Source organism: Carassius auratus, chromosome 37 (genome assembly GCF_003368295.1).
Source record: "Carassius auratus strain Wakin chromosome 37, ASM336829v1, whole genome shotgun sequence".
NCBI classification, from domain to species: Eukaryota; Metazoa; Chordata; class Actinopteri; order Cypriniformes; family Cyprinidae; genus Carassius; species Carassius auratus.
This window is the reverse complement of record NC_039279.1, coordinates 13,655,752-13,777,647: the sequence shown is the minus strand read 5'-3', so window position 1 is coordinate 13,777,647 and position 121,896 is coordinate 13,655,752. Positions and strand designations below refer to the sequence as shown.

Here is a 121,896-nt window from a genome sequence, read left to right as displayed (position 1 = left end):
TGCCCGAGCCAGCGGCGGTGAACGTGCCCGAGCCAGCAGCGGTGAGCGCTGGCGTGCCCGAGGCGGCAAAGAAGAGAGCCGTATTCAAGTCGGCAGTCGTGAGAGCGGAGGAGAGAGCCGCGGCCGACTCTGCAGCAAAGACTCTTGTACAGTCGGTCTCCTCTCATAAGGAGATGCCAATTGTCCTAGCTGCTAAAGCCTTTTCTGATTATTTGTCCCGTCTTGTCCAAATTTTAGAAATCCCCGTCAGTCCTGTCTTGTCCCCTGACCCTGTCCCCAGAAGTCCCAAGTGTCCAGCCGTTGTCTCCCCGTGTCCTGTTGATGTGGCCCCGTGTCCTGTTGATGTGGCCCTGTGTCCTGCTGATGTAGTCATGTGTCCCGTTGATGTGGCCCCGTGTCCCGTTAATGTCCCCCCGTGTCCTGTGGTCCCCCCGTGTCCAGTAGATGTTGTCCCCCCGTGTCCAGTAGATGTCGTCTCCCCGCGTCCCGTAAGTCTTGCCCCGCGTCCCTTGTCTGCTCCTGTCATGTCCCCTGTCAGTTGTCCCGAGACCCCTCCCCGCCCCTCACCACCCAGACCTGCCCGTACCCCCCGTCGTCAGCCTTCGTCCTGTCCTCCTAAGATTCCTACCCCTCCCACCCGCCCTGGTCTGTCCCCCATGAACTTTGTGGTCCCGCCCCCTCCCCTTCCCTGTTTGTTTTTTTTGATTTGTCACCCCAACCCTGCCATTGTGTATTCATGTTTGCCGTTGTTATTATTTGTCATGTCTTGTTGGTTTGTGTCGGTGTCCCAGTCCGTCCAGTCAGTCATGTCCCGTGTATGATGTTCCCTTGAGGAGCGTCTGGAAGCCGCTCCTTAAGGGAGGGGTTCTGTCATGATTCTGCCCTCGTGTCCTTGATTTTTCCTAGTCTTGAGGCAGGATCATGACAGACCCGTGTTTGTGTTGTCTCGTTCCCTTGCCCCGCCCCCCTTGTTAACCTAGTCGTGTCTTGATTGTCCCATCTGTGCCACCTGTCGTGTCTTGATTGTTCCCCCTATTTAGATCTCCTAGTGTGCTCTGTCTTGCGTCGGTTCATTGTGTTCCTCACCTGTGATTGAGATTTGTTCCCTAAGGATTGTGATTCGTGATAATACCCTGGTAACCCCTTTAAGATACTGTGTCCTGTATACCGTGAGTGTTTATTTGTAGTCAGTGTTCTCTAGTTTTGAGTCTTTGTTTATCTTGCCTTATCAGTCCTGTTTAGTTATTTTTGTATCTGCCCTAGTCCTCGTTTTCCCCCTCGTGGGTTTTTATTTTCCCCTTTTTGTAAATAAACCTGTTTGTGTTGTAAATCCTGTCTGCACCTGAGTTCCTCCCTGCCAAAACCCTGACAATTGCAATATGCCTGTCAAGCCAGCACGTGGCAGCTATTATTTACGCAACAAGTTTTGTTTTAGCATGGGGGAGATATTAGGTTTTTCATAGATTTACCTTTAAACTGGACAGATAATAATGTTACAAATTCAAGCTTATAGAATTATAATAATTTGCAACCAGTTATTCTGTTATTTAATGAGATTTTCAGTGCATACACTTGTTTGATTTTCAGTTCAGGACCTTATTTGATTCTTGGATTCTAATTTAATAATTACTTGTATTAATTAATTAATAATTACAGTCCTCCTGGGATTTGTACAAATTATGACAGAATTACATTTACAGTTTGTCACATGGAAAATATCAGAATAAAGTGTCATGGTAACACTGTGAATGAACAATGAACAAATGATCTGTAGTTCACTGAAGTTAAAGGGGTCATATGATGCAATTTCATGTTTTATGTTTACGCGGTGTGATACACAAAAAGACAGTAAAAGTCATTATAGTCAGTTTATGTCCCCACTCATGCCTCATTTGTGGCATGAGTGGGGACACAAATGCCACAAATGCCTCATTTTTAATGTGTTTTATTGTTTTTGTCTTGTCACACCGGGACACGGCATCACAGTATGGTTAGGGGCGTAACATTTCCATCACAAACTTGAGGTATTCGGTCAATCACAATGCACTGGCCAATCAGAGCACATTTCGCTTTTCAGAAGGATGAGTTTTGTAAAAATCCATGTGTTTCAGAAAGGTGGAGCATAGAGGAGAAACTATAATGTACAGTAGCTATGTGGAAAATAATGTTTCTTTTTTTTTACCTTAAACCACACAAACACATTTCATTACACCAAATACACCAAAATGTTATTTTTAGCAACATTATATGACCCTTTCACAGTTATGTGGAATCTCTAATTTCCTTTAAGCATTAACCATGATTTTACTGTAGTAAAAGTGTAGCAACATTTTAATATAACATTTGAATAATCACTGTTTTACTACAAATACATTGGTTAGAATTATTTTTTATAAGTTAATAATTTGAAGTTTTTTGTAAATATGAATCAGTGATTTGTTTGGTAAAATAAAGTTTCTAAAAATCGAATCTCTCTTATATATATATATATATATATATATATATATTGTTGTAGGCAGGGGCGCCAAACTCTGGCCACACCTAGGATGATTTGCAGTGGGTACTATTAATTTAAATACAGAATGTAAATTCACAATAGTTTAAGAAGTGAACAAAACGCTCAGCATAGTTTTGCATCTCTGAGCAACATTAAAGTGTTTCGCTCCTGAATGAATCAACCGTTTAAATGATTCGGTTCAATCGCAATGACTCACTTAATAACAGTGACTCGCTGCCACCTATTGGTGGTTTAAATTTCACATTTTAGGTACCTTTTCATTTTTAAAATAATTTCAAACATCAGTTTTCAATATTTTATCTATAAATATCAAAACATAATTGATCCATTTGTTACTGCAGGTTAAAATATTCCATGTTCCACAGAGGCAGAGCTGCATTAAACAGTGTGTAAAAATATCTAAATTGGCACTTCAGATGCAGCTTCTGTTTTCTCTGCATTGCAAAGATCAATTTTGTTGATACTGATTGCATTTGCCAATCATTTGACCTAAAAGATGGTGCACACTTTTACAAACAATGGTGTAAAGGTAAAAAAACTAAACAAAACAAAAAAAAAAAAAATCAGGAGTCAGCTGTCAGCACAATTAGAAATAAGACATCAGCAAAATAGTCTATTTATCGTTATCGATAAAATCCCAGAAATCACAGAGATATAACTTTTTGTCTATATTGCAAACCTTTTTTGAATATTTTTTTTTTTAATGTGCGAACCCAAAAATTTACTGTGGCCTCATCTGGCCACCCCTGTTAAAATGTTCTGGGGGCGCCACTGGTTGTAGGAGTGTACTTTGAATAGGAGAGTTTTTATATTTTGTATTAAAAGTCAATTCTCTCTCTCTCTCTCTCTCTCTCTCTCTCTCTCGCTCTCTCTCTCTCTCTCATTTTCTGACCGCGTCTGAACGCGTCCACGACTCGCGATGCGTGCTGATCTCCATCACTAAACCAGAAGGAATATTTGCGCAAATGACAATGAACTCCCTTCTCTACAGCAAACACGCGAAGGCGAATGCAGAGAAGAGAGTAGATCACAGAAGACAGAGAGGAGAAACGTGAGTCTGGCTTGTATTTGAATGAGAAGTGCACTGAACGCACGCTACTTTCCAACGCGTTTACATGAGGAAATAAGACATTTGACAGCTCTTCAATAAGCTTGAATCGATCTATAGGTGTTTGATGAAGTTGAAGATGAAGCCTCTAGAGAGTGAAGAACATGTAGCATACAACTAAGTAAAAGACACGTGTAACTCTTGTAAAACACGGCATATTTATATGTATGTACATGTTAAAATAGTATGTGCGTTAAGGTTGAATTTAGATATGTTTTTACATTATTTATTCGTATTATATTCAATACACTACCAGAAGTGAAAATGAACAGTCGTCAACTTGAGGAGTCATCTGTACCCATGCTTAAAAATTAGTTAACGTAGTCAAATTGATTTTTGGATTTAATAAAATGTATTATAAGGTCATTTAGATGTTGAACATGAAGCACAAAAAAAATAAAAAATAAATAAATATTAGTGTGGATAATAACTACTTTATTTAATTATGCATAGCCTAAATATGTCATACAGTTCAGTGATATTATGTGGAGACACCAAGGACATAAAATCTGCTCTTTATAAATTACTTTATTTGTCTATTCACCTTTAGACCTTCAAGATAATAGGAAAGAGTTTGTGCATCATGGCGATGTTGTGTGATTTATGATTACTGGCAATTTCTGTAGATCCTTTCTATAGATTGGCCATTTCAGTAGATTCTTTTTTAGATTACTGATTTTATTATTATTATTATTATTATTTTTAACTCAGATAATTGAATACAGGTTGGCAGTAGGGTCTTCATGTAATACACTGCCAGCTGTCAGGAGCACTCAGACATTGTTTGAAATGAATTATTAAACAAGACTAGAGATGAGGAAGCACAACAGTTTGTAGACTAAGAGCTGTTTCTCAGGAGTAAAACTTTTGATGGATTCAGAAGACTAATTATGGATTATGGATTCATAAAACTAACTAAATCAAATAATGAGCTATCTCAAAAATATTTTTAGTGTATCAAACAGCTATTGTAACCTGCCCCCCCCCCCCACAATTCTCTGTTCTCTCAGAGAACATCCACTCACATTTTACATTTACACTACTGTACACTGTAAAATGGAAAATTAACAGTTACCCTAAAGAGCTATTTCTACTTAATCTGACACTGAAAATTTCTTTACATTTAAATGTAACATATTTCATTCAGTCCTGTTTAATACAGTTAGACATTTGAATATTGCCACTTTTGTGAAATATTACCACTGGAAAAAAGGGGCTTACAGTCTTCAACTAAAGAGTAAAATGCTGGGTTAAATACAACCCAGCGCTGGGTAAAGGATGGACAAACCCAAAGATTGGGTTGTTTTCAACTAACAGTTGGGTTAACAGTTTAACCCAACCTTCTGGCAGTAACCCAACCACTGGGTCAAAACAGCCCAATTCACTGGGTTTGTCCATATTTTACCCATCACTGGGTTATATTTAACCCAGCATTTTTTTAGAGTCGACATTTACAGTAGCCAACTTGGAGAGTCAACATGATTTCCTTTGAGCAAACCAGTAGTCCAATTTAGCCAAAGATGTCGATAAAACATATCACTTAGCGTTCTTCTAAGTGCAACTCTTAATGTTAGAGCTATCCAGAGTCAGTCATCAACCAGACTTTCTCATCCTATAATGCTTACATTCGGCATGAACAACAAGGATAACAGTTTAATAAAATGGCTAAGTGACAATATCAGGCCAATTATCATCTGAGTCAAGTTCCATCTAATGATACGTCACTCAATACAGTCCAGTTCAGCTCTGTCAAAGATTCTTTCCTCCTTTCCCATCCCCACTTTAATGTACATTTCATTCTCTTCATCATAATTTGTATTCTTGTTTGAGAGTCTGGACACAAATCTTATGGCGGTTCACTGAAAAGTCATAGCAGTACTATTCAGGAGTTGCTGAAGACATAAATATCTGTGTACATGGCTAATCATACAAATCGCATGCATTTCCTTGCTGTTTTGTGGTGATTAGTGCTGGTTTGGTTGTTTGTTGGCCAACTGGAATAATGCTACAAACTAGTTAAGAAGTGTGGTGGGTAAAACAGCACACCAGCATCACATGTTGCCAGCAAGAATCCAACTCTTCAATCAGGCTGAAGTAGAAATTGACATATCAAAAATTATATCAAGTATGTGTCTGTAATTTGTGATATCTTTATGGTAATAGCATTTACATCGCTAATCACAGCGTTTATTTTAATAAACTAAACTGGTTTGTTGGCCTTTCATTGCAGGGGCAGGGTCACATCAGTTTTCTCCCCCAAAATCTTCTGTCCTGAACCTTTTAACCCCATTTTTCCTCCTTCTCTTCTTTCTTCTCTTCTGTAATGTTAGACCGGCTCCTCAGATTCTCTTGTTTCCTCTCTTGTTCTCTCTGTTGAATCATGTTAACATCCTGTGTGGTTTCTCTTCACCCCCTGCATGCTTCCATCTCACGTCTTGTTACACCCTTTATTCTGTCTATCTCTGTCCACTGAGCTGCCATTGAGCTATCATAGAAATTTCCCCTATCTCTCTCAGTTGTATTTCTCTGCCGATCTGTGTTTAAGGTCTTTGTTGTCCTCATCTTTCACTGTCTGTCTGTCTCTCCTTATGTGTCCGGCCTACACTATCACTTGCGAAAATGTCATGACAGAACCCTGTTGTGTATTCATGAGAGGTACAGCTTTTCCAGGAGGTCTGTGACTCTTATCTAACCTATCTTCCATCACTTTGCTCATCCTTAGGCCACCCTTTCGTGCTTTAATAAAGAAAACTTTATGCTACAGCAAGGCTAAAATGACTTCTTTTAAACCTTGGTAAATAACTGTCTTGGTTTGGTTTTTGGCAGGGGAAGACTTTGGTCACTGAAGCATGAAAGCTGAGCTAATGTCTGTCTTTCTCCCTCTCTTTCTCCCTTCTTCAGCCTTCAGATCTATTTGCCTGCCATTTCACCTGCTTTTGTAGTCGAGCGTCTTATTCCCTCTCCCTTCAACAAACAGTCCCTGCTTTAAGAGACTCCCACTTGTTATGTGATACTAAGAGGTACTTAGAGATCGAGTTCATTTTTAATCTGTGTAAGTGGACAGTGGCGGATTCGCTGCCATTTGTCAACTACAAACCCAGTTGACTTTTGTTACTGGAGAATTCAGAATTATAGGTATTAAGAGGTGATGCAATACATAAACAGAGAACCAGTGATTTTTATATTGGTGGATACTGCAGGCTTGTGCAGAGTTGAAATAAGTTTTTCTTACAATGGTTAAGGTTGGAAATTATTGCAGCTATCAAGGCAGCTTCCTTGTTGTATGTTGCCTTGAAGATTTGTAAGAGAATAGCGGCTTCTTATATGCTGCTGATATATTAATGAGCTAAGGTGGCTAAGCTATTATTAGAAAATTAATAAAGAAAAGTGTGAATTACAAAAAAAGTTGTTGTTCATCTTTACTTGCACTAACAAGACCAAGATACATCTTAAGTGAAATTATTATTATGGATTACTGACCATAACATTGGTGGGATTAAATATCCAAAATGGCAACCACAGTTCGGATAGCAGGCAGTGTTCCTTACCTGCCCTGTCTTCTACTGTATATCATTTGGGCTGATGTCTTTTCCATCTGCAATATTTAGAATGACCAATGTTTGTGTTATAAGTAAGTTAAATATATACATTCAAATTAAGATATATTTGGGGAGTTTAACAAACACAGATATAAATTTGGCCCAGAATAAAAGAGCATATGTTGCACTTTGCAAGTCTGATATGTGCAAATGTGAACCCCAGGAGAACTTCAAATAAAAAAGTACCTTTTGCAAAACCATGGAAGTCCAATCTCACTGCTCAATATTTTTACCATGACATACTGTATTATACTTATCATATATATATATACATGCATATAGACTCTATATGACTTTAGTTGTCTTGTCACGATTCCAGAAGAAGGCAAGGAATCACCTGCCTCTCTAAATTGTTCTGAATTGTAAAGTAGCATTTTTACCTGAGCCTCTATGGTTAGATAATTTGGATATAATATATAAAATATTATATTCAGAAGAAAACTGACTGTATTAACAATCGGTCAATTAATTTGTTTTACATGAGGATCGAGAAGCCCCACATTCCACCTGTGTCATCATGAACGAGATACATCAGTGGAGAAAATGTGAGAAGTGTAAAGGCCTTGATATAATTAGTTTTGGGGGATTTAAAAATTATTATTTTTTTTTAAAAGGCTGTGTGACAGTACTGTTTTTGAACATTCTAATAGCCATGTGCTGCTGGAGGCAGAGTTTAGATTGGGTATGTAAATATGTGTAGCTCTGCTCACATATTTCTCCTCAACCATGGCAGCTGTGAGAGAAGAACAGTTTCTTAAACATCTGGCAGTAGCATTAATCTATTCAATAACAAAGAAAAAGTAAAAGAGCAAACGATGTAGGTAGTATGTGTGTCCACTTCATGAAAACATAAAGAATAATGGCAAGTTTTTGCCCTTTTTATTCAACAAATGTGGAGCACAGATGAGGAAATGCATTTTTTGTACTTCACAATGTGTGCCATTCGGATTGACAATCAGTTTTTTTTCTTTGTTTGACAATCTCTTGAAGAGGGTATTCATGTTGCTCATAACATCAAGTAAGGTGGAGTTCTAGAACACACCCACTGATTGCGTAATCACCACAGAACAATGGTAGCTCAAAGTTGTTTAGGAGCCAAAACAAACTCCCCCAGAAAGTTTGTTTTGGTGAGCTGTTGAAACTACTGAAACAAACTCAAAATGAATTTTGTTTAGAGCTGATTTTGTTTGAAATTACGTCATATCAGTTCGTTCTTCAATTTCATTTGAAGTGTATCGGGGCCTCAAATAGGACAAGTTATTGGGTCTTTGAAATTAAATTAAATTAAATTAAATTAAATTAAATTAAATTAAATTAAATTAAATTAAATTAAATTAAATTAAATTAAATTAAATTAAATTAAATTAAATTACATGGTATTATAACTATTTTTAATGTTCTGACTATTTAAAATTTCTTTTTGAAGAAGCATCTTATTCACATGCTTTGTCTTTTTTTGTTTAACTTTTTTCATTCTTGGGGTTCATTAATGCCTGTAGCAAAGTTGTGAATAAGGCCAGCATAGCAGGGATATAAATCAACCAACACTTTTGAGGAAGTACCACTTTTTTACGTCATCAACGTGAATGGATAAGCTTTGATTTTTTTATTTATTTATTTTTTATTTTTTTTTGTAAGAGCATTGATTTGCGTCTAGCAAAAAAGAACAATAAATATATAAATAAATAAATTAATCCAGCCTGGAAATAATAATAGCTACAACCACACTGCTTCGAGCATCAAGCACACTAGTTTCCAATAGTAAATTAAATTTGAAATGTTAAGGCAACAGTCTGCTTATTAATTAGAATTTTTGTGCTGCATGGGTTTGTAATTCTTGCATGCATGTTTCTGTGTACATGTATGTATGTCTATGTATACTACACATAGACACTCGAAGACAGATGTAAGGGATGTAATTAATTGCAAGTTAATCAGGGACAATCAAAACAAGCTATGTACAAATCCTTAAATCACAAGAGACTGGCGAGGCAATGCTGCAAGAGATGGCAAGAAAAATTTATTTGATTTAGTATGAGATTGTACATGCTTTTAAACAATGTCAAGATAATGATATTGTATAGCATTAAAAAGGACTAGGAAATACAGCTAAAAATGATCTCTGCAATAATTATCTCTTTGAAAATGTTTGATGTGTATCAGTGTTAATTTTGACACAAAATTTTAATTTAGTTTTAGTCTTAGTCTTTTGACTATAATTCTTTTTAGTTTTAGTCAAGTTTTAGTCATCTGATTTGTTTTAATTTTAGTCTTATTTTAGTCGACAAAAATTGCTTGGTATTTTAGTCGACTAAAATAAGACTAAAATCAATAACAGATTTACTAGACAATTTTTTACAGCTGGTATAGGAAACAAACTTAACCAAAATATATAAAACACAAATTCAACTTTATTTCAACACAACTGTGTCTTTATTTCGATACAAAAGCTTTTATGCAGCAACAAACACTGTCATGATAATGTAAACATTAACTAGCTGCCAATTGACCATCAATAAAAGAAAAATAACGTTAGGTCCAGGACCTTAAAGCTTACAGCTGAGCTGAACAATAAGTGCATACATTTAAAGTAAATTTTTAATAAGTTGGCAGCTAGGTGGATAAAAAAAGTAACAAGATTTTATAAGGTATTCATTTGTCTAGCAATATTGTATGTTTTAAATACTACAATATTGCTAGATTTGTATGTATAATGATGATAGGATGTGAACATTCATGTTTCACATGACTAATATAGAAATATTTGTGATATTGTCAACAAGTAGAACATTATAAAATATACTAAACATTAGTATTAATCAAATGTATTTATCATGATATTACGTATTAGTATTGTGCTCACATCTAATTTGAAGAAGGGGCTATTTTACAGTACTTTTCAGTTCGTAATATTTAATGCTACAACATCTACGCACTGCACTATTCCAATTTTGCTTAGCTCAATAAACAAAAGAACATCGTTGTAAAATTACATTTGAGAAAATGTCCGGGTGGCTCGTCTGTAAATGTCTTTTCAAATTGGTTGTGTTCTTGCCACGAATGAGCGCTCTGCGTGCTTTACACTTTGTTTTGTTTTGTTCGTCGTCAAACGTGAAGTGAGCTGTGGACATTTTGTCGCTCTTTTAGACAGTAGGGACTTTAAGCAACAGCTGCGAATGGAACGGCTACAGCGACCGGAAGTTTGCCGTCACACCGCTGTAGCCAAGAACGTAAAAGTCACTAAGCAACGGTAAAACAGAACAGCGCAACGCAGCATTAATTCATTTATTGAGATCCAAAAAAATATATAATTTATAAAAGCAAGAGAAGGATTGCTTTTGGCGTTAAATGACAATCTTTTGTCAGAAGAGGAGTTTTTAATATTGTATGATGTAAATAAGTCTAAAAACATAACATTTATTTACCTAACCTCTCACGTTGTAGCGACTCCGGCAAATCAGCTGTTCTCCCGTAGTAGACCGTTAAATTAGAACGTCACAAAGTAGCAGTTAAATTCGCGCAGGCGCAATACAACGTCAGAATGGCGTTGCCGTTCCACCAGACCAGAGGCTGTTGCTTAAAGTCCCTGATAGGGATCACCTCTTCGAATGCCGACTTCCCGGGAGCTCATAAAAACTGAAAACCTTCGCTTCACGTCTCAATAAGTCAGGCTCTGATTGGTTCTCTTCTCTCATGCAGTCTGTTCTGTTTTGCCGGTTCTTTTGCTCATTCCTCGCATCTCTCCCGTCTGCTGATTTGATTTTCGTCACAGTCTATTTTCGTCTCGTCCTTTATTCGTTGACGATAATGTCAATCAATTTAGTCATAGTTTTAGTCTCCACCAGTGCCTTCTATTTTAGTTTTCGTTTCGTTTTCGTCGGCAAAAATATATTCGTGACGAAAATAATGACGAAAATATTTAGTCAACGAAATTAACACTGATGTGTATCTCTGTATGTATGCATTCGCTCTGGAATGTACAGAGCCCCACACATGACACACAGGAAAAAAATATAAGGCTAAATCATGTGCACGATTTACTAATTCTTTCCCTCAATGTACTAAAACGTGGACACGATTACTATTGCGTTCCCTCGATTTACTATTGCGTTCACTCGAATTATAAATTGTGCACAAGATTTTATAATTTGTTCCCTCCAGTTGCAAAATCGTGCGCACGATTTAGCAAATCAAGCGAACGCAATAGTAAATTGAAGGAAACTAATAGTAATCATGTGCACATTTTAGTAAATTGAGGGAATGAATTAGTAAATTGTGCGCACAATTTATTTATTTATTTCTTGCATGTCATGTGCGGGCCTCCGTAGGAATGGTTTAAGGGTAATCTGTTTTAATTAGAGGAATCATTTAATCCAAATGTTTTAATCAGTAAATATTTCAAAAGTATCTCAAGCAAGGAGCACAGTAGTATTCAAAGGAAACATGTTATAATCTTGACATATCTGAAAGTCTGAAATCTGAAACATTAAAGAAATATATATATTCTATTAACTGGTTGTATTCTTCAATATTCTAGGCATGCAAGCTGTTGGGGATTTTGATGTAGGGTACAGCCCCCTGGGTGCTCTCAGCACAGGTTGTCCTCTAAAGGGATTATGCCTGCAGTCCTACAATGCTGCTACCCTCAGGTTGGCTGCTTCGGCACTGTGTGGTCATGTGGTTGCTGTTTCACAGCTTAGTGCTGATGACACTATGTTTCCAACATGCTGCGACTTCCTGCTCCAAGCGCTGCTACTGTTCAGACAATGAGGACGCATTTGGTGGTAAGACTATGCGCTGCAGCAACCTGCATCTTACTGAGATCCCTCAGGATATTCCCAATGACACACAACACCTCTACCTGGACTACAACCTCTTGACCAGCATCCCTGCCAATGCTTTTCATGATCTTCCAATGCTAGCTGAACTGGATCTTTCCCATAATGAACTGGCTTTGCTTGAACCTGGAGCTTTTAGAGGTTTGGCAGCCTCTCTTCAGTTTCTGGATCTCTCATCCAACCAGCTCACAACACTGGACCCTGATGCCTTTGAAGGTGTTACAGCAAGATCTAACCTCACTGGAAACCCCTGGCACTGTGACTGCAAGCTGCAGACAGCCTTTCCACACCTGGACCTAGAGCCTGTATCTTTGACTGGTATTATCTGTCAGACATCTGAACCCTCAGACTCTGCAGCCCAAGGTGTGCCTTTCCTGCTGGCCAAAGACCTGGACCTGTGTGTGGTGCTCAAAAAGACCACGGACGTGGCCATGTTGGTGACCATGTTTGGATGGTTCACCATGGTCATCTCCTACCTGGTCTACTATGTGAGACACAATCAGGAAGATGCCAGGCGCCACCTAGAGTATCTCAAGTCTCTGCCCAGCAGGCAGGGCAAGTCTGAGGAGTCTTCCACCATCAGCACTGTGGTATAGTGCCATGACATGTGGAGGAAGCTTCTCAGGCTGCCAAAAAGCAATGGGCACACTGGACAATGGGCTACTGGACTTAAAATCATTGGAAAAACAAAGAATAATGGCTTTGTATCCTTGAATCACAGACCATTCACTTCAAGATAGCACTCAGAATTGATCAATACCCTCCCAAAGGACAAGGGAGAACTTCTGACACAGGATGCTTCATGGTCAGTGGAGTGCAATGTCTACAACAGGGGAATGTGAAACATATCATATAAAACATCCACAGACATACACATGGAAAGAGATGACTGGAGAGGGAAATCACAAGGTCCATCTAATCCAATTCAGATGAATAATTGATTCAGAAATGTCTGAGCTTGAGGCTCCTCTTGACTAAGAGGTCTGTCTGCTCTGCCTGCTTTTAAAGTAGGCGTTGTCTGTTTTTTCTTTTTTTTCTTCATCCAGTGTTTCTTTTTTCAGCCAGATCCCCATTTAGCAGGCAACACATGGAGCGTAAAGCACTCATCCTACTGGGTATTTACAAATAGTACTGTTGTTGTCCCTGCAGGCAATATCAATATTTTACAGATAAACAAATTCTTGAATGCATCAGTGATTTTCATGTGTCTCACTAAACATAGTATACTGTGCAGATGTAAAAAGCACTGTAGTTTGCTTTGATACTCAGTGGTTAGATTTTTAGGGGAGCACAGAAAATGGCTTGTTATTTTCTTCATGAATCCTTCAGTGTTAATGACGCTGTGACTTAAAAGAAATAAACAGGTTAACTTGTTATTTTTGTGATCAGTCACTTATATAAATCACTGTAGTTGTTTCTAGGGAAAACACCCTTAGACGCTTTAAGAAAATGATTTCAAATGTTTCAGAACTTTTATGTTTAAAGATAATGAGGTGATGTTGAACAGCACATGGTGTGTTTGCATTGTTAGAGTGCATCCTTGATATGTCACATCCAATACTGTGTGATTTTTCAGTTTCTAATGTGGAGTGCCAGCAAGAATAATTCAGAATGTTTGCCAAGATAAATCATAAATTGAAATCCACCTGAATGTGCAGCCTGTGTGAGTCAATATCTTCAAAGATTTACGAGACATGTCCGTAAATTTTGAAAATACCGTTTTGTTAATCCTTTACAAAAGGCAGTGAAGGGTGTCATGGAATTCATCAGAAAAAAGGTTGACTCCAAAACCTAATGAGTTTCCGACCAAGACCTTTTAATGTATCATAGGCACCCCTGACAGGAAAGTTGTTTCAAATGATAGGCAGGCATCATTTTGCTGGTATGTGGCTACATATACAGGAGAAAACAAGGCAGCTCACTAGGTAATAAGTGTAATCCAAATGTGGTTATAAATTGGTCCATAAGCACTAGATTTTCATATGAAGAAAGAAAAATGAAACACTTTACAACAAGGTTATAACCATTAACATTAGTTAATGTATTATATATCATGAACAAACAGTGTTTTTTGAAAAGCATTTTTTAACTTTATATTAGTGCTAATATAAAAATATACAATGTTACATTTAATTAAAAGTAAATCATGCAAAGTTAAAAATATATTATTCTATGTGGAAATTAAAAGCTCTAAAAGTACTGTACTGTTCGGTGTTTTCAAATATTGTATAAGCTAACCTTAATAACGTATACAACCTTATTGTAAAGTGTTAGTGAAATAAATGTTTTGCTGGTCATGCATATGCTAGATCTTCTGTTTCTGTGTAAGCAAAAGAAAATGTATGCAGTACGGTTTGCTTGAAAGTGTTATTTGTACTAGATTGCCGCTTTTATGTTTCATGTTTATGTGACACTGGCCATTGACATGTTTTAATACATGTGTTGGGATCTGATCACAGCTCCTCTTCAGAATGTTCCAACCTTTTGACTGATACTTAATGGAGAGAAAATGGATAAGGTACAACTGGCTTCTGCCTGATATTGCAGGTCCTTCCAGACTTCTGGAATTATTCCCCAAACATAATTTTATAGGTGCAGTTATATGGCCATTTATAATGCATAACATATTTTGACATGCCAATCAAGTATGAAGACCAGATGCCTTAGAGGTGACAGCTCTCCTTCCTGGTGTGTTTTCCTTCTTGGGATGCTGCGAGACAGATTTCCCTGCCCTGGACGGTTGCCCAGAGAACCTTGAGGAATCTTCCCAGCATCTAAGGATGTTCTGAAAGGGTATTCCTATGGGGATCAGAATTTTAAACACAGGAGAAGAAAAACATGACCTAGTCTAGTTACAGAGCCTGAAATAGTGAGTCCCATGTTACATACTGGTAGAAGAATGAAAGACCTAAGCATTTTGAGCCTAAATTAGAGCAGTTATATATTGGTTCAATATAGAAGATAATTGGTGGTGATCTTATGGTAAACATGAACTGCTTCTTTCAACCTAATCTCTGGACAATGACAATGATATTGTAGGATTGATTGTTATTTTTAGATTATTCTCCATTTTTTACTACATTTTTATTTGTTTTATATAAAAATATTATTTAAATTATTATATAAATTCTATATTTTTATTTTAGTTACTTTATAAGAATTCAAATCTAAAACGTGAAAATGGAATGGAAATCAGATGAAAGGAATTCTTAAATTCTGGTGAAAGAAACTTAAAAAACAGAAAAACTTTTTAACAGAGATACAATGTAATAATTATTAAAGGGGTCATATGATGTTGTTAAAAACATGATTTTGTTTATTTGGTGTAATGAAATGTTTTATGTGGTTTAAGGTTTAAAAAACACATTATTTTCCATATAATGTACATTATTGTTTCTCCTCTATGCCCTGCCTTTCTGAAATGCGTGCATTTTTACAAGGCTCATCATTCTGAAAAGTGAGGTGTGCTCTGATTGGCCAGCTATCCAGTGCATTACGATTGGCCGAATGCCTCAAGCGTGTAACAGAAATGTTACACCCCTTACCATACTGTGATGCGTGCCCTGGCCAGAACTCCAGCGAACCAAGACAAAAACAATTAAACCCATTACAAACAAGCCATTTGTTGCATCCAGTGGGGACATAATTACTGATTAAAATGACTTATACTATGTTTTTACGCATTGCGTTCCATTGCTCTGGGTACACATAAAACTATGTCTGCATTTGTGATCGGAGAAACGACAAACAACAAGCTGTACAATGCTCAGAACTCCTGTTTGATTCATCAGTGGCAAATCCTTTAAATATGAAGGGGGCAACTGTGGCCTAATGGTTAGAGACTTGGACTAGTTACCTTAAGGTCACCGGTTCAAGTCTCTGTGCTGGTAGGAGTTGTAGGTGGGAGGGAGTGAATGAACAGCGCTCTATTCCACCCTCAATACACAAGACTGAAGTGCCCTTGAGGAAGGCAATGAACCACCGGTTGCTCTCCGGTTGCTGGATCTATAGCTGCCCACTGCTCCGGGTGTGTGTTCACTTCTCACTGCTGTGTGTGTGAACTTGGATGGGTTAAATGCAGAGCACTAATTCCGAGAATGGGTTACCATACTTGGCAGTGAAGTAACGAGCCAACACCGGGCCCTTAAGCAGGATTATCAAGGCGGGTCCCCCTACTACAACACGTGATGACGATACGCGCACCAAAAAAAAAAAAAAAAAAAAAAACTGCTGGTGTCGGCGCACCATAATAACACATTGTTACTGTTACTGTCACTGCTATATACACATAGGCATAGGTCCAAATACATAAAAAAGATGCTCACTTACATTATAGTTGCATTTTTCGGGCTTTTCTCTGTGCGAAGTTGTCGATCATATCCTTAAGGTCCAGATTGCCCACACAGGCATTCTCAATTGACGGTATGGCAAGTCCAGAGAGACGACTCTGTCCCATTGAGCTCCTGAGATAGCTTTTTATCAGTTTTAGTTATGAAAAAGAAGGCTCTGCTGAGGCCACTGTCACTGGGATGGTCAGAAAAATCATGAAAGCAATGCAAACCACTTTTGTGTTTATAATTTGACGACTCCATGTCTGTCTCAAGGTCAACGTTTTTTACTGTTTGATTCCCCAGTTCCAATTAGAAACAAATTACACCAAATTCATCATTGTTTGTTTCAAACATTTATTTAATTTTCAGTCAAATATGCTGTTGTCATTATTTATTCAAATCAATTCGCAAAAAATGTAAATGCGATCAAACTAAAAGTAGTCAAATGCAATAGGGGGCCCCGGCTGTCAATCAAAATCTTCCAGTAATGCGGGCGGGCCCCTGATTGGTCCAGGCCCGTAAGCAACCACTTACCCTGCTTACCAATAGTTACGCCTGTGATACTTCACTTTTTTTCACTTTCACTGAACGACTGTGAGTCAGAACAGCCAGCTTTGTAGTATAGTCTCCCAGGATAAGGAAACAGTCCTCTATAAAATGCACTGCACACATCTAAATATTTGGGTTGAACTGTTCTGGAATAGTGTTGTAAATACAACTTAAGCACTGATTTCTGGCTGTGTCCTCTTTTGGAAGGCCAAACAAAGTTTTTTCGCTTTAATAACAAAACAGCGTCTCCATGACATGCACCTGGCAGTAACAGCGAGAATCAAAGTTTATGCCTTCTTTCTTTGTGTGAACATTTAGGCGGTGTTATGCAAATGTTCCCACACAGTGACATAGACATGTGGGGGCGTGTCCTAGGAGGCCTGGACATGTCTTAACTTTTATAAAGAATATCTTTTGGGGTTTGAGACTTTAGTCTTTGCAACTTTACAGATCTTATCTATCAATGAACAGCTTGTAATACTCCAAAGAGAAAGTAAAACATGAAATCGCATCATATGACCCCTTTAAAATGTCTTTTCATTTATTGACTTTTCATTTAAGGCATGTGACCTTTCAAGAGTCACATGTCTTTTGTTTAGTTTGTGTTCTTGTTGTTACCCACCTCTGCTGTATCTTTTCTCTTCATAATTCTGCTTCATCACATGTCTCACTCTCATTCACACATGCAACGGAAATGGACAGGATCAGACAACACAACTGTAATATGTTTACAAACGATCTTGTAGACAAAATACAGTATGTAATTATTGTAGCATTTGTCCCTGATGTTTCAATAGATGAGTAAATTAAGGGTTCATATTAAGCAGGTGTGTGTGCGCGCCTGTGTGTCAGTGTGTAGAGGGGGTTGGTTTAACAGGTAATGTTACAGTTGTTACAGTACCAAAAACACACCTGTTGCCTCAGTTTCATTTAGATTTCAGACCAGCTCACCTTGCAGTCTGGGAGACGGTGTGTGTGTGTGTGTGTGCGCAAATGTGCGTATATGCATGTGCATGCTTAAAAATGACTCTGGATAAATAACTCAAGCAGAATAAATTTCAATGTAATTAATTCGTAAATACGTTTTTTTATGTCTGATTTAAATTGTATTGCTTGTGTTTCATAAGGCTTGATTTGTGGACCCTTACAAAAAAGTACAGTGGCAGTATCATGCATGGCATCAGATGATATAACCATTCTTAATATTTCTTAATATATATATGAAATTTACATGATACTTCAGGGTACTTCAGATTTCCTCTCTTGCTTTCTAAGTCTTTTTTGTTTTCCATAGAGTTTGATTTTATAAACAACATTGCCCTCTACAGGTAAGTACTAAGTTTACTGTAACTGCACTGTCACAAAACACTTTCATGACTTAGGGTATAATAATGTAAACACCCATTGTTGTAGAGGTTAATATCATTTGTGTAGGCTACAGTGAAAACAAATCTCTATATTGGAAATCTGTGTATTTTTATCAGTGTTTAGTGTAAGCCATGGGTCAAATGGGTGACTCTTCAGACTTCCAAAAATAATGAATAATGGAAGCATGTTTTGCAGCAGCATCTGTAAACTTAACAGCCCATTTTTTAAATGTTAAAGAAGAACGGTGAAGAATAGTGGATGAAAACCGAAAGTAAAGAATGGGGAAAGAAGGATTGTGACTAAACAACACAAAATTTACAAAGTGAACAATATTAATTTCAAAGACACAATTTCACAAAGCCAAAAGTCAGACAAGACAAGCTACAATTACTAAACCTTAAATCATTGACATCAAAACAGTAGTACAATGCAATAAATGAATAAATAAAAGTGTCAGTGTCATAAATCCTGGACAGTTGGAGCACTAAGATGAACCTCAGCATCTACCCTGGCCAATCAACTGACTATTTCCTAGGTATGAAATATAAGGATTGAGATATAACCTTTGATCTTACCACCACTGAGCCTGATACGGTTGTTGTACTTAATATTGTGAAAGCACACATATCCAAACATGTCTGCTAAACTGTATTGTTGTGTGATTAAGAGCAGGAGCATGATAGATAATGATAGAGCTTACATAATGGGTTCAGGACAATGATCAAGGCGGTTTATACCTGAAGAGCGCTATACATTAGCGTGCCATTTCTTCTCAGTGGCAATAGCTTGACTTTTGTATGAAACCCTGGACATATATGCAAGCTGCAATCCTAGAAACTTGCAGAGCAGACAACAGAGAAGCACTTTCAAAAATAATCAGTCACTAGTAAAAGATCTGTAGTGTATGTTACTTGTGGGGAAAATGGTCAGAATACCAAAGCCAGAGCAGAGCCACAGACTCCATAAAACATGCTGACTTATTATGGAGGCAGTTCTCTGTTCCATAAACGCCAGGTAATTAATTTCTTCAAAGAACTCCTGAGGTTCTTTATTCATGCTGAGGACTCATCTTTTTAAGACAAGTTTTTGATCAAACAGTAAACCCTTAGAGAACGAAAGGTTGGTTATGAATCTTAAGGATGTACAGATATAAAGCTTAAGCATTTTTCTTTGCCAATCCCTACTTTCTTAATTTATATGAGCATAAAACTGACACCTACTTAATTAATTGACATTTTTAACAATGACATATTGTTGCTGTTTGACTCCTTCCACTATAATCTGACTGTATAAATTGCATATTTTTAAATAATTTTGTTTTAACATAGATATTATTTCTTTTCTTGGATTGAATGTTGAAAGCAGTTGTTCAGTTTATTGAAAATAATAAACAGAATAAAAAATGAAAGAATGCGAATAAAAAATGAAAAGCCTCGAATCATTAGTAGGAGTGTTGCCACAAAGGGGAATGGTCAAATAGATTAAGCTCATGGAACGGAAGTGTTCCATTTTCTCTCCACCACTGACGCCACAATCACATTTAGATTGATTCATTTAAAAATTTTCCCTTTTTGGACAGTACTCCTCTAAGTGATCGACAGATGCAAAGATTAAAAATGGTACAATTTAAGACACAATTCAGGGCTGTATTTATGGAATTGTTTTAAGATAAATTAATAAAAATGAAAAAAAAAACGTTGATAAAAATCTGAAAAGACCTAGTATTTATTATCTTAATGCATTGGCATCATGATGTGCAACTGTAGCAGCACTGCCAATCAATAGTGAATATCTGTCTGAGGAATGAGTGAGTTCATGCTAATGGAGGGTTTTGTGGGAACCCACTGAATTTAGCAACACCAATCTTCCCCTTTCTGTGTCTGTCTAATTCTGTTTCCCTCCGACCCTCAAAATGAAAAAATAAAAATCTTTTTTTGGTCAAACCAGACTCATACTGTGCATGTACATGATGTAATGGTGAGGTCACTTTTATTTGGCCTATGTCTTTCGGTTGATACCCCGTGTTTCCATAGAAACCCTAAACCCTTCTTCCCCTTTCCCCTCATCTGTTTGACATGATCTCTTCCCCTCTTCTTCCTTTGAAGGAAAAAATGTTTCTATCATTGGTTTTGGTTTGATGATGACAGAGTAGGAAAAAGTGATCTATCTATCTGTATCTGTATCTAAAAATCTTTGGTGAAATTCATACTTTACGTCAAAGCCTTATTACAAAACGTATTATTATGACCCTTTGTCACAAGATTTTGAATATGAGTGCACATGAATATGCCCATGCTTAAAGTTAAAGAAGGTCTTTAATCATTATATATAATATAATATCTTTATTAATATAATATAATATAATATTTAGGGCTGGTAAGCGATTACATTTTTTAAATCTAATTAATTACATGATGTGGTGATTAATCTAATTAATCACACATCAGATTTGGAGAAATTACTCTGAAAAGATCATTTAAGTCATTGTTGTGCAAAGCATCAAACAGGCATTACAAAAACTAGGTTCGGCAAGAAATATTTTGTTTGATAAAATTTATTACATACAGTATACTCTTTTGGACCATGGATAAATGATGACAGAATTGTCATTCTTGGTTGGGTGAACTATAACTTTAATAATTTATCTTCTTATTTATTTCTTATTTTATTTTCTTATTTTTTTATTATTACTATGAAAATATTAAATTATTTCTTTAATGAAATGGTACTCTAAATAATAAACTAAAACTGCCAGTAGGTGGTGGAAAATGTCTTAATGATTTAGTCATTTATTCATTCATTCGATTTCTTCAAATGGCTGATTCATTTAGGAGTGAAATAAATTGTTCTTTATGATTGGTTCATTGAATCATAAGTCTCATTCGACTTGAAGCGGATCATCTCCATAAGATCGACCAGTGTGTGAGATCAAAGTACCGCATGAGCACTTTGATGTCATACACCGATCGTTCTGTGCAGGGCCACTTCAAAGCCAACGCCAGTGGTTCAACGCGCCGAATAGTTCACCCAATTCGTTCAAAATGTGGATTAAGAAATGAAATGCTGCTGTGGGTTGCTCGGAGACGAACAGTTCTGCTTTGTCTTTATCTTCTGTTTGACAAAATTTAGCAAAACAGACAACATTGTGTCTAAAATAACATTAGTCATCAACACTAACATTAATCAATCGACTGTATGAAATGGCAGATTATCCACATAAGTCTGGGGCGGGGCAAGTGCGTTAAATGCGTTAATAATTTTAACGTGTTATTTTTCTCCATAATTAATTAATCTAATTAATGCGCTAAATTACCAACTCTAATATAATATAATAATAAAATGTTGTCCTTTTTTATTTTGTCATATTATCTGAATATAAACATGATATTTAGTCAATCAAAACTGTTCTGTGATTAATTGATTTAATTGTGTGTGTGTGTTTGTGTGTGTGTGTCTATATTATCTTAGCAACATGGAACTGTATTAGTTATCACTTACAATATGTTATTTACAATATGATACTTTATAAATATATAATGGCACTTTTTGACAAAATGTTGTATTGTCCTCTGTTCTTTATGTTTCATTTTAGGGCATTTTTTTCAGAAGTGTCTGTAGTAAAAATTTAAAATGTAATTTAACAGCATTTAGCTAGAAATATTTTGCATAATAACTTTCATTAATAACATAATAACACTGGAAAACATTACTGGCTTACCAGTTCATTAAGATGTTCATTTAAAAAAAAAAAAAAAAAGTGGTTTATTGATGCAAAAGCATCAGTAAACTTTATCATGCTTTGAGACAAGTTTCTCAATATCTACTCAAGATGACGTCAGAAACAGGAATTTCCGCTGCAGGATATATAAATCGTGAACATGATGGGTCTTTGTTACTGCTGAGGTCTGTTGACTTTGTGCATGTTCTTTTTGATTGCTGTTGTCATAATGAACTTCCAGGGTATGTTTTTATTTATTTATTATTATTATTATTTACATGACATTCAATTTTGTTATGTTTACATTCAATTGTATTATGTGAAAGAAATATATATTCTGCAGAATTTTGCTTCATATACTATTTTCAACAATATTTTAAATTATATTATACTGTGCACACAATTGTAATTTTGATGATAGAAGGCTTAAATGATTAATGTTTTATTTAAGGTTGTTTAAAAAATATATATATGGAAATAAGAACAAAGAAGCTTTGGGAATTTTTGCAGTCAATTGGAAACAGGTTTTATTTACCTGAAATCAGGATGTCCAGACACCTGAGCCATCTGTGTGAGATCTGCGTCACAGTGTTACGCACTTCTAATCGCTTCTCTCTCTCACTCTCTCTCTCTCCTCCAGGGGCTCTATTAGTCACACTTGTTGGAATTGTGGCATCTGCCCCAATCTCAGACAAACTGGACATTTTTAAAAAGGAGACTATTCAACTGGCCCACAGTTTTATCAACAAAATTCTAGAAGATACTCCTAAGGCTCATGCAGCCTGGGTAAATAGCAAGGTAAGCACATTTATTTTTTAAGGACTGTAACCACCATATACACTGATGGACACATTGTCCCCAGTATTCAGAAGAGCGGTCAATAAATATGCTGTTCGGTGATCGATTCTTAAAAATGTGCATTTGGTCCGTCTAATCCTGAATATTTGTTTACATGCTTGCTGATTAACATTTTTATATATGAATATTTCTTATTTTGTGCATAGTGGCCAAAGATCTTGGCTGAACTAAAGAGATATAGAGTTGATCTTTGAATGTATCACCATTTCACATAGGATCAACTAACTAAACTAAACAGAGTTTTTGATGATCGAAGTGTGTCCGAATACCTTCGAGGGTCACTGATTGCAAATTTACTTTGCTCTGGCATGTACAGTATGTGAGGAGTATGTACTGACAAAAGAACAAGAAACGCTGTCCTGTCGTGTTTAAACAAGTCAAATGCTTGTCCTCTCTTTCAGAGTCTGACTTTGGGCGACAACACAACTATACAACAGCTGGGGCTCTTGGAGGAAGAAATTATACCCTCTGACCCAGCTCTTCTTAACTTCTCCAGTAACTGCAGCATGGTACGTTTTCTTTTTGTTTTTCTTTTTTTGCCATTAGCTAAATCAAGTATGACTTTTTTGAATTTAACCTAACCCTATGCAGTACATTAAACCCACACCATCTGAGCTTCAAACATGAATAATGCCACATACTATGCAGACTGTTAAGGAGAGTAACATACTATACCGTTCAGAAGAAATCAGATTCAAAAAAAACTTTTGACATTTGAGAGATGGGTCAATAAGCAACAGCTTTAAGCATTAGCAGTGGGTTTGGCATAAACAAACACCACTTTTCTTCAGAAAGTGCAAAATCTTCTTGTATTATGATAGCTGGAAAATAATTATTACTTTTCAGACTTTATAATGGAACACAGTTACACAATGAACACAATGAAAAGACAAATATAACATGATTGTTCAGCAAATAAACTGTAAGATCTCTCTGTTACTGTCACAGGAAACCTGCCTTGCACACATAGTGAAGGGACTGCAACGACATCTGCATCTCCTGAATGAAATCAGCAAAAATCTGTCAAAGACAGACCAACTGAGTGAACTTAAAGCTGATATCCAAGAACTTCGTTTCCTAATCAAAAAGGTATGGTATTTGACTTGGAGACTGTTCTTTTGTGAATGAAATGTAATCAATTTACTGTTTTGTAGTATCAATTCCTGAATTCCCTAAATGATTGCCTTAGTCATGCCTTGATTTACTTATTATAACTTAATTTTGCTAAATTCAAATTATGTATGGCATCATATTGCAGTGGATAACAGTCAAGTAATTTAAATAGAGATGGTCAGCTTTATCTCATGAGAAGTTATAATAATTCATACAAGATGGCAAAAATGTCTTACTCATGGTGAGAGTGTGCTGCGAAAGTGCAACTTTTGGTTTTCTTTCCAAATGCAGTTTAACTGTCTTTTTTTATTTACCCTTGTTTTTGCGTGTGTGTTTTTGAATGCTCCATTCATGTATTTATGTATTTTCCCAGTTGCAGAAACAGGCGGGTTTTGACCCATCAAAGCAGGAAAAAGATGAGCAGTTACAGACCCTCATGCATGATCTGCACAAGCATCTGACAAATGATTACTTAATCCATGTGGCGGCCCACCTCACCATTCAACAGCTTCTGGACTTCAGCTGTGAAGTCCTCCGCAGTTTCCTTAGGATTCGCAGAATGACCTCTAACATTTCCATGGCAGAGAACCCTAAAACTGTGCACCTCTGCAGAAATGCAGCAGGTCTATGAAAAGCGTAGACTGTTAAGCCCAAAGTATACTTGTGTTTTGATACAGATGCATAGCCTTTAAAAGTATACTGTAAGCAAAAAACAAACAAACAGTTGATATGTGTTTCAAGGTACACACTCAAATTATTTGTTGCTGGAATCATGTTACATCATCAGTCAGGCCATGGAGGCACTGCAGGGTATTTGTTGTCTTCAAATTTTGCATTTTGTTTATTTATTTATCTATTTAGTTATCTAGTCTATTTATTTTATATTTCACTTCACATTTTATTTATTATTTATTAATTTAACACTTTAGGAACTCTCTTAAAAGGCTTTATTCTTTGCAGTCTGCCTCAGAAATCAATGTATAATTTAACTCACTGTCAAAATGTATTATTCAACTTTACTGTGTCATACAATATGAGTGCATGAACACGTCTATAAGTTGCTAAATGAGATCATGGTCGTTGGACTGATCTCCTGATCTCTGTGAAAACTACCTGCTGTAATGTTCTGGTTTTTATTTTTCATACCCCTAAATATTACTTATAAATCTGATATCAGATTTTATTTATGAATATGTATTATTTATTTATTTATTTATTTATTTAACTGAAAAATACATGTATTTATTTTTGCCATTATTTGTTATGTTTGGAATGTCTGAAGATGCTTTACATTTTAACCAAATAAATTTCTTTTGAGGTTAATGAGTGTTAAATATTGTTGTGCATGCAGTTAGTTTCGTTTATGCGTTGGCCTATGTGGATGCGTGGGAGGAATGAGCCACGACAAAAGGATCTTTTAGTTGCACAGTTCACTCACCAATAGTATGAGTGGCATAAACACACAATTTGCATGTCACTGTTCTCGCTGATCGGTGCTCTTGCTCTGGCACAGAACAGCACCATTTCCGACCATGCGATAAGCATGCGAACAACCTCTACTACTACTCAAAAACTCTCTGTACACATATAACTCAGCGCAAACTCAATAATTGACATAACTAACAGCCAATAGGAATAGGAACAAAATGAACACAGTGAATAGGCTTAAAGGGACCATGCCCTCTTTACTACACTACCCCCCACCCCACTGTAGCAGTACTTAGTCCCTTCAGTACAAAAAACAACTACAATAATAACCAGACAGTTACCAAAAAAAAAAAAAAAAAAAAAAAAAAATTAATAAGAAAACTGTATATAATGAACAGTACAAGCAGCAGTAAAACACTAACTGTTGTATCTGGACGGCTTCCAAATTTCTCTTCCTTTATGAGTTCTTCTATAATAGGGTTGTCAGGGGCATCCTTGCTCTTTTTCAGGATCTCACTCCTTTGACGTCTGACCCTCGCTGCAATCACTTCAAGGTCATAGGGCTTGAGGCGATCGTGATGCATGATTCTCTTTTGTCGTAAACCCTGGACCTCATAAAGTACTGGGCCACAACAGGCAGATATCACAAAGGGGCTAGAGCTGTAATCGGGCCTTAAAAGTTAGGCCCGACAGGACCCGAGCCCGACAGGTTTCGGCCCGAGCCCGACAAGTACATTTTGATTGACAGCTTTTTTAAAGCCCGAACCCATTTACAGCCCGACATTATTCAAATGTGCACACACACACAGCTCTTTTGCCTTTTGTCAACAATGAGTAATTTATTCAAGTTTTAACATAATTTACTCATAACTAACGAAGACTAGACCACTTGGAAGTTGGAATAAAGAAATAAAATAAGTCCTCTGTGACATCGTAACATCTCAGCATTCTAGACATAGGCTCATTTAACCTATAAATAGACCAACGCACCAATAAAAACGAGTCATTTAAAAAAAATTTAATTAAGATACATTTTAAATTAAGATGGGTATTTGGCAATAACGAAATTAAGATAAAGGCTCCGCCGGATTTTCTTTATTTAATAAAAGAATAATGCCAACATTAGCATAAATACTCTGTCAACATTTAAGACTGCATTTAAGACTCAATGAATATTTAGTTATCATTTGAAAACCTTTACTCACAGAGATTAGGCTAGGTCTACATTTTTGTGGAGGAAAATTTATGAATCCACTGTAGATGTCTTCAGCGCGTTCCTGCGCTCACTGATGGTGCGTCATTATTCACCCATCATTCTCATTATAAACACGGTCAAAACTTTTCCACACCTCAGCATTTGCTTTAGTTGCTGGTGCAACCAAAACGTAATCACCAGAGGCAAGCCTCTGTTACACCTGCTCAGCATTCATTTTTCGCATCTTTCTCGCGCTAATCGAAACACATCACATGACCGCTCGTTTACCTCGCAAACCGGAGCGCAAGCCCGAGCCCGAGCCCGACCCGAGCCCGACCCGAGCCCGCGTAAGATGATAGAAATTAAGCCCGAACCCGACCGAACCCGTCGGGTCCCAACGGGTCCCATCGGGTTCGGGCAAAGGTCTTCAGCTCTAAAAGGGGCCTTTCCAAGGGCCGTGAAGTTGCTCCTGGGCAACATCATGTGCGTCTCTCAATCCTTTTTCCAAGTTGTACAGGAAATCTTGTACTCCCAAACTGTCTGACCTTTGCTCTGCCATACCGGACCATAGATCCTGAGGTTGGCAAACTTCCCTTCCAAGCATGAGCCTATTTGGTGTGAATCCAGTAACTGCATGCTGGGAGCTACGGTACGCGGATGTAAGGAGAGAAAGATGCTCATTCCAGTTTTTCAGATTCTGGTTCACATAGCATCACATCATCTGAAAGAGCGTTTGATTGAACCTCTCAACTTGCCCACTGGAGGCAGGATGGTAAGGTGTTGTCCTTGTTTTTGTGATTTGTAATAGACTACAAACATTTCTGAATAATGAACTTTCAAAATTTCGACCCTGGTCTGTGTGCATTTCAAATGGTGCAGCAAACCTAGAGTTGAACTCATAGACGAGTGTCTTAGACGTAGTTTCTGCCCATTGGTCTTGCACAGGGAAGGCTTCTACCCATCGAGTGAACTGGTCAGTGATGATTAGGATGTACTTGGTTCCTGAACTGGACACAGGAAATGGCCCCAATGTGTAGATATGGATCCGATCCATTGGTGCCCCTGCTTGGTAATTTTGAAGCTTGGCTCTCTTGGTCAGCCCCGCTACTTTGCATTCTGGTATTCCTCAGTCCACGAGAATGTTACTTTTTTCCTTAGGAGTTCATTAAGAGTGTTCATGTAGCTCAATTGGTAGAGCATTGCGTTATCAAGCGCAAGGTTGGGGGTTTGATTCCCTGGGAACACATGATAGGTAAATATTGATAGCCAGAATGCACTGTAAGTCACTTTGGATAAAAGTGTCTGCTAAATGCATAAATGTAATTTAATTTAATTAAGAGGGCTGGCTAGCTCAGAAAATGCCAGTACAAACTTTCTGTAGTAGTTACACAGTCCAAGAAAGGCTTTCAGCTCATGTACACTCGTTGGGGGGTTTCAAGCTTCCACATCACTAATCAAAGATGGGTTGGGCTGTATACCTTCGTCACTGATCACATGGCCCTGGAAAAGAACTTCATCTTTAAGCAGGTGACACGGGTGAATGCTGTCTTTGCTCTGTTAAAAGGCCAAGGTCCACATCTGAAAAAGCAAAGAGAAGCATGTATGAGATTAGAAGCTCAATAAGTCACTGTTGCTGTGCCTCACTTAATGCTCCACTTGAAGCGGCATACAGGGCTTGAAGGTGCTCAAGTAGGTCTGTGGCGGTTGTTAGTCTTCTCAGATCGGAATAATATGTATCATCACTTTGTTCTTGATAGCTACAATAGTCCCTGTCCAGCTGTTTGTAATCCATTAAGCCCTCATCTGGATTTGTTTCCAATAAGAGACTGAGACAGGCCCCTTTTGGTAGGGTGGTTTTATTACTGGAAAGATTGCAAAGTCTCACAATCACTCGACACTCCATGGTTGTGACAACACTCCCTGAGGCCACAGTTTCTGTGATCAGGTAGGGTTCCAGAACAGCACAGACACCAGGCTTTGGATTGTCAACTTCACCCCAGACTAGACATTCACTTTCTCGTGGTAACATAGGACCACTCAAGCAACGTGATAATCCATTCCATCCCCTCCGACAATCTTAGCAGGAACTAGTTCTTCTGCAATAAACACTCTGCCACTAGTAGGGATGGTTACATTTGCAGCCTGCAAAAAATCTAGCCCCAGAAGGACAGGGTCACATATCGGAGCCACAAAGACTTCTCATTCTGTACACCAGGTGCCAATCTGAAATGTAACTTTCAGTCCGCCTTTGGCATTCATGTCCTTCCCTGTTTCTGCATTGTGTAGATTTGTCTGTGTGGTAGCCGTCTGCTTACTGACGGGAAACTGTTTATACAAAGTATCTGAGATAACTGTTGCTTCAGCTCCTGTGTCTACAATGGCTTGTGTTGGAATCACATCAATAAGCAAGCTTGGGCCTCTGCTTTTTGCAGGCCCACCTGTGGTGTGGGAGACTGGCTCCTCCAGCTTTGTAGCCCTTTTAAAGTGGTACTATGGTTCTGGTCATTCCTGCTATGACTAGGATTGGGTGGCAGAGTTGACAGCCTGACACACTCTCTGTGAAAATGCCCTTCTTCACCACAGTGATAGCACAAACCTGCTCCAGCACGATTGGGGCTTGGCGAGTAGGTTTTTGTTTGTGCTGTGCCATCTTGTGTTGGAGAACCTCCTCGAGTACATTCCTGATTTACTGCCTCCAGCTTTCTTGTCTCTCCGGCTGTGAGGATATGAAGCTTTGATTTCAGCTGTTCCATCTTTTGCATCAGGTGGTTAAACTGGTCAGCAGACACATAGCTCTTACTAATTTTCTCTACTTGCTCAGTTAGCAATGCAGTCTTCTGTGAGAGTGCAGCTACTTGGTCTGCTGTAACGTAGCTTGGACTTTGGACTCTGTTCTTTACATCAATATCAAGACCCAAGGTTGCTCGATAATTGTGCGCATTGGCCTCTACCAGTCTTTGAGCCTCCACTAATGAATGGGGATCCTTGTTCATTACTTCATAGGCAACTTTTTGGTAAAAAAAAGTCCCTTGAGGAAGAAATCTGTAGCAAGTTGGTCCTGCAGCTCGAGCTCCACACTTTGCTGATTCTTTGAGGTGGCGGAGTTCACCCAGTTACCCTCTGATTGTGGTTGGGGGTCATGCTAACCAAAATGTTGAGTCCTCACGAATATGTTCAGGAAGTGAACAGACATACTTAATAGCTGCCCCTCTCAGACAGTCATACAAACAGTCCACTCTGTAATCTCCAGTCCAACCATACTTCCTGGCCTGTCACTCAAATGGTACCAGAAATGATTCCCAATCTCAATTACCGCCAAAAACAGCAAGCTTTGCCTTGGGGCCCTCTACAGCAATTAGATGGCATTGATAATGAGGCATGCTAGATCTTTGTTCAGCAGCATAATATGTGGAAATGGCTGGGAGCCACACTCAGTGTTTCGTTGCCTTGTGCCAGTCTCAGTGGAGGGATTAGCTCTGGAGGGACCTGAAGTACATGCTCTTTGCTTTATTACCTCTAGCTCTGCAGTGAATGGCCCACCAGTGATATTGTGTGACCTCTCAGAATCTTGAAAGAGGGTTGAATCTGAATACGGCATCCTTCTTTCCCTGTAAGTTGGCTGGGAGCTCTCACGTGTGTCACCTCTGGGTGCCATGAACATTGACATTTGTGGGGCTGGAGAACAACTTGTAATATGAGTCAATAGTGGAGCCATCATCATTTGCAGTTATTTTGGTTTTCGAGCATTGTCTTAAGCCAGTCTGGGGGTTGATTGGAATCAGGGGCTGCTGCCATGGCTCCATGACACAATACTTCCTGAGACATGTCTGAATGTATTTTTTTTTGTTATTATTATTTTCTCTTTTTCATGTCCTTTTTTCACTCTTTCTCTTCTTTTTTTCTTTCTTTCAATTAACTTTTACAGACTAAATTACAGATTTTCTTATGGAGCATTCGAGTCTCTTTTCTCTGGCAATCCACCCTGTAGTTGAGTCCACACAGTTCTCATTGGGCGCGATGATGTTAGCCTGCTTGAGTCTCACCCTGAAAAGAGCGCTATAAAATTATCTTACTGCTTATCCGCTTCCGCCGTATGTGCTGTTTTGCCAGCGTCCGACTTTTCTCTCGTTTAATACATGTGGTTGGAATTTACAGATGAAATCCCACTTCGGACACCAGTTTGTCCTGTGTGCTGTTAGTTTCGTTTATGCGTTGGCCTATGTGGATGTGTGGGAGGAATGAGCCACGACAAAAGGATCTTTTCCATAGCGTTTAATTAACTTCTTGATCAGGTTAGTTGCACAGTTCCCTCACCAACATTATGAGTGGCATAAACTATGGAGTCAATTTAACGGCGTATATATATATATATATATGCAAAAATATATATATATACGTTTTACAAAAGAAAATAAAGTTTTGCAAAAGAAAATAAAGTTTTGCAAATTAAAATTTAAGTATTGAGGAAAATAAATTTGCTTTTTGCAAACAAAAATTAAGAATTGCAAAACATAAATGAAACAGCGTGAAAGCAATGATTTTGCAATACATATTTTCCATGGTCATATCTATTAATTGATTTGCAATGCTGCTTTTATTTTGCGTGTCAGTCTAGTTTGAGCTTGTGATACCATTTTTCCTCTGCGCTTCACTTTTCCGCACATCTGTCTTTGTGGCACTGTTTTGATGTCGGGGCGGAGTCAAGGGACCGGGGGCGTGTACAAAATTCCTCCCTGGAAGTGACGTCATCGGCCCGAGACGCAGTTCATTGATCCAAGTCCTGTCATGATGAGCAGAGACTTTCGAGTGGATCATTTATTTTTATTCAATAGCATTAAAACATTCATGTTTTCATTTTATTTACTTTATTAACAAATGTATGTGTATTAGCAGCATTTGCTCAAGTTAAAGAAGTTGTTAACATGAACATCTGCTGTAATGCATCTGTAATGCATGTCACTGTTCTCGCTGATTGGTGCTCTTGCTGTGGCACAGAACAGCAGCTTTTCCGACCGTGAGATAAGCATGCGAGCAACCTCTACTACTACTCAAAAACTCTCTGTACACACATAACTCAGCGCATACTCTCTGATTGACGTAACTAACAGCCAGTAGGAATAGGAACAAAATGAACACAGTGAATAGGCTTAAAGGGACCATGCTCTCTTTACTACAATATCCATTGTTGCTCATATTTTCTCTCTGTATTACTTTCTGTATCTGGAATTTAATTGTATCATCTTTAGTCAGTTGACAATTAATTAGGAAACAGACAAAGGATTTTTAAAAAATATTGCACACCTTAGGTGGTAATGCGGCCACCATGCAAGTTCTGCATGCATTATTTTTCTAGAATTAAATGGAGTTGAATATTCTGCTTAAACCACAGTTGTCCATTCAAAGCTCTTGTGTGTAAAAATACTTTCATAAAATTCTCATGGAGTGATTTAAGTAAGACAATCATGGGCCAGTGCAGATAAAAAGTTCCTGTAGGCAAGTTTTAAAGGGATAGTTCACCCAAAAATCAAATGTTACGTTTATCTGTTTAGCCTTAGGGTATCTAAGATGTATGTGACTTTGTATATAAATATTTTTAACATAAGCCGTTTCAGTCTCTCAGTCTTATAATTGATGTGAATGGGAATCCCACTCAAAACATACAATAAAAAAAGAAAAAATCAAAAACCCACACACTACCAATGTTAAACCCTGTTGCTTGTGACTATACATTGATGTATAAAGACACAAAACATTCGGTCTGTGCAAGAAACGAAACAGTATTTATATCTTTTTTTTTTTTTACCTCTGATTCACGCAGTGTGTCCGAACTGTTAGTACTCTCCTGAGCGCGTCCTCAAGCAGGACTTATAAGTGCATTACCGCCACCTATCTCTCAAATGGACCATTGAGACGCTATCTACAATTTCAGTTAGAGTGTCAATGGTCCATTGTTTTTGTGTATTTTTTGTGTATTTATTTTGTGTATTTGTGTAACAGGCCTTATAGAAACTCCTCCTCTAGGTGAAACAGCGTGGTCCCGGCGCTGGTCAATCGGGTCTGGCTCGATGAAACTCGATGAGAGAGGGATCCAGAATGTTGTAGGCAGCTACCCATGACCTCTCTCCAGGTCCATAGCTCTCCCAGTCCACCAAGTATTGTAGCTGACCCCCTTTCCGTCTTGAGTCCAGTAACTCATTCACCTTGTAAGCTGGGGATCCATCAACATCCAGCGGCGGTGGTGGCTCTTGAGTATCATTGTGGGGTCAGAATCCGAGTGGACTGGTTTGAGTAGCAAAACATGAAAGGATGGAGAGAAGCAATAATTAACAGGAAGTTCTAACTGGAGTGTGACCTAATTTATTCTTTTTAGAATCTTGAAAGGACCAACATACCTTGGGCTGAGCTTCCTGCTTGGTAACCGCAACTTGAGGTCCCTCGTGGAGAGCCAGACCCGCTGCCCTGGTTGGTAGGGAGTGTGTGGCCAATGTCGCTTGTTGGCCTAAAGTTCCTGTACTCTCACAGCTCACTGAAGACGTATTTGTAAACTGTCCCACACTCTCTCACTATGCCGAATCCAGTGGTCCACAGCAAGGACCGATGAGGGTTCGCCAGACCACGGGAACATAGGGGGTTGACAACCAAGGACGCACAGGAAGGGAGTCAGACCTCCGGATGAGTGAGTCAATGAATTTTGTGCGTATTCAGCCCATGGAAGGAATTCAGACCATCGATGCTGTTCTCGGCTACAATAGGATCGAAGATACAGTATCTGCCCAGCTCTTGGTTTAGCCGTTCGACCTGTCCATTTGCTTGTGGGTGGTATCCTGAGGTGAGACTGACATTGATGTCAAGGTGCTTGCAGAAAGCTCTCCACTCTTGAGATGTGAACTGGGTTCCCTGTCACTGAAGACATCCTCTGGTATACCATAATTCCGAAAGACATGATGAAACATTGCCTGTGCAGTTTCCATGGCTGTGGGGAGTCCTTTTAAGGGGACCAAACAACATGATTTGAGACATGTCTATGATGACGAGAACAGCAGTGAAGCCGTTGGACAAAGGCAGGTCTATGTCAAAGTCAATGGAGAGATGGGACCAGGGACGTTGTGGGATGGGTAGTGGTTGAAGGAGTCCTGAAGGTAACTCTTTGGGGGTCTTGGACTGGGCACAGACTTGACAAGCTTTTACATAGGTAGTGATGTCTTTAATAATTGAGGGCCACCAGAAAGACTTTCGTAATAAGTGCAGTGTGCGGGATATTCCTGGATGACCAGAGCTAACAGAGGAGTGGACCCATTGCATTACACTGTGATGTAGGTTTTGTACATATTGTCATATTATGTGGGCAGTTAACAGGGGCTGGTTGTTGGAGTTGTTTGTTCAATTCAATTCAAGTTTATTTGTATAGAGCTTTTTACAATACAAATCATTGCAAAGCAACTTTAAAAAAAATTAATTTTCTACAATATTTAGTAGTAGCTTATAAGTGGTAATAGGTTTATGTGCAAATGACAGGAACTTTCAGAAAAAAAGACATAGTCAACCAGATGAAGAACACTATTAAGCAATTATAATGTGATTGAATAGTAAATAGCAATATTTGTTAGTTCTGTTTGTTGATTCAGGATTAGCATCATCTGAGGTCCTCTGAGGGTCAGCATCATCTCTTCTCAGGTGTTCTGGATCCAGACTGGAGCTTGTGTAAATCCTAGTTACCACGGGATGTAAATCTGGCAAAACAGAGAAACAAATCAAGACATAATTAGCTGCTGTTTCAACAAAGTAAAATTAATTAGTTTAACCCAAGCTAAAGAATAAGAATGCACATTTGATCACAAAATTATGTCACAAATTATGAGATGCATTATTCGAATGCTTGGTGAAAGAGATGTGTTTTCAAACTAGATTTAAACAGAGAGAGTGTGTCTGAACCCAGAACATTGTCAGGAAGGCTATTCCAAAGTTTGGGAGCCAAATGCAAAAAAGCTCTACCTCCTTTAGTGGACTTTGCGATCCTAGGAACTATCAAATGTCCAGAGTTTTGTTACCTTAGGGAGCGTGATGGATTGTAGCGTGGTTAGGTACACAGGAGCTAAACCATTATGGGCCTTATAGGTTAGTAATAATAATTTGTAACTGATATGAAACTTAATAGGTGGCCAGTGCAGATAATGTAAAATTGGGGTAATATGATCATATTTTCTTGACCTGGTAAGGACTCTAGCCGCTGTATTTTGGACTACCTGTAGCTTTTTCATTGAGGATGCTGGACAACCACCAAGAAGTGCATTACAATAGTTCAGTCTAGAGGTCATGAATTCATAAACTAACTGTTCTGCATCAGAAACAGTTAACATATTTCATAGCTTGGCAATGTTTCTAAGATGGAAGAATGCTGTATTTGTAACATGGGAAATATGGTTTTCAAAAGACAAGTTGCTGTCTAATATAACACCCAGATTTTTGACTGTAGAGGAAGTAACAGTACATCCGTCTAGTTGCAAACTGTAGTCTACTAGATTCTGTGTACTGTTTTTTGGTCCAATAAGTAATATCTCTGTCTTATTCAAATTTAATAGTAAAAAATTATTTTTCATCCAATCTTTTACATTTTTAACACACTCTGTTAGCTTAGACAATTTACAAGTTTCATCTTGTCTCGTTGAGATATATAGTTGAGCAGTGGCAGCTCCAGCCAATTCTCTCTAATGTTAGCTTGATTAATGAGGATAGGTCACCCATTCAATTGATAAATTAACAGCTAGTGAAAGATGTAAAGGGAACTGAACTACTATAGTATTAATTAAAAATAAACTGACATTAGGAATCAATCTCTTTCTCTCTCTTTCTCTACAGTTTGTACTGTATATGCGTGTTAACATAAATCAGCAGCAAATGAAGACTGACGCCAGGACGAGTTTAAAAGAAAAAAAAAAACATTTTATACTTTGATTTCAGTTTAATAAGAAATAACTGAAATCACATAAATCACTGTTCACACAACTTATATTACACTGCTCATTTATATCACATTCCTCACTTACATTACACTGCTCCCTCATATCCAAATGCATCTTTGCTCTTTCGTGTTTTTTCACCTTCTCCGAGAGATGATGCATTTTGGTGACACCTGTAGTTGTCCATGCGATGTCCGTCACGCTCTCACGATGGAACAAAATGCAGTGGTAAATATGCAGAATACCACATCCTCGAAAATCCTTGTTTATATGACTTCCTGCCCTTTGTAGATACTTGTTTGATGTTTAAATTTGGTTTTGGCTGTCCTAATTCTTTAATTGCCAATTTATCCTTATTGCTACAATTAATGGTATTTCTTTCAATGACACAATAGATTTAATCTGCGCTGTGGTAACGTTCACCATGATGTTGATCAAGTTCAGCTGACAAAGGCACAGCTATCCCCATCTCTCATTTTTATTTTATTTTTCACATTTGATAAAGATAAAGTAGTTTTTCATTTTTGTCTAGTTGTTAAAATTCAAAATAGTTTTTAAATATTATTGGATGTCACTGTTCCCACCAGTTGTTGCACAAGTTAAGGTTACACACGAAGACGAAAGCACGTTAGGGCTAACCCTCCCAGAACTCATTGAGATTGCATTGCAGAGCCTGCAGTTCGAAAAAAAAAAAAGTCTATGAGAGCACTTGGGGCGATTCTCAGTTTGACAGAAATCGCCCACAAAGGGGTGGTACTACACAAAAACGCGAATCGACGCTGAATGGACTATATGGAGGCAGCACAAACAGTCTAGAATAGTGAAAGCTAGTGTAACACTGTGGTTGAATGTAAAAGAACAAAAAAAATCCCTCCCTTTCGTTTGGTGGTGCGTCGCCCAATCACCCTAACGGAGAAACCACCAATGTATTTGAGTATCATCAGCATAACAGTGGAAACTAATCCCGTTTTTTCTAATAATATTACCAAGGGGCAACATGTATATTGAAAATAGAAGAGGACCTAGGACAGATCATTGTGGCACTCCATATTTTACTGGTAATAAATGAGTTTACTCCCCATTTACATAAACAAAATGGTAGCGATCGGACAGGTAAGATCTAAACCATTTAAGAGCCTCCCCTTGAATACCTGTATAGTTTTGTAATCGATCTACGTGTATGTTATGATCTGTGGTGTCGAACGCAGCACTTGTCAGGGTGCGTACTAGACAGAGGACTCAGATGCAGAGTAGAGAAAAGGAGAATCTTTATTCTCGCCACAAAACACAAAATAACAAACAATAATAAAATGCTCTGGCGCACACAGAGATCTCCGAGCTGGCCGGCACACTGCGGACCACTCGTGCTGCCGGATCTCCGAACTACAGATCCTTTGACAGAAAAACAGAAGGTGAGACTGATACTTAGAACCATACAAAACATGGATAAAGACAAAACAATCTACTCACAACAACAGACAGAAAAGCAGAGACATATAAGGGAGTGGGGGAACGAGCGACAGGTGGGGAAGAATCAGCTTGTGATCTGCACAACCCCGCCATGATCAGCGCTGATTGCCCAGACCACAAGCTACCGAACAGACAGGACAACACAGGGGAAGCTGAGACGGCACCCTGCACCATGACAGCACTAAGAGAAAGTAAAACCAGCAATGAGATGCAGCCTTGATCTGACGCAAGAAGCAAGTCATTTGTAATTTTAACAAGTGCAGTTTCTGTGCTATGTTGGGGCCTGAAATCTGACTGAAATTCTTCATACAGATACTTTTTTTGCAGGAAGGAGCTCAATTGAGCAGACACAATTTTTTTTCTAAAAGTGTAGACATAAAAGGAAGATTTGAAATGGGCCTATAATTTGCCAGTTTACTAGGATCTAGTTGTGGTTTCTTAATAAGGGGCTTAATAACCACCAGCTTGAATGGTTTTGGGACGTGACCTAAAGATAACAACGAGTTAATAATATTGAGAAGCAGTTCTTCTGCTACAGGTAACAACTCTTTCAGTAATTTAGTGGGTAAAGGATCTAATAAACATGTCGTTGGTTTAGATACAGTGATAAGGCTGCATTTCCGTGTTAATAGAAATGAAGCTGACAGCAGCTTCAGCAGAATTCTTCTTTTATCTGCCTTCCTCTGCGGGACCTCCTGGCTTTCACTCCGCTGTTCATATCTTCATCCCTTTCAATCACTTCTTGAGGAATTGGTTGGGTTTCTGTGATAGTCTGATGAACAACAGCCTCAGCAGTTTGTGTTACCTCATCGTCTTTCTTTGGTCTTCCCCTGCGTGAACGTCTGCTTGCCATCTTGTTGCTGAGGTCTTTTTCCTGTCCTTCATCTTCCTTATGCACAGACTCGGTTTCATCTACGCTGATATGGGAGCTCGAGGGTATTGGGGGTTCTGTGGATTTGTCTGCATCTATCTGTCTGGTGCTAACTGCATTAATCAGATCTTCACATGGTACCTCTTCTTCACACATAGGTTGCGTTTCAGCAACAGTGATACATGCTGTCAAGTCCGATTTAGCATGTTCTGGAGATCTTGTTGCTTGTTGTCTCCCAGAGCTAACCTCACTTTTCAGATCCTCCGCTTGTTCTTCCTCACACATTGGTTGTGTTTCTGTTATAGGTAGTGGGACTTCCTTCTCTTTTTTTGGTCTAAACCTGTGTGATTTTCTGATGGACATCTTTCTGCTGAGCTCTTCCTCTTGTCCTTCATCATTTCCACCGACAGACTGTGTTTCAGGGATGGTACGATTGGAGGTAGAGGCTTTCTCAATATGATGTTCAGGCTCACCCTCAGTTTGTCTTTTCCTGACCTCATTGTTCACATCATCCTCTGGTGCTTCGTTGTCCTCAAACATCGGCTGCGTTTCTGCGATGGTGACATGGTAACTGGAAGGTTTCTCTATATAACTACTGCTGACCACTTTGTCCTGATCTGGTGCGTCGTCCTCCTCACACATCGGTTGTGTTTCAGCTATAGCGAGATGGGAGCTGAAGTTGTTTTCAGCAAGATGTACAGAATCATATTTCTCAGCCTGTTGTCTTGTACTTGGTTTCTGAAAGCCATCTCCACATTATTTACCTCTTCCTGTCCTGTAGTTGTAAAGCGCTGCAGTTTATCTTTGGGTGCGATGGATGAAACTGAAGTATTAAATGCTGTAGAATCTACATTTGTTATTGTATTTTTGATGTTATCTATTTTATCAGTGAGATTCTCCATTTGTGCTCAAGACTATGAGTTTCTTTCTTGAGAGAGTGAGTATTACTGTTATACCAAGGCACAGTACGTTTTTCTCTAACCTTTTTAAATTTGATGGGGGCAACATTTTCCAATGTATTAGAGAAAATAGTGCCCCTGTTGCCAGTCATTTCGTCTAATTAATGTGTATTTATGGGTACACATAGCAGCTGAGATAAATCAATAAATCAGGCAGGTTATTTGCACATTTGTTTTTGGTGGCTGGAACAATAGTTCTGCTCAGACGGTAACGCTGAGCCATATAGTTAATATCAGTGATATGCAGCATGCACAATACAATAATCGGTTACATCATCACTTTGAGGTACAATATCTATGTCAGTAAGATTGATTCCATGTGATATAATTAAATCTAGTGTATGATTAAAACGATGAGTGGCCCCGGTAATATTTTGCTTGACTCCAAAAGAGCTTATTAGGTCAGTAAACGCAAGTCCTAATGCATCATTTGTATTATCAACGTGAATATTAAAATCTCCTACAATTAGCGCTTCATCACCTGTAACCAAAAGGTCTGAGAGGAAATCTGCAAATTCTTTTAAGAATTCTGTATACGGCCCTGATGGTCTATACACAGTAGCCGGGCAAGAGACACAATAAATTTGTGCAGGCCATCAGAGCGAAAAAGCCTAGGACGCTCCTAGAAAAGAATTCAATTATTAACAAAGAGCATTTTCTGTTCTTCACACCATGACAATAACCATTCATTCAAAGCAACAAGTCTACTGATTCTTTCGTGTCCTCAACGATATGTGGGCAGTGGTCCTGATACGATGATAATCGCTGTGGACGTCGTTCTGTGAACCGTCTCGATCAGGCTCCTGAAGTCCCTATTCAGTGTCTCTGTCTGCTGCAGCATGGTGTCGTTAACCCCGGCATGAAGCACGGCTGCTCTGGGGCTCTCGTCGGCTTTATTTACCTCTTCCTGTCCTGTAGTTGTAAAGCGCTGCAGTTTATCTTTGGGTCTAATGGGCTATAAGCTAAATAGTGGACCCAGGAAATCAAAATAAAACTAGTGATAACAATCTGATTGTTTTTTTGTAAAATATGACAAAGGATATATTCACACATTATAGGAATGAAAATTATGGTGTATAAAACAGTCCAACAGTCATAAACGTGAAGTCGGGAAGAATCATACGCAGGCAGGAAGGCAGGCAGGCAGGCAGAATAACAATGGGAACCGCTTGGCAAGGCAGGTAAACTGGCAATACTTCGCAGTGAGCAAACACTCAGACCCGTGTTAAGTACCGTCCCAACAGGAAATGAATGTAGAAGCAGAGGGAACATAAACAGTCAGTACTCAGGTGAGGGCTTCCTCTGCTGGTGCGCCGTACAGTAAGTCATATGCAACTGGGACAGTATGAATACATTTTTGCCTGGAGTATACCTTTCAAAGAGCAAGATGTGATGCAGAGGCCACATATTCCAAACAGAATACAAGAACGTGTGTTGAATCAATGATGAGTGATGCAGAATTAAAACATACAATACAGACTTACAGTATATACATTGTTCTCTCTGTAACAATACATCTTTTCATTGTTTATTTTACATCTAGTATTTAGAATTAATGAATTAATCAGCAAATATATAATTATTTTTGATTAGATTAATTCATGAGCAAAATCATCTAAGTTTTTAGAATAAATAATGAAAACTTAATTAAAGATTGCATTTGATGGTGAACTTTTTAAGGCAGAAATTTCCCTGATGAAAGTAATAACTGATGTTGAAGCAGAAGTGCTTGATGCAGGAAAAGCATCACTGATTCTTTGTTTGTACGTTTGAGCTTCTGTTTACCATATTTAATGTGCATAATATGGAAGAAAATAAAATCCAAAATGTAAATGTAATCAAAAAAAAAGTACAAGTAATCAGTCTAAATAGAGTGGTGTTTTTTTTCACTTGATCGTACACTGGAATTTCTCAGAATGAGTCAACTGATTCATATCAAACTGAGTTGACTCACTTGGTCCATTATCCCACCATGTCTACCACAGTTCTACAGTAATTTGTTTTAATTATTGGATTATATAGGACGTTTACTCACACCACACATCACTTTTCCTTCTTAAACATATATTAAAGAATAACAAAACTTTCATGGGGTTTTTAAAAGAAAATAGCCATGCCATAGTTATCTAACAGACTTCAAAAGAACTTTTTTTTTTTTTAAATTGGATGAGTATCAAATCCATTATCATTTTTTGTTTTAAGGGTTTGTGTGTGTGTGTGTGTATGTCTGACCTGAATTGCCTGCATCAGTTGACGTCAGTTGGATTTCAGTTCTGACATTCCATACTTGAATGTATTTATTTTTTTGCTTGTTTTTGGGTGGCATGATATATGAAATTTTACATTGCTATGGCTACACTCTTAAAAATAAAGGTGCTTTGTGATGCCATAGAAGAACCTTTTTGTCTAAATCGTTCCATAACAAACCTTTAACATCTGAAGAACCTTTCTGTTTCACAAAATGTTCTTTGTGGTGAAATAAGGTTTTTCGGATTATAAAAAGGTGAGACAGAGATGGTTCTTTAAAATAACTTTTGATTGACTGAATGGTTCTTTGTGGAACCAAAAATGGTTGTTCTATGAAAATTGCTTGAAGAACCTTTTGAAGCACCTTTTAAGTGTGATTTTACACTTTTCAGAGTGTAATACCTTTCATACCATGAGATTTATCTCCATTTTTGGAACCGAAACCTGGGTTTATCCACTTTCTCCCAAACATACCTGGGAAGATCACATTATCTGTTTTCTGGAATACAGCCCAGGACTTGTACGGCTCATATTGTATGATATAAAGAACCAAAAATAACATTTCGCTATCCTAACTGAGAAAAATTCTGCAGTTTGCTACAGTTCCTGTTGTATAGCCAAAAATTCGTATAGCTTGCATTGTAAATCATTGTGATCTTTATAACAGTATAGTAGTCTATTTACCTAAAATAGAGAAATATTTGCCACTCTATATAATGTCTTGGAAAGATGAAATTTAACTGCCTAGTTCGTAACACCTTTGTATAGGGATCAATTCTCACTTTTAACTAAAGTTGTTTATTAGTGTACCTATTATTAACAATTGCCATTTATTAGTACTTACAGTGGGTACAGAAAGTATTCAGACCCCCTTAAATTTTTCACTGTTATTTTGCAGCCATTTGATAAAATCATTTAAGTTAATTTACTTCCAGGATCCCTGGCTTAGAAATAAGGCCAAAAAGTTCTATCTTGGTTTTATCAGACCGGAACATCCTTCAGATGTTTTTAAGCAAACTCCATGGGGGCTTTCATGTGTCTTGCAAAGGAAGGAGAGGCTTCCGTCGGGCCACTCTGCCATAAAGCCCCGACTGGAGTAGGGCTGCAGAGATGGTTGACTTTCTTCAACTTTCTCCCACCTCCCGACTGCATCTCTGGAGCTCAGCCACAGTGATCTTTGGGATCTTCTTTACCTCTCTCACCAAGGCTCTACTCACCCGATATCTCAGTTTGGCTGGATGGCCAGCTCTAGGAAGGGTTCTGGTCATCCCAAAGGTCTTCCATGTAAGGATTATGGAGGCCACTGTGCTCTTAGGAACCTTAAGCGCAGCAGAAATTGTTTTGTAACCTTGGCCAGATCTGTGCTTTGCCACAATTCTGTCTCAGAGCTCTTCAGGCGGTTCCTTTGACCTCATGATTCTCATCTGCTCTGACATGCACTGTGAGCTGTAAGGTCTTATATAGACAGGTGTGTGGCTTTCCTAATCAAGTCCAATCAGTATAATCAAACACAGCTGGACTGAAATGAAGGTGTAGAACCATCTCAAGGATGATCAGAAGAAATGGACAGCACCCGAGTTAAATATACAAGTGTCACAGCAAAGGGTCTGAACACTTAGGACCATGTGATATTTCAGTTTTTCTTTTTTAATAAATCTGCAAAAATGTCAACAATTCTGTTTTTCTGTCAATTCGGTTGTTAAGTGATGATGTAAGAAGAGCTGTTTCTGGGTCCAAGCCTCAACTCGCTTCACTTGAGAATACGACCTCAGCAGCTGTTTATGAGCACTGATTATTCATATTAATCATTTAAGCTAAAAACTTTCAAACATATGGTGTACACTACAGTCTCTTTGCTCACAGCATCCCAAATAAAAATAATTTGTATATATATTTTTTTATATTTATATTTTCATTGTCTGGCTATCTGGGACTTCGGTATGGAGTTAAAGGTTAAGATTAAAACTTTTTTGCTAGTATTATATCATATTGTGAGTTTATATTAACACCTTTTGTTGTTTTCTCGTAGTGACTGATAGAGGATTTGGACATGGAAGCAGTGCTACGTGACGTCAGACTTAACAACCGAATATGGTGTGTACATTAATGAGGGAAAAAATGTACTTAAATTATTTTAGCAAATGGCTGCAATATAACAGAGTGAAAAATTTAAGGGGTCTGAATACTTTCCGTACCCACTGTATAAAGCACATATTCTACATCTCTAATCCTACCCAATACCTAAACTTAACAACCACCTTACTAATTTAATAATAAGCAGCAAATTAGGAGTTTATTGAGGCAAAAGCCATAGTTAATGGTTTTTAACAGTGATATCTGAAAGTAAAGGTGAAGTGACATACAACAAAGTTGACCCATACTCAACAATTCATGCTCAGCAATTAACCCATCCAAAGTGCACACACGCACACATGGAGCAGTGGGCAGCCATTCATGCTGTGGCGCCCAGGGAGCAGTTGGGGGTTCAGTGACTTGCTCAAGGGCACTTCAGTCATGGTACTGCCAGCCCAGGACTCGAACCCACAACCTTAGGGTTAGGAGGCAAACTCTCTAACCATTAGGCCATGACTTCACCAAGTTTAATTTGGAGCAGTTAGTTTTATGATCAATAAATCAAGCTCAATGAATTGATTGGAGAATAACAAATAAAAATTCCTCAAAAGCCTGATGCATCAGATTTGATATTCATGTTTTTAAAGGATTTTTTTTTTTTAAATAGTACTTGGATGATCAAGTAAACCCAAGTTGTTTGGGTCCAGGTGTTGACCTTGAAATATTACTAACAATACAATAGTTCTTACGTTTACTTTATAAAAATCACAGCAAAAAGAGGAGCATAACAGCCAGGTATTAGATGTTTTTAAAATTACAATAAACAGCCATTTACTAAAATAAGTTTAAACTATAAATCAGACAGAAGGCATGGAACAGATTGTGTACAGCAGGTTTTTCATCACAGTTTTAATCAGGTTGAAAATTTGGGTGCCTTCAAAATTTGTGTATCAAATATGATATAATATAATGGGCTGCCAGTATTAGCGTACAGGTACGTGTGTTCAGTTGAAAGTCCTGCTAAAAAGCCATAAGCCATGCATATATGCATGCACGCACACACACACACACACACACACAGATTTGAACACATTTTGTAACTCTTATTTTCGTCAAATAAAGAACAGTTTGAGAACTTGTGACCAACAGATGATCAGATAAACCCCCTTTAGTGTTTCCTATGTACACAGATAATATCTAATGGTAAAAATATTTCATAGTGTGAAACCAAAGATAATTCAGACTTCAGTGGAAATCTAACCCGTAACCACAGCTGAACAAACACTTTTGCTCATGTTTGTTGACGGGCATAAATTGCACCACATGAAGTACAATTTTAACAAAAGAAGTGGCATAGAGAAGCATCTACAACAGTTTTACCATTTTATTGGCATTTTACAAAAAAAATATACAATGTTGAGGTTTCATATTTTGCAGGAGATTCAAATAACAGGCATTTTTAATAAAAACACAAAAAAAGTTGTAAACAGGCAATACTATATGAACTTTGATAACGTATATAGAAAAACCAAACATCATACCACAATTTTACTCTGTTTACTTGTGATTGATGGAAGTAAATGGTTAATTAATGTGAGCAGTCAGCAGTCAGCTTCAGTTTTAGTTCACAGGTATGCCCATGAATGTCAAATCAGAACTAATACTGAGCCGTCCTCAAAATGTCAGACGTAAATGCAACATCATAGCTCACCAGCAGTTACAGGAATCATATGTAAATAATGAGGACAAAAGTCTGTTTTCCCCTAGGGAGGGAGGTTGAAGCAGTTTCCTCAGTCACACACCTACTAAAACCACGTCTTCTTTGAGGCGAGCTTTTGGAATTAATGTCCTCTACAGAGCAGCGATGGCTTTAGCTGCCATTCTCCGGCCCAGTGGAAGGCTCAGGTCTGTGATGGACAGCACAGTTCTGGGTTTTGCCAGCGCCTGAAGCTTCACCAGTTCTGAAATCTGTGGAGACGAATTAAAAGTAATTTATGAAAGACTTTTCATGCTACTATTTGGGGCTGAATTATTATGGTTCAACTGATAATCATGATTATTGCAAAAATTACACCACCCTGCATCTGATTTGCTGAATGATCCATTTTGATAGAACTGTGGTGAGTGATGAGACCGAACCTGAACTTTTTTGACCCATGGATGAGCAATAGGTCTGGTGCAAAAAAAGGCAAGCCTTATGAGCAGAAGAACAAGGTGGAACAGTCTTATTATGGGAGTACTTTTCTGCTGTATGAAGGACATCATGGATTGTTGAAGTATTAGGTCATTTTGTCAAAGACTGTGATGCCTTCAGTGCGGAGACTGAAGCTGATGATCACAGGAATTTCCAGCAGGGCAAACATTACTATTTATTGCAAAATGTAATATTACATTTACAAAATGTATGTCCAAATGTATTGAGGCTTGGTTGAGAGATTGCTCATAGAATGTTCTTGAGTGGCCTGTTCAGTCTCCAGATATAAATCTCATTAAAGCAATTTATCGGTGATCTGAAAGCTTTTGCACATGAGGAATTGGCCAAGATTCTGGTAGAGAGGCCTCAGAAGCTTGAATGCACTTAGAGGCAACATTATAAAGAATAAAAGATTCTCTAAAAACTGTGGGGGGTTGAATAATTTTGAACATGAATGTTTAGAGCCAATTATATGTATCTTTTTTTAAGGTCTAATTTTCACTATCAACTAACTATTAACTATGACTTCTGCCTCAATAAACTCTTAATTTGCTGCTTATTACTAGTACAGTAGTTGTTAAAGTTAGGTATGGGGTTGGATTAAAGGATCTAAAATAAGGTCATGCAGAATGAGGCATTAACTATAAATAATTAAAATAAAATATCTAATAAAAAAACAATATGCCCTAACCCTATATTCTACATCCCTAATCCTACCCAATACCTAAACTTAACAAGTACCTTACTTATTAACAATAAGGACCAAATTAATTAATAATGAGAATTGGACCTTAAGATAAAGTGTGACAAAAAATAAACAAAAAGGATTTCAGGATGAATAACCAGAGGGCCAATCTTACAGATGATTATGCTTATCTAATCAAGAGAAGCAGAAATCATGATCTAATTATGCAGTGCTTTTAGAAAACTCAAAGTATTTAAGTGTGAGTGCTGTGCATGCATAAAGTACAAGATGATTCCCTCACCATGGTAAAGGGCATAAATTGCAAGATGCTGCCCCGGTTGCCTTGCTCTGAGCACTCCACACACTCCTCGATAAAGCTCTGAACAAACTGTGTGTGAGGGCCTGCTGTCTTAGACCCCAACAGAGAGGAAATCAACAGGAACAAATTTGCTAGAAAGAAAAAAAAAAGACAAGAATCTCCTTTGACTCTAATAGCATGACTTGTAAATAAGTAGTATGGTGGTGGAACAAAGACAGTACCAGATGGTAACACCATGTTATTAATCTATCTAGTGGCACCAAATGATCAGCAGAAATACAGCACAAACCTAGCACTCTGTTAAGAGGGTCTCTCATGTTGACGGTGTGCAGCTGAGAGGCAGACAGTGAACTGCTCATGGAACGGTCACCTAGAAAAGAGAACATCAGTTACTTTGAGTTGATGAGTTCTTATTGACCTACATTTAATGTACAAGAAAAAAGAAAAAAGAAAATGTGTACTGTCACAGTATCTATCAAATTTAATTTCATTATATCATATCCTGTTAACTTCCCTTTTCTCCGTTGACTGCGTTAATAAAATCAACACTTTCGTCCTTCATTTTTTCTTTTTTTTCTCTCAGTGAAAGTGACTAAACAGCCATTGCTTCCAGACACTTCTCATAACAATACGTTTTTTTTATACATTAATACATATATACACTCACCTACAGGATTATTAGGAACACCTGTTCAATTTCTCATTAATTCAATTATATAATCAACCAATCACATGGCAGTTGCTTCAATGCATTTAGGGGTGTGGTCCTGGTCAAGACAATCTCCTGAACTCCAAACTGAATGGCAGAATGGGAAAGAAAGGTGATTTAAGCAATTTTGAGTGTGGCATGGTTGTTTGTGCCAGACTGGCCGGTCTGAGTATTTCACAATCTGCTCAGTTACTGGAATTTTCACGCACAACCATTTCTAGGGTTTACAAAGAATGGTGTGAAAAGGGAAAAATATCCAGTATGCGCAAGTCCTGCGGGTGAAAATGCCTTGTTGATGCTAGAGGTCAGAGGAGAATGGGCCGACTGATTCAAGCTGATAGAAGAGCAACTTTGACTGAAATAACCACTCGTTACAACCGAGGTATGCAGCAAAGCATTTGTGAAGCCTTCACGCACAACCTTGAGGCGGATGGGCTACAACAGCAGAAGACCCCACCGGGTACCACTCATCTCCACTACAAATAGGAAAAAGAGGCTACAATTTGCATGAGTTTACTAAAATTGGACAGTTGAAGACTGGAAAAATGTTGCCTGGTCTGATGAGTCTCGATTGTTGTTGAGACATTCAGATTGTAGAGTCAGAATTTGGCGTAAACAGAATGAGAACTTGGATCCATCATGCCTTGTTACCACTGTGCAGGCTGCTGGTGGTGGTGTAATGGTGTGGGGGATGTTTTCTTGGCACACTTTAGGCCCCTTAGTGCCAATTGGGCATCGATTAAATGCCACGGTCTACCTGAGCATTGTTTCTGCCCATGTCCATCCCTTTATGACCACCATGTACCCATCCTCTGATGGCTACTTCCAGCAGGATAATGCACCATGTCACAAAGCTCGAATCATTTCAAATTGGTTTCTTGAACATGACAATGAGTTCACTGTAATAAAATGGCCCCCACAGTCACCAGATCCCAACCCAATAGAGCATCTTTGGGATGTGGTGGAACAGGAGCTTCTTGCCCTGGATGTGCATCCCACAAATCTCCATCAACTGCAAGATGCTATCATATCAATATGGGCCAACATTACTAAAGAATGCTTTCAGCACCTTGTTGAATCAGTGCCATGTAGAATTAAGGCAGTTCTGAAGGCGAAAGGGGGTCAAACACCGTATTAGTATGGTGTTCCTTATAATCTTTTAGGTGAGTGTATTTGTTTTAGTTAAGCAACAGCAAGCTTGCATATTGAGTGATACTGCCACAGGAAGCTCAAACCAATTGCAAGCTTTGCTGCTTTTTTGTGGGGATTTTTGCAGCATTTGCAGTTTCTAGATTGACTAATAGATAAACAAAATACATATACAGAGGGAAAAAATGATTTAAATGCAGCTTGTGGCAGGTGAGGCAGGCAGGAAATGACCTGGACTAGACAGCATGACATTCTCGTCCTCATTGGAGCTGAGCAGACGCATCAGTTTAGATGGCTGTGTGTCATCCAAAGGAAAAAGGCTGGTGTAATCCTATAACCAAAAAAAGAAGAGAGTGTATTAATTACGGATAACACAAGTGAATCATGGCGGAGTTTAAATAGTAAGAATTACATTCTTAATGGGTAAGCATTAAGAATATAATCCGTATTGAATATAATCCATATTTAAAGCTGCGGTAGGGAACTTTTGACGCTCTAGCGGTTAATAAACAGAACTGCTTGCGTCTTGCGGAAGAACATCGTAGCCGGAACTACTTCTCTCTGTTTATGTCTATGAAGAATCACAAAGGTACTGGGTTACTCCGCCGCGGTACCCCCGAAGCAATCTAAAATAGTCCGAATATAAACACTTACTATAGGTGCACCCTAGTGATTCAGGACAAGCCAAAAACACGATTTGGAAAATGGATTCATGGTGTACTCGCTTATTATATACCTTTTTTCTACATTTTGAACACAAACAAAGTTACGGACCGCAGCTCTGATTGGTTGATTTCTTACCGGGAGCGGATGACTTTCTGCAAATGGCAATAGGAGCACTGGGAGGAGCCAGAGGAGCTTGATTTTTTTTCACAGATTATCTGTCTCATATTCTACTGTCAGGACATAATGACAGGTTTAACAAATATGTAAAAAATATTTTTTTACAAAAGTTCCCTACAGCACCTTTAAGTATGCAATTGTGTGAGAGAATACACAAAACAACGAAGTTCTGTGACAGACCTCAATATCCTCACGTTGTCTCTTGCGTTGTCGTGCTGATGCTTGACCCTTATGATGAGATGAGTAAGAACTGAGTGCACACCACACTGACAACCTAGAACACATCATCATTATCAACTTTTCATATAGACCTTGTGAAAGTAAAATAAGACATTTGTGGTTTTTATTTCCTGACTATCAGTTCTGAGGTTAACTTCTAGATGCTAGTATACTGATACGCTGGCAACAGAAATGTAAGATTTGATTTCTCTGCATTAAAGATGGTGAAAAAACTGTCAGATGAAGGGAGATTTACATCTACTGTAGTAAGTTTGACCTCATTTAAAATGGTGATTGAACTTTCTGTAACTAACTAAATAAAAATGTCCAAAAATGGAAAGAGAAGCCAAGAAGGAAAAAGCCTGAAAACTCCACATCTGACAGAACAGATGTCAGTTTGAATCTTAGACAAAAACTAAATAAATAAATAAAGGAGGAAGTGGATCAAACAAAGGATGTAAAAAGAGAAATGGGAGTAAAGACTGTGGTTCATCCATACACATAAAATTGTCATTCTTTTATGAACCAATCCTTTCTACATAAACAATTGATCAATCAAAGTATGTAAAGAGTTATGTGGTGAGGCTCCATCTGTCTTTCCATGTTAACACAATATGGATTTTCCTGTGGTGTCGAAAATTGGGTGAACTATGGAAGTATACAGATGTCAGTGTCAAAGGATATTGTAAAAGATAAGACACTAATAACCAAACTGGAACAAAATAATCATACAGCATTAATGCATCACTGTGGTAATTATAAAGTAGAATTCTACAATCTCTGAGGAACATTTAACCGGTGCTCACCATCGTGAAGCTACAGCAGTGGTTCTTATCCGACTCAAAGGCCCTCTCATAGTCTAACATTCAAAGACCCCCCTAATATAACTTAAGTTAGATCCTATGTTTTTCTGCTGTAATTATGACAAAGCTGCTTGTTTTCCAACATTTAATTAAAAAATAAACTGGGATACTACCACAATTTATTTTCTGATTCCTAAAATGTCAAGAACTGTCTACTCAAACCAATAAAGTTATTAATGGCTGCAACAGAATTCATTTTATGTTTTAAAAACCACATAAAAGAAATTCAGATCATTTTTCTAAACACATTATAAATGCTAGAAATGTATTGCTGAAAACACGTTAAAAAAGACTGTGAACTATGTAGTACTGAATTGTGGAGTTATCAGTTATTAGCATCAGTGGTTCGCCCACTCAATCACAAGTCACTGGTTGCTATGTTTATAAAACAGCTTGGTCTCATTATTTACATTTTCTAAAAATGATGATATTAAGAAGAGGTGGATTAATTTTGTTAAGAGCCACGTTGATGGAGAGCTGATGATCTCCATGGTCATGGTTTCAGCCGCAGACAACGGACACCCCCAAGTGTTTCAGAGCAGAGAATACTACTTATTATTATTTTTTCACTTTTTTGATAATTATTTTATTTATTTGCGTTTTTTTTTTTTTTTTTTATCTTTCTAAAAATTTTCGGCGGTGTGCAAACTCAGAACATACATTTAATATAGCTTTACACAGACTTTAATTGTATTTCTTAGTATTTTAAGTTAAGTTAGATACGCTTAATATATTCAAAATAATATTACTTATAATTAAAAGAAGTCTTCCTGTGTACAATTAAATATGTGTGAGCAAATACCTACACTCGAATACAAATATCACGAAACTGCAAATTAAGATTCTCTAGAACTTTTAGCATTAAGGCCTAGGATGCATCCTACATTCATTTATCCTTGAGTATACTTTAATACTGCATGGAAAAAAAAATGGGTCACACAGATTTGGAATGATAAGATGTAAATAAGTACAAAGAATTTGGTTTGTGGTCATCGCTTTACATGCACCTAAAGTGTGTAGTGTGTGTTAATTTACCATGCTTCTAATGCACTATTCAATTAAAAAAAAATAATTATAATAATAATAATTCAAATGAATTTGCAGCTCGTACTTTGCAAGGGCTCTTCCTGGGGGGTCTGCCAGGCTGTGCCAGTGCGCAGGGTCTGTGAGGAGACGTGGCAGAATGTGACCCAGCAGGGTGAGGGTGATCTGCTGTGTGTCCAGGCAGAAGATACTGTACAGCAACTCAACCACTCGAGACGCCCACTCCTTACGGGTCTCTTTCAGAAGCTCCTAGAACACGAATACACAACCAATTCTGATAACAGATGCAGTTAATTTCCCATAATCCTTAGTAGTGGAAACCCAGACACATTTACCTTAACCAGGTTGTTAGTAAACCAGAAAACCCCTCCCATATATAGCAGGTTCTCAAAGAGATGGAATGCATGCGAGTCCACCCAGCCCTTCTCCAGAACCTCCCTAAACTGGGTCTGCAGAACCTGGCGGATGGGCTGGCGGGCTGGGAGAAGGTTCCGGTATGGAATGGGCTCCTGACCTTCGACTGCTGGCCGCAGGGATAGTCCTGTCTGCTGAAATACATCAGCCCACATGTGCTCCAAGATAGAGCTCATGATCACCACACTGAAGATAGAGACAGAGAGGGGAAAATACCAGTCTTTGAGGGATATTTAGTGATAATATTCAAGGACCAAGCTAGGCAAAGTTTACTTTCATTCAATTATGACAACAACTAGCAATTCACAACCGCGTGCAGAGATTCCTTACCGCTCATGGTAGAACTGCAAAGTGTTTTCTCCTGACATGGGAGTCATGAGCTGACGAATCATTGTCTGAGGTTTTTCTCTCTCGTCCAATCCCAGCATCCGAACATGTGCCACCAGCCAAGCCACTGCACAGATGGCCATACTGCACACCTTCCCTTTAATGTTATCCGTGATCTTCTACAAAAACGGAAAGAGAGACTTCTTTAATTACAGTTCATAAAAAATTAAACCGTATTCCTACAATATGTTCCCTTTAAGATCTTTTCAAATTGTAATATGACTGTGTGGAAATAAATGCTTCATTGCTTTTAAAAATGCTTTTTGTTAGGACACCATTAACCTCCTCACCTGAACAGCTTCCACTGATAAAACTCCATTCTCCCAGGCATTCAGAACCTCCAGTATAGCTGCTGGTGTACTGAGACATATTTCATGCCATTTCATCTGACTGGAGAGAGAGAGAGAGAGATCACATTTGACTAACAGATCCTTAACACTGCTGAAAAAAATAGCAGAATAATAAATGAATAGATAATACTGCATTTTGATTTGTCGACTCGGAACAGACAAAAACACAAGGTGCGCAGGGCTTATGTAATAGATACCACATAGCCACACTAACTAAAAGCTTCTCCAATTTATTAAAACTGCATAAACATCAATTTAGAAATTGTAGCTCATTAACTGCCCAAAAATCTCTACTTTAACAATTAATTTTGAACTAGAAGTTGTCATTTATTAAAACAGTTTTCTTAAGATTGCCCTGTCCCAGGTCCGAAGATGCGAATTCTTCACAATATGCAGTACATACACTGTAAGTAAGGGACTTTGTATCCCTTTTATTTGGTTTAGGCCCAAGTCAAATTGGGTAGGCATGCTTGCCAAAGAAATGCTCAAATTCCAGCTTCCAAATACAAAGGAAACACTTTCATTTTAAACTAACTACCATGTTATGTGATATTTAGGCAGTTGTTTAAAAAGAGTCATTTAAATACAAATGTTAGTGAAGTCATAATGTACTTATTTCTCTGATAAAAATACAAGGGTTTATTCAACCTTGATTAAAGGTGCCATATGCAAAAATTGAAGTAAAAATATCCATAACATGACCTACACGCATCAAAAGAATGAGAAGAAATAAGGGCGATGACATCATTAAAAAAATGGCAAGTTATAGTGCTGCAGAGATATCAACCTTAATTAGCATTAGCATTACTAGCCCCGGCCCGACAGGTGTCGTAATACCAGTTTCAGCCATGGGAGGCGGTATGCGGGCAACATAACCACCAGCCAACCTGCAATACACGAATAACTCGCATGGCTTGTGGGCGTGTACTTGAACCTGATGTCAATCGTGTGGAAAGTACAGCACACTACTTCATTTCAGTTAAGGGAAACTGCGCTCGGAAACACAAATCAAATCCGATAAGAAAAGGACCAGAGTAAACATCAGCACTGCTTTCAATCGCTGGAGAAAACTGATGGACCTGAAAGAAATGAGGTTCCACTCCGAACTTGCAACATTTCTTTTGGATTGGTAAGCTAACGTTAGATGCTGTTAGTATTTCGCTAGAAGTTTGTTTTATATGTTTGTGTATTTGTTTTCGGGAAGTTATAACATAGAAATGTATCGAAGGCTGTTCGATAAACGTGCTAATGTTAGCGATGGCTAATCATAGCTGCGTTTGATAATTAGCTATCTATAACTTACCCGTTGTTTTATTTCATAACTAACCTGCTCTGTCTAGTCTATTGGTCTCCGTGTCCTCTTTGCTTCGTGGTTTTTCTGTGCATGAGAAAATTGATGTGTGGCGTGAAAGCGTGTGAAAAGAGTCGTGTGTCTCACGGTGAATGCTTGAGAGTTGGCAGCTCTGGTTACGTTGGTTGGCGCTAGCTTTGATCAGTTGTCTGATGTTTACCAATGATGTTGACAGAATGCTGTCTGTCAAATTAAATTCAAATAATGTGTATATACAACTCAAAATGTAATATGAACAAAACGAATAGGAACATATTGACTGGTAAAGGTGAAGGGGAGTAGCTTGAAGATGTCATGTTTCAATATCACTTAACAACACCCAACGTTCCTCTGGAGGCAAAACGTCCTCTTAGGCTTCGGCTATGGCTGTAGGGTTGTTGTGAAGGTAGGGGCGGAGCATAGAGACTATGCCGTTTCTCGTTTGTTACTCTAGAGTAGACCAATTCACTTTATTGAGGCATACTGCCCCCATCTGGTATGGAATGTGGAGTATGACTTGATTTATTTTTGCCAGACATGACAGATGGCACCTTTAAAGCTAATTTGGTGCAAATAAGTATGGAAAAAACAATGCATTAAAATTATTAATGCATTTAACACACCCCACACTGGCCCAGACCTGTATGTCATCTTACACTGAATGCAGTTTCTGACGAACATGAATGCATGCAGCTGCTCATGAACGGTGGGACATATGTAAATATTTCTGAGTGATGACACAAATAAATCTATTTATAGTTTTAATCGATTCACAGAAATTAACCAAATTTACTAACATCACTACTAAAGTGGGTGGTATATACTGTAAATCAATGTTTATGAAGATGTTAGTGTGACGATGTGAAGCAGCACTTACACGAGCTTCATCTCAGAGGAAGAATTAAGCAGGGCCACCAGACTCTCCACCTTCCCAGACTCAGGTCTGAAGCAAGGGTGGTCTGGATTCAGGGTCTTCCCTTCCTCTGGCATGCATGTCTGCAACCATGTCTCGAAAAAGGGTGTCTCACCCGATGGGCTGGGGTCTGAAAGAATCACCTAGACAGATATGGGAAATGGATATGATCAATACACTAAAGTGTCTGTCACTGCAGGATGTGGTTATGAATTCTTAATATGTGTGTGTGGAGACTGACCTCTGACCCATAGGTCTGAACAACGTGACACAGCATGAGGAAGGAAATGTCAAACAGCAGAGCTCGCACTGATGCAGATTTTGCTAAAAAGTACATTCACAGATGTTATAAGTGAATCTGCTCTCAGATCCGGTGAGTAACTAAATACTGACACATTCTCACACGCTAAAGCTAAAAATAATTAACAAGTTCACACTGCAGATGTGAATGCTTGAGCAATTGTACATACTTAAAATGTGTTCTTTAGTTACTGTGGTGGTAACAAACCTCAGTACTTGAGGAGAAAATGTACTTAATTTTCTGTTATCATTAAAAAAAATAATACACAAAAATGTTTGTGTCTCGTGATGTCATCTTTCAACAAATAAGGCTAACTAGAATTAAGTTATTAGCTGGCCTGATGTAATCATAGCAAAATAAAGCACATGACTTACATCCTTCTCCACTGATGTGCTTTGGAAACTCATTCAGCCTGGAAGAGAACAGCAGATATCAATCTCCTAGACACTCATTCATGTATTTGTATTTATTTGGGTTAAATATAAGCTAATCCTGATGTAGTGTATCCATTCTCTTTCATATCGTCTTACTTGATGAATTTGCGAGCAAACGACTTGAGTTTTCCAGTCGCTGCTGCTGCAGCCAGGAGCAAATCAAGACTCTTTCCTGAAAGCATGTGACCCAAAACTCCCAGCAGTCCCTCAGGAGACTTCGAATGATCCGCATCCACTGTCTAGACAACCAAAAGGAAGAAAACCTGTGAGTAAATGGTAACACTTTACAATAAGGTTCTATTCATTAACATTAGTTTATTATATTATTTAACATGAACTGAAAATGAAAATACATGTAAAGCATTTATTCATCTTAATGTTAATTTCAACACTTACTAATACATTATTACAGTCAAAAGTTTTTTCTGTTAATATTTACTCAAAAGGCCTGAGATTACTTGAACTAACAATGAACAGTATTTTAACTAACCTTAACTAAGATTAATAACTACTATTACAATAATACTTATTGTTAGTGTAAGTTTATGCATTATTGTAAAGTGCTATTCAGAAAGTTAGTTATCAAATAAATACCATTAAGAGCATGAAACCATTTACTCAACCCATTTGGAAGATAGAGACAATAGTTAGGGGGTGAATGGCATATTTAAAATAATATTTAATAATAAAAAAATGTATGTATGCAAGTATGTATATAAAAACATAATCAAAATAAAATCTATTTCCAGGCCATAATTTTCATAACAGTTAAGCACATTTCCCCCTCCAAATTCTAATTGTTGCAATGCAAAACAAAGTTTTATGGATGCAATACATGCATACATACATGGTTTGTGTAATATTGCTTTTTTTTGCATCTACTTGATGATGGTAAATATCTTACTGAGAAAATCATTGAGTCATTCATTCATTCGATTCATTCAAATGGCTGATTATTTCAGGAATGAAGTAAATGGCACTATTTGTGAATGAGCCATTAAACCATTGGTTTACTCAATTTGTTGAAAACACTGATTCATTCAGAAATGAAACTGCTGTGTGTTGCAAGATGCACAAAGTTCTATTGTGGTTTTATAGTTAATATTTTTGTAGGCAAAATCAGGAAAAAACAGGCAATATTATGCCTAAAATATAACAGCTCATGCACTCTTTATTGCACTCTTTGATCATGTGATATTGCTTAACTATTATCATATGACCTAAATATGAGACAAAAACTCACACAAGGTTATTGTGCCACAATAACTTGAATTTTAAGGACATTCTCACAACATTCTATATTCTATTACCTACAAAGGTCTGGGACGGTCAGGTGCATTTAACACATTATTTTTTCCATAACTAATTAATGAAATTAATGTGTTAAATCGACAGCCCTAAAAATAACCTTAAGGATGTTGGTGACGGTTGGTTCTGCTCTCAGGATGAGGCCTGGGTTCGGCTGAATATTTGCGTTCTCTGCTGTCCTTAGTCTGGGCGCATGCTCTCTGTCCTCAGTCCTGACCAAAAAAAAAAAGAAGAATAAAAAGAATATGGAACGCAGAGGTAAATAAAGTAGGAAAAAACTAAGAGAAAGACAATAAAAAAAAGTGAAAGTGACATGACGTGTAGCCAAGTATGGTGTCCCATACTCGGAATATGAGCTCTGCATTTAACCCATCCAAGCGCGCACACAGCTCTGAGAAGTTAACACACACTAGGGATGTAAAATATCGATTAATTCCATAATCGATTGTCGTTTAAATTAACGATCAATGAATCGATTAATCATTAACCATAATGCTGCAAAATGCATCTATTGCAGGCAGCAGTCACTAGCATGACATGATGTGCAAAAAAAAAATCCTACATATGTCACATTTAATGTCCAACTGTAAATATTTCAGCAAAATGTATACGTTAGAATTGTTGCGCTTCTATTTCACTGAGCTATGTCTGTTTGGCGCATGTGCACAGCTCGTTCTTCAACTCTGTGGAGATTAGCGGAGAATCGCTAAAGCAAAAGCTCATGCACTTCTGACAGCAAAATGCAAATATTTCCATTGGTTTTTTAACATTTACAGATGGAGAATATACCTGTGAAATGTAAGTTATGCATTAAGGAAAACAGCACATCTCAAACATTAAACAGCACGCCTCTGTCAGCCTCACACATAGCCTTTCTGTCAGAGCTTCTGACGGGGGGAAGCTCCAGCTGCTTTGAACTACAGAAACTATAGGCTTCTAGGGGAGAAATAAAATGCTGAAATTATTTTAATGCAAAACAAACACCACAAGCAGCTATTGACTGACCACGAACAGGACATTTTTGATTCGTTACTGTCTTGCTGTTTTTTCTTTCTTTTTTCTTTTGAACAATTAAATTTTGGGCTAAAAGTGTGTTGTAATGCAAGCGTTACTGAACATGTACTGAATAAAATATTACTGAAAATTGATTCGTAATGCCTTACATTACTGCGTTAAAGCAAAAAGTAATGTGTTACTGTAATGCATTACTTTTGTAATGCGTTACTCCCAACACTGTTCAAAAGTGAAAGAATAACGTGCACGCATTTATAAGCTATTTAAAAGCAAGGAAGTGAGGAAAAGAGGACATTATTTATTATTTTGATAATGAACAGACTGCGATGTAAGTTTGAATCGCTAGAATATACGTGCACCAGGCTCCAGCGCCATCGAAACTGCGGAGACATACATATATATATATATATATATATATAACTTTTTTGCAGGGTTAGGAAAATGTTAAATCATGACCATGCCTCTGGATTCCATTCGAGATATAAGCCTTCATTAACGTGGCTTTGTTCTGGTTTGCCGGTTTCTTTTATTAAATCTTCACAGTCTAACCCTCTAATTTCACAGGTTTATTTTTATTATCTTTCCCTTTATTTGCATCTCTTACTGTGTGTGGTAAACATGGGAAGGGAAATGAAATATTTCATGAATTAAGAATTCGTTCTGTTTATTAATTTGTTCCCTTGTTTCAGTTAAATCATGGGTTATTTGGGGAACAAAATGAACGAAGCGTGGACAATTGCCACAAATTAATAAGTCGTAGGAACGAATTAACAAGTTGTAGACTATCTGTCCTGTGTCCCGCAGCTCTGCAAAGCACAGTTATCTGATGAAATGACTTAGTTACTACATTACTATTGCTTTTCATGTTGAAGTTGTTTCTATTTTAATGTACTTAAAGTTTAAATCACATTTAAAGCTTAATTAGGACACTGTGAATGAATGATGATGTTATATTATATACAGTCACATCACTCAGGCGCTCGCATGTGTTCTGCACATGAGCCGCACGAAGCCCAACATTAAATCAGTTAACCGACCATCGACAGCCTTAATTGATCAATCTCTTATCGACAATTAACCGATAATCGATTAATCGTTTGCATCCCTTACACACACACACACACACAGTTATTTTTAATGAGGTGCCGGGGAGCTGTTGGGGTTTCAGTGCCTTGCTCAAGGGTCTCACCTCAGACGTTTGAGGGTGGAAGGTCATTCACTCCCCCCACCAACAATCCCTTCTGGTACAGAGACTTGCACCCACGACCATGATTCTCTAACCATTAGGTCATGACTGCCCTCTTTTTTTTCTATGCATGTGGTCACATTTCCAAATAAAACATATATATATATATATTTTTTTAAACATACCGTTTTGCAGTAAGACTGCTGGTGTTTGCCTCAGACAGCAGGCCCAGTTTATTACACTCCTGCAGTAACAGACTCAAGCAGTCACAGCTACACACACACACACACACACACAACAGTGTTATAACATGCTCTACCAGTTGAGCGAACACCATGGTATTGATAAATACCTTAAAAGCACTGTCAGACATTTTCAGTAAAATAAGTTCATAATTACTCATAATTAATACATGTGGTATTGACATACTTGCATCTCTGGTCGGCTTTATCCAGCAGTGGAGTGAGATTCAGAAGATATTCAAATGCCACATTCACATCCTCCATAAAATCCTGACAAATTAACAAACATGGGCAGGTCAGATGGAATAATTAACATTTTGGACGATGTGGAATGACAAATTTTGAGGGCAAACATTTAAGGTGTCAGGTGTGATGAGCAATGCAAACTGGAACCAAAACAGTTCACACCCTGTAGATGAAGTTGAGGTAAACAGTCAAATAACGGTACCTGGGTCTTTTCCCCTTGTGGGTACTTCTTCAGCCTTAGTAAAACCTGAGGAATCTGAAAATGCAATGTAAAAAAAAAATCAACAACAAACAAAAAACAAATTTTTTTTTGGAGGAAAACCCCCCCACCCCACAATAAATTCTGTCATAATTGCCTCGACTGTTTTTTTCCAAACACAGAAGCAGAAGTTGATGCTGTTTTTTCCATATAATGACAACAAATGTAGACAGATACTACCACGCTTCAAAGATGACAAAAAAAAAAACCCTCACTTGTCAGTCATGCAGGAGCCGGATTCAAGATGGAAAACTCTTGAAAGAGACATTTATCAAGATCAGTTTTAGGTTAAAAAAAGTCTTGAAAGTAATTAAGTTTGTTAAAGTTAATTATTTTCTTAAGTAGAAAAGCTGTGGTGTTTACTGATTCTCTTGAAAAATAGTTTTTGTTGCGACTGACTTGGCTTGAGTTCAGTACTCAACATCCATTTGAACATATTTTCAAAGTATTTTAAATTGTTATTTTTTAGAATGGAGCTCTGTCTTTCCTGCACTCTCTATAGAGTAAATGCATCCTGTATTTCTGTCACGCACTGCTAGAGTTAATGCATCCTGTACATGGGCACTCTAATGATATGTGCTGAATGCATTAAAAAGATATTTGATGATTTCTAAGAACATTCTTTTCAGGAATGAATTTTTATTTTTTTTTCAAAGAAAAGAAAATAGCAGATTTTGTGAATCTGGCCTCAGGTGTGGAACAGCATGAAGGTAAATAAATCACGACACAATTTTTATTTTTAAACAAACTATCCCTATAAGTAGCCTCTTTTAACATAATGAATATCACAATCCAAAGTTCAAGAGTGATTGGTGACTCAAACAGACCTTTAGAAAAGTAAAAGCTGTCCATTTCAGCTCCTCGTTCCCCTCTGGAGATTCAATGAGTCCAGTGAAACAGGCCTTCCAGATCTCCAGCACAAACAGTGGAGCTGGAATATGCTACAGTGAGAAATCACAAAAACACATTGGAAAACACATACAACACTTCATCTCCAATACGGACACTTGTGTTTGGAGTCACCTGCATCCTCTTGATCATCATGAGCTGCTCTACTAATGGCTGTGTCTCTCCAGTGAGGTTCATGGTTCCCTCCAGCATGATGAAGGCATGGACTGAAGGAAACGAGGTGTGGACCGGTGGATCACTCTGAAGAGACAACATCTGAGGAATGCTATAAAAAAACAACGAATACATACTATAACAAATAAAACACAAAGAGTATCACGAACAAATTAATTTGGCTTTTAAATCATGTAGTTTTTAACACTTAAATCATTTACAAACTATTGATTTATTGATTGGTTCCTTGTTTCATTTCATGGTGAGTAACAAGTAGAAATAGTATACAAGAGCAATTTTGCTGAAGTGGATTCAGGATTTCATAGTGAAACTAGCTGATTGACTAAATGGACAAACTGCATTAAAATCAATGTGATTTTCAAATGTTGCTTAATTTTATAATCGTCAGGCAATATCTTTGCGAGCAATCAATTTATTGTCCAGCCCTGTCATAACTGCACCTCAAACAGTGAGTCAGAGTTCTTTCTGGATTCTCACCTCTTGACCAATGAAACACACTCCTCAAGATCCTCCTTCAGCGTCTGATTGGTCACAGCGTTGACATTTTCTGACAACTTGAGCAAAGCTTGCTCTACATTGGTCCAGGATGCTTATGAGACAAGAGAAGACATGGAAGTTTAAATGGGATATAATGAATCTTTCATTTATTAGATTATTATAATGATATAATGTTTTTTTTAAATATATATAATACATAGTCATTAAATAAACAATACATTTATTTGGGTAAATGTTAAATGTTATGTTTAAGTCTACAAAAACAACTGATTGGTGATGCAAACAAATGAGCAATTTGATTCCCGAAAGAGAGTGTTTAAAATAAATGATTAGTGAAAACAAGACTAATTTCTCCCCTCAATTCTCTTTTTGAGTCACACTGATTAATAAGCGCATTACAGGTTATTTTGGGAATGGAATACTAGATGACTACTTATTGAGTCCTGTGAAACTGCAGGCATTACGCAATAAACAGCGGTATGCTGTACTCAAAAATTGCATGACAAAACCACAGTACAAAAATAAATGCAAATATTGTGAAATTCGAGATTAAACAGTGTATAAATTACTCATTTGTCTAGAATGACACTGTGGCTAGTTTTACATGAAAGAAAATACATACAAAACATACACTCATTTGGTAATTTGAATAAATACTAGATTGAATACATTGTTAATATAATATACAAAGTGTTATTGAACTAGTGGTTTTAGATTAAAGAAATTATTTTGTTGTTATTACTTGTGCTTGGAAAATGGGTCAACATTAAATGAAAGTGTAACATTAATTTACATTCAGAACATTTTTCAGAGCATTGACGAAAATCAATCAAGCAATCAATCTACCAATCAATACTGATTATCAAATCAAAGGCTCCTCCAATTTAATTAAATAAAAGTAATGTGCTGTGTTCAAAGCAAAGTATGGCACTGTATTCACACAAGCAATTCATTATCTGGTCTATTCAGGCTCTTAGAGCTTCTGAATTCACAGTAAATGCAGCGAAAACATCTCTGCATGTACAGTTCAACATACATTTAGGAAAACAGTGTGCTCTAGGTTCAATTTAGATATTTGAATGAGTGAGCGAGTAGAGTGACGTGTTGCCAAATATGGTGAACCATACTCGGAATTTGTGCTCTGCATTTAAACCATCCAAGTGCGCACACACAGATGTGAACACATGACACACACCCGGAACACACTCATCTTGCTTCGGCGCCTGGGGAGCAGTTGGGGGTTGAGTGCCTTGCTCAAGGGTCTCACCTCAGTCATGTTATTGACAGCGGTAAGGGAGCGCTGGTTATTCACTGCTGAGACTCTTGTTCTTGTTTTTGTCTTTGTCAAGCACCAATTTAACAAGACAAATTCCTCGTACATGTATATATACAGTACTTGACAATAAACGTGATTCTGATTCATTCATGAATTAAAAAGCACCAAATAAGGAGAATTAGCATTATGCACAATGTTGCTTAATTTTATAAAAGCAACAAAACCTTTGTAAAAATGTTATGAAGATAATTATTATTGTAAATCCTTAATAAATACACACACCTTGTTCCTCCAGGCGTGCGATGTGCACCAGGGCTCTGTTCTTGGTGCTGTGTAACAGATTGGTCATGCGCCCCAGGCAGGCTCTCAAACTGTTTTCCAACACAGGCAGAGCGCCGGATTCCCGTAGTCTCTCACAGTACCACGCACAGCCCTGTAGGAGCCAAACCACGGTACACAGCATGGCACGGCACAGCCCGATACACTCCTCTGCCTTTCCGTGGCAGCTTCAGGTGGAAAAAACAAGAGAGAAAACATATTACCTGCATCCTAGAAAAACTGCATCTCAATGGCTTTTGCATGGAAAGATGCAACTATTTGACAGATGGATACCTGAGTCGGTTTGAGAACATATCCATAATCTCAAGTAATGATTTGATGCATAATTCTCGTGAAAAGTCATCAAACTGTGGGTGAACAAATTAACATAGTCTGGTTGTTATTAAAATTCAATTGAGTGAAAATTAAAAAAAAAAAAACAACAACATATACCTTGCTGATTGCAGTCAGCACACTAGAATATGACACCATCTACAAGTGGGAGACAGAAAATCATGTCTTTAAAAACAAGTCAAGAACTTGTGCTGGACCAATAGTACATACACACTGACACCTATTGGTGTAGTGATGCACAAGTTTACAGTTCCTGGCATTGTAAAAACGTGCTATTAAGAAAATATGGCAAATAACAAGCTATGATAAGTCAAGAAAGCATTTCGTAATAATCAACATGCCAAATAAAAAAGCTTTTATTAGGCTACTGATATGACTTATATTTTCACCTGTGAACTGATGGCATACTTCAGGTAGGACAGGATCAGAGGGTTGGGTGACGGGCCAATCATAGCCTGCTCCAGAAGAGCTTCTGTATCAGGAGACACAGTATTCACATTTAGTCCTTTTCTTTTTTTTTTTACATTTAGTCATTTAGCAAACGCTTTTATCCAAATCGACTTAAAAATGTGGACAATGGAAGCAATCAAAACTAACAAAAGAGCAATTATATATAAGTGCTGTAACAAGTCTCAGTTTGCCTAACGCAGTACACTTAGCAAGGGCTTTTAAGTAATATAATAAATAAAATAAAAACAGAATAGAAAAAGAATAGATCAAGCTAGTGTCTTTTTTGTGCTTTTGTTAATTGTCTAATAAATAAAAAGAAAACAGATAGAATACAAAAAGATTAGAAAGCTAGTTATACTTTTTTTTAAAGAATATAATTAGAACAGAGAGTGCTAGAGTTAGATGGTCAAATAAAGATGGAAGAGATGTGTTTTAAGCCGATTCTTGAAGATGCCTAAGGACTGCTCCGATTGAGTTGGGCAGTATATTCCACCAGGAGGGAACATTTAATTTAAAAGTCATTTCTGGTGCACCCAATAACAAAGATAACACGTCAGCAGCATCGTACATCAGCAGCGTTTTATTCAATGCTGAATAAATTTAGTTATTTTTGGACCAAAATGTATTTTCGATGCTTCAACAAATTCTAACTCCCTCTGATGTCACATGGACTACTTTGATGATGTTTTTATTACCTTTCTGGACATGGACAGTATACCGTACATACATTTCAATGGAGAGTCAGAAAGCTCTCGGACTAAATCTAAAATATTCTAAACTGTGTTCTGAGGATGAACGGAGGTCTAACGGGTTTGGAACGACATGAGGGTGAGTTATTAATGACATAATGTTAATTTTTGGGTGAACTAACCCTTTAACAATGACACAACAGAGTGTTATCTAACAGCAACTCTGGAGGGCTGTCGGTTTTCTGACTGGATTTGGATAGCAAAGACCACATTGTACAGTTTTTTTTCTTTTTCTATTGGATATTACTGAACCTCTGGCAGATCATGTCATTTATATCTATGTGTCAGAAGGAAATATCAGTTAACATTTCCAAACATTCTTAAAAATCATGATAATTATACACACACACCCCCATATATATATATATATATATATATATATATATATATATATATATATATATATACACACACACACACACACACACACACATATATATATATATCTATATATATATATATATATATATATATATATATATATAGATATATATATACAGAACAGAAAAGACCATCAGAACATCAGAACTTAAAACATAAGCATGTGCATATGTCCTCAAAATTATCAAACAAGTTTATGCGTAATATGATACATTTATTTGTTTACTGAGTATGAGGTGAAACATTTAGGTATGACCTGCTAGATTGAGGTAGTCCCATGTGGCTCCTTTAGGACAGTTCTTCTTGATGTTAATGGCCCACTGGTAATCACTCCAGCGCTCCTTCCAAGCCTGCAGGATAGCCTGCTTCAGATTCACCACCTTCATCCTGACTGTTTCTTAAACTATAGATCAAAATATAAATGAATCAACCGTAGAAACTGAGTTTAAAGTCACATCCTATTGTATGGCAGGAGAACGTCAGATCTCATTTCATAAAAAAACACATATTTGTCGTAAACAGTATATAGTTGTCGTGTAAAATGTGATAAAATGTAAATTTATGATTTCTTCTTTTTAAAATCCCGCTTACCACAAAATAGTCTAGTATAGTAGTAGTAGTTTATGCAGTAAATGAATTAGTTTTTCGTTCATTTACAATTCCCTACACCTCAACGCCGCCATATTGCTCTGTAAGATCGCGTCTTCTGATTGGCCGACATTGACTGTTTGCTGCAGCATAGATCCATCCGATTGGGTGATCTGATGTAGCATCTCTTGATTGGACGAGAGATTGTGTTGGGTTGTACTTTTGATTTAGAAGAAACGCTGCAAGTGTAGTGAGTTTTCACTATAAATATTCCGTATGTAACATCATACCATGTCTTGACACGACATCACGGTAATACCACGGTTTAATTTGATAAAAATAAATAATACGCGTATATGGTAATAATTAACTCATAATAACTGAGTAATTAATTCAGTATCATGTTATAAATGAAAGCATAAAATCAATGTCCCATATACTACACAGTACACACAATGTTTAAAAATACAGGTTTCCAAGTGCAGTGTTATTTTGAAAATATAACGGTGTTTACAACATCATTTGAATTCTCAATCAGAATAATAACGTTAATAATAATAATATTCAGAAATATCTTAAAATAATTAATAGTTCCGATTATAGTTCATCTGAACGATTCCAGACAGTTCTTTAATGATTTCATAAATGGTTCATACTCTATAGTAAAATAACAAGTGTTCATTTTACACTGAGGTTTTATTTGATATAAAAATACACATTTTAAGAGTCGGTGTTTGTCTCAGTTTTACAGAAAAGGTAGAGCTAAATCTGACAGAATTCTGATATTGCTATTGAGTCTTGATGTCGGATTCGAATGTCTCAGCGGGTGAGGAGGAACAGGAGATCGATGATGGACAAATTATAATTTTTAAGGTAATGTTACACTTGCCGTGCTAAATCATTCTGATTCACTAAAAGCACTCTTCGGGTGATTCGTTCGGGACTACAGTAGCTACTATATATGTCAGCCCATAGATTCAAAAGCAGCATCCCTTTGGGTGGAATAAGTTCTTATTGCTCATCCAGGTTCTGCCTAAAGCTGTAAAATCACATTTATGACATAGATTTTTTTCTTCTTCTACAATTCCACAACACTCCATACACTGCTTTCATCCTCGTGCCATAGTCTTCATCCCAGAACACCCCTCAACTAATCTCTCTGTAATGACAGATTTAATGATACAGGTCAGATATAAATGCCCACATATTCTGATGAATATGAGTTATTATGCTAATTTGTCATTCATTTTGTCAAGTGTATTTAAGTCATCAAACTGGCTTGAGCCTGGTTTTGAAACGTTTTTAACTTCATGGACCTGTTGTTATCCATAATCCAGATTAAGCACATTTTGAACTCATTTTTTTTTTCTTCTAAATAATATGTCAGAATTATTCTTTATGTGAATGTTTTCATGACAAACATGCTGAAGACATCTTATTAATGTTCAATAAATTACAAATAAATTACAAAACAATGTACATTCGTACACAATAATTTTCACATTTAGACACATTGCACACATGTTCATGAATCATTTTTTTTCAATAATATATGTAAATGAACAAATTTTGCAAGTCACCTTTATTACTATATCCATCAGTAATACATTGTGAAAGCCATCGCAATGTTTGACATTAATAATGGCACCTGCAGCGTACTGTATTCAGTCTTTCAGAAACGCCATCAAGTGGTCAATAATTTTTGTCCATCTTCACCCTGTCCATTTTTCCCGCTGTCCCGTTTTCCATGAACACCATTCTGTCGCTCCGTCCTATCTTTACCAGCAGCAGAAAGCATTTTCCTCTTAAAACTGAAATCTGTGCCACGACTGCTGTCACAGTCATTCTGGAATAAAGAAAAATAAATAAAATAAAAATATAGACAGAATGTTTTTTTTTTTTTTTTTTTTTTTAACAAGGAGCAAACTACCTTTGTTGGTCATAACTGTAATGTTTGAAGAAAGGCTACTCAAGCAAATCAACAGGAAACTGTACCACATGCTTTAATTCAGCATATTCAAACAGCACAGCAGTTTATTTACTGAGCACAAATTGAATATGCAGCACAAACCACCTTTAATATGATTAAGCTAGTGTGAATCTGTTTCAGTTCAATATAATATGATTTTCTTTCTAGGTGAAAGACTCTGCTGTATAGCAGTGTGCCAGTGCCATCGATCTCCAAATGTTCCTCCATTAAAAATCTATATTAATGTTCTGCCTGTATTTTAAGATGTTCTTGCAAGCAGTTCTACAACCTTTCTGTCCCTTTTTGGATTTGGCATTCAATAGCTGGACTCTTCAAAGGTTTGGAATAATTAATATTTTAATATCATTTGAAAAAAAAAAGTATTTTATACTCATGAAGCATGCATTTATTTGATCAAAAATACAGTTTAAAAAGTTGATTTAATTTAATTTATTCCTGTGATTGCAAAGATGAGTTTTCAGCATCATTACTCCAGTCTTCAGTATAAAATGATCCTTTAGAAATCATTTTAATATGATTATTTGGGTTCAGTTAATATTAATTATTATTGGGTCTCAAATATTAATAGTGGTTCTTATAATTATCAATAATGAAAACAGATTTTGATGCTTAACATTTTTTTTTTGCTTAACATTTTGATGCTTAACATTTTTTCAGGATTCTTTGATAAATAGAAAGTTCAAAAGAACAGCATTTATAGCTGTTACTACACAGAGCCGTTGTTAACTGAGAAGATCCACCAAAAAACGCTGAAAATGAAGTGGATTTGCGCATCTTCTCTATTAACAACGGCTCTGTGTAGTAACAGCTGCTCTATGTGAAATCACGCACCTGATGGAATTAACCGCTGATTAGAGAACCGGCTTTACTGACGAGATGCGCATAACGATCGGCCGATCGGAGCACCCCTATTCAAAATGTTTCTTGAGAATCAAAGGGCATATTAGTATGATTTCTGAAAGATAATGTGACACTGAAGACTGGAGTAATTATGCTGAAAATTCAGCTTTGCCATCACAGGAATACATTTCTTTAAAATGTTTTAAAATAGAAAAACAGTTATTTTAAATTGCAATAATATTTCACAATATTACTGTTTTCATTGTATTTTTGATCAAACACAGTCTTCATAAGAGTACTTCAAGTATGAGATGTAAGAGACTTTAAAAATATACACTGTATATTATTTCAAACTTTTGTACTTTTAGCAGTGTACTTATTTTATGTGTATTAACTATTCACCATAGATAAGCCTGGATGAACTATTTTATTAGGCTGTGTTTTACTCACCCCCAAGGCATCCTAGGTGTGTATGACTTTCTTCTTTCAGATGAATCCATTCAGAGTTATATTAAAAGGTGTTGCATTGCTTTAGTCCAAAAGAAGTTAAATAAAAAGCACCCATAAAAAAAAATGTCTCACATGGCTCCAGAAACGTAATAACCACTTGCGCCAACAGTGTACACAGAAGCAGTTCCAGGAACATGACGTATGGAGGTCAGCATTGCATCAGTGAGTGTTGTTAGAAACCACCGTTTGTTTACAGGATCAAAAGAAGCAAAGTCTCCTTACATTAGCAAAGGAAAACCAATCTCCTTTTGGCTTATATCGAAATTCTCCAACATTCTTCTTTACAAATTCTGGTTTTGTACTTCTAATTAGAGACCATTGTTTTGTTTTGATCTCTCCATTTCGTTTCTGCGTGCGTAATTACTAAGCAGCGCCTGCGCAAAGCCGAACTCACACGTCAACTGCTTCCATATACAACAGTGAGCGCAAGCTACATTAAAGTGATTATTATGTTTTGAATATGGCTATTTCCTCACAAAAATATATCGATTCACCATGTGAGACACTTTTTTTATGGATGGGTGCTTTTTATTTCACTTCTTTTAGACTGAAGCACTGCAAGACCTGTTGACTGCAATGACAGAGCTTGAAAGTTCAAAGACATTTTTAATATAACTCTGACTTGGTTTTCTCTGAAGGAAGAAAGTCATACACACCTAGGATGCCTTGGGGGTGAGTAACACAGCCTAATTTTTATTTTTGTGTGAACTAACCCTTTAAAGGTGCAACTCAACTGGACTGACCAAATTTAGACATGACTGGGTAATTTACACAATATAGTTTAAGTTAATTTATCTCACCCCATCTGAATGCTCAGGGAGGGTCTGATAGGGTTGTGATGACTCAGTCTTGCAGGGTCTGCAGTCTTCTAGTAAACCCACTGAAGAATCAAAGTCCTCATCAGTACTGGAGCCCTTGAAGAAAGTGGAATGAGTGCTACAGCACTATAATATTCCATTATTGTCTGTTTAAAATAAATAATTAATCTCTGTCAAAGAGGCTTTTAATATGATCCTTGAGAGAATTCATATATAAACTGCAGTATTTATCATTATTTTCATACAGAGGCACAAAAGGTTGTTGGCATTCCTCCAGCACCATGGAGAGGTCCCACTGAAAGGGACTGAAAGGGAATGGCAGGTACTGTTCATAAATCTATGAATTAGGGGATGTTACCCTACCGTAGTGCCATCAAACCCAACATGACATGAAATGATAGCTTCCTAAAGTCTGGTTGAATACCTGAAATAAGGTCTGTGGTGAACAGAGGTTCAAGATATTTTCATGTTTTATTATATGGCATAAAATACATCATTAACACCCCTTTGAGATTTTTAAAGCTTTCACTTGTTTTGAAAAGCCAGTTGCTAAAAAGTGGCTAAATGGGATTACAGAGGTTGTTGGGGGACATTAATCAGCATTACACTGAACAGGAAAAAATCCATGTGAAAATTTGTAGTGGGAATAAGGTGGGTTATAAATTACGGCCTATAAAATACATGATCACTACAGGACTAGCACTCTATTTTTACTCATACAGTAATAGAACCTGTGGACCCTAATTGAGGTTAGGTTACCTGGGTGAAAGGTCTGGATGGGGACTGGTTGTTCTTGGGGGAGCCCGAACCTCGTATTCTTTCACTTAACCAAGAGAAAGGCACAAATGGTGGACCAGAAGAACGCAAGGATCGGTTCTCTGTCCTCTCTGAATCCCTGGATACAAACACAAAATACAAATCTATGTCTATATATGCATTAGCCGAATAAATGCACGACAGACTCACACACATACCGATTTCCTGCTGACAGTCTGTTGGATCTGTCTTTCCTGACCTTTCCATATGTGCGACGTAAAGTGACCCTGCCAACAAAAACAAGCAGATAACCTTTAAAGCCCAACTCTGGCCACTACTACTGCATCTGAATGATGAACAAACTTTGCTCTCACATACACAGTGTTTACAGTTGTCAGAAAAAACCCCCCCAGCTCATTTATAGTTGTCCCAGCATTTTTTACATAACAAAAAACATTTAAAATCTTCCAAAATGTTTACTGACATAGTTAGCATGATTGGTATGATAAATAATATGGTTAAATACATTTACATTTAAAATATGAGTGTAACTGCTGATTTTTTAATCATTATTATTTTGTATTTCGATACTCTTAAGATACTAACCCCAGATCAAGAAAACGTCGCCTGGTTTTCTTGTCCAGAAGCACTGTTGGACTATCAGGTTCATCAGGGCCTGTGTCATGACTGTCGTCTGAAAACAGATCATCAATATGAGCATCAGAATCCAGATCAGAATCTGGGCCCAGCAGTTTGAAAAGTTTAATATGGAGCAGAACGATCCCATGTTTTGCTATCCAGGATCAGGTAATCTTCATTTTATGACAGTTTTCTCAAAGCAAAATTGGACTGGTTCATCCTAGGACATATTACCAATTTTTCCAGATTACCAAATCTGAATTTCCAGTGCTCTAAATTGGACACATATAAGTTTAGCAAAAGAAATGAGATCATATTTTTATCATATTCTTGAAAATGGGTTGCTCAACAGAAAAAAAGGATTCTGTAATCAGATTTGAAGTATCTTGTAAATTTGATCCCCAAAAAATATGGATTATAGTGATCCCAGTAGAAGGATGGATTCAGAATGGATTTCAGGAACAACATTCTTTAAACTGTTTAAAATATATATTTTACATGTGGATCTGTAATCCCATTTACAGTGCTGGAATCCATATTTGATCATCTGGAAAAGTTTGTGTCTGGATCAGGGTGATCTAATCCAATGTTGCTTTGAAAACCGGCACAAAAAGGATGACCTGACCCAGGAGTGCGTTTACCAAAACCATGGTTGCTAACTAAGTTAGCAACTTTGTTGGTTGCAATGCAATTTCCCATTGCCAACCAACTAAGTTGCTAACAGGTTAGCAACTATGGTTTTGGGAAACGCACCCCAGGTCAGAATCAGATTCAGGATCAGAATAACTATTAGAATCAAAATAATTTCAGAATCAAATTCACATTAATTTTAAAAGTTAAATTTGCTGATTAGTTTGTTAGCACATCATATTAAATAATCATAAAGTAGCTTTACATGTGTATATACATATACAAATATTATGTGATGTGAGATCATATTATATTACATTAGATGAGATGTTCTAATGCAGATCAAACCTTCGCTCTGTGAGTATTCTCCATAGTGTAGAAGGGGTTGGCTGCCCTCACGTGACTGGCAAAGATGGGCTGGGGAAGATGTCTCTGAATGGACGCAGGGTCTGGAGGGAGACTTAGATGGTGTGAGGGGCAAAGCCTCTTGAGAGGAGGTGTACAGGTGCCTGTAGCTCCGTCTTTCATCCTGTGCTTCCCTTTCTCCAACCACAGTGCAAGGGTCAAAGGTGAAGGTTCGGTCTCTCCGTGTGGAAGGGGAGGAAAGGAGCAGGTCAGAAGAGGGGGAGGAGCAGCGAAAGGAAGGGTGGATTGGAGAAGATGAGGTCTGCACGGAGCCACCGTAACTCTAGACCACAGACACACACAATGACATATATCCCATGAGTCTCACATGAATGCATGTTTAACTGAATCTGAAACTAAAACTAAAACCATATAAAAAGTTAACTGAAATCAAATAAAATATATTTGAATTTTTCTTTTTTATGTCAGATTGTTGACAAAGTAAGATTTCCCATTTTCATTTAGTTTAACATGATGTACAAAAATAACTAAAACATAAAATAAAATAAATAAATCTATATATGTACATATTAAACTTATTAAAAACATAAAAAAACTACAAAATTACTAAACTTGAACTAAAATTAAAATGAAAACATGCAATATAAAAATTATTCAAAATGATAATAAAAACTATAATCATTTTTTTGATGATGATGATGATGATGATGATGATGATTGTTAATCTCCAAAAATTACCACCAAAAAGCAACATTATAGTACCAATAAAGAGCTTTGGTAGAAGAGAAGATTTTTGGAATAATGTGAAATTTTGAAAAAATTTAAGAACATTTTTAATTTAGTAATTTTACTATACAAATTTTATTATAAAAATGATAATTTTCACAAAATATTTGTATTTTAAATAAATTAAGTTATTTTGAACTTTCTACTATTCAAATAATAATATAATGGTTTTTCTACTGTTCCATATCAACGTCTTTGACACTGAAGACTGGAGTAATGGCTGCTAAAAATTAAGGTTCACATGAAAAAATTACAATCTAAAATATATATAAAAAAAGAAAACAGTTATTTCAAATTGTAATAATATTTTATAATTGTACTGTTTTTACTGTATTTTTGCTTATTTATAGTGCTTATTACAACTAAAGTCCAGTCTTTTCTTGCCTACAGGGTATTATTAATTGAGTCAGCATGGCACTCCATCAAAAAAACAAACACAAAAAAACCCTTGATGATGTTCCTTTTAACAACATATGAGTTTGGAATAACACAAGGGTAAATAACATGACACATGACATAATTGTCCTTTTTGGACAGACACATGAAATCTACAGCATACACACCATTCTATCAATGTTGTCATCTCCATCTATTGAGCTCACGCTGTCTCTCAGACGGGTTCGGGAGGGTCGATGCCTCCTGGTTTTGATTGACAGTTGTGCTTTGGCTTTCTGTAGGCTGCTGTCAAGTAGTTCGGTCTCTGGAACCGCCTCCGTCAGATCTAATGTGGTACAAAACACATAGACGTATGTTTACTCCCTGAGTTCTTTTGATATTGAGCATTTGGAGGCAAACATGTAGCCCAAGAAGCACAAACTAACACCACAATGGTGTTAAAAAAAGACATAAAAGACTGCTGCACTGCTCTCAACACACACTCCTACACATATTTGTGTTTTTGTTACAATCCATAAAATGTATAGTGACACCGTAAAGCAGGCCTAAAGCTCTATTAAGCTGCCAACAGCCTAGATTACTTACATGAATGATGGGTGGCCATTCCTCATGTACACCTGTGTGTGTGTGTGTGTGTGAAGGTCAGTCAAAACCCTCAGAAAGAATGGCACTGTGAAGTGTGTAGATGTGTGAAAAATACAAACTTAGAAGAATTTCATGAATTTTTCTATTTCAATATTTCATTTTTAGAGCGTGAGGTAGTGTATTGCACAACTCTACATTATTGTATTCATGAATTTAAATTTGTTGTGGTTTAAATGGCTCTGTGAAACCTAGAATTAGTAAATATATAATTCAATAATACAAAATACATACTGTACATACAGCTCTGGAATAGGACCAAGTTGGATGGCAAAAAACAATGCTGCTAGTAGTACCTCAAAAATAACTGGAACTAAATAATAACTATTGACCATGCCAAACGAGTTGAAAAGAAATGCTTTGAGGGAGGACAAGAAGAGTTCAGATCTGGCTTTCCTGACAGAGGGATACAGTGGGCTGCTTCCATCCTTACAATTTCAAAGACAGAGGACAACAAAGCTACAGAGTGAGGACAGTTCGAAACAGGTTCCTAGGTGCAGGGCTGAAGTCAATGTGCAAAGCAATAAAAGAAGACATCAATGAGAAGCAAAGAAAAGCCAGACTGAGGTTTGCAAAAGGCCATAAGGACTTTCTCTGATGAGTCTAGATTTCAGCTTTGCCCAACACCTGGTCATCTAAAGGTTAGAAGGAGACCCGGAGAGGAGTCACACACCCACTGTGAAATATGGTGGAGGACCGCTGATGATCTGGAGGTGCTTCAGCAAGGCTGGCATCAGGCACATTCGTCTTCATGAAGGGTGCATGTATCAAGCAACGTACAAAGTTGTACTGGAAGAAAACTTGCTTACTTCTGCTCTGAGAATGTTCTCCAACTCTGAGAACTGTGTTTTTTTTAGCAGGACAACACTCCATGCCACATAGCCAGGTCAATCAAGGTGTGAATGGAGGACCAACAGATAAAACCCTGTTGCCCCAATTTCCAGACCTAAACCCCATTAAAAAAATTTGGAATGTGATCAAGAGTAAGATCACATCAAACACAAGTCACAAGCCATCAAACAATAGTGAAGTCCAAATGATTATTATGCTGTCAAATTCATCAGTTTTTATCAGGGACTTTTGTATTTATTTGAATTTATGCTGCATTGTTTTAAAAAAAATTAGTACTGTTATGTGAAGTGGAAATTTACTTAAAGAATATGTGCATGTCAAATTTTATAAACATTTGGTCAGGTTACACTTTGTTGTCACATGACATCATTGTTTGTCACATGACCTCATCACAATGAATTTTTAATTAAGTGGCAATTAAAGGCAGTAAAAGCAGCCAAAAGCAGTCATATTACATTAGGTGCATTCGACTTGAACCAGCGCTGCACAAAATGATCACTTTATGACATCAAAGTATGGTGAGAGAGATAAGAAAGCACACAGATCCAATTTGAATCGCTCTCGCTGTATTTTGATTTCATACAGTGATCATTCTGTGCAGCACGGCTTAAAGTCGATCGCGCCTATTATGTCATCTGAGAGCATAGCATTGTGGGATATGACATTACATGTCTACAAAAAAAATAGTACAAAAGCTGTCATTGGTGTGTTACCCTTTCAAAAGGTATAACTACACACATACATACATACACAAAAACACAAAAAAATTTATAATAAAAAAACACTTATGGAACCAATGCCACAGAAAAAGCTTGTGGACACTAATGCACTCTATGTTGTAGGCTGCTTATTGGGTCTAGGGGAGTGGAAACATGCTCATAAACATTCTGAATGTTTAGGCTCTATCACACGGTTCTACTCTATTCCATAGCCAAATCTTTCTTCTCCCAACTTGTTTTCAGATCTCAGCACTAACTTCTGTGGTTAAGACACTGACTCAGCAAGCTGCACCACCAAAGCCTGTACAAAAAACCTGTGAAGCCAATCTCTTAAATGTGCCCATTATACATATAGGCCTAACATTGTTCCTCATCCAAGATAGATGGCATCTAAAAATTCACAAAAATGTTTGATAAAATATTTATAACTTTAAAACAAACCAGTGCACATGCTCAGAGGGAATCACAACCCCTGGTGCTTTTAGAGGCCAGACTAATGCACTCAGTGCATTGGGAGTGTGGAAATGAAGATCTGGACATTAATGGAGGGTGGGGGGGGGGATGGGCAGACAGGAGAGGTCACTCACCAAACACATCCTCTTCTGCCTCGGCCAGTGGAGTGGAGGACATCTTCAATCTGAAAGAGGAAACTTTAAAATGTAACTGCATTTGGACAAGAGACAATTTCTATCTTGGCCATATACAGTACAGAGCAGTGGCAGTCTTGGCTTTTCAAGTTGTGTAGCACAGATGTCACTGATCATTGTGTCTGCAATCTTGATTCTTAAATCTGCTTCTCATATTACCACTGAATGAAATTATTTAAGATAATTGACCAAGCTCAGAATTGTATGTAGACAAATATTCAGAAATGACAATAAACAATATTATGAAGGTTAAACTAAATGCTTAATAGCAAACTATTTTTGAGTATTTACATTTATGTTATACATTTCTGAATTACTGTAGTTGAATTTTAGGGGGAACCAAGAACTGTCTTAAAGAGGTGTTATGTACTGCACTGACTAGTTGGCCAGGTTGGATTTGGCTGCCACATACACAGTGTCCAGGCAACAGACCGCTGTGCCATCTGCTGCCCAGCACCTTAGTGCGGTCAGTGCCCTTACCATTATATTCATAACATCTATCTATCTATCTATCTATCTATCTATCTATCTATCTATCTATCTATCTATCTATCTATCTATCTATCTATCTATCTATCTATCTATCTATCTATCTATCTATCTATCTATCTATCTATCTATCTATCTATCTATCTATGTGGTTAAAGCAAAAAAAAAAAAAAAAAGAAAGCTGTAAAAAATAAAAAAAGAAGCGCTGCACTTTTAAACACTGCTTTAGGCATTACTGGGGGAAAATGAAAAGCAAATATTAAAAAAACAGTCAGTCCTCCATAATGCATTTATATATATATATATTTTTAATTCATACATTCCTTTAATTTCTTAATTCTTAATTTAGTTCACATTCATTTAAAACTTTTTTTTTTACTTCCATGCTTCATAATCTTACTTTCCATCATGCCGACTATGTTTTCGCTCCGGCATCTATGCTTATTGGGACTCAACCACATTCAAACCTGCGCCTACTTCTGATTGACTCCTAGTAAAGTTAGTTTGTTTGAAAATGAAAGCTGTATTCCTCTCATACCATTGGTAGGTGAACTCATGAACTTGAAAATGCCAAAAACGATACACGCTGGAAAACTTTAAGCCCTATATCTATCTATCTGTCTGTTTCTTGTCTGTCAACCTGTCTATCTCTCTGTCCATCCATACGCCCACAATCTATCGGTTTGTCTATATTTATCTGCTTCTTTTAGGCTGATATGCACATTTTTCAACAATATGTTAATAAAATATATTTTTACCTTCATAATATGCCACCAAAACCACCTTAAAATAAATAAAAAAAGCTAATCACAAGTAGCTTTTCAAGAAGCTGAGAAATAATACATCATGGTAACATACATGACACTAAAATAATGCAATAATCCCTATTTAACAACAACATGAGAAGAAAATAACTAAGAAGAAACAGTTATTTAAATGGAAAACCATCACATGTGATGCATTTATCCATTTATTAACAAAACAAAACTGTATTTAACCGTAGTTTTTAACTGTAAAATTACATAAATTGACCAATTAGATCTATTCGTGTTTTTTATTTTACCAAATAACTTACCTTTAACCAATTAACAGGTTTTTAATGGAGCATTTTACAGTGATGGTATAGCGTATAGAAAGGGATTGTGATTAGTAGAGGAGGTTGAAAAAGGTTCACCTCCACTGTGGTTGAGTTTATATCCCTGACCTATTAACTAGGTCTCTTCTACACTGTCAGAAAAAAAGGTACAAAAGCAGTCACTTTCTTGACTTATTTACTCCTAAAAGGTGCATATTTATAGAACCTTTTGAAATGATTCTGCCCCAGTGACAGTTTTTGCACTTTTTAAAAAAACAAAAATGGTTGAATAAACAGTCACAAAATACAGAACAAACACAAAAAAGAACTACAATGTTGTAGCACACAGCTAACTTTTTGGTTTTCATTAGGAAATCACGAAATCTGACTGTCTAGGCAACTGACACTGTCTGTATTCCTGTAAGGGCCTCACTTTCACAAGTCATCTCACAGTGATGGAGATATGAAGCTAATGGCCATAAAATTGCCCCCCTCCACACACACATACATTATCTCATCTATAAGAATTAGGGGGTGGGGGTTGGGGGGGGGGCTGCTAAGTAGCTGACAGGCAGGCAATGGCAATAGCAAACAAATCAATATGGAGATGGGAGGGGATGAATCTGACCTGTGTGCACATATCAGCAAATAACAGCTCACTTTCACTGCAGGGCTAAAACAACAAAAATGGTACTTGGCTACGCAGAGATGTATAACCTTGTATTTAATACACATGATGCCTGATTGAGAAAAACATGTAAAAACTTACTTACATTCTTACATTAGCAAGCATTAATATAGCTCACCTCTGCTATAAGATCTGCAGGAGACAATCAGAGGATGTAAATCATGAATATTTCATTTAGAAAGATGGATGGAGCAGGGACAGGAAGGAAGAGAAAAGCTAGATAAACAGACTAACCTCTATGTAGATGAGTATCCCACAGCAAAGCTCAGCTCCTGGCCTGCTCACTGGATGCTGCTGGAAGACTTCTATTCCTGGGTGAGCACAAATTTACAACGTCATTGGGCTTCTCTGCGTGTACCACCACACACACACACACACACACACACACACACACACACACACACACACACACACACACACACACACACACACACACACACACACACACACACACCCATAGTCCTCAGGAACAGAATGTCAGACACTGCTATACACACCCAAGGACAGTGATGAAATGAAGGAGGCTGAGAGAGAAAGAGAGATAGATAGAGAGAGAGAGAGAGAGAGAGAGAGAGACAAAATGGGGAGGGAGGTAGAGGCACATGTGCATCATGAATCAATGTTATTACCACTCCAACCAATCAGCTTTTATGTCCCATCACAGAGGAAATCTAGGTGCGCCTGCTTCCATTTCACTTCCATATATATATATATATATATATATATATATATATATATATATATATATATATATATATATATATATATATATATATATATATAAAGCTACCTATATGTGTAGGCCTAGGCTATATATGGTAGATATATAGCTGACTAAAGTGGATTATCGTCTTTCAAAATGCAATCACACAACTTCAAAGAAACATACAATATGAATTTAATATGCACGCTAATTTAAAAAGATATCAGTTAATTTAAAGTTAAAATAATATTTTTACAGTTATAATTAGATATATGATTATTTTATTCGTACCTAATATATTGCTATATTGTTAATATTACTTTCTAAATAATAATTATTAGAAGAGGTAACGTTAAGAATAAACATTATAAATATCTATATGTGATTTCATATATTTTATCCTCAAACACTCTTTCTTTTCTCAACATATTCTATGCCATTCACGGAAATATAATGACAACAGTAAAAAATATTTTCCAATGCTGACAGTGGATTTGACAGTGAGAGAAACCGGAACAAAAATATCATTGGATTTGGGTGCTATCGCCTTTTTTATTGGACCCATGAAAGGAGCCGGGTCGCTGGCTGCTCACAATCTTTAACGCTATTGGTTAGAAATGCAACAAGCCCCAACCCACGACTGACCATAGACAGCTACTGACAGAGAAAGGTCAAAGACAACTCAAATACCTTTTACTGTCTATGCAAATACCGATATGTGTGATTTGAAATTTGAAAAGCGGTTAGTGTCTGTATCATTGGATTAGTCCAGTCGTTCATCAATTTAATTCGGATAGTTTGAGGCATCTTCCATAATTAAGAAGGGGTAGAGATTTGACAGCAGCACAAGGCAGATCTGTTTGTATCATAGTTTAAATCGTTTCGTGCTAGACGTTAAATGTAAGAATGGCTGGTACAGAAGGACCTCTGAAGGTAATTTGTTTTTATTGTTCAAGCAAGTTACTGATAAATGTAGTTACTTTAAGGTTTAGACATAAACAAAAAGTTACCATGGTAACCATAATTTCCGCTGCAGTTCCCTGTGCTGTTGTTACCCATGATCTATTAGGTTCCCTTATTGAGTCAGTCTCTCGAAATTAAGTATGGGGAAATCCATTTCCTTGAAATTATGAAGTCTGATTGAATAACTCTTTTGGTTGCAAATAGCCAATGGCGCCCCCGCCCTCACCTGATTGGCTGACAGCCATCAATATAAGTGACGGCGGGCGCCAAAGAAACTCAGAATCTTTTTTCTTCACTGGAGTCTGGTTTCGCCATGGATTCATGCAATCAAAGGGGAAAATTATCTCCTCTCACGTTCCGGCGATTTTTCTCCTCTCCCCCGTCGGCTGGCATCGAGCTGCAAACCGAGAGACTGCAGAGAGCTCCGTCGACAGATTCTGGCATCGGCCCAACGCCCACGCCATCATCACGTGAAAGATCCCCTCTCATTCTCTGAGGCCAGTTGCCGCCCTCCACTAGAAGCTCGGGAAATGGTCTCGTTTGGATATGACGAGGACGACGCCATGTCTACGAATGCCTCTGGCCCGGGAGAGTGGTCTGAGGCCCCGTCTGAAACCACCCCCGCCTCGCTGGATGTGGAGCTTATGGCGATCCTCACGGAGGCAGTGGCAGATATGGAATTGGAGTGGACAGCCCCCAAGGAGCTGCCGTCTTAGAGATGGATGGATGGATGGTTCCTTCCTTGGCGCACCAATATATCACATTCCTGGGTTTGATACTGGACTCGAGCACTATGATCACGAAGCTGTCATCCAGACGATTCACAAAACACTAGCCAAGCGGTCCCCAACCCCCAGGCCGTGGACCAGTACCAGTCTGTACCTCATTTGGAGAACCTCATTTCAAGAAAGAATAAATAACTTGCATTAAAGCTGCAGTTGGTAACTTTTGGCACTCGCGTCTGGCGGAAGAACATTGTAGCCGGAGCTACTTCTCTCTGTTTACATCTATGGCGGGTCACGCAGGTACTGTGCTACTCTGCAGCATTGCCGACCCCAACCAGACTAAAATAGTCCGAAAATAAACACTTATTATAGGTGTACCACAGTGATAAAGGATAAGACAAAAACAAGGTTTGGAAAATGGATTCGTGATGTACTCGCTCATTATATATTATTCATGTTATGTTGTTGGCGCGATGTTACGAGGACGCTGCTAATAAAGTTGAATACGAATACACAGTGGATTCATTATTATTATTATATTTACAATATACCACAGTTTTTATGCCAGTCGTATCATTTTATTTTGTTGTATTTATCCTTCGAACCTTAATGCCCGGTCCGTGAAAATATTGTCTGACATTAAACCGGTCCTTGGTGCTAAAAAGTTTGGGGACCGATACACTAGCGGGAACGCCTTATCATTACGCGTTCATGTCTCGAGACTCTGACACCTTGGTTCGGCACGACCATATTCGAGCAGGGTGCTGCTATGGGCAGAGTGGTCAGACGTGTAGTGGTCACTACGGATGCATCAATATCAGGCTGGGGAGCCCTATGCAATGGCAGACCAGCATTCGGTATGTGGGCAGGGGACCAGACGCGCTGGCATATAAACTGCCTGGAGATGGAAGCGGTGCATCTCGTGCTGCATAGTTTCCTTCCGTTCGTGAAAGACCGTCATGTTCTCAACAGAACGGACAACACGGCAGTGGTGGCATACATCAATCGCCAGGAAGGTTTGCGTTCTCGATCCCTGCAGGGATTAGCGATACAGCTGCTTTTATGGACGGACAGGGTACTTCTGTCGATTCAAGCAGTGCACGTGCCGGGCAGTTTGAATTGCGGTGCGGACATGCTGTCCAGGGACAGCATTGTACACGGAGAATGGAGGCTCCATCCTCAAACAATAAATATGATCTGGAATCTGTTTGGCAAAGCAGAGATCGACCTCTTTGCGTTGCAGGAGAATGCCCATTGCCCTCTGTACTTCTCACTGACAGCATTCCCCCTGGGGGGAGACGCGCTGTCGAGCCGCTGGCCCAAGGGACAGAAGTATGGTTTCCCCCAGTCAAGTTAATGCCGCTGGTGCTGCAAAAGATCAAGGAGGAGAGATGTGCGTTGATCCTGGTAGCACCCAAATGGCCCAACCAGCCGTGGTTCCTGGAACGTATTTGCTACCTGGTGTGTTGACAAAAATGAGGACCCCAGGAGCTGCGATATCTTCATCATTCTGACCTTCTTACAGGAACGTCTGGATGCTGGCAGTTCTCCATCTACAGTGAAAGTCGCCGCTATCGCTGTTTTTCGTGACTTGCTAGACAGCCATTCAGTGGGGAGGCACCCCCTGATAATGAGCTTTCTTCGGGGAGCTAGGCAGCTTAATCCACCTTGCCTTCGTCAGATGGCATTCTGGGACCTGTCGTTAGTGCTTAGTGCGCTGTCCGACCCACCTTTTGAACCAGCCAAGTTTAGCAACCTTAAAGTGCTCTCATTTAAGATGGCGCTACTGCTCGTGCTAGCTTGCGGGAAACGAGTGGGAGACTTGCATGCCCTGTAAGTGAACAGCGCGTGTATGCAGTTTGGACCGGACGATAGTATGGTCAGACTTTTACCCAAACGCGGCTATTCACCTAAAGTGCTCTCAACGCCATTCAGAGCTCAGATAGTTACAATTCAAGCATTTTGCCCCGAGGAGGACAGTAATTCAGTGCCTCAGAAGTGCGCTTTGTCCCCCGTGCGTGCCCTGCGTGCTTATGTGAACAGAACTAGCCAGTTTCGAACATCAGAGCAGCTTTTCATCTGCTACACGGGTGCCAAGGATTGTAGCATGCTGTCGAAGCAGAGGCTATCACACTGGATAGTGGAGGCTGTGCGACTAGCTTATGCTTCCCGGGGAACCGCCTGCCCAATCGGGGTCTATTCAGGACAGGACATTTGTTTCGCAGCGGGCTGGTCGTCACGCAACACGTTTGCAAGATTCTATAATTTGGAAATTCCCTCGTTCGCATAACATGTGCTATCAGTGCAGGAGGAGCGAACTGAGCAGTCAGGCGTGCCCTAGCCATGGTTTCAACCAGGTTGTACAGACAGCATCAGTTATTTTAGTAATAGCTGCGGTTGATTTATTCATTAGCTATCTAATGTGGTCCCCTTATTATGCCCACATTATAAGCCAGCAGTGTATTCCCAAGCACCAACATATTGCTGCATTTTCCCCATATCACACCAGTGTTGTTTATCTGGCTGCATGGGATTACGATTGGTGTAGGAGCCGATTTGACCCGGTGCCAAGAGGTGTTTCAACCAGGTCCGGTATCCGACCTAGAGTTAGCACTGTAAGAATAAGTGCTTATGCTCTACTGTGGCTCAATGTGAGCCGGGCCGGACAGTTATTTCAACATGGCGGGGGTTTTATTGTTTCCCATACGTAATGTTGAGAGACCGACTCGTTAAGGTAATGTCTCCGGTTACTCACGTAACCTTAGTTCCCTGAGAGGAGGGAAATAGACATTACATTACCTGCCGTGTGGAAAGCTTTCCAGCGTCGTAGCTCTCGTTCGGTCAAAGATTCTGAGGTTTTTTGGTGCCCGGGGGCGCTATTGGCTAATTGCAAGCAAAAGAGTTATTCAATCAGACTTCATGATTTAGAGGAAATGGATTTCCCCATATGTAATGTCTCGTTCCCTCCACTCAGGGAACTACGGTTATGTGAGTAACAAGAGAAGGGCAGGCGCTGTCGAAGCAGAGGCTATCACACTGGATAGTGGAGGCTGTGCGACTAGCTTATGCTTTCCGGGGAACCGCCTGCCCAATCAGGGTCTATTCAGGACAGGACATTTGTTTCGCAGCGGGCTGGTCGTCACGCAGGGGTTGTTACGGGTTCCTCCCAAGCATAGATATATAAATGTATATATCTATAGCCCCTTTCACACTGCATTTCCGGCAAATACACGGGTAAAGTGTTCCGGCAATTGTTCCAGGGGTCGCTAGATTTTGCACTTTCACACTGCCAGTGATTACCCGGGATATGTGCGTGCTTTCACACACAACCTGTAAAGATCCCGTAACAACACGTGACATCAGGGCGTGACGTGTAATATAGTCGAAAAGAGTCGAAAACGTTAGGCACATTATACTTTCACTGAAGCAAGCGAATGATCTCAGCTTCAGCGCGGATAGTGAGAAACTAAATGATCTCTGCTTCATTACAGTTTGCACATATTTTTTTGTCAAGAACGTTGATCTTCCTTCAAAACAGCTGGTTAAAGAGTTGTGCGATAACTGCACTTACATCATTTCGACATGGCATTACATCTGGCTTTTGTTCACACAGCGCTCATCCCGGGATTGAACCCGGCAATGTTACTAGGTCCCCGACCCGGGTTCAATGCCGGAATCAATCCCGGGACATGTTTGCTTTAACACAGAAGGCGACTCTGCAATGTTCCGGCAATTTGCTGGGTTCGACGTGCAGTGTGAAAGGGGCTTATGCCTCCCAAGCAGGGGGGCAGGGTTTCATATTTTTTTGAAGCACCCCTGGGCGCTGCCATTGGCTAGCGGACCCCCACCTGCTGTTAGCATTCCATTGACTCCCATTCATTTTGGCGTCACTTTGACAGCAAATAACTTTACATCTGAGGTGTTTAAAGACTCCATTTGTCCATTAATTATTTTTAAAGAAACACGAAAATGTAAAAAAGGCTCCATTACCTATCTTATGCTATTGTCCCATGGAAGCAGTTACAGTAAAAACTGTAAAAAATAGGCTTATGATTGCGTCATAACCAGCGACTCTCTGTCGCACAGTAGAGAAATTACCTTATGGACAGAAGGAGAAGCTCGCAGGCAATCTTTTACTGTCTATGAAGCTATCGGGGGGACGTGGAGGCATGAAGTCAAGGGAGATAATTAATCAGAATACTTAACAAAATTTGCTCCTGTTAACACTTGCCTTCTATGGAAGATTTGGTGAGTGATTCAGATTTCTCTTGGCACAGCAATTAGAAGATTTACAGGTTGCTCGCCTGACATCTACATCATCAAGCTCAGTTTGAGTCTGCGCAGTACGCCCGACCCCCAGGAAGTAAGTGCTTCTAATTGACTTCACTGCAGAGACATCACATAGTTAATATCAAGTAGTCTGCAGCTAGCAATGTTTACTAATGGACTTTTCTTACCATACACTATTTTCTGCTTTTAATTAAAACATGTTATGCATCATTACAGTTTCAAATGTTACTCCAAGCTCATTACACATTCATCTTCATAACACAAGTGAAGATATTTTAATGAAACCTGAGAGATTTCTGTCCCTCCACTGAAAATCAATGAAACCCAAACTTTCATAAACCATGAAAGATAAAAAATTGCGTGGTTTAATCAAAATCATATAAAGCAATAATGTCTCTTCATATAATGAAGAGATTCAATATAGGCAATTCACATAAACATTGATCAGTGCGCATTAAATATTGTTAAATGAAGCTCAAACATTTGAAAGGCAACTCAGTTTCGACCTTATGCAGAAATTATGTACTTCTTGAGTGTAATAGTGTAATAGGCTACTTATAGAATTGTAAATGTTAGAACCCCCCCAACCCCCCCCCCCCCCATCAAACATTACAAGTATTTGCATTTATGATTTACAAACCTATACGCTAAAAACGAAATCGGTAACATTTTATAATAAGGTTCATTAGTTAACTACTTTAGTTAAGATGAACTAAGAATCATGGCTGAACAAAAAAAACTTTTTTTTTTAATGCTTTTTTTAATGATGTCGATTGGATATCGATTCTCAAAAGCCGCAAATTGATATTTTCGGTATTTATGTAAAACAAGAGCTGATTAATGCGAATGTTATCATTAATCTTCTCCACTAGATGTCACCCTTACACAATGTTACAATGGAAAGCCTGTCATTCATTCAGTGCTTATCGTGGTGGAGGTACTGTTGACAAGAACCAAGAACAAATGCAATATGTGAGATTTGCAATACTCGGGTATTATTCTAGTAATATATAAATATATATGTAATATATATAGTAAAATCTAAAGGGTTTAATTTGATTGGGATAAATTAAGTTAATGTTTTAGGCCTTCATCTGATTAACAGAATAATTAAGAACATTTTATTAGGCCTTATTATTGTTTAAAAAGGACACTATACGAAAAAAAAAAGTTTAAAATGCAGGCCTGTGGCTCTTAATTTCTTTTTACAAATTTCCCATGTGTAAACTTATGTTTACTGTTCATTTTTTTAGAAATATCAAGTACTACTTTATCTGTAAAGTTATCTGATTTAGAGTGAGCAGAAATCTGTAAGAAATATAACAACCCAAAGACAAAAGAACGGATAAAAATGAGCTGTTATAGGAGCAATAACCTTGTAGGCAGTGATGTGGCATATGCCATAGCTTTGGGTAACACTTTAGAATAGGTAACACCTATCAGTTGCATATTAGCATATTACTAGATTATTAGCCATGTATTAGTGCTAATTAAGAACATATTAATGCCTTATTCTACCTAACCTTATTCTACATCCCTACCCAATACCTAAACCTAACAACTACCTTACTAAAAATTAATAAGCAGCAAATTAAGAATTTATTGAGATAAATGTTGTAGTTAATAGTTAACAAGTGTTACCTATTCTAAAGTGTTATCTCACTGTCTAAAGCATTGAGCCACATTAAGCATTGGTCAAGTTAAGCCAGCCGGTATATAGTGTACTGTAAATGCAGATATCGGATACAGGTCACTTTTAAAAGAAGGTGTAAGCAGTTCATCAAAAAAAAATCTGATATAGTCCACAAAATCAGATTGGGGCATCCAGATAGCAGTGTAAATGTGGCCAAAGAATTGGCTGTCAGTCAGTGATGCACTCTGATGGTTGGGAAAAGCAGCATTTTCAGTAGAACACTCCTGCAATTTCAAATTCTGTGAGCAATATATAGAGATCAGTGATGGTGATGCTTCAGTTAATGTACACTCAGATATGATATAATATTGGTAATGTTGATCATAATATGATGTGCCTTATCTTGGACCAGTCTGTTAAAACTGTTTTAATCTTTCTCCGAAGACATGTTTTGATAACATGGCCCGAGCAAGCGAGTGTAACATCAAACCTTTTCATGGCGATGACTACACCTGCATCACGTTCCAGCCAGACCTTGCAAAGTTTAAGATGCAGGCTTTAGTTAAAGATACAGTCGCACTGCTGACTCGACGATCGTATGACATCGCTGGGTCCACAAAGGGCGTCCGTGTCTTTCTAAATGACAAGAAGCTGCAAGTGAGTAGATGACTGATATTTGCCCTTAAGTTTCTGTTTGTTTACGTCACTGTATATTCTTCCTATGTTTAATTTCCTTTAGCTTTTCAGATTAATATAAAAACTTCACAATCACGGGAAGAAGGAGCTGGGAACCGGCGGACATTCAAATGAAAACTTTAATAATAAAATAAACACAAAACTGCGCGACAGCCCCTCACGGACATCTTCCGCACACAAACAAAACCAAAAAATAAAACCCAGGCCTGGTCCTCTCTCGTCCTTCACTGTCGTCGCTCCTCTTTTGTATCTTTCCAATCTTCTCTGTGGGACTCGAGACCAGTGAGTGGAGCAGGTGTCACTCATTTCCAAATCACTCCACTGGCCTCGCTCCGTTCCCACGGCTCTCGGCCCCACCCCACTCATCAACATTGATAATAATCAGAAATGTTTCTTGAGTGTCACATAAATTGTAATGATTTATAAAAGATCGTGTGACACTGAAAACTGGAGTAGTGATGAAGAAAATTCTTCTTTGCATCACAGGAATAGCATTATATTTTATTATATATTAAAATGGAAAACTTTTTGTATTTGTAATAATATTTCACTTTATATCCGTTTTTTTTTTTTTTTTTTTTTTTTTTACTTTTCGATCAAAGATATTCAGCCTTAATGAGCAGAAGATAGTTATTTAAAAATCATTAATAGTTGTAATGTTTCCTAACTTTTGGCAGGTATTTTAATAATAATAACAATTCTATATAGCTTACTATAATGTGTTATATTATATTACAAATAAATATGTAATAAAAATATAATTAAAAAGTAAGTAAACTCTAAGCAGTATTCTGGGAAGTGTGTTTGCATTGGGATTCATATTTTTCAAATAATGCCAGGGTTACACTTTTTACTTTACTTCACTACTTACTTTATTTTACATAGAGCCCACTGAGAAAATGACATGAATATGACACTGGGTGCATGAAGCACAGCATAACTTGAAATCACGAGTTGAAAATTTAATGCATTTAATTCACACGCACCGACCGTCACACAGAGAACCTGCGATCATGCTGGATAAAAATGCACACTTCCTAAGATCTCACAGCTGGATTCGACTAAGTTTGCAAGGTTTGTGAAATTAAATGCTCATTAGCCATTCAAAGATTTGTTTCAATTATATAAATGCGTATCTGACGGCAATGTTTGCCTTTCTTTTACTAATAATAAGAAAGCAATCGTTACTTTTTATATAGATTAGTTCCTTTGTTTAACCATTCTACCTGATGATTAGACAGACTTGTAACCATTTAAGACAGAACTGTTAACAATGACAGCGAACTAGAGGTAGGATGTGATCTCTGTGTGTTCAGGCGCAGCCTTGAAGAAAAACTTATCTGCCAATATTTGAAAAATGTCAAATATCTGCAGATATATTGGCCTTGGAGATATATCGGTCGACTACTACTAGTAAACCACTGTTGATTAAAATGCTGAATCTAGTATTATATCAGCGTGAACTTGATCCTTCTCCCCAGTTCACAGGACAAGAGTGACATCAGAAGAGAAATATTCATCATTATGCTTAGCTAAAAAATACATCATTATTTTAAACACAAATTATTACAGTGTTGCAACATTTAAAGCATTTTATATATTTTACTAAATAATTTTTGTTTACTTTTTAGTAATAATTAATGATCTCTTGGGTGATATTATTATATCTGATACTAAATTAAATTGTCTAAGCTTAAATTTTTGCTGCACAATATTGTCGCTATAAATTGAACAATTTAATCAACATATGTATATTTTCTATATTCTGCGATCCAACAGAGGATAAGAGGTATGGAGAATGGATCAGTTTTTATAGGGAAAGACTGTATACCATATTTTTTGGACTATAAGTCGCACCTGAGTATAAGTCGCATCAGTCCAAAAATATGTCATGATGAGGAAAAAAACATATATAAGTCGCACTGGACTATAAGTCGCATTTATTTAGAACCAAGAACCAAGAGAAAACATTACCGTCTACAGCCACGAGAGGGCGCTCTATGATTTCAGTGTAGACTACAGGAGAACTAAGCAGCATAGAGCGCCCTCTGGTGGCTGTAGACAGTAATGTTTTCTCTTGGTTCATTTCTCTTGGTTAATGTCAAATTAATTTGGATAAATAAGTTGCACCTGACTATAAGTCGCAGGACCAGCCAAACTATAAAAAAAGTGTGACTTATAGTCCGGAAAATACGGTAGTTAAATGTTTAGTCATGTCACTACTGATTTTTGAACTAATCAATCATGTTAACAGCTTTACAGCACTTACTGTGAATTTTAGTGACACTGTAGTAGGGTCCCTTTGTGGAAACATCTAAATGGTTAAATATAAAGTAAGACAGAAACTCACCTGCTTCCCACTCATGTTGGCCTGCTGTATTCCCTGAAAAGTTAAACGCGTGTTTCGGGTCCCGAAAGACTAGCATAAATTGACCAAAATTGATCTGCTGTTTTTGGAAAAGATATTTGCTCAATTGCATGTGAACATATATGCCTGCATGCCTTTGTGAGAAAATCAATTCCTTGCAAATGAGTCTCACAATTGTAACACACACTACATATATTTGTCCATACCTCTGCATCTTCTCTCAAAAATAGAGGTTTGCATTTGCAAATAACTTTGCGTTTGTTTGAAACGCAAGTTTTTCTTTGCAAAGCAGACAAAATGCTGGATTTGTTGAATGATATTGGCTCAAAATTCGCTCCATATGATCATCTCCTCCACTTTAATACCAGTTACAGCACAAAATAAACATGAATGAAATTCCAAAGGAATGTTAGAAGAAAGAGTACAACTTAGTGAAATCCATATCTCATGTAATCAGTCAATCAGTGTTTCAACAGCTGAAAGATGTTAGTATAACAGCTTTTAAACAATAGCCTCTTTCACACAGTAATACCAGTAAATTGCCGTAAAATTACCGGAACGACTTTACCGGTAAATTCAGAAATATGCTGTTCACACAGTCAACGTCATTACATCTTTTTTCCGGAAAAGTACCATTCACACATCCATTCCAAAATACCGATAAATAATGTGACGTCATTAACCTCTAAACAGCTGCGCTTGTATTTTTAAACATGGAAGGTAATACATGTTCAGTATTTCTGTTGATGGTTTAATTTTTGTTTCAAACTTTAGTGTTCATGCAACTGCTTTTGTTATGGAGGCATTGTAATAGACGACTGGTTTAAATAATTATACTCTCCATTAATAAAACACCCGATGCTGTCGGGAGCTGACCAATTTATTGAAAATCGGCTTGAAAGGACTAATAGCACAATGAAGTTGAGATTGTAAATTGCAATCTGTAAGACGCGCGACATTGCAGAAAAAGTGCGTTCACAAAAGTAGACAATGCTGATGCATATCAAATAGTCTTGATTCATATCAAATAGTCTGTCAGTGCAGATAAACAGTTCTAAGTCCAAATTGGGTTCAAAAGATGTCGTAAAGCACCTGAAAAAGTAATTACCATGAATGTGACAGAGGGAAATAGTAAAAATATATTTGAATTATTTACTAATAAGATAGTGTTTTCTGAGTCTGTGTGCAAAGGATGAAGTTGCCTGACTCATCATCTCCTCATTAGACGCGCCTTTAATACAGATTAAAATTGTATTGAGATTTTATTTGTTTGTTTGTTTTTATTATTTTGTTAAGTAGTAATTTAAAGCTTTCTATAGATATATTTATCATGTCTGTGAGGCAAGTATTCGTTGAGTTTGGGTTTATTTTTGTAAGCTCTCCTGTTCAAGACGAGACGGCAGAAAGCATGTTTGTTTTGATTTTATATTTCTTTATTTTATATTATGATCGCGCTGGCACCTGTATGTCTCAAAAAAGCGTGCTTTATTTTGCACTCTCTGCACAAAATATTCGATATAGTGCACATGTATCTGGGTTTAACGTTAAAACATCGTTACATGCTTGAACTTTTTTATATCTTAAGATTTTATTTTAGACAATTCGTGATGATTTGAGAAGGCTAAACTGATTAAACATAGGCTATATGTAATCTCTCTCTCTGTGCTGGCCGCTTTAAAAACAAAACTTTTTTTTTTTTTTTTTTTTTTTTGTGATAAAAACAAAACTTTTTATCGTTAAACAAGGGCTGCTCCAAACATACAAAACTGAACTATTTTAATTGCTGAAGTATGAGCTATTTTGGGAGAATTTGGGGAAAAAGACGGGCTGAACATCCTCAAGTGAGTCGGGGGCAAACCGAAAGTTGATGCCGAATGTCCAGCACTCTTCTCTTCTCCACTGCTCAGACTTCTCGTTTGTACCCTTTGTGCTCTTATCTATGTAAAAACTAAAATAAGTTGTAAAACTTTTACTGGACAGTTATTATTATATTTTTAAAATTTATTATTATATTTTTATTGTGTTCGGCATGGTGGGCTGTGTGTGATTTCATGACGTGCCGCGGGTTGAGATCCACTGGTTTAGAGCTACAGGATTTGTGGACCCCCAAATAGATTGACAAAAGTCATAATAGGAACAAGAAATACTTCCACTACTACTTCGTTTGTGATGGTCGTTTATTTATTTTTTTAGATATTAAGATGCAATGTTTTCAGTTTATTGATGACCTGACTTTGTCCTGTGAATGCATTGCTCTCGGAGTCAGTTAACATTTATTTTATCATACATTACTGCATCACTAACAGTTTCTCACAGATGATGACGACAAATTTCTTCATCCGCCCGGATAAGGAGAAGCACTTTAATTTCACTGTCACTTCAGTTGGATGACATTTATTTTATTTTATTAAACAGTGCGTGAATGCGTCCCTTTGCTATGATTGGCCAGAGTAGACGTCTTACGTCACCCCGTTCTGAACTCGTACGTGCTCATACCGGTAATTTTCCTTCTGTGTTCACACACAGCAGAATTCTGGCAATTTACTGGTAATGTTACAACTTCTCATACCGGTAAATTGCCAAAATGATTTACCAGTATTTTTTAAAAGATCCTGTTCACACATGATCTCTTTACGGCAATTTACCGGTAATTTTCCGGAAAAGTCTGTATGTGTGAAAGGGCTTAATGTGTCACGTAATGTCACATTTACTTCTCAGAAAAACATATTCTGTGACCATAAACTTGTTAACATAAACATAAACAGCTAGAAAAATTAACTCTAGAGGGGAGAATTTTGCTAAATATATTTTTACTGTTCTTCAGTATTTTAGGTTTGAATAAAGTGTAATTTCTGGAGTGTAATTTAGGTGTTTGTATACAAATCAGTAAATTTTAACCTTCAAAATTATTATTATTATTATGTAGCACCTACTGACAGTACATATCGAGTTAAAAATGTCAGTAAAGAACCTTTATTTTTAACCTTTATTTTATTTCTAGTAAGGAATGGTCTGTACTTTATTGTACTGAGTATCAGTATTAGCATTTTCTTATTAAATAATGAATGATTTTATCTTTCTAGATGCGAAACAGCCCTCAATTCTTTATGTGCTCTCCAAGAGGAGTCCTAAAAAACCCGAAGCCTACTGCTGTCAAAAAGTCTTCTGACTCAGATGGCACAGCCCCTACTGTAGTTCAGAAGAAACCAGCCTAAGAAGAGGAAAACTGCTCTGAGCTAAAATATTGTGTTTTTTAGAGCAAGAAAAACATAATCCGCTTATAATAAGTCACATTTTATTATTTCATTTAGAAATAGGCCCTGCTCACTGGGAGGGCGGCATTATGGGGAACGGCGGTGTGGGAGAACCAAGATCCATGCTGCGCCGCGTTCCAGACACTCTCCGGCGAGATGAGGCGGGTCTTTGATCGGGCCGTCACCGGGAGGGAGGCGGCAAGGATGCTAGCCGAATTACGTCTGGGTGACAGATCCGTCTCAGACTATTCCATCGAGTTCCGATGCGATTGGAGCGAAGGAAACCTACCCAGCTCCACACCTAAGGCCCAGACAGACGTGCGAGTAAGCGGTGGGGACGCGGCCAGTCCCTCTTACGATCAAGAGCCCATGCAGGTAGGATGAGCTCGGCTTTCCTGGGAGGAGAAGGAGAGGCGGAGGTCCCTGGGCCTGTGCCTCTACTGTGGGGGGACCGGTCATCACGCTTACATCTGTCCGGTAAAAGGCCAAGCCCGGTAGTAAGTATGAGGCTACTATCAGGTGGGATCTCCGGCGAGAAGACCTCATCATCATCTACGCTCCTCCTGGTAAGACTAAGATGGTCAGCACAGATTCACGACTGTCAAGCACTACTGGACTCAGGGGCTGAAGGTAATTTCATGGACGATACACTGTAATAGACGTGACCAGTAAAGTAAGAAGAACTCGGAGGCAGCAGGCTACAACAAAATGCTTAGGGGTTTATTTTCCACAGAATGGGGGTTACAAAAGTTAACAGATGTTAACCCGACTGAGGTAAACCAGAATAATCATAAAGAGGAAAAAAGAGAAAACCAAAAAACAAACCAAAAAGGAAATACCATAAACCTAAGTCACTGCAAATGCCTCTCAAATATTAACAGAGGTCTAGGGACTACAGGACCTGTTCTATCACACTTCCATGATACAAACACAATTAGCAAACTTATACATTGGTGGCCAGCACCAATTAACACAAAAAGGGGGATACACAGACACATAATGGCCATTATCACTTCAAATAATGCAATCAAATTATTTCACTTTATAAATGTCTTTTCCTGAACATAAATAAAGGCACAAATCAATACAATAGTCCTTGAAGGCCCCCCAGGGTAGAAACCGGAATGGTTGCGCCCAATCATTGGCTGGAACCAATCATATACGTCCGAAGTTTCCGCCCGGACCCCTTTTGACGGCACACCAGCCACAGCACACGGGTCTCAGCCGCAACAAACACGCAAACAAAGATTGGTAAGAATAAACTCAGCAAACTAAACGTTAAAGAGTATGTGCACTTAACTCCAAACGAAAGTTTAAATAAAGTTTATTTAATCCAAATTAATGTTGTTATTGTGTGTTCTTTACTGCCAAATCAATTCTATTAAATAAAAAGATAAACTAACCTGACCCATATTCACCAATATCCACCACATACACTTGCAGGCAGACTTCACATTCCCCTCAGACCCCTCGCGCACCACATCATGGTTCATGCCCTCAATGGACAGAGACTACCGGTCATCTCTCACATCACTGAAGACATCACCCTCATCACATCAGGCAACCACTCAGAAACCATCTCCTTCTACATCATTGACTCTCCTCTTGCACCCATAGTCCTCGGTCACCCCTGGCTCCTCCTACACAATCCCAAAATAGACTTGCAATCTACTTCCATTCTGGCCTAGAGTAACAAATGTCATGAGTCTTGTCTAGTGTCTGCTTGTCCGTCTGTTTCTATGTCTGTGTTTCAGGAGGAGGCAGTGGATTTGTCTAATGTGCCCGCGGAGTACCTCCACCTGAAGGAAGTGTTCAGTAAGTCTCTTCTTTGTTGTTGCTTTTTATACATGTTGTGTTGTCTTGTAAATATTTCATGTTAAATTTTGAGTGAGATTTGTTTGATGGGTTTTATGAATACACATTTCTAATCAATTCCACAAATGACTGAAAACTGTGTACTATGGCGTCCGCAGTATTGATAACAATATCTTCTTGCATGTTCTTATTCTGGTCCCCACTTTGAGCTCATGTCTCTTTATACCAAGGTAGATATATGTACAAAAGCAATAAACTGAATTTATATACATTTAGATTTGACATCTGCACTGGTACCACATGTGATGAGACATGTTTGAGTTTGTACTGTTAAAAATGTGATTATTAGACTTGCAGTAATTGTTTTGTGGCTTTTACCCCATGTCCATTATATGATAATTCTCTTTTTACATCCAGATCTGTGAGGTGCTTTATTAAATGATCAGAACAATGTAATTGCCATGATATTTGTTAAATGTCTTTAGAAAATAATCAGTTATAAAGTGTTCCTAACAAGTTAATAATCCTTACATTATCAATTAAATGTTAATAATTTGTGGTTGGTGCTGTTCTACAGTCAGACATTTTGGTATAATGACCTACATAATAGAAAAAGTTATTGACAGCTGACCAAAGCAGTCAATTTTAGATTTACGTTTCTTTATATTTTGTGTGTGTGTGTGTATTTTTGATCAGGCAACATGCATTAACTATTAGGTAAGAGCGTTCCCTCAATAAACATAGAATTTTCTTCTTGTTGACAAGGTAGTTGTTTGTTGTAGTTTAAGTATTGGGTTTAGGGTTAAAGTAATCCTGAATACGGTCATGCATAATAATGCATTATGTGCTTTATAAGTAGGCTACTAATAAACAGCCAATATGCTAGTAATATGCATGATAATAAGCAACTACTTAATAGTGAATAGTGTTCCCTAATTTAAAGTGTTACCAAATTGTGTAATAAGCAGGACATTATCATTACATAATTTTTTCTTGGATCTCAACATGTTTATCTGCATCACCTCATTGCAGCCAGGAGATGGTAGAGTTGTCTAATTTACTGTTTGTCTTTGCTCTTCTTCACTGCTATAGAGGCAACTGCATAATGTCAGCTTTCTTCATCACCCGTGTTCACTGTTCAGTAATGTGAATTTAAGCCTAAAAGTCATAGGTTTGCCAAAAAGGCAATCATATTTGTCCAGATATTTCTCATTTACAGCATCTTTAATTGTAAAAAAAGAAAAAGTTTTACATTTAGTTGAAAAGAGTCAAATTAGTGTTTAAACTTATACTTAGTAAAAAGGTAAATCGAAAGCTAACAGATATATAACTTTTTTTTTTACCTTGGATTAAACCCTGAATCTCTTGATGATTTGGTGTGAAGTCGATTACAATTGAAGACAATTATCCCTTCCCTTTAAGAAAATGTCACTCACTTAGCAAACAATAATGATCCAATCAAAAATTCCCAATAGAGAAAATGAAGCCCTGCCCTACATTTTTTTCCTCATCCATTCCAACTTTAAGCCCCAAAATCCCTCGCCTCATAAAAACACTGTTCTTAACCCCAGGTTAATGGACTCCTGGGTTAGCTGGTTTTGTTTCACGTTGCTTATACTTTGCACTGGGTTAACAATTAATATTGGGTATTCATAATCTTCATTAATTCTTATTTAAGTATCTGCAGTGCGACCGGAAGTACACTGTTAACGGTCACAGCATATGGAAGGCTTTCAGTCATTTATTAAAGTTACAAAAAAAAAAAAAAAACATTAAAAAAATTATATTTTGGCATTAAACTGATAAAACCTCATACCATAAAACAAAACGACCTAATCTATTACCTAAATTAGCTATTTTCCAGTTGTAGATGTTAAACTTCTAGTCACTTAGAAGCAGTTTTCCCTTTCCAGGAAAGTGTTCACTCAGTGGCCATTTTTGCTATGCTTTCATGCAGCTATTTCTGGCATGCAAGACCAAGAATCTACTTCAATTTGGGAAGAAAAATAGCTTTCATGTGTTATAAAGGTTTTATTTTCAGTTGGTCCAGACAATGCATATGTGCAGTCCTAAGCTTGTGTCCTAACAGATGCAGTGATGCAATGACTTTACCAGATCTCGACTGGCTCTTTAATTTGAAGGTGAGTGTTATAATTCACATAGCACTATCTCCCATTTATGGCAATTTGAGTGCACCGTCTTGGTATATCTACAGTTCAATTCAATTCAATTCAAGTTTATTTGTATAGTGCTTTTTACAATACAAATCGTTACAAAGCAACTTTACAGAAAATTATGTTTCTACAATATTTAGTAGTAGCTTATGGTGGTGACTGTCAGTTTGTGCACATTTGACAGGATTTTTAGAAAAAATGAATACAAGACGTAGTCAGCCAGACGATGAACATTATTAATATTATTAAATGATTCAGTCACACTTGTAGCAATATTTGTTAGTTCTGTTTGTTGATTCAGGATTAGCATCATCTGAGGTCCTCTGAGGGTCAGCATCATCTCTTCTCAAGTGTTCTGGGTCCAGACTGGAGCTTGTGTAAGTCCTACCGTGGCAAAACATAGAAACAAAATAGAGACATCATTAGCATAGCTGCTGATCCAACAAACTAAAATTAGATTAACCCAAGCTAATGAATAAAAATGCACATTTGATCAGATGCAACTACACTCACAATTTAAGAGATACATTATTCGAATGCTTGGCGAAAGAGATGCGTTTTTAATCTAGATTTAAACAGAGAGAGTGTGTCTGAACCCAGAACATTATCAGGAAGGCTATTCCAGAGTTTGGGAGCCAAATGTGAAAAAGCTCTACCTCCTTTAGTGGACTTTGCGATCCTAGGAACTACCAAAAGTCCAGCGTTTTGTGACCTTAGGGTGCGTGATGGGTTGTAGCATGTAGAAGGCTATTTAGGTACGTGGGAGCTAAACCATTTAGGGCCTTATAGGTACTTAATAGGTAGCCAGTGCAGAGACTGTAAAATTGGGGTAATATGATCATATTTTCTTGACCTGGTAAGGACTCTAACTGCTGCATTTTGGACTACCTGTAGCTTGTTTATTGACGAAGCAGGACAACCACCTAGAAGTGCATTACAATAGTCCAGTCTAGAGGTCATGAATGCATGAACTAGCTTTTCTGCATCAGAAACAGATAACATGTTTCGTAGCTTGACAATGTTTCTAAGATGGAAGAATGCAGTTTTTGTAACATTGGAAATATGATTTTCAAAAGACAAATTGCTGTCTAATATAACACCCAGATTTTTGACTGTAGAGGAAGTAACAGTACATCCGTCTAGTTGCAAATTGTAATCTACAAGATTCTGTGTAGTGTTTTTTGGTCCAATAATTAATATCTCGGTCTTTATTTTAAAATGATTTGTCATCCAATCTTTTACATTTTTAACACACTCTGTTAGCGTAGATAATTGAGAAGTTTCATCTGGTCTCGTTGAGATATATAGCTGAGTATCATCAGCATAACAGTGGAAGCTAATTCCGTATTTTCTAATAATTTTACCAAGGGGCAACATGTATATTGAAAATAGAAGGGGACCTAGGACGGATCCTGGTGGCACTCCATATTTTACTGATGATAAATGTGATGACACCCCATTTAAGTAAACAAAATGGTAGCGATCGGACAGGTAGGATGATCTAAACCATCTTAGAGCCTGCCTTTGAATACCTGTAGTTTTGTAATCTATCTATGAGTATGTCATGATCTATGGTGTCGAACGCAGCACTAAGATCAAGTAAGGCTAGAAATGAGATGCAGCCTTGATCTGACGCAAGGAGCAGGTCATTTGTAATTTTAACAAGTGCAGTTTCTGTGCTATGGTGGGGCCTGAAACCTGACTGAAATTCTTAAATTCTTATGCAGGAAGGTGCTCAATTGAGCAGACACAATTTTTTAAAAAATTTTTGACATAAATGGAAGATTTGAAATAGGCCTATAATTTGCCAGTACACTAGGATCTAGTTTTGGTTTCTTAATAAGAGGCTTGATAACCGCCAGCTTGAATGGTTTTGGGACGTGACCTATAGATAACCACGAGTTAATGATATTGAGAAGTGGTTCTTCGGCTACAGGTAACAACTCTTTCAGTAATTTAGTGGGTACAGGATCTAATAAACATGTCGTTGGTTTAGATTCAGTGATAAGTTTATTTAGCTCTTCTTGTCCTATGGTTGTAAAGCACTGCAGTTTATCTTTGGGTGCGATGGATGAAACTGAAGTGTTAGACGCTGTAGAATCTACATTCGCTATTGTATTTCTAATGTTATCTATTTTATCAGTGAAGTAATTCATAAAGTCATTACTATTTAACGTTGGTGGAATATTTGAATCAGGTGGCATCTGGTAATTTGTTAATTTAGCCACAGTGCTAAATAAAAACCTTGGATTGTTTTGGTTATTTTCTATGAGTTTGTGTATATGCTCTGCCCTAGCAGTTTTTAGAGCCTGTCTATAGCTGGACATACTGTTTTTCCATGCAATTCTAAAACTTCCAAGTTAGTTTTTCTCCATTTGCTTTCAAGACTACGAGTTTCTTTCTTGAGAGAGTGAGTATTACTGTTATACCATGGCACAGTACGTTTTTCTCTGACCTTTTTCAATTTGATGGGGGCAACAGTTTCTAATGTATTAGAGAAAATAGTGCCCATGTTGTCAGTCATTTCGTCTAATTCATGTGTATTTTTGGGTACAGATAGCAGTTGAGATAGATCAGGCAGGTTATTTGCGAATCTTTCTTTGGTGGCTGGAACAATAGTTCTGCATATAGTTATATAGACATATAGTTAATATCAGTTATACGCAGCATGCACGATACAAGGAAATGGTCTGTAATATCTTCACTTTGAGATACAATATCTATAGCAGTAAGATTGATTCCATGAGATATAATTAAATCTAGTGTATGATTAAAACGATGAGTGGGCCCGGTGACATTTTGCTTGACTCCAAAAGAGTTTATTAGGTCAGTAAACGCAAGTCCTAATGTATCATTTGTATTATCAACGTAAATATTAAAATCTCCCATGCTTAGCGCTTTATCAACTGTAACTAGAAGGTCTGAGAGGAAATCTGCAAATTCTTTTAGGAATTCTGTATATGGCCCTGGTGGTCTATACAAAGTAGCCAGAGCAAGAGATACATTAGATTTCTTTTGCATGTCTGACAGTGTAACATTTAGCAGAAGTATTTAAAAAGAGTTAAACCTGTATCCTGTTTTCTGGGTAACATTGAGAATATCACTATATATTGTTGCAACACCTCCGCCACGACCAGTCTGACGGGGCTCATGCTTATAACAGTAGTTTGGTGGAGTGGACTCATTATCAAATATCATTTGGTTTTAGCCAGGTTTCCGTCAAGCAGAGTACATCAAAACTATTATCTGTGATCATTTCATTTACAATAGCTGCTTTGGGTGTGGGTGATCTTTTGTTCATTTACTTTACATTTTTCTGGTTTAATTGCGCTAAGATTTTTTCTAGATCCTACATTATATTTATATTTTGACCTCACTATTCGAGGAACAGACACAGTCTTAATAAAGTCTTTGATTTGAGGTACACGCTGTCCAATTTCTCAGGTGGCTTTTCAAAGCTTCTAACTTCTAACTAACATTTTAAGGGACTGTTCACACAGAATGCAGCATAAATGCAAAATAAATAATTTAATAACCAAGTATACTATTTAAAATGCTTTTTTTAAGAAAACATTTTTTCTAGCAGAGAACACTCTTAGAAAGCTGTATCATGTGCAAGATGCTGTAAATTCGCAAGATGCAACAAACAAGTTCAGTGGTTCATTTAGCAACACTGATCCCCTAGACCATTGCACTCACCCCTTGCATTTTTTTTGTAGTCTATTGGACATAAGACTTTTTTTTTTTTTTTTTGCGAGACAGATCAACTTCTAAAAAATGCATCTCCAAACCATGTGTTTTTTTATATTCCAATCTTCTAAGTCTCGAGTTTTTCAACACAAATGCATTCTGTATGAATGGCCCCTTAGACTACTACACACACTTTGCATATTTTGCAGTATCAGGCATAAAAATGCACAGCTCTATTTCCACAAAAATTTGTCTAAACTTTGAATTTACATATATATTTATTTTATATATTTATGTGTGATTAGCCCCTAATACAACATTGTTTCCCTATGTTCACTTTTTTTTCAAAGCAATGCAAAAGCAGTGCAGTTGGATTTCATAACTCTGGGTCAAAAATGATGATTACCTCTCCAAATTACAAGTGTGAAATGTTCCCCTATACCCAGGGTTAAATGTAAGGTCCAGAATGATTATAAACCAGGTTTCAACACATGGTAAGAAGCCCTGTAGTTGTCTTGTTTCAATAGTTGTTTATCGTTGATCGGCCAGTTTAGTAGGACTAGTAGCAGAAATAAGACTGTTTAATGTTGGTTTATAGATTACTTAAAGAAAGGAAGACCCCCCCCCACACACTCTCTCACACACATACATATGTGTGTGCCTGTGGGTGTGTAGCCGCATGTATGTAGATTGGGTTCTTGTATTCCTTTGATCCGCATGAAGGGAATTATAGATGGCTTTTACGTAACTGTTCTCCTGCCCAAAGAGAAAAAAAAAGATTAATGTCTCAAACTTTGTTCTGCATTACTCCCAGTGTTTTCCTCCCTCCTTTTACGAAGCCCGGCAGGCTTGTGTGCAGTGTGGAGCTGTGTCTGTATTTAGGTCATCTCACTCAAGGAGTGATTCTCTGCATGAAGAAAAGGAACTGAGAGGAGCTGTGGGAAATATAGGTGCCAGTACTCCCCATCTTTGCATATATATGTGGGTAGAGAGACAGGCAGCGAGAGTCAAACTGAAATGTACATCAACTCCTAAAAACATCAAACATCATTTACTGACAATGTTGATGGATATTAATTGTGACAGACCTAATAGATAGCCTATATTTGCTCTCTAATGGTGTGTTTACAAAGCACAGGGCTTTAAAAAAAATAAAAAAAAACTGGAAAATGTTTGTGATGTGATGTTAAAAAGTAGCTCAGCAGTGACTTCCTGTTCCCATGATGCATTGAGATTGAATTAAACTACTAATAAACTGCTTTTCCCATGAAAAACTGCAGTAGATCAAATCAAATCAGAAATGAGAATACAAGGCAACACTTTAGAATAGGGAACACATGTTCACTATTAACTAATATTTTCCCCTAAACAAATTCCTAATTTGCTGCTTATTAATAGCTAGTATGGTAGTTTAAGTTTAGGTATGGGGTGGATTCAGGGATTTAAAATATGGTCAATCAGAATAAGGCATTCATTTGTGCTTTATAAGTACCAATAAACAGCCAATATGCATGCTAATAAGCAACTAATTAATAGCTCAAATTCGTTCCATGAAATAAAGCTACCGAATACGATATGAAATTATTGATTTATATTCACTCATCTAAAAACATTTAGAACTATATATAAAACTAGCAGTTACAGTAATTACAGTACAAGATGAAAACCCATGATGTTCTACTCTGAGCTGTTCACATACTCTGATTAGAAATCACATTTTCCTTTGGCAACGTTATCAATGGCAAAGATGATTCTGCAGAGGTCAGGTGGTCCGGCGGTCATGTGTTACAAGTCAGAGCTCTCATAAACTCCTAATTTACAAGTTGTAACTACGAGTTCTACAAGTTCTATGCTTCTTACAAGTGAGTGCACCCATAAAAAATTCTGTTGCACTGACAAGTGGGAATGTTTGTGTGAATAGACACATTAATAGCTATTCATTCAAATTAAAATGTTTATGGTTTCAGAAATTTGTGCTGAATATTCATGGACAGCCCTTAAGATTGAAAACATAGTTAAGTTAGTTAAATCGTATTCATTTATAGCTAGATGCCAACTGCCTTAAAAAAAACACATAAGGTGTCGTAGAAGACCATCTTTTTAAGAAGTACAGAAGACGGTACTGGTAGTTGACAGTTGGTGAAACGCAAGAATATGCATCAGAACACCTAAAGCATTGGAGAAAATAAAGTATTTCTCTGGTTTTCCCACCAAACTTTCCCTGCTTTATCCTCCCACTGTAATCTTCCTCCTACTCCCCGAGGACATGCGTCTCTCTCTTCTCAAAGATGACATATTTAATGTACGGACGCTTTTAGAGTATACAGTACATCTTTAGCAGGCACATGAACTCTGTGGCCCTGTCATGCCTGGGAATGGCTTTGTGTGATGTAAACAGGGTAAATTGACATATACTGTAGGGGAAGGTTTAGTGACAGCAGAAATATTCTGCCCTGTGATTGGAGAAATTCTCTGACATGGAGCTCAAGCATCCTGTTTCTGGTTCATTCCTTCCTCTTTTAGGGTCAGTGTGTCACTTTCCCAATATGTGTTCCTTTCTCATTGTCTGGTTTTTATGCATCTTGCCCAGAGTAAGCAGAGTTTTATCAGTCATCTTCACATGGTACTTTACATGTTAAACAGACGGCTGTTCCTGTCCGAATAAGCTGCAGAAAAGATCATAGTAATCTCATGTCTTCTCTAGAATTTCAGAAGAGATTTCAAACTGTGTTTAGACTTGTCAAGATACCAAAATTACCATTAAAGACATCTCAATATAATCTTCAGGTTTCATTTTACACATGAATGGTTTTGCATCCTGAGACATGAAAGAGGAACATCAAAGCAATTTCAAAAGTTTCTTCTCGGAAAGGAGAGATAAAGAGATATTAGGCTCAGATCTGTGTGAAAGACGTGTTTACATGCTTTTGATGTGTATTTGCCTTTAGAGCCTTCTTGGCCTCTAGATGGAGCTGTTGGCTGTTGGTGGGTCAAAGAAAAGTAGGCCTACTGACACATTAAATGCAGAAGTGTGTGAAGGAGAAAGAGATTTGTGAACATGAACCATGAACATGAATTGTTCTCTGATTCTGTGGGTATTAAAGCAACAGTACAATTAGCTCACTGTTTAAAGCTGCGGTAGGGAACTTTTGACGCTCTAGCAGTTAATAAACAGAACTGCTTGCGTCTTGCGGAAGAACATCGTAGCCGGAACTACTTCTCTCTGTTTATGTCTATGAAGAATCACAAAGGTACTGGGTTACTCTGCCGCGGAACCCCCGAAGCAATCTAAAATAATCCGAATATAAACACTTATTATAGGTGCACCTTAGTGATTCAGGACAAGCCAAAAACACGGTTTGGAAAATGGATTCATGGTGTACTCGCTTATTATATAAATATTTCTACATTTTGAACACAAACAAAGTTATGGACCGCAGCTCTGATTGGTTATTTTTTACCGGGAGCGCATGACTTTCTGCAAATGGCAATAGGACCACTGGGAGGAGCCAGAGGAGCTTGATTTTTTTCACAGATTATCTGTCTCATATTCTACTGTCAGGACATAATGACAGGTTTAATAAATATGTAAAAAATATGTTTTAACAAAAGTTCCCTACAGCAACTTTAAAGGTCCCGTTTTACATGCTTTTTTAAAGCTTTGATTGTGTTAACAGTGTGCAATATAACATGTGTTCATGTTTCCCGTTTTAAAAAACACAGTATTTTTCACATAATTCACCTATCTGTATACTGCTGTTTTCACTGTCATAAAAACGGGCTGATGTCTTCCTTGTTCTATAAAGTCCCTCCTTCAGAAATATGTAACGAGTTCTGATTGGGCCAGCGGTTCCTGTGTTTTTTGCAGTAATGACGTCACTAAAACAGATCACGAAGAAGGGGACCTTTAAGGCTGGAATACACTTTTGCCCAGAGTTTGTCCAAATTTGCAGTCTGGACAAGTCAACGCTAATAACCAAAGGTCAAAGCTAGTCAGTAGATTTTGAGAAGTGGACCAGTTTCACATAATTTGGCTTTGTAAAAGATGGGGAGAGGCTATGATTCCATGCAGTCCAAGATTTCAGAACACTTATTGCTTTCATTTGTCATGCCTCTCCTAGAAACGAGTTTGTTTTAAGAATGACTTAAAAGTTTAGTATTGTTATCCTCTGTCATTTTGTGCATGATGCCCTTTTCTGTCTCTGTAAACATTCACTAAGTTGGCGAATGTGTGACTTGCATGCTGTTATGTTTTCTGTGGAACACTGAACCACAGATGGATATTTGGCTGCTCTTTTTTTGGTCAAGTTTCATACAAGTATCATAAAAGTACCTTCAGGTTAGTAAATATGACTATTTTGAGTTTTCCATGTTATAACTTTGAAGAACAAAAAAAATAAAAAAATCAGTTTTATTAACTGATAATGTCTTAAAAATAATAATAATAAAAATGTGTGCATCTGCATTCAGATTCAGCAATAAATTTGAGTTTTGGCTGCAAAAATTCCTGTGGTTTCTGTTTGTATCATTAATGATCCAGTGCAGAATTAAGAATAGCATTTGAGAGAAGAATATCAGTGAATAATGAATCTTGAATCTACGTCTGTTTCTCAAACAAACTGTATGATGTAAGATATGTGGATTCTTCATAAAATCTCCCTTTGTGTTTTAAGAAAATATAAGCAACAGGAAGGTTTGGAACAACACGTGTGTAGGATTTTTCTATATATCAAAGTATGTTCTTGTGCCCCTAGCCATTCCAGGGTGTTTTTAGGTGCATAAGCCAGGCGAGTTTGTGATGAATGTTGGACTGATGGCAGGTTCTCCGGGGACGGCTACTGAGCACTGTGTGATGGCTCAACCACAGGCCCCCCTCCCTGGGTAACCTTTACCACAGTTCTGCCTGTCAGCCTGGAGCTTTGACTCTTCCACAGCCACGCTGCCCTTTTCCCCAAGAGTGCTGCCAAATGTAATGTGACAAGGAGGAAAGAGAGATGGAAGACAAAAAAGGAAAGAGAAATCAGGCGAATGATGGAAAGACATTATTAGATGGTCCCCTTGGGAGCAGGCACGTGCGCACATAGACATCAAAGGTGGCTTGAGCTCCTGCCCTTTTTTTCTTGGGGATGTTTTACTTTTATTTTTCTAAACAAATATGTGTGTGTGTGTGTGTGTGTGTGTGTGTTTCTATTTGCGATCAGCTTTCCCTGTCAATCAAATAAAAAATTCGAAATATCAGGTCGGGTTTATTAACTTCAATGTCGAATTTCGTTGCCTTTCGCTGCGTGTCAGCTGTACAGAAGTGTAGCACACATTGATCGGCACATCACAGAGCCGCAGAAGGGAAGTCCTCTCTCCTTTTCCAGATGTATTTGTATTGGTGTGGTGATGAACAAAAGACTAAGGTACCTGTGCCTCGTCATCCAAAATTTAAATATAGTTAATTTGTTTTCTTAACCCTGACTCATGAGAGCTACCATATAAGTTAGCTAACATCTAGCAGCAATAGGAATTCTAGGTTAGACCAGTGTACATTCTTTCACTGCATGATTCAGTTTATTAAGATGCGTGATCAGAAAATTCAAGATAATGGGGCAGCAATTTATTTTATTTATTTCATTTCATATAGCAAATGTAATACTGATTTTATACAGCAGTTCAGAAAAATAAATAAATAAATAATAATATTAAGATCAAGCAAGAACAGTCAATATTGTGTCCACAACGTAAGTGACATTGTTGACACAATATTGACTGTTCTTTCTCTATTTCGCCAATAAATATAAGACCAATTTGCATCTCTGAGCAACATAATGGTGATTCCTTCCTGAATGAATCAACCGTTTAAATGATTCAGTTCAATCCCAATGACTCACTTATAAACAGTGACTTGCTGCCACCTACTGCCAGCTAATTTCATATTTAAAGTATCTTCATTTTTTCAAATATCAGTATTCAACATTTTATGTTTCAAATATCAAAACAGTATTAATGCATTTGTAACTGCAGGTTAAAACATGTCCTGTACAGTGCAGCTTCTGTGTTTTCTCTGTATTGCAAAGATTCATTTTGTCAATACTGATTTCATTTGCTTGGTAACAGCCCAAATGGTATTCCTTAAAGTACCAGCACAATAACACAAAATATTGTCTAATTATCATTATCAATAAAATCCCAGAAAATATTGAGATATTGATATTGCACACCCTTTTTATATTTAACATTTTGTTTTAGAACTGTTTTAAATCACTCGGTTCGATTTGGTGAACTGGTTCAAGAAGATCCAAAAACTCATGGATTCGATACAGGAGGCCTTTGTTCATCCCCTGAGCCATGTGAGACACTTGTTTTTTATTTTTATGAAATGGCTTTTTTTTTTTTTCACGTCTTTTGGACTGAAGGAATGCAACACCCTTTGAGTGCAATGAAACAGCTTAAAAGATCAAAGACAACTCCTAATATAACTCTGACTGGATTCGTCTGAAAGGAGAAAGTCATACACACCTAGGATGCCTTGGGGGGTGAGTAAAAAGCAGCCTAATTTTCACTAACCCATCTCTTTTAGAGAACTACAGACTACTAGTATACTCAAGCTCTTGTTCTGTCCAGGCTGGACTATTGCAATGCTCTCTTGGCAGGTCTTCCAGCCAGTTCTATCAAACTGTCCAATTTATCCAGAACGCGGCAGCAAGATTAATTTTTAATTGACTGAAAAGAATGTGCATGGCACCTGGATTTATAAATTTGCACTGGGTACCAATAGATGCTCGCATAAAATTCAAGGCATTAATGTTTGCCCACAAAACCTTCACTGACTCTGCACCCCTAAATTCATTACTTTAGACTTTTGTAACCCTCTAGAAGCTTGCATTCTGCAAGTGAATGTCACTTTATTGTGCCATCCCAAAGAGGCACAAAATCAGTTTCATGGATTTTTTTTTATTAAATATTCCTTCCTGGGGAAATGACCTGCCCAACTCAATCCGAGTCCTTAGCCATCTTCAAGAATCAGCTTAAAAAAAAAAAAAAAATTATATATATATATATATATATATATATATATATATATATATATACACACACACACACACACACACACACACACACACACACACACCATCAGGGCCTTCTCTGCTTGCCCTATGAAAAATAAAATGTAAAAAATGTTTTTATTATTATTATTATTATTATTATTATTATTATTATTTGTGTAATGTCTACAAAATGGCCTATGGTTAGTTTCGTTGAGGTTGAACTGGAATATCCTACATTAAAAAAAAAGAAGAAGAAGAAGTCTGCGGCCAGCACATACACTGTGTAAATACCAGGGGGGCAGGGTTTCATATTTTATTGAAGCATCCCTGAGCGCCGCCATTGGCTAGCGGACCCCCGCCTGCTGTTAGCATTCCATTGACTCCCATTCATTTTGACGTCACTTTGACTGTGAATAACTTTACATCTGAGGCGTTTAAAGACCCCATTTGTCCATTCATTATTTCTAAAGAAACACAAAAATGTATAAAAGGCCCCATTACCTTGTATCTTACGTTGTGGCCCCATAAAAGCAGTTTTTGTAAAAACAAGCTAATGATTGCGTCATAACCTGCGACTCTGTGTCGCACAGTAGAGAAATTACTTTTATGGACGCCTTGAGCGGTTGGAGGCTCCAATTGACAAAGGAAACAGTTGGTCATGGTTAACAGTCCTTTTACTCAAAGCAATCTATATTTATAAAACATAACCTGACCTGTATGTGCAACTGCACTATACATAAGCAGCACTCTGACACTCTGAACTATCTTACTTCTTCTTCTTCACTGGATTTTTACGGCAGTTGGCATCCATAGTGTTGCATTACTGCCGAACTATCCTACTAACGCTCTGGAGCCAATTTATAGGCCTGACTCCTCCTACTCTGGAACATACCATGTGAAAGGTAACACATTTCACATACATCACAAGAATACATAATAAAAATGAAAATAACAAAAACAATAACAAAAATAATAAAATACATGCAATAAATCATATGCAAGTATACATAACATACATATTCAAAGGAAACAAATTACTTGAGAAACCTTTCTCTCTTATAGTTAGGAGAATGGACTCTCCGATGACATCACTGACATGATGCATAATGCATAAGTAAGCATAATCTGCATCTCTCTTACACTGTATTCAATAAACTATGTGAATCAAATTCGTGTAGTGGTGATTTATTTCTGTATATGAGAAAAGATAATTCTATTATGCTATCATCATATGCACTTGTGCTATGGTTACTAGTTCTCATTTAACTCAGGTAAAAACTACATACAGGACATCATACAGCAAGTTTACAACACACAGTGACATCGAATGTTACACAGGTCCATGCATACATGAATCTATGTTGGCTATCAAACTGTAATACATGACGCTGGTGTATGCACGTAACGCGCATGTGTGTGTATGTGTGTGTGTAGTCCATGCATAGTCGCAAGCTTACCCTGTGACAATTACCATATGGACAGGAGGAGAAGCTCGCAGGCAATCTTTTACTGTCTATGAGGCAATCGGGGGGACGTGGAGGCATAAAGTCAAGGGTGAAGCGCAAAGAGAGTCCATAAAAGCAACGGGACAAAATTATTCAACAACGTCTGCAAGATTCGGTGGGTGATTCAGATTTCCCTTGGCACAGTGATAAGAAGCCTTACAATTGTAAGACAGGTTGCTCACGTGACATCTACGTCATCAAGCGCAGTTGGAGTCTGCGCAGTACGCTCGACCCCCAGGAAGTGCGTGCTTCTAATCAAGTAATTGACTTCTCTTGTCTCCGTTGAATCCAATGGGGTCGCTTTCTTTTACTGTGTATGATAAATACCATAGAATACAGGGCCTGCACTACAGATAGTGCTTGCCTTTAGTTCAAAGATGTCGAACTTTATTTGTAATGAGCAAGAGTGACAGAGTCATCAGCCAATCAAATTTTGACGTTCCATGACAGCACGCCCTCTGGGACAAAGTACGTGCCCTCTAGGACCAGGTACTTGCCCAGTGCTTACCCCAGCTAGGGTTGCCAGGTTTTCTCGATAAAAATATGATAAATATCACGTCACTGAGGTCGCTTCAACCAGCAGACATGAAAAACAACCCGCGGCAACAGTGTTTAGTTAGGAATTTCCAAGCCGCTGTCACCGGCGCCTCTACACAGGATCTTATTGCCAAACTGCCTGTTTCAAGGCACACTTTTGCAAAAAAAAAAAAAAAAAGAGTAATAACTGAAGGATAAACTACTTATCCCGAATTTGCTAACAACGGTTTTCAAAGATAAATTGTATCTATGAGTGGCCAACAGCTAGCACCGAGCCCAAGAAGTTATTTGGCTATGTTAATTTTTTTTACATGAGTAAAGGGACATGGAATGACAGACACACTGGCTTTATTTAAAGGTGAGAGGTGAGTGCTTTATTATTCGACATGTATTGAGTCATGCACATTGTTATGGAGGTGTATGTGATGGTTTATAAGCCTGGTGTGTGAATGTCCAGCATTTGCATCGTCATGTTAGAGAGACATGCATTTTCATAGTGAATCGTGTGTTGGTGGATTACTTTAATTTATCCATGTCGGGAAATTTGCTCTGAATTTAACCCACCCCCGTCTAGCCTGCTGTTGAAATTGCTGATCAGCTGTCATTGTCGTTGTCGTTGAGAGCCTGTGTGCGGCTCAATATATGAATAATATGCATAAGGCTGCGTTAGCTGTTACAGAGATGTTTAAGATAGATGTGTAAGGGTATGTAGTTACAGTTTCTTAATGGAGGCCCCGACTGAAACCCCACGGCACACTACTGACTAAATGTAAATGAAAATGTAATACCATTTGTTATTCTAGATGACTTGAAGATTAGCAGCTACACCTTTGAACTTTCACATCTCTCCTCATAGTAACCACAGCCTTATCTGTCACTACAACTTCCCCAAAACAAAACACTTCTGCTAAATATTGTTCTAACTATAGTCCCGCAGAACTTAGACTCATTTCCACTGACTTCTAACTTTAGAAGTCAACAAAACCCTAAAATTCCTTTAGCATTTAGCTCTCAGGGCCATATTTTATTAATACTCGGGTGAGGGTGCCCTCGGGTGGACATTGGAGTCTGATTCATGACATGTAACACCACACACTACACCAATCTGTTTACTGGATTTAGTTTTGGGCAATTGTTGCAATTGTTGGGCAATTGTTGTTTGACCATTGACTGTTGTTGAACTTGCTTTATTATAAAGTGCTGTAAATGGATCCACATGCTTCTGACTGATCATTACAATACAGTTGAACTTGTTTCTGGAAGTCAGTCAAAGGTCATTCAAAATTGGACCTTTATATTTAACGCTGTCTACTGTTTCTGAACTCTAGTGCACATTGACAATTTGGCATAAAACATTAAACTGTGTTTTGCCAACATCTCTGAAGACATAACATAATGGCTCTAAGGGTGTACTCATACTAGCCCGTTTGAACCGTGCCCGAGTGCGTTTGACCACCAAAGCGCGGTTCTTTTGACTAGTGTGAGTGCTCCGAACGTGCCCGGGCGCGGCTCGATTGGCTGGCCCTGGCCCGCTTGGAAGAGGTGGGCCAGGGCACGGTTCAGTTGGACTCGGGCGCGGTTCGCATGCAGTGTGAGCGCTAACCATGCCGGAGCACGGAAAAAGACGCATTGCGTCACGGTTTTGCGACGCTCCAAAACCAACATGGCAGGGAAAGGGTCGCTTTGGTCTACGGCAGAGGTGCAAAACGCATAAAAACTAAAAACTAAAAACTGCAAAGTCCTTGCTGCACTTCAGCTGGTACCTTGCAAACATCCTCATACGAGCAGCACGATTACGTGAAAATTTTCGCGCCACTAAGGCGACACATCTGTTTAACAACAGGCTGTGAGAGGGCTGTGGACCAAACGACATAAAATTATCCACAAAGAAAACAGAGCGATGGACTCCATTGTGTTCAGAGAGCGCCGCTCTTCCTGTTTATCCCGAAACCGTCGCACCATAATGACGTAAGCGTGCTCCGGCACGAATGCTGAAACGCTATATGTGAGTGCAGGCCAGAGGGGGAGTGGGGAGGGGGGACAATCGTACTCGGGCCCGGTTCATGGCAACCGTGCCTAGTGTGAGTACACCCTTAGTATATGCTGGAGCTTATTGCCATATCAAACATTCTGCATGGTATTTCCAGAGATTTGTAAACTGTAAGCTTTAACTAAACCAGCTACAAGATGAATAATTTTTTTTTATTTTTTTTTTATTTGGACATTGTTTAAATTGTGTCTCCGCCTGTCTATAGTGTAGATGGAAAGCTAGAAGCACTGCTAGCAACTCCCTAGCAAGGCCCTGTTCAGGACCCCGAAGCTGCCTGCATATTAGGTCCCACCATGACCTGGAAGCATCTGTTGTGAAGGTGTGGGTACCACTTACTGTTGGGCCAGCAGTGGAACAGAACAAAAAAGGAACACATGATTCTCCACCCGGCCTTCCTCCAGGGGATAGAGTGGCTCTGTGTCCGCCATCTGATGGAAAAGACCAGCTCCCCCTCCAGGTTGCCAGTGTCAGCAATAAGCAGACAGTCGGTCTGCCCTCAATGGAGCGGTGGCAGCAGGAGGATCATGACGGGACTTTGTTAGTTGCTCCGGTCACCTCAGGTAAGTACTACCCTTGTGCATTTGTTTTAACTCCTTGGCCTGTTGGACCTGCAGGATAGCCATGGCATGCAGGGCAGAGGTGGCTTGGTCAGCAGCGCTGTAAGCTAAGGCAGACAGGGCTGACGTCCTTCAGGTGGTGGTGTTGTGCGGGCACAGGTGCACCGCAATCACTGTCTCCATATGGGGCATGTCAATCATCCAGCTGTGAGTGCTCAGGTCAGGGCAGTGTGTTAAACTTTATACTCACGTATAAAGTCAACACATGGTCATCACACATACATAGAGCACATCAAATATACTTACCAGAAGTTCCACTGTACTTGCTAGATGTGCAAGGACAAACCTCATTGGCTCCCCTTTGTCAAGAAAGCTATTTACAATTCCCTTTACCATATCTAATGTACTCTGTGTATGTGCACTGGTCAATAGTCACTTGAGAGGACTTTGCTTGATTCCTATGGATTTATTCTACATTATCAAAGGATTTATGATCTCCTTTAAATGTCTAATATTTGGGTAAATGTATGTTTAATTGTGAGACTGAACCCTCTCAAGTAATTTGTGCTTCGAAGACAACCAATAGTCTAATGGGTTTGGAACAACAGCATCACATATGGTATATTATTATTTTGTTTTCAAAGTACCTGTGATGTGACTTGATGAGTGTCACTTTTCCATGATGCTTTGACATAATTTCTGATTGAAAAATAAGCCAGGGTGCCACCTATTAGAGATCTCATCTATAGTGTCGAGTCCTAATCTTGGAGGTCCACCTCCCTGCAGAGTTTGGCTCCAGTACACCTGCCTGGAAGTTTCTGGTAATCCTGAAGACCATGAAGATGAGGTTTTACAGATGTGTTTCATTGAGGATAGAGATAAACTCTGTTGAAAGGTGTCCCTCTTGGAACAGGTTTGGACATTCCTACTCTATAGTGCACTTTGTGCCATTCACCATATAGAAAATGTGTAGACAAGTAAATGATTTCAAATAAGTATTTTAGCACCTTTTTATAAATTAGGCCAGATTTTTAAAGATCATTTGATTGACATAAATATGAATGCAGAATGATGTATCCCGAGTACAAGCCTGAACCATCCACCATGGACAGCAAGTCACACGTTTACTTTCCCTCACATTCAAAGATTAAAGAAAAAAGTACAAAAAAGTTTTCACCCCTGGTTCTTAATGCATTGTGTTTCATATTAGTAAATGTTTTAACCCTTGTGCAGGATCTGGAGGACCTTTTTAAAGAACAGTGAACCTTTTAACTGCTCACAGCAAATACGGAACTCGTGAACAGCTCACAAACAAACAAGGTAAAGTTCACTTTTTTTTTCACAGCACTTTGAATGTTTAATGGGATGTGTTCAAAGGGCATGAAAGATTATAATTGTTTGTGCACATTGTTTTTGTCTTACATGAAGATCACATGATATTTTATGACCTATTACAGAACCCAACCAATTCCAATGGGTTTACATACATTTCTTGCTACCATACATGGATATGTAAGCTCATGAATGTATCTTTGGATTGTCTGATTTATTCAAGTAAATTGCTATGTTGCTCATTCATTAATTCAAAACCATTTTATTTCATTTTTTTTTTTTTGACCCAGAAATATATGGCTGATTGAATTATGGATAACATTCAATAAGACCTAGCTCTTTAGTAGATTCATTATACTGTAAACCACTTGTTCCTAAGTGCCTCACAGTGTAGCTAATAACTTCTTCAAAGTAGTAGCTTTACTGTAGTTTAGCTATAAATTATTAATAGATTGTAACTGGTTTAAAAAAAATATATAGATATTTTAAAGTAGCTTTGAAAATAAACAGTATAGAGGTACGGTGGATATTTCTGGCCTTTCTGGTGACTTGCATGTTCATGGATGAATCTGAATGAAAACATATCCAGGACACATTTTACAATGTGAAATTGTATAAAATAAAGCCAGTGTTCTTAATGGAAAAAATCGAATTACTTCTCTAATGTTTTTATTTATTTAATTTTTTTTAAATCTTGTTTTTCTCAGTGATTGTCATTACTGTAATATGGGGGTGTTTGTGTATTGAAGAGCAGAAGTGACAGAATTGATTATTTTGTCTACAGTATCAGTCAACTCGCATCTCTAGGACAGGTTTCATTCTTTGTTTTTCAATCTACCTGACTAGCGTAGAGTTATCATCATAAAACGGCACATTTAAGCCAATGGGACAGACCCTTACTCACTCCTGTGGGAGTTTGGTTAGTAAATTACTTTTGTCTGATCTGTTCAGGTTTTTCTTCCACCCCAAATGTCAGTCTTCAAATGTCTCTCTGCCTGTCAACTTCAATGTCTGATGAAAGCCAGAATCCACAAAACCTCTTCAGAGACCAAACAGAGAGAGAGAGTGAGAGCAAGAGAGAAATTGTGAGATAATAGGTGTTCCTGTGAGTTCTTGATTGCAGGGATAGGGTGATGATTTAGACAGATTGGGGGATGCTGGAAGGCTGTATTAGGGTGAGTGGCTCAGTGTCTTGTCTCTCTTAGCAGTGACACACAATGAAAAAATGAAAATAGGTATAGCAGTATAACCAACATTCACATCGAAGTGCTGCAAATTTAGCAGAAAAATCCTCCATACAACTATATAAGGAAAACTATATAAGGTTGTATGCACATGTCTCACCCCACCCACTTGAAAGCCAATCATCTGCTTTTAACAGTCAAACTGGGAAACATTTAAGCCTATCGTCTGGTTCCACTGATGCATGCGCACAGTTGAGGTTTTGCGACAGCGGAGATGATTTGGCAACAGCGAGTTGTGGTGTGTGCAAGATCAGATGGAAACCACATAGAAGAGGGTGATAACAACGTGAAGGCACCGGAGCAAGCTAAAACATTTTATATCGACCACAAATATGTTACCTTAAATTTTAAGTAAAAGGCATTCTGGATAGAGACGTAAATGAAGTTGGTGTTGTGAACCCTTGTGCATGCTTAGTAAAAGTATAACCTGGGGAGACAAAGGTGTTTTAAACCTTCTTTTGGGGCAAAGTCATCAAACATTTTCAGCAATTTTTATCATATTTTACTGCTGTTTCTATACATGCTGTTTTTATGTCCCAGTGACCAGTAAAAGTGCAGTTCTGACTCTCTGCCCATTCATTTAGATAGGAGCCTGGTTTTGTTAGTCTGAAATAGCTGCCCGGAGGCATTGTCAAGATGGCGGCCGAGTGGCACAACTTGCCTAAAAGGACTTTGTTACAACTCTTTTCGTGTAGTACAGTAGGTATAGGATATGCAAGAATAGCATATCCTATATAGTATACATATATAGTATATATAGAATAGTTTTTTTTACAAACTTGCATTTTGTCAAGTTCAAATTTAAGGAGGCAGTGGCTAAACAACGAAACCCATCATGCAATACAGAAATGTGGTCAGCCCAGGTATCAGAATAAATAACCACATCATCCAAGTAAACCTTACAATTTCACCCAAAACCACAGACTAGGGATGCACCGAAATTTCGGCCACCCTTTTCGGTTTTCGGGCCGATAGACTTTTATCATCGAAACAACACGGCCGAAATGTTGTGATGACGCAAACAGAAAGCGCGACCTGCACGTGCACCTGCATAGCGCAGACCACGAGCTCCACGCAACATTCACTTAACGCCAGTGAGAACATTCTCTCTCTTCTTATTCCTTTATTCGCAGCACTAAAACGTCTCCTAACAAAGAGATTAAGACGGACCACGAAGTAAAAACAAAGAAAAGTAGGCCTACAGTCTTGTAGAGTCCTTTAGCACACGTCTCACTGAGATCTTTTCGGATCCTCTGCACTTCATCGCGAATGTGCTTGGTCCGTGTTATAAAGACAATTACTTGGATGCGGAAATAAGGCAGCGCGCAAGAGAAATGATCCAGGCCGCGCTGGATGCGGAGAACCCGCGTGGAGACGGAGAAGCGCCAAGTGCAGGAGACAGATCAGAGCACAGAAAAAAAGACTCGTCTCTGCACCAGATGAGTGGCATGCACCATCGTTGTCTGATATGTTCAGTGAAATTCTGCAAGAAAGGGCCTCAAATAATAATAATAATACGTTGGCTATTTTGTTCTTAGGCTACTATATATATATATATATATATATATATATATATATATATATATATATATATATATATATATATATACACACAAACACTACATAACATACATAATATCAGATTGTAGCCATATTTATGCTAGATTTTCTGCTAGATTTCTGCTTTAATTTGATAAAAATGTTTATTTATGCCCTGGCCCTATTTAAATACACTCTCTCAAATATTTCTCGAATGTCAGGCAGATGACAAGCTCAACTGCTCAACAGCTAGATGGTTAACTGTCTGAAGTCCCCATCCCCAGAAGTGACAACCCTATTGCCTATACTGGAGAAGTGATGCACTTTCTAGTCCTACAGAGAACAATTTCAAATGCACTTCACCTAAATGCACTTTGTTTTTATGAGAGAACTGTTCATTTTAAAACCTTTCTGCAGGCCAGTAGGCCTGTACATTATTATTAAATATACACGAGTGGGATACATTTTTGGTTTGAATTTTATTTTATACTGTGCATTGTTGCAATGTGCTTAATAAATATTTGCATCATTTGTAATTATGTATTTTTATGTTTTTTTAAATAAGTTATGTAATTGTAATTATCTTTGAAACTTTAATATTAATTTGTGCAATTGCAATGTCTTAATTTTAGTAAAGTTAGTACACGGTCATAGCAATAAATGCAATGGTACTAATAATTGGCATAATTTCTTTCGGTGTTTCGGTTTCGGTTTTCGGCCTTGGTTTTCTCTTTTTCGGTTTTCGGTATCGGCCAAGAATTTTCATTTCGGTGCATCCCTACCACAGACATTAACCAACGCTTGATTGCTTGTCAAGGAATCGCTTCATTTTCTTTTTCAACAGAGAAGAATGCTTCTTCTGCAACAGCACACATATTTTGCAAACGTATGAAAGGAAACCATCCAGATAAGTAAACGTTTAACATATTCCAAACTTATAAACCCAGACATATAAGTTGTAAAATACAAACAGAATTAGATTGCCCTGTACAGTACAGGTCAACACAACAACTCCATTTTGATTCTCACTCTACGACATCTCTTTCCTCCCCAAGCTTTCATAATAGAGTGGTGGAAGTATGACGTCCCTTTGTATCTGTATCCATCATGCCACAGTCAATGTTTTTTTTTTTCATTGGATTTTGGTTAAATATCCTAAGGTCAGTGGTTAAGAATCTCAAGATACTTTCAAGTTTCATTCTATGACATAAAACACACAAGTTGCACCCCACTCTTTTTTTCCCTATTTTTTTTAACTGTTGTGTTTCTTGAAAAAGATGGTTGCTGACAAGTTGCTAAATGGAACTACAGCATTAATCACAATGCTATTTTTTTCTCAACAATCATGTAACTACAATACCATTTAAATAAATAAATAAATAAATAAATTGAGTTTTACAGCTCAAAAACAGCATCACAGTTCACAAATCTTTTTTTTTTTTTTTTTTCACGTCAGGGGCAGACAAAATTTTCACACATAAACACATTTAAAATTCATCAGTCCAATAAACTGAATAAAACTTAAGAAAATTAGTTTTTCTTTTTTTTTTAAGCATGGTTTTAATAATTTGCACAGCCCATTTTAATAGACCATAACTGGAAGCATTATAAGTAAAGGTGCAGAAGTAACATGCCACACCTAATTTTTATTCAGGAACTTTGAATTAACAAAATAAGTGCCATTGTCTGATACAGTCAGTTCAGTTAATCCGTGTTTACTTAAGATAATTGTGTAAACATTAAATGGTGGTAGTAGATGTGGCTCAATTTAGTGGATACACTTCCATCCATTTTGAATCTGTCTCAGAACATTTCCCCCCATGGATGGTCCTGCATAATACACATGCAGTCATTACCAATTCCAAGGATGCAGTGAGGCTACAGCCGGAACATTTCTATGCTCATACAACATGTTTTAACCATCCTTTCCACATACTATCCTCTACGATAAATTAATATGAATGGGTCAAACAATCTTCCAGTCTAGGATAAAGTCGTTATGAACATTAACAATAATTTGGGACAAATATAATGTGATTTTATGATAAAGAAAATATGTAAGTTACACTCTGATATTGAATTCATGTACAAATTTGACTGTGCATGAATCCATGTTCAGATATCTGGCTGGTTTGTGCCAATAAGCTATAATTTAAAATGTTCACTGAACTACATCCTGCACCTTGAATTTCAGTTACATTAAACTGACTTAAATTATTTTTATGAGTCAAAATTAATTAAAAACAAAAGTTGTAATGACTTTTTCATCATATAATTTTTTACGGTGTACTGATATTCTTAAATAATTTACTTCTAAATTCTTACTTCCTAGCTCAATACTGTAAAAATGTTATTCATTTATAAAATGTTACAAATTCTGAGCATTAAAACTATGCAAACATGTAAATAAAGTAAACCTAGTGCACAGTGCCTTCCCAGAATGCACATTTAACTCGCTGCACATGCATAAAGTTTGTGAAAAGCAGAATTTACTGTGAACCAAGGCATGGAAATGCAGAAAATGCTTTCAACCGCACACGTGTTCACTTGGCTTGGCCAATGCCATCTGTCCAGTTCCTGAGACGTGACTTTACAGAGGGATTATCTCTTCAGGCAGATGAATGCTGCCCACTCTCACAGTGCCAACTCATGTACACAGTACCCTTCCTTAGTCTCAATCTTACCCTCAGTCATGGTCATACAAGTTTCACTCATGAAGCCAGGAGCCTCCCCCATTCTCACTTACTGTATGTCAACTTTTTGCCAACATCCATGTCCATGTGCCCATTCGACTGTAGTGTCAGGGTCATACCTGCTTTCACTTTTATTCAACAAAGAATGTTCAGATGCTGTCCCTACTAAATACTTATTTGTGATCTCATGTGTGAAGGGCGTTCAGTTCACTGCCTGGGTAAACAATGAAGAGCATGCCCACAACAAATTCTACAAAAAAAAAAAAAAAAAAAATTATGATGTGATATTTAATGTGCTATATTATTGTTTTGTTATTTCCATCATAAATGAGATTTTGTGAGGAAAACCTGCTTAGTTCTCACAATTTACACTTACCTCTTACTTGGTAGGTACACCTGTTCAACTGCGTATTAACGCAAATATTAAATCATCCAATCATATGGCAGCAACCCAAAGATTTAAGACATGTAGACATGGCCAAGACAATCTGCCGAAGTTAAATCCAGGCAACAGAATATGGAAGAAAGATGATTTAAGTGACTTTGAAAACAATCTTGTTTTCCATTTGCATTAAGATTATTTTTATTACCACACTGGCAGATACATTACTGTAAATTATATATATATTTGTACTTGAAATAAGAAAAATATTAGTAATTAAAGCATTTTTGCAGCGTGCATTAATGAATGAAGTATTTAAACATCGCTCGTGCTTTAAAAAGGGGGAGGATACTGTAAGAAACTCTAAGTTTACAGAAGAAAACCTGCTCCCGACCAGGTTAGGTTCATGGAGTAAGTTACCATGGTAACTAAGTATGGTTATTAGAAAACGGGCTTGACTTACCCAGCTTTCTCTGGTTTGACAAACGTCCCTTTCTGAAATGGAAAACGTCTCAGGTTACGAATGTAACCATGGTTCCCTGAGTAGGTAACGAGACACTGCGTCCTCTAGGGGTCGCTATGGGGAACACCTCGTCGCGACCCATGTCTGAAGCATACATTGAAAAAACACCAACGAGTTGGCCGGTGACAGCCTCTGACATCACTACCTCTGACGTCACTACAAACAGGCACCAGGAGAACATCATTCACTTCTTCGTCTGAAACTTGCGTCCGAAGCATGGTAGGGATCAAGAGGACACAGTGTCTCGTTTCCTACTCAGGGAGCTATGGTTACATTCGTAACCTGAGAAGTTCACTTCGAACTGCGTCCTCTAGGTGTCGCTATGGGGAACAGTATACCCACGCCGCCATGCTGAGGGAAGTGCAGGCCAGAATCATGGCGAACACTAAGTACCAACTCTATCTGTGCCATGGGAGTTGCCCCTGGGACGTTTAGATGGCTGTCTGTTACAGTTAAATACCCAACTTAATTGTTAGGGCCTCGGCCTGGGGTAGAGCTGAAGGCTTGGAATCAGGAAAGATTCCTTTAAAGGGATGTGGCTAAGAACCTAGCATAGCAAGTCTTGCCTGTCACACAGGGGCTACCGCTTGCTTTCGCATAAGCTTGCTGAAGGGGCTGTCTCAACAGATCCCTAGTAGCAACACCCTGTTTATATAGGAATCCGAGGATACATAGGTGGAGTGGAGCCCAAGATGTATGGGGCTTTTACCAACTCAAGAAAGGGCACGAAGCAACCGTGAGAAGCCCTCACCCTATAGATTTTTAGAAAGAATGCAGAATACTAGCATACAAACTTACCACAGTGTCGATTCCAGGAAGTGCGCAAAGACTTCATGTGCAAAAACTGTTCTTAGGAGGGGCTCTCGCGGCACTCTGATAGAGCAGCTCATAGATGGAATGGTGCATCTCAAAACAGTATGTTTGAGAGTCATCAACTCAATCTGTGGAAATAATGCTGGAGCGCTCTGGGGGAAAAAACGGTCTCATATGAGAGAAGAACTCCGAATTCAGAGTAGCACACTCATAAGCGACCCTTCTTGGAAAAGGGGAGCGCTGCTAAATTACCATGATAATTCCCCAAATAGCCTCTCATGTTGAGGGAAACAATGCTTGAAGTGTATGAACAAATACACACTGGCTGAATGGAGCCCAAGGAACCAAGGTCTAATCATCTCAAGAAAGGGAACAAGGTGAAGTGCATAACCCTTTCCGTACAATACTTCAGAAAGTGTGCAGTGTCTTGCGTGCAAACTCAACACTAACCTCCATGTGGTTTTCAGAAAGTACACTAAAGTTTAGCTTGTGTACCTAAAGGTTCCTAAGCATCGCAGAGGCGCTGAACCGCATGGGAGAGGCAAGTTCAAATTTTACAAACCTCTGGCAAGTGGAGCATCACCTGAGGCAGCATACACAAGAAGACTTCTGTAACTGCCACCTCCACTTCCCGCTGGATGCGACAGCACAACTAAGCAGTCAGGAGACCCCTCAGGGTGACCTGGCCGGACATCCATAGAATTTCCTGCAGTGCTGTACCATGCCTGATGATCAAGGAGGCTCCTGCAGAAACCTGTGATCTCAGCCGCCTGGCCAGACATCCATGGAATTTCCTGCAGTGCTGTGCCAGGCCTGATGATCAAGGAGGCTCCTGCAGAAACCTGTGATCTCAGCCGCCTGGCCAGACATCCATGGAATTTCCTGCAGTGCTGTGCCAGGCCTGATGATCAAGGAGACTCCCACAGAAACCTGTGATCTCAGCCGCCTAATACTGGAACATGAAGCCGGATGGCTGGTGCTGACAAGTGTAACACTGTAACTGAGCACTGAAAAGGAAACTCATAGAATTTATTAGTAGACACATAACCACCATCAATTTAATACACATAAGTATATACAGAAAGGGTTACATACTCACCCACCCTCCTGAGCTGGAGCCCTGCTCAAGGGCCGCCTCATTTTAGTCCAGACCATCAGTAAGGTGGTTGCTATGAACATAGAACCAAAAAAACATTATAGGTTCAGCATAGGAGACTGTTATGCTAA

General features: G+C 37.9%; 4 protein-coding genes across 5 annotated transcripts; 2 read left to right on the top strand and 2 right to left on the bottom strand.

Moving 5' to 3' along the window:
* The first annotated feature begins 11,793 nt into the window (after positions 1-11,793).
* Positions 11,794-12,659, top strand: LOC113056551 (leucine-rich repeat-containing protein 3B-like). The gene has a single exon (XM_026223322.1). The coding sequence runs from the start codon at positions 11,859-11,861 to the stop codon at positions 12,657-12,659; it is 801 nt and encodes a 266-aa protein (XP_026079107.1). The 5' UTR covers positions 11,794-11,858.
* Positions 12,660-22,201: 9,542 nt separating this feature from the next.
* On the top strand, positions 22,202-25,169 carry LOC113056550 (uncharacterized). The gene is made up of 5 exons (XM_026223321.1): positions 22,202-22,271; positions 22,670-22,827; positions 23,289-23,396; positions 23,836-23,976; positions 24,374-25,169. The coding sequence occupies exons 1-5, from the start codon at positions 22,232-22,234 to the stop codon at positions 24,629-24,631; spliced, it is 705 nt and encodes a 234-aa protein (XP_026079106.1). The 5' UTR covers positions 22,202-22,231; the 3' UTR covers positions 24,632-25,169.
* A 19,504-nt stretch (positions 25,170-44,673) lies between these two features.
* LOC113056288 (mediator of RNA polymerase II transcription subunit 24-like) lies at positions 44,674-65,426 on the bottom strand. Its single transcript, XM_026222932.1, has 26 exons — positions 65,310-65,426; positions 64,975-65,121; positions 63,528-63,610; positions 63,238-63,276; positions 63,079-63,152; positions 62,749-62,972; positions 61,170-61,281; positions 60,633-60,783; positions 60,437-60,550; positions 59,553-59,606; positions 59,292-59,374; positions 59,048-59,134; positions 56,763-56,874; positions 55,451-55,593; positions 55,295-55,332; positions 54,861-54,943; positions 54,584-54,762; positions 52,317-52,416; positions 51,970-52,145; positions 51,561-51,825; positions 51,293-51,474; positions 49,280-49,373; positions 48,488-48,587; positions 46,688-46,768; positions 46,381-46,529; positions 44,674-45,168 (listed from the first exon to the last, which is right to left on the bottom strand). The coding sequence occupies exons 2-26, from the start codon at positions 65,102-65,104 to the stop codon at positions 45,052-45,054; spliced, it is 2,970 nt and encodes a 989-aa protein (XP_026078717.1). The 5' UTR covers positions 65,105-65,121; positions 65,310-65,426; the 3' UTR covers positions 44,674-45,051.
* Positions 65,427-65,983: 557 nt separating this feature from the next.
* On the bottom strand, positions 65,984-78,695 carry LOC113056287 (sterile alpha motif domain-containing protein 14-like). 2 transcript variants are annotated; one of them, XM_026222931.1, is made up of 11 exons: positions 78,647-78,695; positions 78,384-78,460; positions 78,268-78,281; positions 75,838-75,887; positions 73,205-73,362; positions 71,838-72,177; positions 70,827-70,914; positions 70,439-70,507; positions 70,224-70,359; positions 69,447-69,560; positions 65,984-67,152 (listed from the first exon to the last, which is right to left on the bottom strand). In XM_026222931.1, the coding sequence occupies exons 4-11, from the start codon at positions 75,878-75,880 to the stop codon at positions 66,991-66,993; spliced, it is 1,110 nt and encodes a 369-aa protein (XP_026078716.1). In that variant the 5' UTR covers positions 75,881-75,887; positions 78,268-78,281; positions 78,384-78,460; positions 78,647-78,695; the 3' UTR covers positions 65,984-66,990. The 2 variants fall into 2 exon arrangements, with proteins under 2 accessions (XP_026078716.1, XP_026078714.1); XM_026222929.1 differs by lacking the exon at positions 78,268-78,281.
* Positions 78,696-121,896: the final 43,201 nt, after the last annotated feature.

Bases quoted from the DNA above. Each gene is read 5' to 3' on its own strand.
- LOC113056551 (XM_026223322.1), top strand. From the start codon at position 11,859: ATGCTGCTACCCTCAGGTTGGCTGCTTCGGCACTGTGTGGTCATGTGG.
- LOC113056550 (XM_026223321.1), top strand. From the start codon at position 22,232: ATGTTCTTTTTGATTGCTGTTGTCATAATGAACTTCCAGG. The intron at 22,828-23,288 runs GTAAGCACATTT...CCTCTCTTTCAG, and splicing joins CAGCCTGGGTAAATAGCAAG to AGTCTGACTTTGGGCGACAA. The intron at 23,397-23,835 runs GTACGTTTTCTT...TTACTGTCACAG, and splicing joins TCTCCAGTAACTGCAGCATG to GAAACCTGCCTTGCACACAT.
- LOC113056288 (XM_026222932.1), bottom strand. From the start codon at position 65,104: ATGAAGGTGGTGAATCTGAAGCAGGCTATCCTGCAGGCTTGGAAGGAG. The intron at 54,944-55,294 runs GTAAGTCATGTG...TGTACTTTTTAG, and splicing joins GCACATCAGTGGAGAAGGAT to CAAAATCTGCATCAGTGCGA. The intron at 46,769-48,487 runs GTCATTTCCTGC...TCTCTTTTCTAG, and splicing joins TGTCATGCTGTCTAGTCCAG to GTGACCGTTCCATGAGCAGT.
- LOC113056287 (XM_026222931.1), bottom strand. From the start codon at position 75,880: ATGTCCTCCACTCCACTGGCCGAGGCAGAAGAGGATGTGTTTG. The intron at 73,363-75,837 runs GTGAGTGACCTC...GTACCACATTAG, and splicing joins GGCAGAAGAGGATGTGTTTG to ATCTGACGGAGGCGGTTCCA. The intron at 69,561-70,223 runs GTAACCTAACCT...ACTTTCTTCAAG, and splicing joins CATCCAGACCTTTCACCCAG to GGCTCCAGTACTGATGAGGA.